We start from the raw sequence: 144,179 nt of genomic DNA, 5'->3' as shown, positions 1-144,179 counted from the left end.
TAGTTAACAAATAAATAAAAGAAAGAAAAAAGAATTATAAAAAATAAATATTTAACAATAACCACTAAAATATTTGCTAAGATATAAATTAAATAGTAGCTTCTATGACATATTGTCATTACTCTTAGTGAATTAAGAAATAAAAATATTCCTTTTTGTCTGGTAATTTTTATTTTTATTTTTGCTCTGAAGTTTACTTTGTCTTATATTAATATAGACACTCCTGCTTACTACTGAATAGTGTTACTATGGTGTATCTTCTGCTTTTTGCCTACCTATGTTACTATGGTTATAATGAGTTTCTTGTTGGTAGTATAGAGTTGTATCATGTATTTTTTTAATCCATTTTGATAAGTTCTGACTTTTAATTGATATTTTTAGATTATTTGCATGTGAAATAGTTATGGTGTGGATATAGATTATAATTTTATTGTTCATTTTTGTTTGTTCATTATTTTATCTTCTACTTTATATATTGTGATTTTGAATATATTTCTTTGTGTAGTTTTCAATTGTTATTCTAGAGTTTTTAAAATATGCAAAAACTCTCCATAGCCTATTATAAATCAATCTTTTTGTGCTTAAGTTGGAATATAAAAATGTTACCATCATAGTACACATAATATATAGGTGTTTTTGTTTGTTCATTCTTTTTTCTTCTACTTTATATATTGTGATTTTGAATATATTTGTGTAGTTTTCAATAGTTACTCTAGGGTTTTTAAAATATGCAAAAACTCTCCATAGCCTATTATAAATCAATCTTTTTGTACTTAAGTTGGAATATAAAAATGTTACCATCGTAGACACATAATATATAAGTGTCTTATATATTGCATGCACATATTTTAAAAACACCATCAGACAATGTTTCAACTTTTGTTTCAAATGTCAAACATGTGTTGAAGATTTCAAGAGGAGAAGAATAGTCTATTTTATTTACACAGTTTGTTTACTATTTGTCTCATTTCCCTTCATTCTTAGTTTTCCATGTTTCTTTCTGGTATCATTTCTTCTATATTAAGGATATTCTTTATAAGTTCTTTTAGATCAGGTCTATTGGCCATATTTTTTCTTTTTCTTTCATCTGAGAAAGTTGTTAATTTACTTTTATTCCTTAGGAAAATTTTCAATGAATGCAGAATTCTGAGTTGATAGACATTTTCATTTACCACTTTCAAAATACTCCACCTCTTTCTGCTCTCCAATTTTTTGTGTGTCTAAGAAGGTCATCCATTATTGTCAATGTAGCAAAAATAAAGGACCATATTTCAATTCAGCTTACTTTATATTTATTTATTTTATACTAATTTATTTTAAATTGCCAAATAAAAATTATTTATCATGTACAACATATTCTTTTGAAATATGTATTCATTAAAGAATGGCTACATCAAGCTAATTAACATATGCATGATATTACATCCTTTTTTGGTGAAAACACTCAAAGTTTGCCTTTAGCAATTTTCAATAATATAATATATTGTTATTGACAATAGTCATTATGTTGTGAATTACATCTCTGGACCTTATTCCTCCTATCTGACTGAATTTTTGAATACTTTGACCAATATCTTCCCAACTCCATGCCACTCCTATCCTTAGGTAACCATTATCCTACTCTACTTCTTCAAGTTAAATTTTTTTAGGTGTAAAATGTAAGTGCAATCATGTGATATTTGTTTTTTGTTTTTGTTGCTGTTTGTTTTGAGACTGAATTTCACTCCTTTTGACCAGGCTGGAGTGCAATGGCACAATCCCGGCTCACTGCAACATCTGCCTCACGGGTTCAAGCAATTCTCCTGCCTCAGCCTCCCGTGTGATATTTGTTTTCTTGTGCTTGCTTTATTTCACTTAATATAATGTCTTCCAGGCTTATCCATTTTGTTGCAAATGACAATATTTCCTTCCTTTTTAGAGCTGAATTGGGAATATATGCCATATTTCCTTTATCCATTCATCCACTGATATACACTTAGGTACATTCCATATCATGGCTATTATGAGTAATGCTGCAATGAACAGGGGAGTAAAGATATCTCTTCAACGATTTTATCTTATTTTTATTTATTTATTTTTTTTTATTTTTGAGTCAGGGTCTCTCTCTGTCTCCCAGGCTGGAGTGCAGTGGCACAACCACTGCTCATGGCAGCCTTGACCTCTTAGGCTCAGTCAATCCTCCTGTCTCAGTCTCCTGATTTGCTGGGAGTATAGGCAAGTACCACCATGCCCAGCTAAATTTTGTACTGTATTTTATTTTATTTTTTTGTAGAATTGGGTTTTTTTCTTGTTGCCCAGGGTAGTCTTGAACTCCTAAGCTCAAGTGATCTGCCTGCGTTGGCCTCCCAAAGTCCTGGATTACATTAATTTTATTTTCTTTGGATATATGCCCAGTAGTAGAATTGCTGAATCATATGACAATGTAATTTTTTTCTTAGGATTTTTTATGACATTTTCCAGGACAGTTGTACTAGTTTATAATGACACCACCAGTGTGCAATGTTCTATTTCCCCACATCCTCACCAACATTTATCCTTCATCTTTTTTATAATGTCCATTTTAATTGGTATGAGATGCTGTCTCATAGTGGTTTTAGTTTGTATTTCTCTGATGATTAATGCTGCTCAGCATTGTTTATATTTAATTGACCATTTGTATATCTTCTTTTGAGAAATATCCAAATTTTATGTCTATTTTTAAATCAGTTATTTGTTTTCTTACTATTGGGTTATTTGAGTTCCTTATATATTTTGGATATTAACTCCTTATCAAATATATGGTTATGAAATATTTTGTCCCATGCTGTAGACTGTCTGTTGATTCTTTTCTTGACTAAGCAGAAATTTTAGTTTGATGTAATTCCATTTATCCATATTTGCTTTTAGTTTCTGTGCTTTTGAGTTTATATCCAAAAAAATAATTGCCCAAACCAGTGTCATGAAACATTTCCACTATGGTTTCTTCAAGTAGTTTTATAGTTTCAGGCTTGCGTTAAAGTCTTTAATATATTTTCGTTGATTTTTATATATAATATGAGACATGAGTCTAATTTCATTCTTCTGCATGTGGATATTGAATAGTCCCAACACGAATTATTGAAGAGACTGTCTTTTCCAAAATGTGTGTTTTTTGCATCTTTGTTGAAGATAAATTGGTCATAAATGTGTGGATTTATTTCTTGGCTCTCAATTCGTTTTCTTTAGTCTATGTGTCTGTTTTTATGCCAATATAATGCTGTTTTATTTGCTATGCCTTTATAATATATTTTGAGTTTAGAATTTGTGGAGCCCCCAGTTTTGTTCTTTTTGCCCAAGATTGCTTTTGCTATTTAGAGCCTTTCATGATTCAACACATATTTTAGGATTTCTTTATTTCTGTGAAAATGTCTTTGGAATTTTGATATAAGGATTATATTAAATCTGTAGATCACTTTGGGTAGTTTGGAGATTTTATTAGTATTAATTCTTCCAATCTATGAGAAAAAGTTTTCTTTCCATTCATTTGTGCTTACTTCTATTTCCTTCTCAATATTTTATAGATTTCAGTGTACAGGTCTTTCACATGTGTGGTTAAAGTTATTCCCAAGTAATTTTTTGGTAGCTATGTAAATGATATTTTATTATTATTATTATTTTACAGATAGTGGTTTGTTGGTATATACAGAAACACTACTGGTTTTTGTATGTTGATTTTTGTATCTTGAAACTTTACTGAATTTGTTTATCAATTCTAACAGGTTTTATTGGAGTCGAGTTTTCCTTATATAGTATTATGTTTATAAATAAGAGCAATGTAATTTCCTTCTTTCTATTTTGGATGTTTTTATTTCTCCCTCCTGCCAGTTGCCCTAGCTAGGCTTCCAGTACCATGTTAAATAGAAGCAGTGAAGGTGAGCATCCTTCTCTTCTGGAATTTAGAAGAAAAGCTTTAACTTTCACCTTAGAGTATGATGTTCGCTGTGGATTTTTTATATGTGGCCTTTATTGTGTTGAGGTACTTTCCTTCTATACTGTATTTTTTTTAGAGTTTTTGTTATGAAAGGATGTAGAATTATGTCAGATGCTTTTTCTGCATCTGCTGAGATGGTCATATAATTTTTGGTCTTCATTCTGTTAAGGTGGTGTATTATATTTATAGATTTGCATTATTGGATTGTTCTTGCATCTCTGGGATAAATCTTATCAGATGAGGGTGGAATGGTCAATGATACTTTTAATATGCTTTTGAATTCAGTTTGCTAGCATTTCGTTAGAGGATTTTTACATCTATTTTCATCAGGGACATTGGCTTCTAATTTTGTTTTTTTGTAATATCCTTGTCAGTTTTTGGTGTGAGGGTAATTCTGGTCTTGCAAATTCATTTGGAAGTGTTCTCTTCTCTTCAAGTTTAGAAAATCTCTAAAGATGTATCCAAAATTATTGAAATTGATTTGCTAAAGAGATACCTATACTCCCATGTTCATTTTAATATTATTCACGATAGCTGAGATATGAAATCACCGTAACTGTCCATCAGCAGATGAATGGATCAAGAAAATGTGGCATATATACGCAATGGAATCGTATTCAGTCTTTAAAGAGAAGGAAATTCTATCATTTATAACAACATCAATGAAATTGGACAATGTTATGCTAAGTGAAATAAGCCAGGCACAGAAATCCAAATTCTGTATGATCTCACTTAGATGTGGAGTCTTAAAAAGTTGATCTGATAGAAATGGAGAGTAGAAAGGTAAATACTTGAGGCTGGAGAGGAGGAGAAACCATAGGAAAGGGGAAGATGTTGATCAAAGGGTAAAAAGTCTCAGACTGAAGGAATAAGTTTTAGCAATCAATTGTACTTTATGCGACCACAGTTAATAATGTATTGCATATTTCAATATTGTTAAAAGAATAGATTTTTAACATACTCACCAGACAAAAAGGCAAGTTGGTGAGGTGATGGATATATTAATGAGCTTGACTGAATCTTTCTACAACGTATACTTAGATGAAAACATTACATTATACCTTATAAATATACATGATTATTTTTCAATTAAAAATAGATTTAAAAATTTCTAAAAAAACTGTCCTAGTGTGGACATTGTTAATCTACCTTTAGGGAAGAGAAAACTGCACTTTATATATTTTACACATTTAAAATAACCTGAGATACTGGTTACAAATGTTCATAAAATTTTAGTCAATCCCTCATTGCCCTCTCTGAACTCTGATTTTTTAATTTATCCTTAAATGCTGGTTATTGCGCCTTAACACTAATTTACATTATTCTCTTAGAGTCTGATTATGGAACATCCTTAAAATCCTGGGAGTTCACCATGGCTTATCCCATTTCTTGTTTTACCACTTCTATCTTGATATAGCCATTTTGAGGACTAGAGCAGGACAGAAGTTTTATGTCATGACGTTAAGACAAAGTCAGAAAAGTTGCCCAAATATAGGTAGACTTATAGGAAGGTATAGACCAAACTAATGGGAAGATACAGTATATTTTTGTTATCTAATCATTTCACATGATATGTCTCCTAATGCTTGCATTACAGGTTTTATTAGAAGAAGGACCATTGAATTTGGTGCTAATACTTATTCCTGAAAAATTAATAAACAAAGGATAATTAAAAATACAAAATGAGCAAACTTAATATTGATTTTGATACTCTTTCCAAGATATTTTTATAGATACTAGAATAATTAGAATTATGCAAGAATCTATAATGAACCAGATTCCATTATTTATTTAGTCAATTTCACATAAATTTCCAAGATGGGAAAGCATTATACATAGGAGAAACAACCAGAAAAATTATGAGATAGTGTATTATGATACATGAGGCTACTATATAGTCCATGATCCTTAGGACTATGTATAACCCAGTAGGCATACATTCCTGACTTGGTCTAAGTGGGAGCATTTATTATTGGGACGCATGTACCTTCTAGTAATGAAAGCCTTTCAGAGGAAGAAAAATACATGCTAACTAATATACCTTTTGTTACTCTAGAAGTAAGAAAAATATGTTTGTCAATAGTATGACCTAGGCTGCTGCTCTGAATAAATAGGCTCAGCATGAAATAGACTAATATTCTATACTATTAGATACAAAAGAAGAAAAAAGCAAAAGTTTTTTTTTGTTTTTTTTTTTTTTTTTTTGAGACAGTGTCTTGCTCTGTTGCCCAGGGTGAAGTGCAGTGGCACAATAATGACTCATTGTAGCCTCAACGACTTCCTGGACTCAAGTGATCCTCCCATCTCAGCATCCCAAGTAGCTGGGACCATAGGCATGCACCACCGTGCCTGGCTAATTTTTGTATTTTTTTTTTTTTTTATCGAGACAAGATTTTGCCATGTTGAAAGGCTGATACTGAACTCTCGGGCTTCAATGATCCACTGTCTTGGCCTCCCAACATATTAGGATTACAGGCATGAGCTACTATACCCAGGCAAGATAAGATTCTTGATGTAACATTAATTTCTGATATATTTCTAAGGTCTGTTTATGGAATGTGCTTTGTTCTCATCAGAGAAGTAGAAAGTCACTGAAAAGAATATTTCCTGTTCTATGGATCTTTGGCAGAGTGGAGCTAGGGCAAGATGAAGCAAAGGATAGAGTCACATGTGAGGTGAAATGAAAGTAGTTTAGAATCAGCATTGTTTTTTGGAGATAAAAAAGTGTTTGAAGTGTAAAGAGGCATGGCTGGTAAGAAAAAACATCAGAAAAGAAATTGGGTAGGAATGTTTCATATGCACCTAAAAATATGAGAATCAAAAATCTCATATTTAGTTTTATTCTGCTTAGATTTATATTTTTTAATTCTTCCTTGGAAACAAATTTCAGGCAAACCTCTTGATAATGGGTAAAGGAAACAATGTGTTTTAAAGCTTTGGCAGGATCATAGTCACAATCCTTGCCTGCAGAGCCCCGTTAAGACATAAAGTTTTTCTCAGAAATGGATTCTATTTATGTAGAAAAGAAATGAGATTGCAGGCAAAATCATTAAGTTTTCAGTGTTTGCCTTTAACATATCCTATCGCTCCTATAATAACTGTGACAAATCTAATTTTTTCTGATGGTTAGATCTATCCTATATCCTCAGATACAGTAGGTAAGCAGCGTCTTATCTTCTTGGATGGAAACCAGAGCACTCTGACATTGTTGATGTTGCATCTTTAATTGTACCTGGTGAAGTACTCGGGAATATGGCAGACCTGCTGAAAGACTCAAGTGTGTGTGTGTTTGTGCATGTGTGTGTTGGGAAGTTGTGTGCGGTCATATAACAAGACATGTGTTCTCCCTGTGTTTAAAAGGTACCAGGAACCTTCAGCCTAAGTTCAGAAACCTGCCAGCAATTGTAGCCAGCTTCTACTCCACAAAATTCAGTGAGAAATATGTGAGCCCAGCTCTGCCAACACTCATTTATCCGTAGTTGATCTAAATGATAATGTAAAGAACAGTGGGCCAGGTGAAAAATGTTACCATGGAAAAAGAAAGCAAATAGTTTTTCACATAAGAGAGAAGAGGAGGTATTTCTTCTCTCTATATCTGAGGGAGTTGAGCTCTAAAAGAATAACTTTTAAAGACCTGGGCCCTATAAAAGGTGAGAGTATTGGTCTTTCATATACTAATTAAGTGCCTGTGCTACTGGAAAACAGGCAAAGAGAAACCAGTTTCCCCAAATTAAAGAGGATATATCCAAAACATATAGACATGCATGGCGGCCTCAGGATTGAGACAACAATCTTGAGGATCTGGCCATAAAATGGGATGCAAGAATGTGTATCAGCAGAATATTGTGTAATGTCTCTCAATGAAGAACAACCGTAAATGGTGGCTACACTTGTCAATCGTCTATTCATTGGAGATGTATGTCATGACATCTCCATGAATCCCATAGCCCATGAACAAGGATAATTTAAACAGCCCAACCAAACAGAGATTGGTATTAAGGGATGAGAGCAGAATGTGATCACTATTAGTCACATAAGGAGATATCTATATTTTCCTCTTTATCTTCAAAAAATGCCTTTCTACCATGTCAAAAAAAGAAAACAATCCTGTGTGGCAAGAGGTAGATATAAGGAAAGCTTTATAAACACTTTAGATTTAAATTTTAAAATAAACTGGACTAGGTCATAGGAAGTGCTATAAAAGTATTTTAGTATTTCAAGACTAATTAAAAAGTCATGAAGGGAGAGAGAGCATTAGGAAAAATAGTTAATGCATGCTGAGCTTAATACCTAGGTGATGGGTTGATGGGTGTAGCAACCCACGATGGCACACGTTTACCTATGTAACAAGCCTGCACATCCTGCATGTGTACCCTGGCATTTAAAACAAAAATTAAAGGAAAAATAATAAAACAAAAAGTCATGAAACTGTGATGAGAGCGAAGTGAAAAAATTGTCAAGAGGGAATCTGTGTGTGGAGTATATGAGACATTTTTATTAAAAATAACAAAAACTTTATTGTCCAATGATTTGAAAGTCATCACTAATCCAATTAATTTGAATGTGTAAGTAGTGAGGTACAAAATTTAGCTAAATAAATGGCTTTATGGTACTATATGATCTGGGGGTGAAACACTTTACCTTGAATATCAATAGAACTAAAATTATAAAAGATAAATAATCTATCTTTTATAGAGTAGCATTTAGATACTGTTATCATTAATTTATGTGATAAGATGGTGAAACACCCTCAGCAGATTAGTAGACAAAAGTTGTCACTAATGAAATTTTTATAGCTTCTGTTGCCATGGGGTTCAGTCAGGCCTTTATACCTGCTCAATACTCTTTTATAAAATTTTGCCTTTACTCTGGTTTTGAATTTTATAGGTTTCAAATGATGGGTACTCTTGCAGGGAGAGCAGAGCTAGTAATTTCTGTTACACCTTTCTCTCCTCTGCTGAGATGTGACTCTAGTATCTAGAGTTCATTGCCAGCTGTCCTATTTTTCTCTACCTAGTGTATTCTAGCACAGCTGGACATGTAAGCACTAGCCAACTTTGCGAATCTAGTCCAGAAATGGGTCATACCAACAGTATAGTTAGTGTTTTATAATCTTTAAAACTAGTAAAACAATAACCAGCACATCAGGAAATAGTAATAGAGAATTAAAACATATCTTTTCAACCTCCACTGCCACTTATTTTTAATGTTAGTATGTGTTGATAAAAATGTATTATTAAAATGATATTTATTTAAATTCATTCCTATGTATATGCTAGGAATATTGTCACATCAAGAATTTTATGTTGGCTGGGTATAGTGGCTCATGACTGTTATCCTAACACGTTGGGAGGCCAAGACAGGTGACTCATTTGAGCCCGAGAGTTTAGTATCAGCCTTTTAACATGGCAAAACCATGTCTCAACCAAAAAACAAACAAACAAAAAAACCCCCAAAATACAACAATACACCTAGAGGTCTATCAACAGAATTGTTTGTTGAATGACTTACCAGTGCCAATTTAAGTAGTTCTTCTTTAATTTTATTTAATTAAATTAATCAACTATTTTATTGATGTAATTAGTACCATACTGATAGGAAGTAAATTAGGATTTATCAAATAATTATTTAGGATACTTAATACTTATCCACTTATGGGCACCTTATTTAGCTCAAAATGCTCAGAAATTATTGGAAAAATTGAAATATTACTAATTTAAAAAGATTTTGAACAGTACTTTTTGGGTATATGAAACTCCTGTCTTAATGCATGTATTACATATCTTTTGGTCCAAACCTTGAAGCTGCATATTAAGCTCATTCACTTTTTAATGGAAAACATGCATATGTACCAAAAGGCCTAGTTCACAAAAACTGTGCTTATTAAAACAATACAACAAACCAAATAGAAAATAGTAAAATTGAAGCATATGCTGGGCTAACTATAAAACAAATCTTGATAAATATATATCAGATGAAACCACATCATGGATGTTCTCTGACAAAAGCAGAATTAAATTAGTAACTATTTATAACACGATATTTAGGAAAACATCAAATATTAAAAAGTTAAACAAAATGCTTCTTCATATAACCCAGCAACAAAGAAACAATCAGAAAAAAATTAAACTGAATGATAATAAAAATACACGATACCAACACATGAACTGTAGCTAGAGCATTGTTTAGAGGAGACATTTACAGCACTAAATGATTATGTTAGTAAGGAATAAAGATTTAAAATCAAACATTCTTTCAAGAAGCTAGGAATATTACCGTAAAGCCCACATATATAAAAACTGAAATAATAAGGAGTAGAAACAGTGAAAGAAAAAGCAGAAAATAGAGAAAATTAACAAAGCTAAAAGCTGGTTCTAAAAAAAGATCAATAAAGTTGATAAACACTTAGCTAAACTGTTCATACACACAAAAAAAGAGAGCATAAAACACACTCAGGGAGAAACAACCTGAACAGCTCTGTATCTATTAAAGAAACTGAATTTCTATTTTAGCACTCATTGGCTTAATTGCATGCCTCTCAAATTCTTATGTTGAATTGCTAACCCCTAGTACCTTAAAATGTAACTGTATTTGTACATAAGATCTTTAAAAAAATAACTAATTCAAAATTAAGCCATTAGGATGGGCCCTAATCATCTGATAAAAAAAAGAAATTTGGATACACAGATAGATACCAGGGATATGCACACAAACATAGAGGGGGAAAAAAGAAAAAAAAGAAAAAGAAAACATGTGCGATACAGCCAGAGGGCAGTTCCTGCAAGCCAAGGAAAGAGGCATCAAGAGAAATCAAATCTGCAGATACATTTATACTGGACTTCTAGCCTTCAGAACTGAGACAAAGAGAAATTACTGTTATTGCAGCCACCCAGTCTGTGGTATTTTGTTATGGCAGCCTTGGTAAACTAATACAAAATACTTCCTACAAAGGCAACTAAATTGCCTGGTGGCTTAATTAGTAAATTACATAAAATATTTAAGGAAGGAATATTGCCAATTCTGCACAAACTTTTCAGAGAAATTAGTATAGGAGGAAACATTTCCAGCTAACATTATGAGATGTGCATTACTCTCTGGTGAAATCAGGTAAAAGCATTACGATAAAAATGATATACATGGATGCAACTGGGAAATTAAATTCAGCAATGTGTAAAAAGGATACACATTATGTCTAAGTGTGTTTTTATCCTAGAATGCAAAGTTTAACACTTGGAAATCAGTCAATATACATCACAGAATGAAGGAGAAAATCATGTGATCCTTTTAATAGAATTAGAAAAGTCATTTCTAAGAAGTCAATCCTCAGTTATTTAAAAAATAAACTAGGAATAGAAGAGAACCATTGTAAACTGATAAAGATTATCTAGGTAAAAACCTGACTAGAGTGTTCTCAAAAGAAGGTATACAAAGACCAATAGCTATATGAAAGGTACTCAACATCACTAATCATCAGGGAAATGAAAATTTAAACAATGTGATATCACTACACACCTGTAAGAATGAATTATGTATGTATGTGGTGAGGACTTAGAGAAAAGGGAAGCCTGATACACTGTTGGTAGAAATATAAAATATTGCAGTTATATTGAAAAATGTATGGCAGTTCCTCAAAAAATTTAAAAATAGAGCTACCATATAACCCACCAATTCTTCTTTTGAATATGTATTTAAAGGAAATAAAAGTAGTATGTCAAAAAGATATCTTCACTCTGATGTTCATTGCAGCACTATTCACAATAGTCAAGATATGGAATTAAAGGTTTCATCAACAGATGAATGGATAAAGTAATTGTGGTACATATGCACAATGGTATTATTCAGCCTAAAAAAGAAAAATAAATTTTGTCATTTGCAAAAATATGAATAAATCTGAAGGACATTATATCTAGTGAAATAACTCAGGCACAGAAAGCCAAATTCTTCATGATCTCCTTTTTATGTGGAATTTTAAATAGTCTAGCTCATAGAAACATAAAGTGGAATGTTGATTAACAGGGGCTGCGTGGGAGGGCAAAGATGTTGGTTAAACGGTTAAACATTTCAGTTAGACATAGGGAATAGTTCTGGAGATCTATTGTCAGCACGGTGACTACAGTGAATAACAATGGGCTGGGCAGGGTGACTTATACCTGTAATCCCAGCACTTCGGGAGGCCTAGGTGGGTGGGTCACTTGAGGTCACAAGTTCCAGACCAGCCTAGCCAGCAGGGTGAAACCCCATCTCTACTAAAAATCCAAAAATCAGCCGTGAGTGGTGATGTGTGCCTGTAGTCCCAGCTATTTGGGAGGCTGAGGCAGGAGAGTCGTTTGAACCCCAGTGGCAGAGGTTACACCACTGCACTCCAGACTCAGTGACAAAGCGAGACCCTGTCTTGAAAACAACAACAACAAAATAATAATGTGTAACATATTTTAAAATTGCTCAGAAAGTAGACTTTAAATGTTCTCATCACAAAAAAATATTAAGTATATTATGTGATCAATATGTTAGTGTATTTAATCATTCTATAATGTATACATATATCAAAACATCAGTTTTATAATATAAATATATACAGTTTGTCACTAGTCAATCAAAAAATTATAATCCACAATTTATCTCATTGTGCTGTTGAACTGTTGAATGCATTACTCCTAAAGTAGTGAACGAGAGAGATCTTCTTTGTCACTTTTATTCAATACTGTACGAAGGTTCTAGCTTTTGCAATATGGCAAAAAAAAGTTATAAGGTTTAGGAATGACACTACTTGCAGTTGACATGATTGTTGATTGTTTACCTAGAAAATCTAAAGGAATCAACAGCAACAAAAAAAATCTACCAGATAAAAATTAAGTTTAGAGGCTTTTAGGATACAATGTTAATAATATAAAGATGAATTGTGTTTTTCTAAATTCTAAAATTCAATATTTAATATAAAAAATTTCTTTAATATGTAAAAATTATAAAGTATCTAGGAATACTTTGAACAAAAATATGCAGACCTCTAAGATAAAGGCTGTAGCATATTGTTAAATATTGATAAGCTATATAATTGGAGAGTTATTGTGATCATGGATTAGAAAACTTAATATTCCAGATCTTCAAAAATTGATACATATTCATTGCAATTAAAATACATATACTCAGTCTTTTTCTGAAATTTTCATAAGTTGATTTTAAAACATATGGGAATAAAAACAAACTACTATAGTCAAAGTAATATTAAAAAGAAGAACCAAATGAGAAGACCTACACTACCTGAATTCAAGACTTATTTAAAGTGACATTAATCAAGGACATGAGGTTTTGGTAACAGGATAGATATGTAGATAAACATAGTGGGATAAAGTCCAGAAACAAATATATAGGTGGAATCTATATCTAGATCTAGATCTATATATATATCTCTGTATCTGTATCTATCTATCTATCTGTATAGTAGAATATCTATAGATATCTATCATCAGCATATCCATATCTATTGATATATGGATTTATATGTCACATTATATATAGATACATCTATAGATTGATATCGATCAATATAGTATAGATATCGATAGATCATAGATCTATGATGGGTAACTGCAGGGGAAGAAATCAATCCTTACCTTACTCTGCACATAAAGTTAACTTTATCATAGACTAAATTTATCATAGATCTATGGTCTATCGATATCTATACTATATCAATATAGGTATTTTTATATATCTCACTTTATTGTACTATATATATGTGTGTGTTTCTGTGTCTGCCTGTGTGTGTGTGTGTGTGTGTGTGTCCAGTTAATTGTTAACAGACTTACCAAGGCAATTCAATTGGGAAAGTAAATTTCTTAATTTTAATAGATTTTAGGGAACGGGTGATGTTTGGTTACATGGATAAGTTCTTTAGTGGTGATTTCTGAGATTTTGGTGCACCCACCACTTGAACAGTATACACTGTATCCAATGTGTAGTCTTTTATCCCTCACCATCCCTTCCACATTTTCCCCCAAGGTCCCAAAATCCATTGTATCACTCTTACACCTTTGCATCCTCATAGCTTCGCTCCTGCTTATAAGTGAGAACATACCATGTTTAGTTTTCCATACCTGAGCTACTTCATTTAGAATAATGGTCTCCAACTTCATCTGGGTTACTGTCAGTGCCATTATTTTGTTCCTTTTTATGGCTAAGTAGTATTCCATGTTTATATATATACACATATATGTATATATAAAATATATGTGTATATATATCACATTTTCTTTATCCACTTGTTGATTGATGGGCATCTAGGCTGGTTCCATATTTTTGCAATTGCAGACTGTTCTGCTCTAAACATTTGTGTGTGAGTCTCTTTTTCATATAATGATTTATTTTCCTCTGAGTAGATATCCAGTAGTGAAATTGCTGGATTAAATAGTAGATCTACTTTGTGTTCTTTAAGGAATCTCCATACGGTTTTCCATAGTGGTTTTTAATAATTTGTACTCAAACAAGTGGGTAACTTCATGGGAAGAAATCAGTCCTTACCTTACTCTGCACATAAAATTAACTTTAAATTTATCATAGACTAAAAAAATAAAAGCTAAAATAATAAAAGTCCTAAATGAAAAACATAGAAAAATTGTTTTCTCATTGGTGCTAGCAACATTTATTTTTGGTTAGAACCTTAAAAATCATAAAAAGAAGTAAAACAATAAAACATATCTTATCAAAATAAAAGATGGACAAAAGTTTGAATAGAGACTTCCCTGTAGAAGACATACAAATAAATGCTTAATGCATATAGAAGATGACATTCACAATCATTACTCATCTGAGAAATACAAATCAAAATTACAATGAGATACCAGTACACACCATTAGAATGGCTAAAATGAAAAACATTGGTAATACCAAGTATGAGCCAGAATGTGAACCAACTGAAAGTGTCATTCACTGATTATGGGGCTACAAATCTATAAACATATTCAAAAACTATTTGGCAGTTTCATAAAATGCTGCATATACAACACATAACCCCATTTTTCTATGCCTATGTATTTACCCAAGATAATTAATATCATATATCTGCCCAAAGACTTGTGCATAAATATTTATAGCAATTTTATTTATGAAAGTTCAAAACGAGAAAAACTGTTTCTATCTTCAGTGAATAAACAGTATTTAATATTTTGTCTAATGGAGCTCTAATACTCAGCAATGAAAGGAATAAACTACTGATATATGCAGCAATATGGATTAATCTTAAAATCATTATGTTGTAGAAAAAAATCCAGAGATATGAGAGTACATTAAGTATAATTTGTATAATTTCAATTATGTTAATGCAAAATAAACTACAATGACAAAAAGCAAATCAATGTTTGCTTGCAGTCAGGGTTGAAGAGAAATAGAATGCAAAGGGGCTCTGAATATCTTGTGAGGTGATGAAAATACTCTCTATTTTGATTGTGCATGAGTGGTATCTCTGTCAAAACTCATTAAATTGTACAGTTTAAAGATATATATGAATTATTCCTCAATAAAGTTGATGATGAACAAAATAGGAGCTTGTTTTATTCAATAAGATATATAATTAAATATATATTTAAATATATATTTATGTTTAATTAAATGATGGCGAGTGTGGCAGAAACTGGTTAGTTGCTCTCGATCTGTTCCCTTTCTCTCAGCCGAAAGAAAATTATGATTCCAAAGCAAATGTCATACAGCACAATGTAATCTGTATACTGAGGTACAGAGATTAATTTGTTAATTAATGCAATTCATTGAATTAAATGTAATTCAATGAATTTGAATTCATTGAATTAAATGTAATTAATTCATTGAATTTGAATTCATTGAATTAAATATAATTAATTCAATGAATTCAAATTCAATGAATTAATTTATAATTCTTAATTTTTCTGTACTTCAGTATGCAGATTACATTACATAATGTAAATTCTATACTGAGATACAAAAACAATTAGGAAGCTTATGGTCCCATAGAATGTGTTCATTCATGACTAAAATATCTGACTACTATTTCACTCTTTAGTGTGAAAACACACTATGTGCAAAAGCAAAAGATGTATCTGTCATTTTTATATAATTCTTAAAAAAGTAGTTTGAAAAGAGCAGTGCATGCTATTAACCAGAAATTAAATAAGTCAGAGGACTCCACTTTCTAAAGGAAATTATGCCCTGAGTCTTCAGCCACACGTTGAGTATTGTGGTTTTGCTGTTCACTCAAGTAAGGAAAGGTAGTGCGTGTTTGCTCTTCAACCCAAGCCAAGTGAAATAAACTCTGAATAAAGTCTCCTATAAATCCTGAGAAGTCTGTCCCTTTAAACTTTGATGGCAGCTGGCCAAGTTTCAGATCTGCTTGCCCCTCTAGTGTGGTGAGCACAGAGTGACTCTTGGTAAAGGAGTTCTCAGGAATGCCTAAAATACAGGTATCCTGGAGTATAGCAGAATATGTGAACAGAGATACTAGATCCTACTACCTGCCCAATAAATTTAAACATTTGCCATGACTACAAAAATAAGATAAAAGGATTACATTTTCTGCTACCATGAAGATATTTTATAGAAGAAACAGGGAAATTCAGGAAATAAGCTAACTTTTCCTCCCTGGGTCCAATCTTCTTAAATATCCTCAGGGGAGCTTCCTCCAGTAAGTCCTTATTGCTTAAATAGTCCCTTGTGAAAGATTTTGAATAAACTATTGTAGTATGTACATTTCCCAGGGGTAGTCAGATACTTGTCCATGTGCCATCAATAAACTTCAGAACGTGTCTCAGGTTGCTAGATTTCTCTTCAGGCCTTGGGAAAGAATTCAACTATATCAATGTTGAAGCCGCTTTGACATTCTTTCCAGAACTTCAATTTGTGTGCAAGTAAATCATGTGATATTTAAAGATGTAATTAAAAGTGAATGCTTTCCTATTAAGATTGCTATTCCTATCAAAAAAGCTTTCTAAAAGATTCCAGATGTGAATTAAACTCTCCAAAGGAAATCGGTGTTGTTTATTGGTCTGTCGCAGAGTGAAATGTCAAAGGAAAGATGATAAGGAAACCAATTGCTTAAGATGATATATTTGGCATGATGGAACTTTGAGGTTTTTATCTACACAAACAGATTCGATCAAATTGGAGCAAAAAAGTCTGATTTAATTTGTCCTGCCTTCCCTGTCTAGAGACAGACTGATGTGGAGACTCCAGTATTCATTGGCCTATAAAAAGGATAGTGTAAAGCTTCTCTTTTCTACTTTCTCTCCAAGGTATGATCAATAATTTTCTTTAGGTACTTTCTGACTTTCAAAAATTCTTCAGTCTGGTTTGATGCCATGTGTATGCCTAATTTTTTTTTTTTAACATAAAAAAGGAGAAAAAAACTTTGCTCAGATAAAATGCTACTACCACTTATTGCCCTGATGCTTAGTATATCTGAAAAAAGGGTTTGTTTTTTTTTCCCACTGAATATCCTATCACCCCATCTGACAAGCAATGCAAGCATCTTCATTTAAAATCGCAGCAGTGTCAATATTATAATCAAATTAGACAGAACATTTCAGATTATTTCACTAAATTTATATTGCCTTTTAAAGGAAAATAATTATTAAAAATGATAATTGAGTTTGACCTCATGAATTGAGTTTTCTTTGTCAACTATGTATGGTAAATAATTTTATGCATGCTATGTGTGCCTTAATGCAGAAAAACATAATTTTAACTATCAATTATTGCTTCTGGAAACCTCTTTGCATATAAAGGTAGCAGCAAGTATATATCGAACTATTGACATATATGAAAACTTTCAACATTTAGGTAATTTTTATGTTTCTTTTTTTTTTTTTTTGAGACAGAGTCTCGCTCTGTCGCCCAGGCTGGAGTGCAGTGGCGCGATCTCGGGTCACTGCAAGCTCCGCCTCCCGGGTTCACGCCATTCTCCTGCCTCAGCCTCCCGAGTAGCTGGGACTACAGGCGCCCACAACCGCGCCCGGCTAATTTTTTGTATTTTTAGTAGAGGCGGGGTTTCACCGTGGTCTCGATCTCCTGACCTTGTGATCCGCCCGCCTCGGCCTCCCAAAGTGCTGGGATTACAGGCGTGAGCCACCGCGCCCGGCCAATTTTTATGTTTCTATACCCTATAGGACATCTTTATTATACTCAATTTCCCCCAAATTATAATTTCTCAATGTAACAGAGCAAAGTTAAATTCAGCATAACTTTTTCATGAGTAGGAGTATGTTGAGTAGAAATTATTTTCGTTGAAATTCTTAAAAATATTTTGAAAGAAACATTTGTTTGTCTAGGTGAAATTTGAAATTTGTTGTTTTTTACAGTTTCAGTATATAGGGGTTTTGGAAATTTTTAAGGTTTATGTGGGAAAATCTTATTTTCTATACTTATATATAGAATTTGGCATTATTTTCCATGCAAAGATGATTGTTTTCAACCCATCTGAATCTTCATCAAGGAAAAAAATGATGCTGCAAACATTTCCTGGAGTATTTTTAATAATAATGTAAGTTGACTGACAATAAAAACGAGAGAAAGAGAAAATGCTTTGCATTTGTATAGCTTAGAAATGATTTTTTATTGCATGCTACATCTTTCTAGAAACACTAAGTAAAATGTATGTTGCAATTTTCTTTTACTGTAATGCAATTTAAAGATTTTCTACCCCAATTATATGGTACTTTGGCCTTGGCTAAATAAAGAGGAGTCTTAACTTTAAAATACACTTTTGTATTTATTCTCAATTAGTATGTAATTTATGCATATAAATGTTTTTATTAGAATAAGAAAAAACAGACATTGAATGTGAGAGCAGATTGTTTTCCTGAGCAAAGCAGGTGAGAATGGTGAAATGCTGTAAGAAGAAAGTACTGGAAACATGCCTTAGAGCCAGACGGAGTCATTAAACATATTCTGAGTTACGATAACTGTAACATGCCATTTTCTGTACTAAATTATTACTATTAAGCTACCTTATTGAACCCATTAAGAATTTTAATAGTAAAAATGAAAGAAAAATAAATAATTTGGAAATGTAAGAGCAATGGAGAAAGTGGACTGAATCATGTAACGTTTAGTGGGATAAGTGCTATGATTCCTGACAGGGAGAGATAAGAGCAAAGAAAAAGCCCTTATACTCATCTCTTCTTTCATCCAGGTGTGTATTGGTTGCATAATCTCATGATGGGTATCTGTTGGGGTTACTACTGATTTTTTTTAATGGGAAAAGAAGATGGGTTGGTTTCAGTAGGAACTAATTCCCTTCTTTGAGTAACTGTTAGTAGCGATAGCTTCCATAACAAAATACTACAGACTGTGTGGCTTACACAACAGAAATTATTTCTCATGGTTTTGGGGGAAAGTCTGAGATCAGGGTCTTGGCTGGTTGGTTCCTTCTGAGACCTCGCTCCTTGGCTTGTAGATGGCGATCTTCTCCCTGTATCTTCCACACTCCAGTTGTGTGTTTCTGACGAGAATCACAAATCTTGTGCTCCACTGAGTGTGATTCATACTCCATCAATTGTGATGTATTTTCTCCCTGATCTGGAGAATCATTCCTCCTGCATTTTTAGTTGGCACTGAGTGGGGGAGTATGCGAATTTTCTTTCCCCTAGTGATGATGACACTTTACAAATGCAAATGCAGAGTTTCCACAGAAGCTGTTCTCTGCCAGGGAAAGAGAGGCATCTGCAGTGAAAGAAAATAAAAATAACGGCTGGGCGCGGTGGCTCAAGCCTGTAATCCCAGCACTTTCGGAGGCCGAGGCGGGCGGATCACGAGGTCAGGAGATCGAGACCATCCTGGCTAACACGGTGAAACCCCGTCTCTACTAAAAAATACAAAAAACTAGCCGGGCGTGGTGGCGGGCGCCTGTAGTCCCAGCTACTCGGGAGGCTGAGGCAGAAATGGCGTAAACCCGGGAGTCGGAGCTTGCAGTGAGCTGAGATCCGGCCACTGCACTCCAGCCTGGGCGACAGAGCGAGACTCCATCTCAAAAAAAACCACAAAAAAACAAAAAACAAACAAAAAACAACAACAACAACAAAAAAGAAAATAAAAACAACATACATGCAGATGTGAGTAAGGGTGAGAGGCCTAGAGTCCTGACAGCCTTCCAGTCCCTGGAGGAACTCTGCCCTGCTTTTTTGTGTGTGTGTTGATTCTCAGAACTAATGAATTTTGGGTTTTTTTGGCTTACTTGTTTTGAGTAAGTTAATATATAGTGTCCAATATCCATTAATAAGCATTTAAACTATATAATCCTGTGGGTATTAACCTTTTCTCTTTTTCAAAGTACTGGAAGGATGTATTATATTTAGTAATAATCTCTCACACTGGCAGTGCAAAAGAGGACAGGGCCCAAGATGGCACCTGATACCTTTATGACCTAGGACACGCTGCTTCCAAATGCTCTGGAATCTTTTAATTTTACCTCCAAAGAGAAACCGACTTATCTTGGGTTCAGTTAGAAACCAAATTATTCAAAGTTGTGTATTCTGGGGCAGAAAATATTATGTATTCACCATAGTCACAATATACAAAATATCTACTTAATCTAGAAACACAATTATTGAAGGAATACAGTAACTTACATAATTAAAAAAAAAAAAAAACATGCAGCGAAATGTGAAATTTCCCTCTCAAATATTATATTCAATTCATGTATATATAATAGCAACTAGAGGGTTTTCTAAAAAAATATTGTGACCTGTTTACCTAGCAGAGCAAGGAACAAGGAAACTTAATTTGTTAAATCTGTTTTAATACTAGACCTGCAACAAATATCACATTGTCTCCTTAATTGATGTATTCATAGTATATATAGATATCTAATATGTATATAGAGCTATAGAAATGTACATTTATGTGTGTGTATACATTTACATATAATAGATATCAAACGTTCTCTAGAGAGGCACTATGAACATTTTGATCTAGATAATTCTTTGTTGTCCTATGCATCGTTGGACGTTAGCAGCATTGCCAAATGTCCAAATGTCCATCTCCAGCCATTGCCAAATATCCCTGGAGACAAATCTCCCAAGTTGAGAAATGTGTGTGTGTGTGTGAGTGTGTGTGTGTATTATTTATCAGAGCTATGATTCAATAAATATCCATTACTTTTTTATCAAATATTTTATACCCATACAATTTCCTCTTTCTTCTTTTAAAATTATAGTTTAAGTTCTGGGTTACATGTGCAGAATGTGCAGTTTTGTCACATAGGTTTGTTGATGCTGCACCCATCAACCTGTCACCTACATTAGGTATTTCTACTAATAATATCCTTCCCCTTGCCCCCTGGTGTGTGATGTTCCCCTCCCTGTGTCCATGTGTTCTCATTGTTCAACTCCCACTTATGAGTGAGAACATGCAGTATTTGGTTTTTTGATCTTGTGATAGTTTGCTGAGAATGATGGTCTGCACAGCAAAAGAAACTATCATCAGAGTGAACAGGCAACCTCCAGAATGGGAGAAAATTTTTTGGAATCTGTCCATCTGAAAAAGGGCTAATATCCAGAATTTCCACTTTCTATACCCATTTCTTAGAGAGATAGGTTGAAGTCTGACACTTATTTTTTCCTCTATTTTGGTCTGTTGTTACTTTACAATTTTGAGATATTATTGGAAATATATGGTTGTGATTGCTCTGTCTTGATGAATGTTTGTTTGGGCATATGTTACTCTTTTTATCTTTAATGATATTCCTCTTTTATTTTACATATATTTACATATGTACTTACAGTGAAATATTCATTTTTAAGGTTTTATAATTTTATATCAGTCATTGAGTTACTTTGTGAGATACCTAGCCATTTACAACAAATGTGTATCTGTACACATCTAGAGAGAGACAGATGATAGATAGACAGATAGATAGTATGCTATATATTTTCTTATCTATTCATTTATTTTTGCTTCCTGAAAACTACATATGTTCCCTTTACCTCATGCAACAAAAATGAAACCAACAAATGTCTTGTGACCCAGAAGCAAAAACAAAGAAAATTCTTATTTGGGGATAAAAGTTAAGGAAAAGACAGAAGAAGTTGTAAGTACTTTGTACTTTAATTTGTTTTCTCAATATAACATTTGCCATCAATTAATTTGAAAATTCAACTGAAAATGATGAGTTTATATTTCAGTAATATTGCCTTTGAATATAGTTGGAAAGAGAATATACTACTAATAATAGAACAAATTTAAAAGCTTGTAAAAATCTCTTACTCCCAAACAACAATAGAACCAGATGATTTTACATGGCAGCAGCATTGCAGTATGGGCTACAGACCGGTACTAACGGACCATGCATAGCTTAGGTAAGTCTCTGTTTTATTTGTTAGGAACATAAAGCTTTATATAAGTGAATTGGTGTTCAGTTACCTATTGTTATATAACAAGTCACCCCAAGCCTTAATGGGTTTAAATGGCCATTTTATTTTATCTATGTTTTTGTGAGTCAGGAAGTTGGAAAGGATTTGTATGGGAGCTGCTTTTCTGATCAACATGGTACCTGCTGGATAACTTGGGGATGGAGGATCCACTTCCAAATTGGCTTCTCCCCTTGTTTTCCAAGATTAGACAAAATTAGGTAGAAAAATAAAAAGTTATGTCAAGTTTACTTTATGAACATTCATGAAAAGTCATAAATAATAAATAGTTGCATGTATAATACATATTTTGAAATAATAAATTGTGAATTAATATGTTTATTTCAATAAAGTAATACTTATCTAAACAATCTTTAGATCTCTATTAATGTAATTTTCAATAAGAGTAGAGAGGAGAAAATTAGTATCATCATCTTGATAGATGCCCAAGAAGGATTAGATACAATTTCTAAATAAAAGTAGGAAATATAATAATAAAGGAGTATTTCTTTACTTACTAAAGGGTATCTAAATGAAAGTCATGTTAAATAATACAGAATAAAGCAATTCAAAGCCACAGTTTTCATATATAAACTTTAGAGTTATTAACAAAGATGCCCAGTAGCACTACTGTGATTCATAGCTACTGGAGGCTTTAATAGGTTTCTCTAACTTCCCCCATCTATTATCTGGATTAGTCGTGTAAGCTACCAGGATTGAACTATTCAAGTCTTGCTCTTTCAGACCTTCATGTGCTTATCTGGGATTATCTTTTCTGTTTTTTTTCATACTGGTGACCTTCAAATCCTCTTTCACCCTCTCAGCACAAGTTTAACTCTTCTGTAAAATTTTCCTCGACTCCCTTAGAGTTAGTAAACTCATTCTCTCTGATCCTTTTCTACATTGCTTTTGAAATTGAATTGTATTTTTAATGTTAACCTTTTCCCACCAGAATAAGTGTTGAGTGCAAGAACAAAACGTGATTCATTGTATTTATTGAAGTGAACACAGTGATTTCTGAAATGTAGAACATAAATATAGGCTTTTAAAACAAAAAGTAATAAATGTTTACATGCATTTAGAGCCTTGCTTTTATTCTCCTCACAATCTTGATACCGTTTCTCTCTAAAATTATATGGCATATTCTCTCTGTCTTTGTCTCTCTCTCTCTCTCTCGCTGTGTGTGTGTGTGTGTGTGTGTGTGTGTGTGTGTGTGTGTAGTGATTCTGTTATTTTAGAGGTATTCTAAGGTTAGACATTTTCTATCATGTGGTAATGGGAAAATTGTCCTTCTTCTAGAAGTCAGTCATTATTTTGGTTAGATCACTTGCTATCCCCTACATTATTTAAAATATATTAACATAGCAAGACGGTTTTGAATAAAACTAATTGAAAAGGTATGAAGACAATACCATGTATTCAGAGAGATGTTGAGTACAAAATGGTTTACAAAATTGGTTTGATAGAACATCCTAGATAGATAGTTAATAGTACTATATAATGTATACATAAACTATTTATATATAATATACCTCATATTATATATGGTGAAATACATGTTTATTATATATAATGTGATATATATATTTTGTACATATGTTGCAATATACATATGTGTGCATATACTTATATATACACTCACTTATGCTACTTGAAACAAAATTAATTTATTTCGAGTCCTGGTATAATATTACATTAGGTTCTTTCTATGTTGTCTTCAAATGTTGCTATGTAGTAATTAACAATATCATTTAGATAGGTGAGATACCTCAAGGTGGATATCCAGAATGTTAAAAGTGAAGAAATAAATAAATAAAATTGAAAATCTGGTCAGAGATTCATAAGTGAGAAAATAAAGTAAGATTGGGCATGTGAAAATAACTAATGAAGATGAGTTGCCAGATGTTCAGGTTTTGCCCATGTGAGCTTATTTCATTGCAGCACTGTTTTCTGTGGTAGAGACACTGCCTCATATTGTGACGCCTTGGCAGTAAAGCAGCTGCCCCCTTTCCATTTTACAGCAGCTCTGCACCTGTAGCTTAATACAAACAAGCTTAAAATGGCACACTAGACATATAAACATGGTACAAGGTTGTATATTTTTATAAAGCATTATTTCCTTGGACAGTAATGCATTAACAGTCTTCAGGCATCGCTGCAAAGAACAGTATTTGAACACAGCTTTTCATAGCTTTTCACCAAAGTGGACATTTGCTTAAATGATTTTTTCATTAAATATGTATAACTCATATTGTGAACTATATATTTTTTCTTCTTATTTTAGGACAAAAATTATTTGTGCCACTTATGTGAAATGTATAGATAAGGACAGTTGGTTTTAGAAAAATACTTAAAGTAGAAAAACATATAGGACTATATTAGTAATTTGCAACTTGGAATTTGCCCTGATCAGATTTGAAAATCTGACAGATTCCACTCTTTTAATCGCTGTGAGCATTATGGAAAGAACAGAAAGAGAAGATTATTAGAAGGCTCAGAATAAAAAGTCATTTTAACAGTTTATGTTTTTATAGAAAGTAGGGGCATAAAGTTAGATACCAGTAAAATGCAGTATAGTTCTTTCTTGTATTAAGATCTTGAGAAAAATTTCAAGAATGCAAAAGTACAGTCTTCAGGAAAATAAGCCATAACAACTCTATACATCTTATTTCCTATTTCAAAAATAGGGGTAAAAAGCATTGTACTCATACATCCATTGCCTATGAAAATATTGCCAGATCTACCTAGGCTTTTATTTCCAAGATAAATGTGCTTTATAAGTAATCTTCCATAGTATTTGCAAAATAGGGTTAAATAACTAGCTGTTTCAGGGGCTCATGTATATTGATTTAGGAAACTTTGTGGAATGGGATAATCTGATCCTTTCTGGGTTAAATAGCCTAGGACAGCATAGCAAAAATTAGAATTAACATGGAAATGCTTTCTTTATATAACATGGGAGCTAGAAGTGCCCCCAGCTCTTAATATGTATCCATTCATTTCCAGAAATATGTGTGAATTTAGTATACATCTAACAGTTCAGAGAATAAGACATTGATTTGAATTGCATCTTATCATGTAAAATATGCAGAAATTACCTTTTAAACCTCAGCGAAGTTAAAGTGAATGCATAAATGTATATTGACAACCTCCTGTGAGTCTCACTAACTCACTAGAGTGATAGTTATATGATGCTAAAAATAATAGTATGTAAGTAATACTTACTCTTATAAACCTTTAAGTACATTCCAATTGAAATAAACCAACCAAAAAACAAAAACTACGCATAAGAAGAGTATGTACACTGAAAGAAAAACATGACTTCCTCAAACAGGCTATTTTCAAACTTTAACTTGAGTAAATGAATGCTGGTTTTTGTTAAAACAGTGATCTATTTTTCTTTTTTCTTTCTTATTTGATATTTTAAAATCATAAGATTATGATGAATGATAACTATTACATCTCATGTAACCTTTGAGATGGTGGAAATGGTTTACTGAAGAATAATTAACCATGAGTGATAATGATTAAAAGAATTTTGAAACTATATAGTTGCTTCTCTAGTTTGCAATTGAAGAAATATAGAAGCCTCACACAATCCTAGAGGAAATCCCATTCATCCAGGATTATAGCAGGAGAAGGTCTTTGCCTGCAGAAAGCAGTCTTTAAAAACTGGAAGAAAAGTCCGGGTGCAGTGGCTCATGCCTGTAATCTCAGCACTTTGGGAGGCCGAGGTGGGTGGATCACCTGAGGTCAGGAATTCGAGACCAGCCTGGTCAACATGGTGACACTTCGTCTCTACTAATAATACAAAAATTAGTTGGGCATAGTGATGCATGCCTATAATCCCAGCTACTTGGGAGGCTGAGGCAGGAGAATGGCTTGAACCAAGGAAGTGGAGGATGCAGTCAGCTGAGATCGTGCCATTGCACTCCAGCCCAGGCAATAAGAGCAAAGTTCCATCTCCAAACAAACAAACAAACAAACAAACAAAAAAATGAATGAAGCAGACATTTTGAAACTGAATAACAAAATAATGGAATTGAAAAAAAATTAATGGCTTTCACAGCTATTTAACAGCTTTGGTGGTTTTTCAAAAAAAATAAAAATAGAATTTCCATTTGATCCAGCAATCCCACTTTTGGGTATATAGTAGTCCCCATTTATCCACAGGGGATGCATTCCAAGGGCCCTAGTGAATGCGTGAAATTACAGATGTGCCCAGCTATAACTAAGGAAGGCCAAGGTCACCTTTTCACTTAAAGGAAGAACTTTATTGCTTCTCTTTGGTTCCAAATTGCCGGCATCACTACTCAGGGACTTTGGGGGCATTAATATGTCAGATAAGAATTACTTGAACACAACTGCAATACCAAGATAGTTGATCTGATACCCTAGACAGCTACTTAGTGACTTGTGAGTGGGTAGTATAGACAGTATGGATATGGTGGACAAAGGAAGGATTCACATCTTGGGTGGGACAGAGCAGGATGATGCAAGATTTCATTGCATTACTCAGAATGGTGATGCACAATTTAAAACTTGTAACTTATTTCTGAAAATTTTCATTTAATATTTTCAGACTGCAGTTAGCACAGAAAACTAAAACTGCAGAAAATGAAACCACAAATAAGGAGAGCCTACTGTATATCCAAGTAAATTGAAATCTGGATCTTGAAAAAATGTCTGTGCTTCCCTGGTAATTGCAGCATTATTCACAATAACCAAGATATGAAAACAACCTAAATGTCCATTGACAGAAGAACAGATAAAGAAAAAGTGGCACATGCATACATACAATAGAATATTATTCAGCCTTAAAAGAAGGGACTCTTGCCATTTGTGACAACATAGATGGGTCTAGAGGACATTATACTGAGTGAAATAAGCCAGCTAGAGAAAGGCAAATACTGAATGATCTTATTTATATGTAGAATCTAAAATCTTACACCCAGAAGCAGAAAGTGAAAGGTGAGTTTGCCAGGAATTATAAGGGAGGAAGAAACATGGCAGAGTTTCAATTATATACAATAATAAGATTTGGACATCTACCATATACACGGACCTATTATTAACTGTTGTATACTTACAAATTTGCCGGTAGGGTTGATCTTATATTAAGTGTTCTTACCACAAAAGGAAAACAAAACTGAGCTAAAGGTGTGGGAGAAAACTTTTGGCAGTAATGGATAAATTTATGGCGTTAATAGTGATGAGAGTTTCAGGGTTTTATGGATGTATAATGATCTCTAAACACATCAGCTTATATACATCAAATAGCTACAGCTTTTTGTTTGTCAATTATACCTCAATAAAGTGTTTTAATTTTAAAAAAGAAGATAGGAGCCTGAGTTTTGTTATTCTCTGAAGTAATGTTAATATGCTTCAAGATCAAGATCAGCCTCTGTTTTTAGCTTGAAGAGAACTCAGACTGCTTGGAAACAAAGCTAGAGAACAAAAATGCTTCCTGGAAAAGAAGAAAAATAAATAGAATAAAATAGAATAAAAATTAAGACATAGTAGGCCCAAATGAATAGTTTCTTGATAATTTACTTCAGTGCCTAACCAGAAAATTAGAAAAAAAAAACAGAAAAATTCATGCAGAAGGGCACTATCACACACACAAATAAGAAGTGATATTGGTTAAAATGGAAAAGTTGACCCCTCAAGCTGAATATATATTAGCTTTTTTCATAAATTTTGCATAAAAATGAAGAAAATCAGACCCACTTAACTTTGAAGGAATGTGGTATTTTCATCTTACAGAAAGCCATCCAGAATTGTCCCATTGAACATAATTTGCCTACATAAAGAAGTCGGGAAATTCCGGTTTCCACACAGTTTATGGAGAGCTGGAAAGAGCAATGTTCTCACCTAGGCAATAAGAAAGATCTAGGTAATCTGGAAGGTCATATTTTTTTTCAAATCCTTCAGAGAGATTAGGCTCCAGAGCACACAACTAATCTGAAACTGGAAATGACAGAAGTCTTCAAAAAGAACCAGGACACACACATGGGCTTACCCTTGGCAGAGCAAAGGGGAAATTGTGGCTGTAATGCAAGTAGATAAAAAGCAATTCAGATAAAATGTTTAACTAATTACTGAAGGCCAAATGTCCAAATGTGGGCTTACTCAAGACAAAACAGAGCAGATTAAGGGGCATTCACACTCAGTTACAGACTATGGACTTTCTTGAGTGTTGAAGAAGGTCCTTCCTGAGATTGAGGGCAGGGCTGGACACTGGAGAAAGTTTTCCTTGGTGGGCAGACCTACAGGGGGATGTCAGCTGCCGGTGGAGGAAATGATGAAACCATGCTTAGACCCTTTTCCCTACAGGCAAAAGCCTTAAGGTAACCCTTGTCTTTCTCAGGGCACAGGTGAAAACCTACTAGTGACAGGGGAAATGAAAAAGAAGTCTACCCTTGAGAAAGTTCCTCTAGAGTTTTCTTGTGATTTTAGTGGGAGTTGTTTTGCCAGAAATGTTTTCTTAGTGTCTGTACTCCATCCTTGATGTGTTAGGGTTTCCCTGTCCACCTTCACCGCAGAATTCTCCCTTCACACTCGCTTCTCTCACCAGTGGTCTTGCTTGTTTCTTAGGTGCTGACTGGCCTGGTGGGAGGAGGGAGACACGGGGATGGGGAGCACAGACAGATTCTTATTTGCCCAAGTCTCAAGGTTAGGGCTTTCTCCCCTATCTGCCCTTCCTCTAGTGGAGGTCCCTCTAAATGTTTGCAGCTTAAGATGAAGGAAGTGAAGGAGTTATCTCCCTGGAAAAAAAGGGTGTTCTAGACAGCAGGAGCAGCCAATTGGAGGATCTGAGGTAGAGATTTGACTGGCATATCCAAGGTACAGCAAGAATGTCAAGGAGGTTAGAATGGAGGAAGTGATGTGGCAAGCATGAGACATGAATCAGAGAGATAACTGTGCAACTTTAATGTGTAAGACTTCAGTTTTCACATTATAAGATCTTTGACACTGACTTTGAAAGAAAAGATAAGTGTTGGAGAATTTTTTAAAGAGAAGTGGCTTGACCAGACTTTCGTTTTAAAAGCATAATTCTGGCTGCTGGATAAAGGTAAAATCAGGATGATTGTTTAGGAGGCTAGTAGTATAATCCAGGTTGGAGGCTGCTCAGAACAGGGTAGTGGCAGAGGGGGCAGTGGATATATTTTGAACATAGAGCCAGCAGGATATTCTAATGGATCAGAAGTGCAGTGTGAATATAATTTGTATTTCTAGAACTACTCAAATAATACATACTTAAACACCAACACAAATGAATCAATGAAAATGTACCCATTTATTTTTAAATACAAGGAAGAATAAAATAGCACAAAATAAGATCCAGGAGTCATGTTTAAAAATTGCATGGAAGCTGGTGAGAAACATGAGGCAAAATGTATCTGTTTTATGTAAACATGTTAATCTTTTTTATTAATACACTCTCCAACTTTTTCCAAGAAAATCCAGTTATATTATGTTAGTAGTACACACACTAAAAAAGAAGGATGTGAAAAATATGAAAATGAAGAAAGATGTATCAGGAAACTAAAAGTTTAAACAGATGTAGCCTTAGGTATACTAAACAAAGAATAATCCAGGGCAAAATTAAGAAATATAGCAATATAACATAAAAAAGTTTAATTATGATACTAATTAAAATAGTAGTAATTAAAATCCAGAGAAGATATTGTAATAATAAAACTTTCAGCCTATAATGATTTTGTGCATATGTAAATTTAAAAATATTATATTTACAGAAATATTATCAATACTAAATTTGTCAAATCATTATACAAAAATTATAGAAAATATGGATAATGTAGTCTCAATTATAGATTAAATATTTTAATCTACAGAGCATGGACATCTTTTAAATATATATACAATATTTAAATATATATACAGTACCTAAAAAATGGTTAAAGCATGCTACAGAGAAAATCATAAATAAGTTCTTAAAACACACATAGTATAAACCTAATTTTCTGATCACAATACAAAAAACTAGAAATTATAATAATTGATACCAGAAAATCCACCAAATCTGAAAATAGAAAGTGTCTGCTGAATAAATTATTGAATTATATAAATCAAAACTATAATAATAGAATATTTAAAAGATCTTAAAGTGACATGATATATACAAAATGATAAACTATGATACAAATTGTACATGGCTTTAAGAGCTATATTTGTGAAACAAAAAAAGTGAAACCACTTAGTTAATAAAATTAGGGACATATATATTAAACCTAACAGTAAACATAATGGATGATTTGGAAAAATTTGGAATCTTAGTACTAAATTCTTCAAAAATAAGTCCTCAGTAAAATGGTAAAGTCTTTAGTAAATATGTCCTAGGAAAAATTAATAACATTATTAAAATTAGAATTAAAAGCAAGATTTTAATGAGCAGATATAGTGGCTGAATTATTAACTTTATATTAATAAGTTGACAGTCTCCAAATGGGTAATTTGAAGGACAATATGAACTATCAAAATTATAATAATATTAATAAATGTGTGAGCAGATTCATTACACTGGAATAATACCTTGAATTTTTTAACATACTTTTTTTTTTTCTTGGCAGAGCTCAAATAATAAATTTTTACCTACAAACTTTAGGACAATTGGAAGTTCTCATTTCATATATACTGTTCCAACATTGATAATAACATTAAAAGTTACAAAATTCATTTTAGAAGTTTGCAAGGCTCAAATAACCAAATGAACTGTAGCTTTAATTCAGTACTTGCCACAAACCAAAAATAAAACATGCAAATCTTTGCAACATTAAAAAATCTCAGAGACCTAATTAAGATTTAAAAAGAAATGTTTTGTTTTAAGCAGGGGTCTGGAACTAACATCAGCTAAATCTCTCTCTTCTGCCTTCTCTTTGCTCACACAGGAACCCCTGAAGCCCCTCCAGTATTCTCAAAGGTTGGCCAGGTCCTAGTTTGAAAAGTAACATTAAAGATAAATAAAAAAGATCAATTTGGTTTATTTTACAAACAACATACTTCGAAAGGTCTGTTAAGAATTCTATGACATAAGCTCAGCAGATGTTGAAACTGTCATTTAAACAATGCTCCATAAAACATATTTTAGACAACTTGAAATCAAATCATATTCCTTCACATAGTAAAACATGTCTAGTTTAGATAAAATCAAGTATGATACATACTGTCTAAATAATATAACCTCAAACATAATCTCAATTTCATTTTCATTTGATTTTGATAAAATAATTCTGAACTTTTTCAGAAGGGATGAAGCAATGAAGAATAATATTTTGTTATAAAAGTTTGTGGGGACTTGCCAATTAGATCTTAAAACATATAATGTAAGAAAATACAATGAAAAGAGAGTGACCCTAATACTACAATTAACCAACAAATTATTAAAACTTCTGGACAGAACATATATATGTATATTTAATATGTAAAAGATAAATCAAAATAATAAAAAATTCAATTCAAAAAATTTCAAAGGCAAAATACTTCTACAACATTCCAGAAAAGTCCAGAAGCCTTTGATGAAAAGAAATGAGAACACTAAGACCCAATGTTCATATAAATGTTATTAAGTTTTAAAATATATTTGGTGCTTTAAGTTGAGCAGTGATGTTCTGAATACAAAAGCATAAAAAAGGATGAAATATTTGTTACACATTACACATTAAAGTCAAACAGCTTTTATAAAAAGGAAAAAAAAAAAACAAATGAAACAAAACAAAAACTCCCAAAATACAAGATGATCAAAGATTAATGTCCTAAATATATAATCTATAATAACCAAAACATGATCTAAAAATAAATACAATGTAAAAGAAAAAATATCATCCAGACAACATACCAAATATATGTTCAAAATCACTAGCAATCAGATAAATGCATCTCAATGTTATCCTGTCATGCATGTCCATAAAATTACTAATGACATTAATATAATTATATACCATATATATATGCACATATATGCATATGTGTATTTTTCTAAAGTGAGTGTGGTTGTACTGTGTAAACTTTGGTATACTATTAGAAGGCAAATAAGTTTGTGAAACTCTTCTGGATTGCAATTTGAGACCATGAGTCAATATCCATGACATGTTTCTACTGTCCTGCCATTGAACACAGTATTTCCACTGCTTGGAATCTCTTACAAACCTAACATGGCATAGAAAACAATTTATACCTGCAGATGTTCACTGGGGCATTATTTGCAAAAAAAAAAAAAAAAAAAAAAATTAAAACAACATGTATGTTTAATGACAAAGTGGTAAAATAATACATGACATCTCTATATGTTTAAATATTTTATAACAATGTAAGAACTTATTTAAAAACATAGTGACATAGAGAAGGAAACAATGTATTTAATAACTAGAGTAGAAATTTTACAAAGGAAACAATGTATTGAATGACTAGAGTATAAATTTACATGTAGTATATTCATTTACTACAGCTGGTTATAAATGACCAAAACTTAGCAGCTTAAAAAAATTTACATTTCTTTTTTTAAAATTTCACTTTTATTTTAGGTTCAGGGATACATGTGCAGGTTTAATATATAGGTACATTTGTGTCATGGAGGTTTGGTATAGAAATTGTTTCATCACACAGGTACTAAACCTAGCACCCATTAGTTAATTTTCCTGATCCTCTCCCTCCTCCCACTCCCTACTCTCTGAGGCCCCAGTGTGTGTTGTTCCCCTCTATGTGTCCATGCGTTCTCATCATTTAGCTCTCACTTATAAGTGAGAACATGTGGTATTCAGTTTTGTGTTCCAGCATTAGTTTGCTAAGGATAATGGCTTCCAGCTCCATCCATGTTCCTGCAAAGGACATGAACTCATTCTTTTTCATGGCTGCATAGTATTCTGTGGTATATATGTGCAATATTTTTATTATGCAGTATATCATTGATGGACATTTAGGTTGATTCCATGTCTTTGCTATTGCAAATAGTGCTGCAATAAATGTACACATGCATATGTCTTTATATTAGAAAGATGTACATTCTTTTGGTTATATATTCCTTTGGGTATATAGCTATATCAATAATGGGATTAGTGGGTTGAACAGTATTTTTTTTTAGGTCATTGAGGAATTACTACACTGTTTTCCACAACGGTTGAACTAATTTGCATTCACACTAACAGTGTATAAGCATTGCTTTTTCTTTGCAACCTTGCCAGCATCTGTCATTTTTTTGACATTTTATTAAGAGCCAAAGAATTTACATTTCTTATCTCTGTTTGGGTCCAGCTAAACTGGGTTCTCTTCTCTGAGTTTCACAAGGCTGCAATCACAGTGTTGGCTCAACTGTGTTCTTTAGAGCTCAGGGTCCTCTTTCAAGCTCAGATGGTTGTTTCAGAATTTAGTTTCATTTAGTTGTAGGACTGAGGTCCCCATTTCATGCTAATGGTCAGCCAGAGCCCACTCAGCAACTAGCAACCCCTGTAGCTTGTCATATGACCCACTCACAGGCCTTGTTACAATATGACAGTTTACTTCAAAGTCAGCCAGAGAATCTCTCATGCAGTCTGCCAAGACAGAGACTCATATAACAACAGTCATGGGAATGACTTTCCTTCACCTTTGCCATATAACATAACTGATTACGGTAGTTACTATCCCGTCACCTTTGCCATATTTTATTGGCGAGAAGCAAGTGATAAGGGAGAGAACTGTACAACAACATGACTCCTTGGGGGTTATGTTAAAATTATGCCTCCCACCTATAGTGTGGTATTGACTTTTGTAAATATGATTGTTTGCCTCTGTATATGTATGTAATTGTTCATATAGAAATAATTCTGAGCATGAGTATCAATTTAATTCATCAAATATTTTATGTATTTAAAATGATTTCTTACTCTGATTTATAACCAACATTTTCATGACCAATATTAATGCACCTGTTCAACTAATCATCATGGTAAATACACTAGTATCATATATTCTGTTCTTCAAAAAGGGTATGTTATTTTATAATGCTAATTATTTTTATCTTCTGTGTAGAGAACTAAATTATAAATGCCATCAAATATACGAAGAGCATATTGTCTTACAATGCCAATTACCTTCATGTCCTGTATATGGAACAAAATTTAAATGTTACCAATATAGATCAAATGCAAAATATAATTGCATATATATATAACAATAATACCATCTGAGGGAGTAAATAGCACAAATAGACATTATTACAGCTGGAAGAATATATGGGTCATGATCAAATAAAAAGTGTCCTATATTTTATGCCAAAACAACAACAGAATAGTTACCTATGTAGCTAATATAAGTTCAAATATGTCCTGCAAAACATTCATGTATATATACATGCATACACACAGACGCAGAAATAGCTTCATCTCACTTTTAAATAAAGAATCTTAAATCCTTCAAAATTATGAAAACACAAATTAGAGCTTTTGAGTATTTTAGTTGTCATTTTATAATTAATTTTAAATATATGATTTAGTTGAGTATGCTAATATTACAATGGTAATGAAATTATGCATCAAAATATAATTCAGTGCTTGTAAATTTTGTTGTCCATTGTTATTGCCTACAGAGATTCTTGAAACTTCAGTTCTACCTCTGTTCCCTTTTATCCCCCGCTTAAGCACACAATAAATTGAAAGTGTTTCATTTCAAAAGGATTCTTTTAAACGTCTTAACCTGGAGGTACTTATTTATCACTGACTTGTAGATCCCAGGAAAGCAGTTGGATATGTGACTCTGGAGTTAGCATACAGGCAGACATAAGTTTATGCTGCTGAATGATGGCATGTTTCAGGGGAATGGTGAAGACTAGTTAAATTGGATTGCAGATTTTATGAGAGGAGGAATTGGAGAAATCTACTGGAGAGAGATATGTAGGACTGAGTTGGCCATATAAAGTGAGAAATTAATAATATGAAAGTGCAAAGGGATAACTGAAGGAGAAAAAATATTTGAAAAGGTAAGAAAACTAGAATTCATGTCCAAGAGGGCAAAATATTTTTGGCAGAGAACTAAATATAATTTTGGAATAATGAGGGAATTCTTCACTGATAGCTTTATTACCTCAATAAATCACAAGGCAAGTCATTCAATTTCTATTTTTTAGTAAAATATTGATATTGCTAATAATCCCTATTAATGTATCTGGGAATCTTATGGGAGTTGAAAACTAAGTATTGTATTCATATATTAGCAAAAAATTTGGTAAATTTTAGATACCAGTAGGTAACATTACTGGGAAAGATTTAAAGTCAAACCGGTCATGGGTCAATTCTAAATTCTATTATTTATTAGCAAATTATATCAATTCTCTGAATGTCAGTTTTAAACTCTAAAATGGCAAGTAGGATGTATGGCTTAGATTATAAAACACTTTTTAAAAAGCCTGGTACATAATAGTAGCACACAATAAATGATAACTCTTAATTTTAGTACCTCTATTAGAATATTTTTGGGTAAAGATGGTTTCTTTTAAATATGTGTAGAACAGTGGAACATGTCTACCCAGGCCAGATTCTACTTATGGCAGATCTCAGCAATGCAAGGGGGCAAACTGAACTATGTAAAATCTGAAAGCCTGTGCTAATGTCACATCCACTGATATTTCATTGACCAATCCAAATCAGAAAGCCCTACCCAGTATCAGCGTTGTCAATATCAGCGTTGTGAGAAAAATGCTCCACTCCCAGTGGGGAAGCACTGCAAAGTTATAGGGCAAGTGTTTAATAATTTACAGAAAGAGAAAGAAGGATTAGGAAAAGTGATCCAATTTAAATGCATCTATCTAAACTATCTGTAGGTCCTGTATCATAATATATATATTAGCCAAATTTTAAGAAAATTGTTTTTTCAAGTTGCAAAATGGAAAACACACAGGGCTTGGAATTTGGACTTGTAAATATGAAACTCAAGTTTGATCTAACCAACTCTTTGACTTCTATGTCCTCAGTTTTCTCACCACTAAATTGGGAATAATGATATTGCCTGTACTGCTGTTAGTTTTTTGTTTGTTTGTTTTTTGACCTTCATTTTATGCTCTGAACAATTTAAAATACTTTAAATACTTTACTTTTTAACTTTTTACACTCTTTAAAATGATTGCCTTGGAGAGGAAATAAAACTAAAATGTTTTTATTCCTAATCCCTAGACCTAAAACATTTATTTGATTCCTGCTTCTGGAAGAAGTGTTATTTAGGCAGTATATTTTGCTTAAAATGTGCTTTGCTGGAAATGTCACTGATCACACACTTACATTCAGGGATAAAAGATGGCCAGAGATGTAATCTGATAAGGCCAACTTTTCTCAGCCACAATATCATCTTTATTCCCCATGGCAATTTGTTGAAGATCTCATATTTTTCAATTTTTATCTTAGTACTTTAAAAAGCATCAGTAAATAGACATATTAATTGATGGAACAACATAATGATTTATTATATTAAACAGCATAATGACGTATTAGCACTTATGACTTCATTAAATTAACTCTTCATAAGAATTTAAGGGAGAAATAGAACAGGTCTAATTTGAGAGAGACTGAATGAGGGAACCAGAAGGGCCTGGGCAAATAGGCTTTTAGGAAAGATGCTCAGGAATCTTAAGCTTCCAAAGATAATGAGGTCAGTGCAGAGTGTTTAAATGAAAACAGGAGGGACAGGAGAATAATTTTTCTGTTCACAAATATTTAACTTCTTCTAGAAGCTAAATCGTATTAAACATTCTAAATCAATATATGGCATATACGGCCTTGCATTGTCTGACTCTGGGCTACTTTTCCAGCTGAATCTCTTAGTCCTCTCTCTTTAAACTGGTGATTTTTGGTTCTGTTACTCTGACGTTCCAAAACCTTTGTAATCTATTGCTTCAGACGTGTTGGTATCCCTATCATGCTTCATATGGGGCCCTTCCTACTCTTTCTTTGAGTCTCATAACATCCTCTGAAGAAAGACTGTTTCTGGCCCACAATCTAAATTTGTGTCCCCCACACTTCTCTCAGACTATACTTTTAAAAAATTTTATTTTAAAGTATTTTAAAAATTTAAAAATATATATTGTATTTGTTTTATTATATCTAAGATTTGTCTATCCTATTAAACTGTAAGCTGTGTTTACTGAGTTCACCTTTATATAGTCAGTGGTGACCTGATTAAATAAGCAGTTAATCAGTATTTGTTGAATGAGTGAATGAGATAATATATTTAATGGGAGCTCTTATGTAAAAATATTTCATAGGAATTAGAGATACATAAACCCAGTATCACCACTTCAAGCCTGTGATAAATCCGAGGAGATTCTGAGTGATAGGTGTGGGGAAAGGGTGGCCTGACTCTGACAAGGCCAGATTTTCATCTCATATCTAATTCTGCTTATGAAATTGATGAATCGAACCTAACTTTAAATGGCAATAAGTTATTTGCATTTATATTTTTCCAAGGTAATTATTTGACTGATATTTTAAGTTCATTACAAAAACTAGTGACATGTAATTGTAGATCTAAATAAACATCTGCTTCCAAACATACAGATATAACTTCTTAACCAACACTTGATCATTCTGCCTTATCATGAATTGCCTGAGGCATATACATCTGTCAAATATGAAGAAAAATACAGTTGGTCTACCATATTTATGTACTCTACATCCACAGATTCAACCAATGGCTAATAAAAAATATTCAGAAAATAAAATAACAATATAACAACATAAAAATAAAAAAAATACAACTACTTTGTTTATTTTTGTTTTTAGAGTCAGGCTCTTACTCTGTTGCCAAGGCTGCAGTGCAGTGGTGCAATGATAACTTACTGCAGCCTCAAACTCCTCCCTCCTCAGTCTCCCAAGTAGCTGGGACCACAGGTATGAACCACCATGCCTACGTATTTTCTTTTAAATTTTTTGTAGAGACAGGGGTCTTTTTATGTTGTCCAAGTTGGTCTCAAACTCCTGGCCTCCAGCAATCCTCCTGCCTCAGCCTCCTAAAACACTGGGATTAAAGGAATGAGTCACAGCGCCTGGCCTATAACAAGTATTTACCAGCATTTATATTGTATTAAGGGTTCATAAGCAATCTAGGGATGATTTAAAGTATGAAAAAGAATATGCATAGGATATATGCAAGTCCTATCCCATTTTATATAAGGGACTTGAGCATCTGCAGATTTTTGTATCTGTAGGGATCCTGGAACCAATCCTCCACAGATACTGAGGGACAACTGTACCTCTTGATAGATGACTTCCTCTTCACTTTCTCCAGAGGACAAATTCTTTTAAATTTGTTCTTTGGCTGAAGAACACAAACCAAGCCAGAATAAGGGATTGACAATGCAGAATATCTTTGAAGAAAGCAAAGCTCAAAAATTTTGAGATGATTCTGCTAACCTTACATAGTATTTGTTCCTAAAATTCTGTCTATTATTTCTGACTTATAGAAATTCAGTGACAGCTATTATCTATTTTATTATCTATTATCCATTGGATTGTAGCTATTTTCTGTTTTAATGATACCCTATGAAGCTTTACAATTATTTTTAGGATAATCCCTTAAACATAGTGAGGGTAGAATTTTTGTTTGTTTGTTTTGTTTTGTTTTTGAGACAGAGTCTTGCTCTGTTGCCCAGGCTAGAGTGCATTGGTACGATCTTGGCTAACTGCAATCTAGTGAGGTTTTTTTAAGTGTATCATGTTTTTGTTTTTTAATAAAAGTGGTTTGTCTTTGTCATGTGAAGTGCCTGCTTACAATTAGTGCACACATTTTCCCCAGATCTCTATGTTGCACAGATTTGTTGATCTAGGTAAGACTGGAGTCTATAGGAAGTGCTCCAGTATGACATGGCATTATTATATATATTTATGGTAGAATTAGGAAGGCATTCTGGATTTCTAATGGACATTTATTTGCTGGAGAAATTTCTCATTTAAAAGAAAAAATGACCAGAAGTTAGGGAAGGGGTGTTTGCATAATATATTTTATCAGCTAGAGAGTGTTGTCGTTCTGTTGATCTGACTTAGACATGCCAAAGGTATAAAAGCTATAAGAAAAAAAGTAGTGCTATCCAGGACAGGAAAGTGTCTTCCCTCAACGTTTGTACAGAAAATTTACAAAACATAGTAAATTATATAAAGATGCTAGAATAATGACAGGAGACTAAGGTAATTTTACTGAAATATCTCTCTTATCACCTTACTGAATTAGTGAAAATATTAAAAGTAGTCAATGAGCTTACTAGTTACAAGACAAAAAAATTAAGTATACAACCTTAAAAAGTCAACATCCAAGTAGGGTTGTGAAGTAACAGATAATTCTGTCATGCATTCGCAAAGAAATATAGAGGTGAGGAAAAGAAATGAAATGAGAAAAATATGAAAGACTTACTAAACCCATCCACTGATAGAAAGGCTGACGGCATATTGAGCCAGTCCATGACACAAACAACGTGCTCTTGGAAGGCTGCATAATGCCTGGCTCCCATGTACAGCCAGAATGGAGATGACATAAGGATCTTAAATGGGAAGGTGTCAAGAAGAATCTCCCCACATTGTATCAGAGCAAATGGAAGAACTGAACAGAGTTGCCAATATTAAGGCTGTAAATAATAAAGAGAAATGTAAGACAAATTTGGAAACATATTGAATGCAAAATGTGTGTGTATATAACTGCATGTGCATGTGTGCACAACGTAAAGGAAATGTAATTAAAAAACAAACTCATCTCACAACCCAGAAAATCTCTCCATAAAGGTATTAGAGACATCTGCCCAGAAATGCAAAGACAGCAAGAAATCTGAATCTTTTATCTAGGCAGAAACAACTAATTACATACAAGTTTTTAAGCTAAACAGTAACTAGTCCTTAAGTAGGAGGACTTGAAGGTTCAATTTACTACACATAGTTCATCCTAACCTTACATGGCAATTGGAGTGACCATCTGTATTAGCTTATCGGCTTTGTTAGTGGAGAAATAAGCTTGTCATACGTTTATAGCAGAAGGTAATTTTGGAACTTTAAACATGTTGCCCACTGAAGTCAGATTCCTGCTCTCCAGAAAAACTGGGTAAAAGGTACTGTTTCTTGATGTTTACATTTCAAAGAGATGGCTGCCAGGCTCTGGAAAAGACATTCCTGGATCATAAAGTTGACAAAAGGCCTATTTTCTAAAGTAATTCCTCTGGATGAAAGGGGAGAAGTTTCTTTCCTTATTTTGAACAAGCAGAATTAAGTCTTTTCTTTTTAATTTTTATTTGTCTTTATAGCACTTATGTATATAAAAGATAAAGAATTTTGTCTGGAAGAAAGCAATCTGATACTTCCTAGAATATCTAAAAAATAGTATTAACATGAGTCAGGATATAAATATGGGTAGGTAATTCATGGGAAATGTGTTTCTCATATTTCAATGATAGATTACTTGATTCAGACTAAATTTAATACATCAATAAAGATAGGTATGAACTTACTATTTATAGTTATGGGAGTAACTGACTATATATAGCTGAATGCATTCACCTGTGGAGAATGGCAAGGAAGCATAAAGTTATCTGTATCTTGAATTTGTATAGTGGCGTGAATTACACAAATCACTTTCTTATATGTGACTTTTTTCCATTGCTGAGATTAGTCTTCTTATAGAATTTAGACAGTATCATTCCATTTCATTCCACTTCATGAGACACTTTGGTAGAAATGGAGTTATCAAAAATATTACTGAAGAAGAGAAGCTCATTGCTGGTGAAAAACTGTTGCTTATTTAAGTTTTATTAGTGTTAGTAATTCTCTTTGAATGTGTTATAAGACTATAAGACTGTGTCTCAGGAAATGAAGTGCTGTTAGAAAACCTGTTTTCAAAGGAGTCTAGGTCATTTATAAGATGGCAACTTAATGGCATTATAGCCTCTGAAGAGTTCTCTATATATTTTGTTCAAGTTTTAGAGCACTTTTCATCCTAAATTTGCATTTACTTTGGTTTGAAAGGCACCTGAAGTTGCTCTGGTCCTTGCCATTTGTAGGTTTTATAATCTTGAGCAGGGCCCTCAAAATTCCTCTCTTAGCTCCTCCTGCTTATGCAACACTTTATCACCTCCTATGACAGGTAGCTAATGTACCTGAGATTACACAAGAGGAGGAAGGGAGGAAAGGACAACAGACAGGAGAAAGACTAAGAAAGAGAGAAACAGAAGGGCAGGGAGTGAGACTGAGAGAAAGCTGTATAGAGACTAACAAAGAGAAAAGTAAAATATATTGAGGCTCTTGAAAAAGCTTTTTATTTCCTGTTGATTGCTGCCTAAATACTTGGCTGCAATGTACAGATTTTTATACCTCTGAAATTAATATGTTGAAATCCTAATTCCCAATGTGACTGTATTTATAGATAGGTCCTACAAGAAAGCAATGAATGTTAAATGAAGTCGCACAGGTGGTCTCCTGATATAATAGTATAGTGACCTTATAAAAACAGATGACAAGAGAGCTCATGTTCTTTCTCTTTCCCTGCCATGTAAGAACACAGCAAGAAGGCCACCATCTGCAAGCTAGGAAGAGAGCCTTTACCAGAAGCTGAATTAACTGGCACATTCATCTTGGACTTTCCAGCTTCCAGAGCTGTGAAAAAAAGAAAAAAAAATCTGTGTTTAAGACGTTCGTTCTCTGGTATTTGTTACAAGAGCTCAAGCAGACTAACACAGAGCCTCAAAAGGGACCCCCAGTAGAACAAAAGATGTAGGCTCTGTTATACTTGGAAAATGTAAGGAAAACTGTAGATATGCTGCCATACATTATTAGAACTTTTCCATGTTTCTATTTATATTTGAATTACACAATTAAATTCATTATTGTAAAAACAAATTGTCATATGGAGAAATTAAAAAGTTAGAAAACAATTGTAAAGGACAGAATAAATACAGGACAACATACCTATATAATAGTTCACTTTCTAAAAATTTGCTACATTTATTATACCTTTATTTATTTATTTATATTTATTTTTTATTATTATTAATATTTTTTTGAGACGGAGTCTCCTCTGTTGCCCAGGCTGGAGTGCAGTGCCATGATCTTGGCTCACTGCAAGCTCCACCCCCCGGATTCATGCCATTCTCCTGCCTCAGCCTCCTGAGTAGCTGGGACTATAGGTGCCCACCACTACACCCGGCTATTTTTTTGTATTTTTAGTAGAGATGGGGTTTCACTGTGTTAGCCAGGATGGTTTTGATCTCCTGACCTTGTGATCCGCCCGCCTCGGCCTCCCAAAGTGCTGGGATTACAAGCGTGAGCCATCGTGCCCGGCCTATACTTCTATTTAGACCACTGCAAAAGAGTTTAATTGTTAATAATCATTACAATAACTTAACTTGAGTTAATTCATACACGTAAATGTTAAACATTTCTTAACATTTCCTTTCTATCTACTATAAATAACATTCTTTTATTTAGTAAAATAGATGTAGGAATATCAGATTGGTAAAGATAAAATAGCTTTATTTTTATTTATGTCATATTTACCATAGCCACATTGTCTCAAATATTTTTAGTGGCTCTTGTATTGACTTATTTTCTATTTTCTATAACACTCAAGTAAAGTTATAACTTCTGTTTTTAGGATTCGTTCTTCCTTTTCTCTCTGGTTTTCTTCCATAGACTTATGCCAATTTTGTTCATTCCTACCCTGTGTAATGAAACAGTTATTCTGAAATGTCATTTTCTCCTTTTTAGGACTACATTTTTCTAAATTGAAAGGTATAGCAGCAACTTATAAAGCAATTTTTTATGGCCCCCATAGAGTTATTTTTTTAACATTTGTCATGGCCTCTGAGACCCTAAAATTATTTATTGATTAGGGACAAGTGCAATAGAAAATATAGTTAAATAATTATTTTGTATTTTTGTTGAATATAATCTTTTAAATGAAGTATTGGTCAGTGAATTAGTAAATTTGATTTAGTAGTATCAATCTGTCAATGCCTTATAACCAGGGAATTGCAGAAAAATTAAAACATATGGTTCACCAAATTGCTATCATTTTGTCACTTCCCAAAGAATTTGTGGTGTGTACTCAGTTGCAGGAGCCATTCTATCCAACCTTGGCATTTTGAGGCTATTAGCTGGTGATGCTATTGCTGTTCACTATGACTTTTGAAGCCGAGACACTTTGCTGAAATTATTGTTTTAGTGAAGATGCTTTGGTATCACTATGTCTAAAAACTAATTTGTGCTAATTTAATATTAGCACAGGAATATAATGACTCACATAACTGGGAAGGCCAGAGTTAACCTGGCTTAATGAGTGAAAGAGTTAAGGAACCAAACAATATAGTGATTTGTCTATTTAAAAAAATTCCTCTTGCCTCTGCATTCTTCTGTGTAGAGACAGCTTCTTACATATGGCTGGAGAAAATGGTTATCAACCAGTTTATACATACATGATTCTTATAGCTCATGGCCAACAAAGTGGGCTTCTTTGATTTTTTTTTTTTTTTTTTTTTTTTTTAATTTTTTTTCTGGATCTCAGGATTCTTCTGAACCATACCGGTAGTAGAGGTAGGGGGCTGGGCAAGGTACCATGATAGACATTCCATCTAAAAGAGATGGATCTATGAAAAGGTGATTTCCAGAGGGGAAACAAAATAAAAAGTCTGTTTTATTATATTACAGGGAAAGAATCACAGGGAGTGCATAGCAATAGGTGCCTATTTTAGCCACTCTGAAATGTACTAAGTATAAATCTTTAGATTTTTGTGATGCCTTCGATTAATAGCACATTTTCTTGAAACAACAACAAAATTATGGGAGTGTTTTTCCTTTTTTTTTTTTGGCTTAAAATTGGAATGACTGAAGAGTTGCCATTGCGTTAATGAAGCTGAAAAGGAAGCAATTAAAAATCCAAATGTCTGAAAAATGGCATCCATTAAACCTGCATTATACTGCTATTAACTAAGAGACCCTATTATGTCATACAATAGATGTTTGAAATTATCAGTTCAGAAAAGATAAAATTGCCTTATTTACATGTATTTATTTTTGTCATATTATCCATAACTATCTTTCCTTAGTTTTTATAAAGCATATTAATCACAAGTACTAAATTTTGTTATAGAGTACTACAAAGTTTCTATAAAGAAAAGTACCTGTAAACATTCAGAAATTAGTAGCTCTTTATTGATAGCAGTATATACAGTTGTATCTATAATTTATTCAGTTTTCATGCTTAAATTTAATGTGGTCACTGTTCTAACTTCCCTTAGCTTAGCTGAATTAGAATTGAAGGGAAGATGTGAATATTTTAAAATTCTATATTAGCTATCAATACCTATCTTTAGACTAAAATGAGATCATTTAATTTTTGGTAGCAAATAATACACCTTATGAAAAGGTTATGTGCACTGCAATGAGACTATTATCTATGAAACCACATAGTGAACTTCAAAACTAGTTGGAAGCAGAAAGGCTGTGTTTAATTTTTTAGCACATTGAAAGATATAAACTATTTGGTTATAAAGATGGAGGGTGTAAGGACATACCGATTTACAACACTAGGATATATTGCTATTGCATTTATCCATATTTTAAAGGAAGGACACACTTACAGATTAACTATCCAATTTAGATTTCTTTCTTTTTTCTCTATCTTTATCATCTTATCTCCCCGAACTCTGTTTTTAACTGGGTCAGCATATCTTTCTTTAGACTTTTACTAACCATTCTCCATAATTATTTCTATACTGGCAGAAAGAAATGTACAATGCTGCCATTAAATTTAAGAAAAACCTCTTTGAAAAGAAGACGCCTTGCCACTATTAGAGAAGTTATTTTATCTTGATAATTCTATACTGATAATTCTGATTATTGGAACTATATTACAATTGCTATGGTCTGCCTGAAGGCAGTCAAATGTAGAAATTAAGTGCATTAGATTTGGAGTGTCGCAGACTTGGGCATTTCCAGTGGTTTAATATTGAGTAAATTACTTTACATTTCTAATATGTTTTCATATATAAATGAGTATATGATAGTACGACTAGAACATCACAACGATGTAAACACCTAATGACTAATAGCTCCACATTAATAGCAATAGTAGTATTTCTTTTCTGCAGATTAGGAATGCCCAACTTTTAGAGGTATCAGCAGGAAATGTATGGATCTTCAGCACCATTGCCTAATGTTGCCAGAATTAAGATGCTTTGTTAAGCAAAACAGCGATCCAGAGTATCGTGGAACAGTTTAGAAGTATGTTCGATCACATTTTTTTGTGTGTGTATATTACCAAACATGCAGAAAATATTTAATAAGTATTTATTTCTTATATATTCCATTTATTTAATTTTCTGTAATGATTTATTGCACAGAATTAGCTTCTTCATTGATAATTACGCCCTGTTCTTCCAAGGAACTCAGTGCAATTTCCTTCTAAGACTTCTGTCTTATACCTAATACCAGATCCCAGTGAAGAAGTATCGACACTCAACCTGTCCACTGTCAGTTCCCTTTCCAAAGGGCTATGTTTGCTTCTCAAATTTGTAAGCACTGTTTAGATACCGATTTTAAAGACACATGTGGCTCAAGCATATAATGGAGCTATACAAAATATTCTACATTATTGCATTACAATAGGTGGTTTTACCATGACCAGCTTTCTTCTCTACCCCACTCACACAGGCAGATTCAAACATGGGCCATATCTGCATACTTTGTTGAGTCTTTTGATATCTGGCAAACCTTAATGAAATTTACTCTCTGTGACCACATTAGATTTTACAAGATGGGTCGTATGGTTTGCTCTGGAATAATGACATTTGTCTAAGATCCAATTATCCCCATACCTCTTCCAAAATGTATACTATGAAGCAAGGATAAACATAACCTACTTCTAAAGAGAAACTAGATGACAGAGAAAGCTATAAAGCTTAACATGGTTTAGGGACCATCAGAATCAGGGTCAATTTACATGGAAGTGCTGTGAGTCTGATCATATATGCACAGAAAAATAGAGAGTGCAGCAAAGCTTTATGTCAGTCCTGTGAGGCTGTGATAGAAAAAAAATACCATAGAATGGATATCTGATCAATAACATTAATTAATTAACTAATTATTTTGAGACAGAATTTTGCTCTGTCACTGGACTGGAGCACAGTGGCACAATCTCAGTTCACTGCAACCTCTACCTCCCAGGTTCAAGCGATTCTCTTGCCTCAGCCTCCCAAGTAGCCAGGACTACAGGTGCGCACCACCACACCCAGCTAATTTTTGTATTTTTAGTAGAGACACGGTTTCACCATGTTAGCCAGGATGGTCTCGATCTCTTGACCTTGTGATCCACCAGCCTTGGCCTCCCAAAGTGCTGGGATTACAGGCGTCAGTCACCACGCTCAGCCACATAAATTTATTTCTAACAGTTCTGGAGACAGAGAAGTTCAAAATCAAGATGCCAGCAGATTCGGCCTTTGGTGAGAACTGCTTCTGGCTTCATCAACAACAGTCTAATATCAGCTCCTGGGGGATTAGGATTTCAACATATAAATTGTGGGGTGACACAGACATTTAGTGCATGACACGTTAGTTACGGAAGAACCCAGATAGGTACAGCAAATGTTCATTCCCAGAAGAAGTCCTCATTCAGAAAGGAAACTACTGAGCCTGTCTCTGGGAAAGCAGAGCTTAGAAATGTTGCAATATGGATGAAATGAAAGGAAGATACATGGCAGTTATTTAAAGAAACATGGAGAGCCATGTAAAATGCCCCATCCTCTACAACACTCTTCCTAACGGGTTGTTTGGAAAAAATATATTTCAATATTAACAATGCAAATGAAATATATATATATATATTTTATATTTCATTAATATTTATAATATATAAATGTTATATAATACTAAATGTTATACTGTATTATACTTTTTAAATATTAAATAATCTATATTATAAATATAGTTTATATTTTATGTATGTAGATACAGACACAGACCCAAAAAGGGAGCAAGATTCAGAGGAAAACAAAATCTTGGAGCAGTCAATTAGCTTTTCTATCAATCAGGTTTTTATCCTAGGTTGTATTACTTACTAGATTTTAAACAGTACAGCGCAATAGACAATAAAAAGATAGGTGCTGCTAAGAAATGAAAACATCTAGAATTACCATTCAACAATAAATGAATTAAAAGTGCACAAAAATATATAAAATAATCTTTTTGAAGTATTGGACATGAGACAGCACAAAACTGTTATCCTGTGGAAGTGGGAAAAGGTGAGGTCAGCCCTACAGTTGTTTTTTGCTTAGAGCAGTTTCTGAGCTGTAGACAGGAGAGGGAACCAAAACAAAGACCAACAGATTTGAGTTTGATGAGCCTAAGGTGGCTAGAAATTGTGGGTCAGGTTTGAGTGAGAAAAGTTATGCAGAAAAAGAGTTCCAGAAATCTGTATAAAAGTTCACTTCAGTCTCTGTATGAATACCAATATGCAAAATCATATGGTAAAATTCCGGAAGTCCAGGCAAAGAATAACTTCCAGATAAATAAAAAAATTGGGTGAACTTAAAGTCAAATAATTACCAGAGTTCTCACAAGGATTGCAATTTTTTGAGTTTCCACCTGTCTGGGTGACCTTGTTGAACACAGCGCATTCAGTTGTGACCCCAGAAGGATCACAACTTAGTAATGAGGGCAAACTAAAATATTGAGTAAGGCTGTTCTGGATCCTTCCTTCAAAAAAGCCTGGAAATGAATCTTGAAAGTATCAAGCTAATTTGTAAGTAACTTCTGCCACACAAAATATCACATTTAAAGTTAGAAAATCCAGGCACTAAACAATGGAATATTACTGAGTCCAACAGTCAATAAAAAGTTACTAGACCTATGAAGATATAAGGAAATTTGACCCATAAAAGTCAAGTCAATCAAAAACAGAAGTAGCAATGACAGAGATGTTAGAATTTGCAGACATGAACTACTATAGTAATTTTATATATATTTTAAATGCACAAATATCAAAAGAAAGACATGAATATAAAGAGGAAAGAAGTAGGAAATATAAAGAAAATAATCAAATACAAACTCTAGACAGGAAATATACAACATTCAAAATGATTATCTTAGTAGATGAGAATAACAGCAGGTAAGTGTGGTTAGAAGAGAATGTCAGTGAATTTAAGGATATAAGTATAGAAACTATGCAAACTAAAACACAGAGGAAAAGCAGACTTTAAAAACATTAAAAAAACAAACAAACAAACAAACAAAAAAAACGATTAGACCCTTGGGGACCTGTACAGTAATAACTAGCTCTCTACCATGTATGTTATTGGAGACTCAAAATGGAGAGTGAGAACAGGGGAAAGAACATCTGAAGAAATACTGGCTGTATGTTTTCCATATTTGATGAAAAGTATAAACCAGAAATTAAAGACAATCCAAAAATTCCTAATAAGACAACACAAATACACCAAGCCTAATATTAGTAAAATATTTTAATATGAATGACAAGAAAAAAATTTACAATATCCATAGAGGGAAAAACAAACCACATTAAACAGAGGAACACAGATAAGAATTAATAGACTCTTCACCTCAAATTGTAAAAGCCAGAAGAAAATGAAATTACATGTTTAAAGTGGAAAGAGCAACTACCAAGCCATATTTTATTCCAGCAAAAATGTCTTTCAATGTCAATAAAAAATATTTTCAACAGATCAAAGTAAAGAAAATTTGTTGTCAACAGACCTGAAATTGAAAAGAAGTTTAAAGAATGTTCTTTTAAGTAGAAACAAAATTATTCCTTAGAGGACTTACATCTACATGGACTCTGAATCCAATCATTGTTCTTATATAAGGAGACAGACACACAGAGATACAGAGGTGACGCACATGAAAGAAGGCCATGGAATGATGGAGACACTTTGGGGTGAGTTTGTCTTTAATCTCTGGGTTTATACTTTTCATCAAATATGGGAAACATTCAGCCAGTATTCCTTCAGATATTCTTTCCCCTGTTTTCACTCTCCATTTTGAGTCTCCACTGAAATACATGCTAGAGAGCTAGTTATTATTGTACAAGTCCCCGAGGGTCTAATCGGGGAGATGTGGGAGCTCCCACATATTTGCTATACCTGGAATTATTCAATATTTCTATTATTCAACATATATATTCTTTTATTTATAAAACCATTTAAACAATGATTGTTTAAAATGAGTATAAGTGATTTTACTGCACAGTTTTTGTATATTTTTGTGTAATTTTTGACATATGTAAAAATAAAATGTATAGGAAAATGAAAATATAGTTATGATTTTTTACATAATATTTAAGTTTGATTTAGAAATATACTGTGATAAGACAAAGATGTATATTTAAAACCCTGTGTTTAAATAAATAGATGTTAAAATATCGGGATGGGAAATACCATGCAAACATTAGTCAGAAAGCTTGTGTGGCTGTATCGATATCAACTAGCGTTTGTCTTTAAATCAAGTTATATGACCAAAAATAAAGGAGGGCATTTAACGTGAAAAAAAAGCATGTGTATATCAAGGAAGCATGCAATCCTTAAAGTTTTTGCAAATAATTATAAATCTTTAACTTATTTAAGCAAAACCTGATAGAATCAAAGAAATAAATTCACAACGTTGGAGATTTTCACAATGCTATCTGAGTAACTTATAGAACAAATAGACAAAATTTCATTAGGGCATACATGATTTGAAAAATACTATTAAGCCAAATTAATCTAATAGATATATATAGAGAGTATTATGCCAAAGATGGAAAATAGACACCCTTTCCAAGCACATATAGAGCACCAACAAAAATCCATGATTCCAATGTAAATGACACTGGTAAATAAATAGAAAGATTCAAGCATTCATTTACTTCATCACAAATATCTTCTACCAGGCAATGAATACTATAAAGCGTTATTAGAAGAAATATTTGAAACACACACATACATATATGTACAAAATGATAAAATTGGCATATCACAATTTTGCAACTTATATTGAATTAAGAATCTAGATATCGATCATCAAGTACTGCTACTATTACAAAGAGAGGCAATGAGATATAATGTACTTAGTGATGATGAATAAGAGCACCTATGAAGTAGTCTTTTGTAGTGAGTTGAATTCTGTCTCTGGAAAAGATGTGTTCAAGTCCTAACCCCTCCTATCTGTGACTGTGACTTTTTTTTTTTTTTTTTGAAATAGGTTGTTTTTGCAGAGGCACATGAGGTTATGTTGGATTAGGATTATGATGGGCTATTGAGAATAATTGATGCTCAATATCAATATGACCTCATGGGCTCTGAATCCAATCACTGTTCTTATATAAGGAGACAGACACACAGAGATCAGAGGTGATGTGCATGAGAGAAGGCCATGGAATGATAGAGACAGAGGTTGGAGTGATAAGCCAAGGAACAATGATGCTTGCCAGCAACCACTAGAAGTTAAAAAGAGCAAGAAGGCTGGGTGCGATGGCTTATACCTGTAATCCCATCACTTTGGGAGACTGAGGCAGGTGGATCATGAGGTCAGGTGTTCGAGACTAGCCTGGCCAACATAGTGAAACCCATCTCTACTAAAAATACAAAAAAATTAGCTGGGCATGCTGGCAGGTGCCTGTAATCCCAGCTACTTGGGAGGCTGAGGCAGGAGTATCTCTTGAACCTGGGAGGTGGAGGTTGCAGTGAGCCGAGATCACACCACTGCACTACAGTCCAGGTAACAGTGCAAGACTCTGTCTCAAAAAAAAAAACAAGAAAAGGTTTTTCTCTAGAGTGCTTATAGGGAATCAACACTGCCAACAACTGAATTTTGATCTCTGGCCTCCTGAACTGTGAGAGAATAATTTCTTCTATTTTTTGCCATCCAAATTTATTTACAATAAATTTGCCAACAAATTTATTGTAATTTGTTATGGAAGCCCTAAGAAACAAATACATCCTGAAAAAAATTTAAACTGAATTCAATTAGGCCTTTAAATCCAATTAAAAATTCATATATCAAAATTCAGAGTACAGAGGAACATGCCAAGTACAGGAATGTAGTCAGCAAAATTCAATTTCTTCAATAATAAATAGTAGGGAGAAAAACAAATTGTGAGAAACTTATAAACAGAGAAAATTAAATTCTAATTTTAATGTACACCTTAGTTTATGAAACTGTCAAGAAAAGAAGTGATTCCATAAAATAAGAAATAGCAATAATTGTTGCAGAGGTCAGAGTAATTTTTTAAAGGCAAGGTCTGACAATATTCTTTTACATGGTGGAGCCACAAACGTAGCCACTTGATAATAATGTACTGATCTGTTTGCTTGCTTAATGTGGATTTCTGAGCACATTATACTTAAAATATAAAAAATTAAACATGTACTGAAGATATTGTTCAATGAAATTAGAAAAAAGAAAGCAAATAGATGCATAAATACTATAAAGGAAGAGGTAAAAGTATACAACTGTAAAACTGAAAGAATCCATTGAAAATATACTATAATCATAAAAAAAATAGTAAAATTAGTAAGGGAGCAAGATATAAAATTAACTTAAAGAAATCTATTAACTATCTCTTTATATTCTGTCTTTATGTATACAAACACTATCAATTAGAAGACATAGTGGAAAAGAAGACCTGATTTTCTATATATAAAAAAAAAAAATGAAATACAACAATAGGGAACATGTTAAACTTACATGAAGAATGTGGTAAGTAGGTCCTGAGAAAAACAGTAGGCTCCAGCAGTGCTGGAATAACTGGGTAACACCTCTGAAAAAACTACTAGATATTGAAACAAAAGGTGAAGCTTCAATAATACAGTCACTGTATATAGCACAGGTATAGGGACAGATGAATGGAATGGAATATAAAATCCATATAGAGAACTCAATATGTGAGAAAAAATTGTATGCAATAGAAGTGGCATTTCAAATCAATGGGAGCACAGTGGACTTTTAAATAAATGATGTTGAAGCAACTGAATAAATATTTGTAAAATGTCACCTCACATTGCATCCATAATAGGATCATTTCTACATGGGTCACAGATTAAATATAAACTTAAACCATACAATTTTTAGAAAAAAACATTTGTTTAATTTTTTATAAACTTGAGTGGAAAAATATTTAATTATGATTCAAATTCCAGAAGAAATACAGAAAACTATTTTGATTATAAAATTAACTGGTTTTTATAGAAAAGAAGAAATATGATAAGCAAAGTTAAAAACAAAAATACAGGAAAATAATTTCTACTTACATCATACGCAAAGGCTAATTTCACAGACTCATTACAGCCTCTTTGAAATCAGTGTTTTAAAAGCCCAAACTCCAGATACAAAGATCAAAAATGACATGAAAAAAAAAATCACAAAGAAATACTAATAACATTTAAAACTGTGAAAACAATGTTCAGATTTACCCTGGATAATAGAAAATCAAATTAAAACAATACTGAATATGTTTTCTCACCTCTCAAGTTGATAAAGATCAGAAAATTTGACAACAAACTTAAAATAAAAGAGATCCTTTTATTTATCCCAAATGGAGGGGATTTGGCAAAATCTTATTTTATTATTTCTGATCAAGCATGTTTTTACATAGCTCTAAAATCAGATTGTATGTTGCATATGATGTCATCTTTTCCTTGGGTAATGGGTTGATCATGTTCTAATTATCACTGCCTATGTATGTCAACCTATTAATAGATTTGTTTTTCTTCACCTAAGTGAAGTTGCTTGCACAGTTGGTATTGTACATGTTGGTGTTGCATACCATCCAATGCTACTGAAACCAAAACATTTGCCAAATTTATCAGTACAGTTGAAGACATTTAAGGCAATGATTGGCTGCAGTGACTGACTAATTTATTCACACGTAAGTGAGAACTATCTTTAAAACTGTGTGCATCAATTCGTCAAAAGCTTCTTGATGTAGAAATTTTAAGAATAATCAATAATGCACTTGAACAGGTGCCAACAGCTTGGAAGAAAAACCCAGAGATACTCACATCATTTAAAGAAAAGTTGCAGCCTGGCACGGTGGCTCATGCCTGTAATCCCAGTACTTTGGGGATGCTGAGGCGGGTGGATCATGTGAAGTCAGGAGTTTGAGACCAGCCTGGCCTAGATGGTGAAACACTGTGGGCCATCTCTACTGAAAATACAAAAATTAGCCAGTCGTGGTGGTATACGCCTGTAATTCCAGCTACTCAGGAGGCTGAGGCAGGAGAATTGCTTGAACCCGGGAGGCGAAGGTTGCAGTAAGCTGACATTGCACCACTGCACTTCAGCCTGGCGATGGAGTGAGACTCTGTTTCAAAAGAAAAGAAAAGAAAAGAAAAGAAAAGAAAAGAAAAGAAAAGAAAAGAAAAGAAAAGGAGAAAGGAAAGGAAAGGAAGAGAAAAGAAAAGAAAGAAACGTTGCTTTCCCCACATGGCAGAAAGGGCAACATAGAACAGAACAGGAACAACACAGCCTTTGATGACTAAGTTTAAAAATGATTCAGAATAACAAGACCAGGAATATAGAAGGATTTAAAAGTATCTTAACTAAATTATTTTATGTATAATTTCTCTTTTATATAAGCACACTTGTGAATGATATAGGCTTGAAAATACATGTCGAGATCTAATTTTTTTCAATGAACAGAAGATAATATAAGTCAACATGGTGCCTAAGGACAAAAAGAAATGTGAAAATATCCTATGTTTCTTTCCGTAATCTTGCTGTTAATGGTAATATTTTATGGTCATTTTGAAACTATTTTAATTACGTGGTATGAAAAGCAAATAATTGTATTGATGTTTTTGGAAATTAAATTTCTAGGTGAAATAAAATAGATCCACATTAAAATAATTCAAACCAGGTGATGTTAAATTTGAACTGAAAGTAAGTTATATTATATTTTTCAGTCTGACTGCCAAAAGCATCTTGAAGCAATAATACCCATTGACAATGGACACTATAATCTCTAAGTACCATTAAATCCCATTCTTTGTTAAGAGGAACCTGAATTTCTTGGAGATTTGGCACACTCTAGTTCTAGATAGGGAGTATATGAGAAAGGCATGGAATACCTCACTGTGAGAAAAGCAAAAAGCCAGCAAACATAAATGTGACGGTGCTAAAAATACAGAAGCCAGCTTGAACCCCTCTTTATTGGCCAATTGTAGAATTACCTGAGCATCAAAGAGATAAATCCTGGAGTTCCTTGAAACACAATAAATATTTACAAATCCATGAGTTTATAATAATATTCAAAAAGAGAAAATAAAAGCAAACCAACAATGACAAGAAATATCTTCTTGCCATCATTAGAAATGAGTCTTCCTCTCTGAAAGTTGGTAAAGGGAAAGAATTACACACTAATACTGCCTTTCCTGTAGGAATTATTTTCAAAGTTACAAATCATGCAGTTGATTAGAAAAAGCTCTTCTTTACTGAAGAATAGCAGTGAATAAATGTAAATAGAATGAGAGAAAAACATTTTCAAATTTTCTATTTTTCAACATCTCAAATATTGATTTGGGAAGGATCTTTAATGCGTGTTAAAACCATTAGGTCAAATGTTGATGTCAAACTCTTAGTGTCCAAGTACAGTCTCATCATCAGCTTACTTCCTGTTTGTGTTGGGAGTTATGACTGTTGCTACTTTAAGTCACAGATAAATCTGGGCATCACTAATAGTGGTACAACAAAGCATGGCAAATCTCCCGATGTGATGCAATCTAAGTATACAGCATCATGTCTGAAGTAATCCTGACAAAATTATTTTAGCACGAATCTAATTGAGCCTTTTTGTAAAGTCCATTTTTGCAGGTAACAAAAGATGATTGAAAAGTCAAATGCCACCTTGAGAAAACAGTTCAGTGCAGAGGGTAGGAAAAATCCACAGAACAAACGGCATCCCTTTTCAACAAAGCATTGCCATGTCAAAGGGAAGACTCTTCTAGGTTTAAAGAGGCTTAAGAGCTGTGGCAGCCAAAAGCAAGGTATATGCTTGCTTTCGAGAGGATGCTTATCCATTCAACCAGCTGTAAATGATACTGAGAAAATGGAGAAATATAAATATAGATTGGGTATTAAAAACAATTAGGGAATTATTGACCCTTTTGTGAGTATGATAGATAATGGTTATAAAAAGAGTTTTTATTCTTTAGAGATTTATAGTGAAGTATTTATTATTGAGATGTAATGATGCATGTAATTTACTTTAAATTACTTTTAACATAAAGGCTCTTTGAAGCAAATCCTTTTGGTAACAATTCTCAGTTGGGCAGGGTAGCTCATGCCTGTAATCTCAGCACTTTGGGAGGCTGAGGTGTGTGGATCACCCTGAGGTCAGGAGTTTGAGACCAGCCTAGGCAACATGGTGAAACCCTGTCTCTACTAAAATTACAAAAATTAGCTAGGTGTGGTGGTGTGCACCTGTAATCCCAGCTACTCGGGAGGCTGAGGCAGGAGAATCGCTTAAACCTGGGAGGCGGAGGTTGCAATGAGCTGAGATCTCGCCATTGCACTCCAGCCTAGGCGACAGATCGAGACTCTATTTCAAAACAAACAAATAAACACACAATTTTCAAGTCAAGGTAATGTATATATAACTTTTCATTTTACTATTCCTTATATTCTGTTTGTTTGTAAAAGTTCTGTATTAAAAAGAAAAACAAATGGAAAGATTCTTTGTGTTGCTTATGATTCCCCGCACCTTCCTTCCCACTTCCACTTAAATTCTGAATGGAAGGATTCTGTACTCTTCCCATAAAGACAATTATTAGAAACCATAGAATACACAACAGATCATCAAAATAAAAACATTTTATTATTTGCTAAAGCAAATTAAGAATTTAATGAACTCAGAAATGCAAGTTTTTATTGAAGCAAAATAATAATGTAATATTATACATATATAGTACATGTTATATATTTTCATAAGGTAAAATATTAATGAATTTTAACTGCAAATTAGTATGCAATGAATAATACTGGGATAATTGTATGGCACATTTAGATCCACATCTCTTACCTTATATAAAACATAATATCCAGAAGGAACTAATATTTAAATACAATCAAATCATAATGTAATTTATTTTATTACGCTGGAGTAACAAACATCTTCCTATTTATGTCACCTAAGCTATAAGAAATATAAGAAAATAGGAAGAAAATGGTTAGCAGTTGACTTGGAATCTAGTCTCTGCCTTTACCAGGAGATTGCCCCCAAGAATTAAAGAAGGAAAGTGAACCAGACAAATCTTGAAAATCTTCCAATGAAAGACCTCCTAGCAAATAAACTAATGATATTTCTGTGATACAGTCATTATGTTTAGTCAGCTTTTAGCAGTGTGTAACTTGTCCATAATATTCATGGCTAAGAAACTTGGAGTTTGTATATTTATGGATCATATAACAAATGTAACTTTTACTATCAGAATTCAAAATAGTGATATGCTTTGCTTAAGACAGTTTCCTTTTGTGTGAATGATGTGATCACATACATAACTTGGACACCTCAGATATTAATTAATCTGGCCCAGAGAGTATATTAAGAAAAGACCTGGTATTCTGTGTTGAGGATCTCAAGTACTTCCTGCTCGTTCTGAGACGTATGTCTTCCCATATTCTTAAAATTATTAGTTTACCTTGACACCGTGTAAAATCTCAAATGTGTACTTGTCTGCGATTTGACAATCTAGTCCTCACTCTTGGTAGGACATGAACTCCATTTGCAGTGTCTGAGACGCTGTTCAAAGTGATGCGGGATTTCTAGACCACCTCTGCTGCATCAGCTAATTCCCACTGTGCAAAAGTGATGCAAAACACCTTATTCATTCACCTCTCTGGATTCTTTTTCTTCTCAAATGTCTTTTCACTATCCTGTTTGTTAGATGATGTTTTTAGGAAGTTTTATTTTATATATAATCTGGTGATTTTAGGTTTCTCCAAAGAGTTTGTAAGAATTTTCCTACCCATCCTTTCCCCAAACAGAATTTTAGGTCTTTCTACTGCCAAAGCCCACTTATTTCTCCTGTCACGTGGTGGAGGGTGAAATGCAGTGGCATGATTTCAGTTCACTGCAGCCTCTGCTTTCCAGGTTCGAGTGATTCTCCTGCCTCAGACTCCTCAGTAGCTGGAATTACAGGTGCCCACCACCACACCTGGCTAATTTTTGCATATTTAGCAGAGACTGGGTTTCACCATGTTAGTAAAGCTGGTCTGGTACTCTTGACCTCAGGTGATCTGCCAACCTCGGCCTCCCAAAGTGCTGGGATTGCAGGTGTGAGTCACTGTGTCCGGCCACATGGAGAATATTTATAACAAAATCACTAACATATGAATACACTGTGATTAAAAATGAATATAACCCTAAGCATAAAATATTATGAAGTATAAATCTCCCATGATCTTTACTCCAGCTTCAGCAGCCTTCTTTCATGTCTGTAGGTATCCTCTTCTTTTTGTTACTGTACAGTCTTTGCTACTTCCCTACTTCTACCTGGAGAAAAGCAGGATTGACCCTAGAGATATATTGGAGTTTCCTGGCAAAGAGCTACCTTGGAAAGAAGACACTCTCTCTTTTGAGTGATTGTACCTGAATTCAGTTTTCCACAGGGCTGTGCTCCAAGATGTTGGGCAAATAGCATTTTCAGCATTCCCCTGTATAGCTCTACTTAAGCTTAGACTGCTTGGTGTTCTAGCAGTCTACTTCTCCTGCAGTTATAATTATTCAGGCATGGTGGTGAGCACCTGCAGTTAACTCCATATCATGGAAGCACAGATATGGGTTTAACTCTTGTTAATACCTGTAGTTAACCTGAGCACTTGTACTTGACTCTTGTTAACCCCGTATCATGGAAGCACAGTGAAGGAGCAAGATCCTTGATAAAACCCGGCCCCACAACACTCTGCATACCATTTTGCTCTTCAAGGTTCAGAGAGAATAGGTGACTGTGCATCACTGGATCCTTCTGACTTGCTCCATCAGCACAGGTGTTAACACTGGTTTTGCCCCAGGATGTTTGTATAGTACACTGCATGAGTGCATGAGAATACCCATGCTCACACCTTATTAATTCACACACGCTGTTTGGATCTCAACTCCAATGCTGATTTTTGAGAAAAGGCTTTCTTAGTTTCCTTAATCTCATTTGGTATTTATACACTTTCCTAGATCCCTACAATTTTTGTTGTTGTGTTTCTATGGTGCTCATAGTACTCTGAATGTGGATATTTGTGTAAGTACTTGATCAATATTGACTTTCCTCATGGGATATAATATATTGAGAGCTGGGACGGGATCTGTTTTGCTCCCCATTGTATACGTACAGCCTAGCAAATATTAATTGTGAAATAAGTAGTTGAAATAAGTAGTTGTTACATGAAGGCATACATCAAATATAAATTAAATAAAGCAAAGAGATTGCATTAATGTTATTATCAATTTCTTTTGGAACAAGAGTAACAGTTTATTTTCAAAATTTCTATAAATGTGGATTTGATAGACCATGAATTAAGGAGTTGACTCATATTTAAATTATGTGGCTACTCGTTAATTGCCTTTTATGTGTGAGGCTCTGTTCTTGACCCTGAGGATACAGTGATAAGCACCCTGCATAGTTCTCCGTGTAGCTTGCAGCTCTTTGTACAAGATTGACAATCAATAAACAAGTATACCAATAAATACTTTATATTAATATTCAACTTATGTGCATGTTTTATGGGATATTCAAGGACCTAAGTTGCAATATAATGGAATGTTAATGATGAACAGTTTAGTATTGAGACTGGTTATTTCATGTAAGACTGACCCCAGAATCATGAGGTTCAGTTACTCTGATAGAACTGGTAGTGTTGGGGGAAGGTGGAAAGAGTGTTTAGGGAATACTTATCAAGTATTCTGCCAGGCAAAATTCATTTTTGAAATACATTGTTTCAATTTTCATAACAATTTTATCAGAGAGAGTAATAATCGACTAATCTGTGAGAAATTTTTGAATTCACTGTTTAATTACTAATACATCTCTAAAATTCTCAAATACCATACATAAAATGAGAATTCAATTGATGTTTCTATTTTTTGGATTTACTGGTTTAAGACTCCCAATTCTAAAACCTTCTCTTTTTATTAGGATATCAACGAATATACCATAGAAGGTGAATAGTTGTGTTACATTCTGAATATTGTATTTTCTCAGACAGTCTAAGACGTGAGTATGTGGAAAGAAAGCTCAGCAGTCCTCTTTATTGTTGGCTACTGATTTGGCAGCATTTATTTTATCATAATGAAGTAAGCTTTCCTAGTTCTGTCATAAAAACATAGCTACTTTTAATATTTACAATTCAACTAATATATTGAAGAAGAATGATGGCATGCATTTCTGCATGTAGGTCATATAAGTGAGAATAGCAGTTAAGATATACACACAAAGGGTGCAGTGACTCACGCGTATGGTAATATTTAGAACAAAGAAAGTACAACCTAGAAACCATAAAAATGGAAAATGCATATCAGTCATAATTTCTCTTTAAAAAACAGAATGGAAAAAATTTCATTGTCTCTATATAATTTTACCTGGTTTACTTTAATATTTGGCATACAATGTGACATTGAATAGACACATTCAAAATGCTGTAAGATGGACTCATTAAGGAGAAAAGAAATAGGAAAATGGTAGAAAAGTCCTATAAACCTGTAGTTTGTGTTGAAAAGAGACTGTAAAAGAGTGAATGTGAAATTTTTTATCAGAGAATAATAATGAATATGTTGGCTAAATTTGAAAAACATAGTTCATCTTTGTTGTGGATGCTGTCTGTGCCACCCAAGACCCACACTGGGACTGAGATTGTATATCCCAGCTGCTGCTCTTGACTGACAGTTCTCAGTTTTTTCAGAGAGCTTGACTTAGTTGAAGTGAGACATCTAGACCAAAATCAAGACCCTTTTCAGAGACAGCCTGCATACAATGACTTTTTGATACAGGAGCCTAAAGGCCCAGGCCTCAAACTTGAATCCTGACAACTCTGAGGGGTCATTGTAGCATCAGAGGTCACTTCAGAGTTAGGTCTCTTCAAAGAGACCTTGCTGGGACTTCATTGCTTCATCATCTGCACATTCCAGAATCTTTCTTCTCTATTCCGTGGATGTGGCTTCTTAAAGCACACTCTGATAAACTTAAATGGAAATCTCAGCAGCAAGTCAGCTTCCCTGGAAACACAACCTTGACATTCCCCAACCACATTCTGCTGACTGCTGTTGTAAACATATTGTGTAATTAAGTTACTAGTCCCTCCCTAGCCTCCATCATTTTCCTTTGCCAACATATCCATGGTCTTAGGTGGGCATAAAACAATTTGATGGTTGTCGTAACGAAAATCCTATGAGAGTTTGGTTAGATATTTGCAATATAAACTATGAGGAAGACATCAGAGAGGAAAAGGCTACACCACATTGAAATGTTATGCACTGGAGGAATCTAGTAGAGAATTGATTTTAGTTGGATGAAAGGGGCCTTCTTGTTGTCCTTTGTATTACTCTAGTCTGTGTGACATATTATTCAGCCTTAGTATAAAATGTATGCTATTAACTTCTCATGACAGAATAATTTCCAGATGTAGCTCTCATTATCAGTCTTTCTTCTAGTCTACTTTTAATTTCGTAAGTCTTCTTAACTTATCCAAATATGTTTTCATTCCTGTTTGTAATAATAGAAGTAAAGAAATTATATTAGAGATAGAATCTTTTATACTAGACAACTATCTGTATAAAGATATTTTTTCATATATAGTCAATTGGATACCTTAATATAATGTCCCTCCCTCACCTATTTGAACTCTTATCATAAAACAGTATTCTTTCATTTTAGCCTTAGTGAATTTTACAGAAATAATAGTTTTCTACCAGCTCATTGCTTACTTTTACTGATGAAGGTATGTTTTGTGAATAAAATAAAATTGGGAATTGCCCTGAGCACTCCTCAACATCTAAGCAGTGCTTTTCCTATGAGAAGGATCATAATTGTGATTTTCTCCCACTTACAGGAAACACTCCTGATATTGATCTGAACACTGGACAGTCTTGAACTTAAGTGCAATATCAATTGAGTGTTAGTGATCTTCTCACTTAAAGGCCTTATGCTTTGCCATTTCTTGCTTGTGATTTTTTTTATTTTAAATTTAATTTTTTTTATTTTTGTGGGTACATAGCAGCTGTATATATTTATGAGGTACATGAGATATTTTGATACAGGCATGCAATGCGTAATAGTCACATCAGGGTAAATGGGGTACCATCCCTCAAGCATTTATTATTTGTTACAGAAATCCAGTTACACTCTTTTATTTATTTTAAAATGTACAATTATTATTGACTATAGTCACCCTGTTGTGCTGTCAAATACTGTCTTATTTTATGCTAATTATTATATTTGTGCTCAAATATTACCCCCGACCTCCACCCACAACCCCTGCTACCCTACCTAGTCTCTGGTAACCATCAGTCTGCTCTCTATCACCATGAGCTTAATTGTTTTGATTTTTAGATTTCACAAATAAATGAGAATATGCACTTTTGTCTTTCTGTGCCTGGCTTATTTCACTTATAGTGTCCTCCAGTTCCATCCATGTTGTTGCAACTGACAAGATCTCATTCTTTCTTGTGACTGAATAGTACTCCATTGCATATAAGTACCACATTTGCTTTATCCATACATTTATTGATGAACACTTAGGTTGTTTCCATTATCTTGGCTATTGTGAACAGTGCTGCAACAAGCATGGGAGTGCAGATATCTCTTTGAAATACCAATTTTCTTAATTTTGAGCATATACCCAGCAGTGGTGGCTGTGTTTTTAGTTTGTTGAGGAAACTCCAAACTTTCTTCGTAGTGGTTGTACTAATTTACATTATCACAAACAGTGTACAAGGATTCTCTTTTCTCCACATTCTCACCAGCATTAGTTATTGCCTGTCTTTTGGATATAAGTCATTTTAACTAGCGTGAGATGATATCTCATTGTAGTTTTGATTAGTAATTCTCTGATGCTCAGTAATGTTGAAAACCTTTTCATAGGCCTGTTTGCCATTTGTATTTCTACTTTGGAGAAATATCTATTCAAATCTTGTACCCATTTATCATTTAAATTATTAAAATTCATCCTATAAAGTTGTTTGATATTCTGAGTATTAATCCCTGTCAGAGGAATAGTTTACAAATATTTTTTCCCATTCTGTGGGTAGTGTCCTGACTTTATCGATTGTTTTCTTTGCTGTGTAGAAGGCTTTGATGCTTTTTAATTTCATACGATCCCATTTTTCCAATTTTGCTTTGGTTGCCTGTGCTTTTGGGGCATCAATCAAGAAATTTTTTTCCAAGTCAAAGGTCTGGAGCATTTTCCCGATGTTTTCTTGTAGTAGTTTTATAGTCTGAGGTATTAGATTTAAGTCACTAATCCATTTTGATTTTATTTTTATATATGGTGAGAGATAGAGGTCTAGTTTTATTCTTCTGCATAGGATATACAATTTTTTTCCAGCACAATTTATTGAAGAGACTGTCTTTTCTCCAATGTATGTTTTTGGCAACTTTGTCAAAAATGAGTTCACTGGAGATGTATGGATTTATTTCTGTGTTCTCTATTATGTTCCATTGTCTCTGTGTGTCTGTTTTAATGCCAGTACCATGCTGTTTTCTGTAGTATAGCTGTGTAGTATACTTTAAAGTCTAGTAATGTAATTCCTCCAGTTTTGTTCTTTTTGCTCAGGATAGCTTTGGCTATTCTTGGTCTTTTGTAGTTCATATAAATTTTAGCATTAGTTTTTCTATTTCTGTGAAGCTAGTCACTAGTATTTTGATAGAGATTGCATTGAATCTGTATGTTGCTTTGGGTAGTATGGACATTTTAACAATATTCATTCTAATCCATGAACATAAAATACCTTTCCATTTTTTGGTGTCCTGTTTAATTTCTTTCATCAATGTTTTATAGTTTTCATTATAGAGATTTTTCACTTCTTTGGTTAATTCCTAGGTATTTAATTTAGTTTGTGGCTATTATAAATGGGATTACTATTTTTTCCAGGTTGTTCACTTTTGGCATGTAAAAATGCAACTGATTTTTGTATGTTGATTTTGTATCCTGCAAGTTTACTGAATTCTTTCATCAGTTCTAATAGTTTTTTTTGTGTGTGTTTGTGGAGACTTTAGATTTTTCTGAGCGTAAGATCATATCATCTGCAAACAAGGATAATTTTACTTCTTTCTTTCCAGTTTAGATGCCTTTTTTATCTTTTTCTTGTCTGATTGCTCTAGGTAGGATTTCCAGTACTATGTCAAATATCATTGGTGAACGTGGTCATCTTTGTTATGTTACAGATCTTAGAGGAACGGCTTTCAGTTTTTCCCCATTCAATATGATACTAGCTGTGAGTCTATCATATATAGCTTTTATTATATTGAGTTATAGTTCTTATACACCCAATATTTTGCAGATTTTCATCACAAAGGGATGTTGAATTTTATCAAATGGTTTTCAGCATCAGTTGAAATGATCATATGGTTTTTGTCATGCATTCTGTTGATATGATGTACCATATCAATTGATTTGCATATGTTGAACCATCCTTGCAGCTCTTGGATAAATCCAACTTGGTCATAACGAATAATCTTTTTAATGCATTGTTGAATTGTGTTTGCTAATATTTTGTTGAGAAGTTTTGCATCAATATTCCTTGGAGATATTGGCCTATAGTTTCCTTTTTTAAATGTGTCTCTGTCTGGTTTTGGTATCAGGGTAACTGGCCTCATAGAAGGAATTTGGAAGTAATCCTTCCACCTCTGTTGTTTGGAATAGTTTAAGTAAGATTGCTATCAGTTCTTCCTTAAATGTTTGGTAGATTTCAGCAGTGAAGTCATCACAACGTAGTGTTTTCTTTACTGGGAGAGATTTATTATAGCTTTTATCTCATTTCTTGTTGTAGGCCTATTGGAGTTTGAGATTTCTTCACGGTTCTTGGTAGGTTGTATGTGTCTAGGAATCTATCCATTTCCTTTAGATTTTTCAATTTATTGACCTGTATTTCTCATAGTAGCCACTAATGATTTTTTGGATATATGCAGTATCAGTTGTCATGTCTCCTTTTCCATCTCTGATTTTTATTTATTTGGGTCTTTTCTCTTTTTTCTTTGTTAGTCTGGCTAAAGGTTTGTCAATTTTATTTTACTTTACAAAAAAAAAAAAAAAAGCTTCTTGTTTTATTGATATTTTGTTTTGTTTTCTTAAGTTGAAATTCATTCATTCCTTCTCTCTTCATTATTTTCTTTCTTTTTTATTATACTTTACATTGTGGGATACATGTGCAGAACGTGCAGGTTTGTTACATAGGTATGCATGTGTCATGGTGGTTTGCTGCACCCATCAACCCATCATCCACATTAACCATTTTTCCTAATGCTATCCTTCCCTTAGCGCCCCCCAGCCCCTGACAGGCCCCAGTGTGGGATGTTCCCCTCTCTGTGTCCATGTGTTCTCATTGTTCAACTCCCACTTATGAGTGAGAACGTGTGGTGTTTGGTTTTCTGTTCCTGTGTTAGTTTGCTGAGAATGATAGTTGCCAAAAATTTTGGGCTTGGTTTGCTTTTGCTTTCCAAATTCTTTAGGATGCATCAATAGGTAATTTATTTTATTATTTTTTTTCTTTTTTTGGTGTAGGCACTTGCTGCATTACATAGGCTTTAGTATGCTGTGTTTTCTTTATCCTTTTTATCATGAAATTTTTCAATGTCTTCTTAATTTCTTCATTGACCAACTGGTCATTCGGGAACACATTATTTAATTTCCATAGGTTTGTATAGTTTCTCAAATTCCTCTTGTTATTGACTTCTAGTTTTATTCCATTGTTGTGAGAGAAGATGCTTGGTATTACTTCAGTTTTTTTGAATGCAGTAAGACTTGTTTTGTGACCTGACATACACTCTATCCTTAAGAAGGATCCATATACTAGGAAGAATGTGGATCCTGCAGCTGTTGAATGAAATGTTCTGTAAATATCTATTAAGTCCCTTCATTCTAAGTCCAGTGTTTCTTTATTTTCTGTCTGGGAGCTCTATGCAACGCTGAAAGTGGGGTGTTGTCTCTAGTTATTGTTGTATTGAAGTCTATTCCACTTTTTAGCTCTAATAATATTTGCTTTATATGTCTGGGTGCTCCAGTGTGGGATACATATATATTTATCATCATTATATCCTAATGCTTGATTGACACCTTTATCACTATATGATGACCTATTTTGTCTCTTCTTATAGTTTTTGTCCTGAAATCTATTTTTTTCTGATATAATTATATTCATTCATGCTCTCTTTTTCATTTCCCTTGGCATGGATATCTTTTTCTATCCCTTTATTTTCAGTCCGTGTGTCTCTTTATAAGTGAAGTGTGTTTCTTGTAGACAGCACATCATTGTATCTTGCTTTTTCATCCATTTAGCCACTGCATGACTTTTTATTGGAGAATTTAGTTCATTTACATTCAGTGTTATTATATAGAAATAAAGATTTACTCCTGCCATTTTATTATTTTTTTTTCTAGTTCTTTTGTGTTCTTTTCCTTTTTTCCTTCCTTTATGTCTTTCTTTTAGTGGTGGTAATTTTTCTCTGGTGGTACTATTTGGTTTCTGGCTTTGTATTTTTATGTATCCCTTGTATGTTTTTGATTTGAGGTTATAATAAGGTTTGCAAATACTATCTTGTAACACATTATTCTAAACCGATGACAACTTAACACTGATTGCATAAACAAACATGTAATAGAAAACTAATAAAAGTTCTACATTTAAAGTTCATCTCCCTCACTTTTTAACTTTTTTCTTCATTAGTTCAGATTGTACTATCTATGTCTTAAAAAGTTGTTGTGGCTATTATTTTTGATTGGTTCATCATTTAAATTTTCTACTTAATGTAAAAGTAGTTTACACACCACAATTACAATTTATAATGTTTTGTGTTTTACTGTATGCTTACTATTACTATTGGGTTTTGTTCCTTCAGGTGATTTCTTCTTGCTCATTAGCATCTTATTCTTTCACATTGAAGAACCCCCTTTAGCATTTTTTTGTAGGAGAGGTCTGGTGAGGAAATCCTTCAGCTTTTGTTTGTTTCTGAACGTCTTTATTTCTTCTTCAGGCTTGAAGGATATTTTTGCCTGATGTACTATTCATGATGTATGTGTTTTTTTTTTTCCTCTAGCAATTCAAATATATCATGCCACTCTCTCCTGTTATGTAAGATAACCATGGAAAAATCTGATACCAGACGTATTGAAGCTCTATTTTATGCTATTCTTTTCTTTTTTCTTGCTGCTTTTAGAATACTTTCTTTGTCCTTAACCTTTGGAATTAGATTATTGAAGACCTTGAGGTAATTTCTTTTGGGTTAAATCTTCTTGGTGGTATATTACCTTCTCATACTTGAATGTTAATATCTTTCTCTAGGTTTTGGAAGTCCTCTGATATTATTCATTTGAATAATCTTTCTACACTTATCCCTTACTCTACCCCCCTTTAAGGCCAATAACACTCAGATTTGCCCTTTTTAGGTTATTTTCTAGATTTTTAGGTGTGTTTATTTTTTTTTTCTCTTTTTGTCTTCTTTGACTCTGTGTTTTCAAATAACCTGTCTTCAAGCTCACTGATTTTTTATTCTGCTTGATCAATCCTGCTATTAAGAGGATCTAAGGAATTCGTCAGTATGTTAATTGCATTTTTTGCCTCTGGAATCTCTGCTTTTTTAAAAGTTATTTCAATCTCTTTGTTAAATTTACCTGATAGAATTCTGAATTCCTTCTCTGTGTTACCTTGAATTTATTTGAGTTTCTTCAAAACAGCTATTTTGAATTCTCTGCCTAAAAACTTACATGTCCCTGTTATACCAATTAGGCTCTTGTGCCTTATTAGCTCATTGGATGAAGTCATGTTTTACTGAATGATCTTGACGTTTGTAGATATTCATTGGTGTCTGAGCATTGTAGAGTTAGGAATTTATTGTAGTGTTCAGATTCTGGGCTGGTGTGTTCATCCTTTTTGAGAAAGCTTTCCAGGTATTCAAAGAGACTCTCCCCTAAGTCCAATAGTGCTATGTTTTTTTGCATACTCATAGATATACTACCTTGGTGGTCTTAGATGAGATCTGGAAGAATTGCATTGATTACCAGGACAGACTCTTGTTCATTTCCCCTTACATTCTCCCAAACAGACTCTCTCTCTCTTTCTCTTTCTCTTTCTCTTTATCTCTCTCTCTCTCTCTCTCTCTCCCCACCCCGTCGCTCCCTCCCTCCATCTTCCCTCTCTCCATCCCTCCCTCTCTCCATCCCTCCTCTCTCTCCTAAGCTGCCTAGAGCTGGGGATGGGGTGACATAAGCACACCTGTGGCCAACACAACTGGGGCTGTGTTGGGTCAGACATGAAGCCAGCACAAAACTGAATCTTACCCAAGACCTATAGCATAGCACTAAGTCTCACCTAAGGCCTAGTATCTTTGGATAAAAGACTGTAACCACTACCTGCTACCACCTGTGTTTACTACCTGGCTACCACCTAGGCCCCTACAATTAGCAGGTAGCAAGGCAAGCCAGGTTTATGTCATACCCTTTAGAGTAGTGAGTTCCCCCAGGATCAAGGCAGGTCCAGAGATGCTATCTGGGAGCCAGAGATTAGAGTCAAAAATCTTAGAAATGTACTTCATATTCGATTCTACTGCAGCTAAGCTGGCACTCAAATCAGAATACAAAGTCCTGTCTGCTCTTGCCTCCTCTTTCTGTAGGCAGAGGAGCCTCTCTTCGTGGCCACATCCACTACTGTCCTACAGAGGGTTTTGACATGTCACCACTGTTGTTCATTTAGAGCCAAGGGCTCCCCATTCAGGGCAGTTGGCCCTCTTCTGGCCCATTGAAAGTCCAGAAATACTATCCAAGAGCCTAGGCCTGGACTTAAGGACCCCAAGAGCCTTCTTGTTTTCTTGTTGCCCTATACACTGTGTTCAGGCTGGTACCTAAGGCCCAAGACAAAGTCCCCTTTACTTTTTCTTTTGTTTCTTTCAAACAGAAGGAGTCTTTCACCATAATCACCACAGCTGGGAATATGCTAGGTCACCCCTAAAGCCAGCACATCTCAGAGCCCAAGACCCATGTCATAATACCTAGGTATCACTGATGGTTACTAGGGGTCCAAGGGCTCCTTAGTCAGTAGGTGATGAATCCTGCTGGGACTTGGTCTTTCCCATCAAGACACTGGTTTCTCTTTTGTTCCAGGGTGTGTCTTGAAATGTCCATGACCTTGGCCTGGAATGGGGGCCTCGTGACATTGCCTAGTTCCCTCTCCTATTGTGGCTGGGCTGTTATTCAAGGTACAATACAAAGTGGTTTTTATTCTTTGCTATCCTCTCCTAGAGCAGAAGGAAGTTGTCACATTTTTTGTTGTTGTTGTTGTTTCAGGCTGCACTGCCTGGGGTTGGGGGAGGAATAGCACAAGCACTTCTTTAGCCTCTCTGGCTGGTGACTTTCTAGGTCACATGCTACCTAGTCCACTGGCTCTAAGCCCAGCCTAGCACAAGAAGTTGCCTAGGAATTGCAATCCTTACATTCTAGACTGCCTGTCAAGTTTACCTAGGACCCCAGAGCGATTTGGCCTATGGTACTGATGCCTGCAGAAGCTCAAGTTCAACCACAGGGGTGGATGATTACCCTCTGGCTGGATCTGGTCCAAATGCTCCCTCAGTGCATCGACACTGGCTGGGGTCAGCAAGGCTTTGTTCTCTGCTATGACAGAGCAGCACTGATTTCAATGTAAAGTCTACTAGTCACTGTACTCTCCCTCCCTCGAGTGCATAGACTCTCTCTGTACCATACAGTCACTTCTAGGGGACAGGGGAGTGGTGTCATTGGTGGTACAAGACTGTCCCCTACGCTCTTCAATGCCTCAATGCCTCTTTCAGTGATATAAAGTTAAAACCAGGTACTCTGATTGCTTATCTGATTTTTGGTTCTTGTGATGGTGCTCTTCTGTGTGCAGATCGTTGTTAAAATTTCATGTTTCTGCTGGGAGACAAATGGTGTAGGCTTCTATTCTACCATCTTGCTCTGTCCTTTAATGTGATTTTTTAATGCACTACAAGAGCCAAATGAAAGCATTTCTTAAATGTTACCTACATTAAAATGTGAGCAAAATTCAACACAAAACTATAGTTTCTGGTGTATCCTGTTCAATTTGGGGAAAGTATATTCAGATCTGTCACATTCTCATGAGACCAATTTCTGGATGCAAGACCTTTGACCTTATTCTGTTTCTGCAACCATGCATACTCTCTTGGATGAACCAAGCTGATTATTTGCAAAGCACAATAGGATAATACATTAGGAGTCAATGCTAAGTAAATAAATTACTGAGTTGTGCATCCTTTTCAAAGATTCATAAACTTAGCCAAAAAAATTGTGTTTCACTTTTCTGGACATTATAGTTATCAGTTTCTAGATCTAAGATTTAAAAAGATACTGTCTTAAGGCCTGAATTTAATAAAACTAAGAATCAGACCTCAAGAATTAGAACAGCTCTGACAACTCCGGGTTCTAGAAGGAAGTTGGTTTCTCTGTCACTGTGGCTTGCTCTTTCTCTAGATTTGATCTGACATAGGATGAACTGAAATGTAAGACAAAGATAGTTCTGAGAAGAGTTAGTGTTATTCTTCAGTGAAGAGCATTTATATTTGTCATTGTCCTCTTTTATTTGATGCAGAAGGATCATTTGAGATTAATTGTTATCAATCTCAGTGCCCCCAATTCATGGTGCCTCTTTTGAGAAAATGTTTTCCATTTTCCATTTTAGTTCTTCTTTTGGTTACATATTGAGAAAGGCCCCTTCAGAGAAGATGACAAAGATTGAGCATGCAAGTTAGAGAATGAAATTGAGAGCACAGCTGAAGTTTGTCAACATTTTTCTAAGAAATGTACAGATTGGAGAACTGCCTTCAATTTGTTCAACAACTAACTGCTGTTGTGGGGGTATGCTGTGGTTATCATGCAATTTATTTTCATTTTCAAAAAGATATCTAATCTGAACAGGTGGTAGAAATTGTCTCTGTTTAAAAGATTTTTATTAAAAAAAATGAGATCAAACAAGAAAGGTAACTACTGCATCAATCAAAACTATTGTTTACCATCTCCAATTTTCTCTTAGGCGGAAAGAAGAAAATAACTACAAGGTTGATAGATACTTCTGAAGATCCAAATCTCTTCTAACACTTATTTCTGCTGCTTACAATGCATTAATCTAACATTGTAACCCTGACCTTGTACAAGTCTTCACTACTATGTAATATATCCATGTAATGAAACTGCACTTGTACCCTTTAAATTTATACAAATAGAAAAAGAAAAATACAATTTTTAAATAAAATTACTATTACATGGCTTCAGTAGTAGGTTTACAGATTCTTTAATTTATGTTCAGTTCTAGAATTTCCTTTGCCATTAACCAATAATGCAAAATTGTTCACTTTTACAATTCACTGTCTAGGAGCACATTGTGTCTTCACGGTTCCCATTTTCTAACTTACTCTAGCCTAGAGGCATAATATAATTTGACCTGAAATTCCTAACACAGCTCTTATTTTAGATATTCTTATCATCAGAAACATAAAGACTGAAACTCTGAGAAATGCTCTAATCATATTCTTTTTAAAAAAAAATATGGGTACATAGCAGATTATATACACACACACACACACATATACACACACACACTCATATATATATATGGGGTACATGAGATATTTTGATACAGGCATACGATGCATAATAATGTTAGGGTAAATGGGGTATCCATCACTTCAAGTATTTATTATTTCTTTGTGATACAACAATCCATTACACTCTTTTAGTTACTTCTAAATTTACAACAAATCATCATTGACTGTAATCCCCCTGTTGCATTATCAATTACCAGATCTTATATGTTTAAACTATATTTATGTACTCATTAACAATTCCCACTTCCCTCTACCCCATTACCCTTCCCAACCTCTGATAACCATCATTCTACTCTCTATGTCCATGAGTTCATTTGTTTAAATTTTTAGCTCTCACAAATGAACTAGAACTTGCAATATTTGTCTTTCTGTGCCTGGCTTATTTTAGTTAACATAGTGAACTCCAGTTCTTTCCATGTTTTTGCAAATCACAGGATCTCGTTCTCTTTTATGGCTGAATACTACTCTATTGTGTATATGTACAACTATTTTTTTGTCCTCTCATCTGTTAATAGACACTTAGGTTGCTTTCAAATCTTGGCTATTGTGAACAGTGCTCCAGCAAACATAGGAGTGCAGATATCTCTTCAATATAATAATTTCCTCTCTTTGGGGTATATATTCAGCAATGGAATTGCCAGATCATATGGTAGGTTTCCTTTTAGTTTTTTGAGGAACTTCCAAACTGTTCTCCATTGTGGGTGTACTAATTTGCATTCCCACCAACGGTGTATGAGGGTTCCCTTTTCTCCGTATCCTTGCCAGCATTTGTTGTTACCTGTTTTTGAATATGAACAGGGGTGAGATACCTCATTGTAGTTTTAATCTGCATTTCTCTGATGCTCAGTAATATTGAGCATCTTTCAGCATGTCTAAATGACATTTGTATGTCTTCTGAGAAATGTTTATTCAAATCTTTTGTCCATTGTTTGACTGGATTATTAGACTGTTTCCTATAAAGTTGTTGGAACTCCTTATATTTTCTGGTTATTAATCCCTTGCAAAATGGGTAAATATTTTCTCCCATCCTATGGGTGATTTCTTTACCTTGTTGATTGATTTATTTGCTGTCCAGAAGCTTTTTACCTTAGTGTGATCCCATTTGTCCATTTTTGCTTTGGTTGTTTTTGATTTTGGGATATTAATAAAAAAAATCTCTGCCTAGACCATTATCTTAGAGAGTTGTCACAAAGTTTTCTTTTAGCAGTTTCATAGTTTGAGGTCTTAGATTTATGTCTTTAATTTACTTTGATTTGATTTTTATATATGGTGAGAGAGAGGGATCTAGTATCATTTTTCTGTGTATGGATATCTAGTTTCCCCAGCACTATTTATGAAAGAGACTGACCTTTCCCCAATATATGTTTTTGGCACCTTTGTTGAAAATTAGTTCACTGAAAATGTATGGATTTATTATTGTATTCTCTATTCTGTTCCGTTGGTCTTTGTGTCTGTTTTTATGCCAGTACCATGCTGTTTTGGTTACAATTGCTCTGTAGTATAATTTGAAGTCAAGATATATTATTCCTCCAGTTTAGTTATTTTGCTGAAGATGGCTTAGCTATTATGAGTCTTTTGTAAGTCTATATAAATTTTAAGATTATTAACTATAATTTCTTGATGGTTGCACAATCAAAGGAAAGTTTTTCTTTTTTTTTTTTTTTTTTTTTTTTTTAAGGGGACTCTCTCTGTCGCCCAAGCTGGAGTGCAGTGGCCAGATCTCAGCTCACTTCACTGCAAGCTCCGCCTCCCGGGTTCCCGCCATTCTCCTGCCTCAGCCTCCCGAGTAGCTGGGACTACAGGCGCCCGCCACCTCGCCCGGCTAGTTTTTTGTATTTTTTAGTACAGACGGGGTTTCACCGTATTAGCCAGGATGGTCTCGATCTCCTGACCTCGTGATCCACCCGTCTCGGCCTCCCAAAGTGCTGGGATTACAGGCTTGAGCCACCGCGCCTGGCCATAGGAAAGTTTTTCATTGAAGCAACAGAAGATTATTTTCTCTCTCTCTCTGTTTATATATCTATATCAAATATATAGATATAAGATATCTATATTTATATAGATATAAATATTTTGAGATGGAGTGTCACCCTGTTGCCAAGGGTGGAGTATAGTGATATAATTAAGACTCACTGAAGCCTCAACCTCTTGTGCTCAAGTGATCCTCCTACTTTAGCCTCCCAAGCAGCTGGGCCTACAGGTATGTGACAACATGCCTGGCACATTTTTGTATATATATATTTTTATAGAGATGGGGTTTCATCATATTGCCCAGTCTGGCCTAGAACTCCCAGGCTCAAGTGATCAACCTGCCTCAACATCTTAAAGTACTGGGATTACAAGTGTGAACCACCACATTTGGCCTATTTTATCAATATTGATGCTATATTGATTGTTTATGATAAGTTAGTTGCCATGCATTAGGGACAAGGCAAATGATCCAAGTGTGGTAAATATTATAGGTGATGTAGAGATAGGTAGAAACTCAGGAAAATCTACACATTGTAATTCTACAGAGAAACAAGGAGTTCCATTTTGCATGGTGGGATAGGCTATTCTTGCATTACTATCAATAAATACCTGAACCTGGGTAATTTGTAAAGAAAATAAGTTTAATTTGTGCACAGTTCTGCAAGCTGTACAGGAAGCGTGGCACTGGCAGTTGCTTGGCTTCTGGGGAAGCCTCAGGGAACTTTTATCCATGGCAAGAGGGCAAAGCTGAAGCAGACAGGTCACATGACAAAGACAAGAGCAAGCAAGTGTGGAGGTGCCACACACTTTTAAACAACCTTATTTCATAAGAACTCACTATTGTGAAGACAGTACCAAACCATGAAGAATCTGCCCCCATGATACAATCACCTCCCACAAGGCCCCACTTCCAACATTAGGGAATACATCTCAACATGAGATTTAGAGGGGACACACATCTAGACTATATTACATGGATAGTATGGAAATTATCCCCAGTGATATTTATAAACACCATTCTGTCACATGCATGATCAAATATAGAACATAAAATTATTTATATAACATAAAATACTATTCTTTAAATTTCTTTAACTTTTTGCAACCTAACAAAAATACTAAGTAACTTTCTAGAACATTCTTTATGAGTATGCAATTAATAATTTTCACTCAAAGTTATCTTTCTCTGAATTTAGAAATACAGTCCTGTCTTCTGACTTTTGTTTCTCATGGAAGCTATACTGTATTTGTTCTCCTTATATATACAACAGAAAAAGGAACTTTGAAGATCCAGTTGTGCACTTATTATAATCTGCTACCTGTTTATTTGGTGCCTTTTCACTCTTTTTTTTTTTTTTTTTTTTTTGAGACAGACTTTCGCTCTAGTCGCCCAGGCTGGAGTGCAATGGTGCAATCACTACTCACTGCAACCTCTGCCTCCCAGATTCAAGTGATTCTTCTGCCTCAGCCTCCTAGGTAGCTGGAATTACAGGTTCCCACCACCACACCTTGCTAATTTTTGTATTTTTAATAAAGATGGGATTTCACGAGGTTGGTCAGTCTGGTCACAAATCCTGACCTCAGGTAATCCACCTGCCTCGGCCTCCCAAAGTGCTGGGATTAGAGGCATGAACCACCACACCCAGCTGTAATAGTCTCACAGTAAAGAAAAGTCTAGGACCTGATGGCTTCACTGCTGAATTCTGCTAAGAAGAACTAATACCAATCCTACTGAAACTATTCTGAAAAATTGAGAAGGAAAGAATACTTCCATACTTATTCTATGATACCTTTATTACCCTGATACCAAACCCAGAAAATGACACACACATGCACAAAATCTACAGACCAGTATATCTGATGACTATTGATGCAAAAATACTCAGCATAATATTAGCAAACCAAATTCAACAATACATTAGAAAAATTATTCATCATGACAAACTGAGATTTATCCCTGAGATGCAAGAATGATTCAACACATGCAAATCAATTACTGTGATACATCATATCAACAGAATACAGGATAAAAATCATAGGATCATTTCAATTGATGCTGAAAAAGGATTTGATAAAATTCAGCATTCTTTCATGATAAAATTCTTCAAGGAACTGGGGATAGAATAAACTACCTTAACATAATAAAAGTCATTTATGACAGAACCACGGCTAGTATACTGAATGGGGCAAAACTCAAAGCCTTTCTTCTGAGTTCCAGTACATGACAAAGATGCCCATTGTCACCCCTGTTATTCAACATAGTATTAGAAATCCAAGGAATGAGCAAACAGGCAAGAGAACGATATAAAAGGCGTCCACATTAGAGGGAAGGAAGTCGAATTATCCTTGTTTGCAGATAATCTGATTATATATTTGGAAAACCTAAAGACTCTACAGGAAAACTATTAGAACCAATAAACAAATTTAGTGACATTGCAGAATACAAAACCACCATAAAAAATCAGTAGAATATCTGTATGCCAAAAGTGAACACTCTGAAAAGGAAATTCAAAAAGTAATCCCATTTACAATAGCCACATCTAAAATTAAGCACCTAGGAATTAACCAAAGAAGTGAAAGATCGCTATAATGGAAACTATAAAACACTGATAAAAACATTGAAGAGGGCACCAAAAAAGAGGGAAGATATTTTATGTTCATGGATTGGAAGAAGCAATATTTTTAAAATGTCTGTACTACCCAAGGCAATTTACAGGATTCAATGCAGTCTCTGTCAAAATACCAATGACTTGCTTCAAAGAAATAGAAGAAAATTCTGCAATTTATATGAACCACAAAAGAACCAGAATAGCCAAAGCTATCCTGAGCAAAAAGTACAAAACTGGAGGAATCACGTTACCTGAATTCAAATTATACTATATAGCTGTAGTAACCAAAACAGCATGGTACTGACATAAAAACAGACACAACCAATGGAACAGAAGAGAGCACCCCAAAGACAATCCGTACATCTATAGTTAACTCATTTTCAACAACAGTGCCAAGAACGTACACTGGGGAAAAGGTAGTCTGTTCACTAAATGGTGCTGGGAAAAGTGGATATCCATTTGCCAAAGAATGAAACTAGATCCCTGTCTCTCACCGTATACAAAAATCAAATTAAAATTGATTAAAGACTTAAATCTAGGACTTCAAATGATGAAACTTCTACAAGAAAACATTCGGAAAATTCTCTAGAACATCGGTCTGGGCAAATATTTCTTGAGTAATACCCCACAAGCACAGGCAACCAAAGCAAAAATGGACAAATGAGATCACAAGTTAGAAAGCCTCTGCACAGCAAAGCACACCATCAACTAAGTGAAGAGACCACTCACAGAATGGGAAAAAAATATATTTGCAAACTACCCATCTGCCAAGGGATTAATTAGCAGAATATGAAGAAACTTATACTTCCTCATTCATTTATTTAAGTGCATTTCAGTCTGTCTGAATTGTTTCTTTGATGCTCTGCTGCATATACTTTTAAAGGAAATATGTTTTGTCTACCTTTAGGAAACACATATGTTTAACGCTATAACTACTGCTTGGTTGTTTTATCATAAAATTTCTTCAAATACCTTTGCCACTGCCCTTATAAGATTTGTAATTAAATAAAACATTTAACTTCTAAAATATTGCTTATTGCTGCACAATTTTTAAAGGGACATTTTCCAAATTATTTAGGTAATCCCTGTTTTCTTTTTTTTAATTTATTTTGTAAAGTATTTTATTGTTTACGAAGAATGTCCATGCCCATTTCTTCGCAAATTCTTTTATTATTATTATTATTATTATTATACTTTAAGTTCTAGGGTACATGTGCATAACATGCAGGATTGTTACATATGTATACTTGTGCCATGTTGCTGTGCTGCACCCATAAACTCGTCAGCACCCATCAACTCGTCCTTTACATCAGGTATAACTCCCAATGCAATCCCTCCCCCCCCACCCCATGATAGGCCCTGGTGTGTGATGTTCCCCTTCTGATCAGAGCACATCATCTTGGCTGAAGATCAGATTTTCTTTTCAACAAAGGAAGACGAATTTTTATCAAAAATATCACAAATTATACTTTATTTTTCTAAAGTATGTGTAGTTTTGACTTTTTAAAATTTGATTGTTGATTCTTTTTAGCTACTAGATTTTATATGGAAAAATCTCTTCTATCTTACTCCTCTCTTTTCTATGTTCTCATATACGCTCACTTCTTCTTTATTTCAGAAAATAATTCTTGGTACCAGTACCTTGCTGTTTTGGTTACTGTAGCCTTCTAGTATAGTTTGAAGTCAGGTAAGGTAATGCCTCCAGCTTTGTTCTTTTGGCCTAGGATTGTCTTGGCAATGCAGACTCTTTTTCGGTTCTATATGAACTTTAGTTTTTTCCAATTCTGTGAATAAAGCTGTTTGTAGCTTGATGGGGATGGCATTGAATCTATAAATTACCTTGGGGAGTATGGCCATTTTCATGATATTGTTTCTTCCTATCCATGAGCATGGAATGTTATTCCATTTGTTTGTGTCCTCTTCTATTTCGTTGAGCAGTGGTTTGTAGTTCTCTTTGAAGCGATCCTTCACATCCCTTGTAAGTTGGATTCCTAGGCATTTTATTCTCTTTGAAGCAATTGTAAATGGGAGTTCACTCATTATTTGGCTCTCTGTTTTTCTATTATTGCTGTATAGTAATGCTTGTGATTTTTGCACATTGATTTTGTATCCTGAGACTTTGCTGAGGTTGCTTATCAACTTAAGGAGATTTTGGGCTGAGACAATGGGGTTTTCTAAATATACAATCTTGTCATCTGCAAACAGGGACAATTTGACTTCCTCTTTTCCTACTTGATACTCTTTATTTCTTTCTCCTGCCTGATTGTCCTGGCCAGAACTTCCAACACTATGTTGAATAGGAGTAGTGAGAGAGGGCATTCCTCTCTTGTGCCAGTTTTCAAAGGGAATGCTTCCAGTTTTTGCCCATTCAGTATGATATTGGCTGCGGGTTTGTCATAAATAGCTCTTATTTTGAGATATGTCCCATCAATACCGAATTTATTGAGCGTTTTTAGCATGAAGGGCTGTTGAATTTTGTCAAAGGCCTTTTCTGCACCTATGGAGATAATCATGTGGTTTCAGCCTTTGGTTCTGTTTATATGCTGGATTATGTTTATTGATTTGCATATGTTGAACCAACCTTGCATCCCAGGGATGAAGCCCACTTGATTATGCTGGATAAGCTTTTTGATGTGCTGCTGGATTTTGTTTGCCAGTATTTTATTGAGGATTTTTACATCAATGTGCACCAGGGATATTGGTCTAAAATTCTCTTTTTTTGTTGTGTCTCTGCAAGACTTTGGTATCAGGATGATGCTGGCCTCATAAAATGAGTTAGGGAGGATTCTCTTTTTTTCTGTTGATTGGAATAGTTTCAGAAGGAATGGTACCAGCTCCTCTTTGTACCTCTGGTAGAATTCAGCTGTGAATCCATCTGGTCCTGGACTTTTTTTGGTTGGTAGGCTATTGATTATTGCCTCAATTTCAGAGCCTGCTATTGTTCTATTCAGGGATTCAACTTCTTCCTGGTTTAGTCTCGGGAGGGTGTATGTGTCCAGGAATTTATCCATTTCTTCTAGATTTTCTAGTTTATTTGCATAGAGGTGTTTATAGTATTCTCTGATGGTAGTTTGTATTTCTGTGGGATCGGTGTTGATATCCCCTTTATTATTTTTTATTATGTCTATTTGATTCTTCTCTCTTTTCTTCTTTATTAGTCTTGCTTGCAGTCTATCAATTTTGTTGATTTTTCCAAAAAACCACCTCCTGGATTCATTGATTTTTTGAAGGTTTTTTTATGTCTTTATCTCCTTCAATTCTGCTCTGATCTTATTATATTTTGCCTTCTGCTAGCTTTCAAATGTGTTTGCTCTTGCTTCTCTCATTCTTTTAATTGTGATGTTACGGTGTCGATAGACGAATGGACCAGAACAGAGCCCTCAGAAATCATACCACACATCTACAACCATCTGATCTTTGATGAACGTGGTAAGAACAAGAAATGGGGAAAGGATTCCCTATTTAATAAATGGTGCTGGTAAAACTGGCTAGCCGTATGTAGAAAGCTGAAACTGGATCCCTGCCTTACACCTTATGCAAAAATTAATTCAAGATGGATTAAAGATTTAAATGTTAGACCTAAAACCATAAAAAACCTAGAAGAAAACCTAGGTAATACCATTCAGGACATAGGCATGGGTAAGGACTTCATGACTAAAACACCAAAAGCAATGTCAACAAAAGCCAAAATTGACAAATGGGATCTAATTAAACTAAAGAGCTTCTGCACAGCAAAAGAAACTGCCATCAGAGTGAACAGGCAACCTGCAGAATGGGAGAAAATTTTTACAATCTACCCATCTGACAAAGGGCTAATATCCAGAATCTACAAAGAACTTAAACAAATTTACAAGAAAAAATCAAACAATCCCATCAAAAAGTGGGCAAAGGATATGAGCAGACACTTCTCAAAAGAAGACATTTATGCAGCCAACAGACACATGAAAAAATTCTCGTCATCACTGGCCATCAGAGAAATGCAAATCAAAACCACAGTGAGATACCATCTCACCCTAGTTAGAATGGCAATCATTAAAAAGTCAGGAAACAATAGGTGCTGGAGAGGATGTGGAGAAATAGGAACACTTTTACACTGTTGGTGGGACTGTAAACTAGTTCAACCATTGTGGAAGACAGTGTGGCGATTCCTCAAGGATCTAGAACTAGAAATACCATTTGACCCAGCCATCCCATTACTGAGTATATACTCAAAGGATTATAAATCATGCCGCTGTAAAGACACATGCACACGTATGTTTATTGTGGCAGTATTCACAATAGCAACATGTTGGAACCAACCCAATGTCCATAAATGATAGACTAGATTAAGAAAATGTGGCACATATACACCATGGAATACTATGCAGCCATAAAATAGGATGAGTTCATGTCCTTTGTAGGGACATGGATGAAGCTGGAAACCATCATTCTGAGCAAACTCTCACAAAGACAGAAAACCAAACACCACATATTCTCACTCATAGGTGGGAATTGAACAATGAGAACAGTTGGACACAGGGTGGGGGACATCACACACTGAGGCCTGTCATGGGGTAGGAGGAAGTGGGAGGGATAGCATTATGAGATATACCTAATGTAAATGACAAGTTAATAGGTGCAGCACACCAACATGGCACATGTATACATATGTAATAAACTTGTAGGTTGTACACATGTACCCTAGAACTTAAAGTATAATTAAAAAAATAAAAAAAAATTCTTAAAATGACAGCCATATTGTTTCCCATTATTTGCTGCTGATTAACCCTGGACACCAAAGCATGCTGAGTTGTCACTTCAAACTCTCGAGGACATGTTTTTCTTATTTATTTCTCTGTACTCAGTGTCAAATAAACTATGCCCTTTTGAAACTCTGGGACATTCATTTTCAATGCATTTTATTCTTTAGTCCTAAAATATGGCCTTAAGTCTGTCTTTACAGGAATATTTATTTGTTTTGGTTCTCTATAATTCCACTGTACTTTTAAAATGAATAGCAAACACACTAAGGCGAACTGATATTGTTTGGCTGTGTTCCCATCCAAATCTCATCTTGAATTCCCATGTGTTGTGGGAGGGTCCTAGTAGGAGGTAATTGAATCATGGTAACAGATCTTTCCCGTGCTGTTACCATGATTGTGAATAAGTCTCATGAGGTCTGATGGTTTTATAAAGGGGAATATCCCTGCGTAAGTTCTCTTCTCTTGTCTGCTGCCATGTGGGATGTGCCTTTCACCTTCTGCCATGATTGTGAGGCCTCCCCAGCCATGTGGAACTGTAAGTCCATTTAATCTCTCTTTCTTTTGTAAATTGCCCAGTCTTGGGTAAGTCTTTATCAGCAGGGTGAAAACAGACTAATATAGTAAATTGGTACCAGTAGAGTGGGGCTCTGCTGAAATGATACCCAAAAGTGTGGAAGTGACTTTTTAACTAGGTAACAAGTGAAGGTTGGAACAGTTTGGCAGGCTCAGAAGAAGACAGGAAAATGTGTGAAAGTTTGGAACTCCCTAGAGACTTGTTGAATGGCTTTGACAAAAGTGCTGACAATGATATCGACAATGAAATCCAGGCTGAGGTGATCTCAGATGGCGATGAGGAACTTGTTGCGAATTGGAGCAGAAATGATTCTTGTTATGTTGTAGCAAAGAGACTAGTGGCATTTTGCCCCTGCCCTAGACATTTGTGGAACTTTCAGCTTGAGATAGATGATACAGGGTATCTGGCAGTAGAAATTTCTAAGCAACAAAGCATTCAAGAGGTGACTTGGGTGCTGTTAATGCCATTCAGTTTTAAAAAGGCAACAGAGCATTCAAGTTGGGAAAATTTGCAGCCTGACAATGCGATAGAAAAGAAAATCCCATTTTCTGAGGAGAAATTCAAGTGAGCTGCATAAATTTGCATAAGTAATGAGCAACCGAATGTTAATCACCCAGACCATGGGGCAAATGTCTCCAGGACATGTCAGAGGCCTCTGGGCCTTTCCATCACAAGCCCACAGGACTGGAAGGAAATTATGGATTTGTGGGCTAAGCCCAAGGTTCCCATGCTATGTGTAGTCTAAGGACTTGGTGGCCTGCATCCAAGCCACTCCAGCTGTGACTAAAAGGGGCCAAGGTGCAGCTTGGGCCATGACTACAGAGGTCTTGGCCACTTCCCTGTGTTGTTGAGCTTGCTGATACATGGATGTCAAGAATTTACATTTGGGAACCTCTGCCTAGATTTCTGAATATGTATGGAAATACCTGAATGCCCAGGCAGAAGTTTGCTGCAGGGGTGGGACCCTCATGAAGAATCTCTGCTATGTCAATGTGAAAGGGAAATGTGAGGTTGGAGCCCCCACACAGAGTCCCTACTGGAGCACTGCCTACTGGAGCTGTGAGAAGAGTGCCACCGTCCTCCATATGTGGTGGATCCACCAGCAGCTTGCACCATGTACCTGGCCGGGCCACAGACACTCAACACCAGCCTGTGAAAGCAACTAGGAGGGAGACTATACCCCACAAAGCCACAGGGGTGGAGCTGCTCAAAAACATGAGAAACTACATCTTACATCTGCATGACCTGGATGTGAGACATGAAGTCAAAGAAAATCATTTTGGAGATTTAAGATTTGACTGCCCTGCTGGATTTTGGACTTGCATAGAACCTGTAGTCCCTTTGTTCTGGCCAATTTATCCCATTTGGAATGGTTGTATTTACCCAACGCCTTCCTGTACTCATATTGTATCTAGGAAGTAACCAACTTACTTTTGATTTTACAGGCTCATAGGTGGAAGGGACTTGTCTTGTCTCAGATGAAACTTTGAACTGCAGACTTTTGAGTTAATGCTGAAATGCATTAAGACTTTTGGGGACTGTTGGGAAGGCATGATTGGTTTTGAAATGTGAGGACATGAGATTTGGGAGGGGCCAGTGGTGGAATGATATGGTTTGACTGTATCCCCAACCAAATCTCATCTTGAATTCCCACGTGTTGTGGGAGGGATCCAGTGAGAGATAATTGAATCATGGGGACAGGTCTTTCCCATGCTGTTCTCGTGATAGTGAAAAAGTCTCATGAGATCTGATGATTTTATAAAGGGGAGTTTCCCTGCATAAGTTATCTTCTCTTGTCTGCTGCCATGTGAGATGTGCCTTTTGCCTTCTGCCATGATTGTGACTCTTCCCCAACCATGTGGAGCTATATGTCCACTAAACCTCTTTCTTTTGTAAATTGCCCAATTTTGGGCAAGTCTTTATCAGCAGCATGAAAATGGACTAATACAGTGTCTATTGAAAAAATTATATTAAACTTTACTTAAACTTTACTTAAATCTGGTAATTTAATATGCTTATTTAGGTAACTTAGGCTCTAATTGCCTGACCCATATGAAATCCTTCACAGGTTTTCACCTACCCATGTTCATTTTTCTTCTGTGTATGCATACATTAGATGTCTTATATTACCTTTGTGGTAGAGGGTAAGTGGTGTTCTCTGATTCATGAGGGGAAGTCTGGTCCCTTGTATGGATACATAAACTGACCTTCTAATTGGATCGATGACCACTAAGCTGTGACTGATGCCACCGTTGGGTGAGGGTGGCAGAATGCTAAGACTAGAGTAACCTTCTTTTTTCAGCGAAAGCCCTCCCTTGTCCCTGGATGACTTGGTGCCCTCTTAGCCATTTCATTTCTACAACATATATGCCCTTAGGCAAGCATGCCAGACTACAGTCTTCCCCTCAGGAGCAGCTGGTGTTTGGTGATAGCCCAATTCCTGGCATGTTAAATGTGAAGCAGTCATCCTTTGAACTTTTACAATTAAAAAAATGTATGTGCATTTAAAAAAATATATGTTTTTATGAAAAAATATATTTCAGCAACATTAAGATGTATAAATGTTTCTGAAGGACCATTATTACAAACAAGTAGTTTTCCAGTTTTATTATTAAATGTACTTACAAAGAACATGAATTAGAGAGTAAGGAAATTACATTATTTGGACAATTAAATTTAAAAACTTGTTGGGAACATCCAGTTCTTTTGTAAAATTATCTTTTTTTTTCACTTTGCATTGGAAAGCGCTAGAATGTAATAATTTAGAACACTCTTTCTTCCTTGATTAAAATCCTGATGATTTTATTTAGTAGCTGTGTGATATTCAGCATGTTACTTAAACTCTCTAACCTCAGCTTTCTTGCCAAAATAAAGAGCATAACGACAGCTCATATCTCATAGAGTAATTTAGAAGAAAGAAAAATAATATCTTATAATATTAATTGGTGCTAATAACACTTAATAAATTGGTGCTTAATAACACTTAATAACACTCAATACATATATTAAAATTATAGTGTTCACTTCCATATTACTGACATTGTATTAAATCTAGTTTCTAATCTTCAAAATTAACCTTTATGAATAAATTACATTGATTATTCTATAATAAATTGTTACTAATATTTTTATTTATATTAAGGGTTTTATGTGCCATTTCTCTCATCAGGCAAAGTTTTTGGAAAATAAGTCAATGTGAAATAATAATAAAACTCTGAAAGTATTTTATCTCAGTCCATACTTTCTGTCTTATGATATATCCATAAAAATATAAGATTCTAATTCAGTTCATGCCTTGCCAAAAGTCTGAAAGGAGAAAAATGGAAAATGAAATATACAGTTTTAACTGTGTCCATTTCAATCTATCTTCATTACCACCCCTATTGTCCTAGGTCAGTACCAGGCTCTCTTGCTAGTGCCAGTGCCATCAGTTCCTAAGAGTCTATCTTTACCCATGCTAACCTCTCTTACAAACTGTCCTGCACATTTCAGTCACAGTGATTGATTTAAAAGAGCAATTTTGGTTTCATTTGTTTCCTGCTTTAAATCCTTATAGGGATTTCTATTACCTTGAATGTAGAGAAAGCTTATTAATGTGAATGAATGAGTCCTACATGATTTGGTCTCTCTCGAGCTTTTTAGCCTCACATTGCATGCCCTCTTTTATAGTCACACTGTGGTCTATCAATCCTTCATTATTTCAGTACCCTTTCTTGGCACTGATACTTTATTATAGCTGTTCTATTCTTCCTTCTCTCCTCTTTCCCTATTTAACTCTTTTCGAACTCTTATTCATCCTTTGGCTATTAGCCTATCATTTTTGAAATGAATTATTGTCTGACCTACATAGCTGGATTAAATTTTCTTCTTTTAACACTATAAACTCCTTACTTTGGAAAACTTTACACCAATGCAATTTTCATTTATTTGGTATTCATGTGATGACTGTCTTTCTACTCAAACCGGATTACAAACCTTTCGGAGGTACAAGCCATGTCTTTTCATAATTCCCATTGTGAACCATGCATTCATCAATAAGGAAAACTATTGTCAATGGTCAATTACCAGTCCTCACCTTATTCAAATACTTTGTACTATTTGACACTATCTTCTTGAAATAACAAAGTTGTAATTCAAGACATCACATTCTCTTGAATTCCTGTCTCAAGAGTTTCTCCTCAGATTCATTTGCTAAATTTTCAACCTCAAATCCCTAAAATTTAAACCTCTAATATTCAGTATTCATTCAATATATTTTATCTGTTCACTACCTAAGGAATTTATAACTTTTAAAGTTTTAAAGGGACACACACACGTTATTGTGTATATATGAGTACAGAGCTAGTGATATGTGTGTGTGTGTATGTATGTGTGTGTGTGTGTGTGTGTATCTCAAAAGTATATCCCTAGTTCCCTCCTGAAAGCTGAGTTTGAGTGTTACCCATTGCCTATGCAATATCTCCTCTTGAACAACTCATATCATTTCAAACTTTACAAACCAAAACTGAAACCCCAATCTTCCAAAAATAAACACACCCTAGTTTCCCACATCGTCATTCTTAGAATATTTCAAATACATTTTTGGAAATTCTCTTCAACTTCTCCCTTTCTCTCAAACTCACTTCCAATCTATTCATAACTTCAACTAGGATGCTTTAACTAGTAAGGATAAGCCAAATCTAACCATTTCACCCACCTCCACTAGTACCATCCTTGTCTAAGTCAACATAAGATCTTGCTTGGTATGTTAGAATAGTATCCTAAGAACTCTTCCTATATCTTATATTGCCTCTTTCAGTCTATCATCAACAAAACAGATAAGGAAATATTTTTGAAACATTAAGCCACATTGTATCACCCTCTAATGGCTTCTCCTCACAGTTAGAATAAAGTGCCATGTTATTGCTGTTACCTAAAAGTCCTACATACTCTGTCCCCTAAATCTATCTAGGCTCATTTTCTAAATCTCTGTTTTTATGAACCTTAATAATTTTGCTCTGGCACACTGGAATTTTTGCTGATCTCAGCACAAAACAGCAGACTCCTTTTAGGTTTTTGCACTTTCTCTTTTCTCTATATAATATTACCTATGTAATATTATCTTTCCTCAAATAGTTAAGTTGATCAGGTTGCTCTTAATACTACCTCCACAAAGAAAAACTTACAACCAATCTGTCTAAATGCTCTCCCTTTTATTACCTATTTTCATGTCCTTCTTTACTTTTAATTACTCAATGTTCCCTACCTATAAAAATAATATTATATGTATGTATATTTGGGCTGTTTTGGTTCATGCACCCATACTAAAATGTAAATTTTATGAGGACGGGGTGTGCCTTTATTTAACTAAGGTATCTTTAGTACTTTGAAGAGTACCAGACATTTAGTAAGTTCTCAATAAATTTATATTGAATAGATAAATTGTAAATGTTCAAAAGATACTGGTGAATAAATAAATATATTTTAAAATGCATGCATTTTTTCCAGATATGTAGGCATAGTTTGTGTCAGTCTTCATAGTCTATGATTGAAAAATCCGGATATAATTTTATAAATAGCACATGATATATAGGAGAAATACCAAAGCACCGAGAACACGGTCCCAGATCTAGGAAAGAGTTTAAGTTTAGAATTGAGTACAACATTCTGAGTAGATTTTTACTTTGAAGTGAAATGATTTCTAAGCTGAAATAGCCAGTATATATGCCAAGTAGCTTAAATTATGTGAGAAAAAATAAGATGAAGAAGCACAGAGGAAATGAATAGGGAAGCAGAGAAGCTGAGTAAAATTGGTGACTAAGACATTGATAGGCTGAGTAGAGCTGTAGACAATTTCGTGAACCTAGGAGTGAAGAGCATCCAAGGCACATTAGCCAAGACAAACACCCCAGACTGTCCATTGTGATTCACGAAGGGTTATTCATATGAGTTAATATTATCCAATAATAGCCCAGCTTAACAAATGCAAACTCTTTCCATCAAATTAACATAATGCAGGACTGAATCAAAACTATCTGCTTCTACTTTATGTTTATGCTAAGAGCAAAAGAATGATCCTCTCTGGAATCACACAGTATCATCTAGAGTTTCAAATGATCTCTACAATTTTTATAATGTCTGGCATTCAATTAAAACCTGACATTCTTGAACTCAAGAAAAAGTACCTGAAAAAAAAATAGTGAAAAAAGAAACAATAAAAACAGATTCACAGGAAATCCATTCATTTGAAGTTTCAGAAATGTACTTAAATGTGCTCATAAAAAATAGAAGACAAGACAGAGAATTCCAAAGAGGGTTATAACCTATAAAAGTTTTCAAATAAAAGTATTGAATAAAAACATAATTAATAAAAATTTAGAATACAAAAGGAGTTTTGCAGAAGATTAAATAAAGCTGAAGACAAAGGATTGTACTGGAAGATCATCCAGTATAAAATTTCTGGTCTATATTACAGAGGTCAAATAATGTTAAGCATAGCTTTAATAATATATACGATGCAGTTAAAGAGTTTAGTAGGTGTATAATTGAGATACTAAAGGGAGATGACATAGATAATGAGACAGACACAATAAATAAAGAAACAGCAACTAAGATTATGCCAAAACTGTTGAAATTTATCACCCCATAAATTCAGGAAATGTTTTGAATCCCAAGTAGGATAAACACAGAATAATCACACAGAACCACATTATTATAAAACAGCTGACAACCACACACAATGAGTAAAAATAAAAATGGCAGCTGAACTCTCAAAAGAAATAATGCATGTCTATTTAGAATTCTATGCCTATCAAAATATAATATCCAAAAATAAAGATAAGGATAACTTCAGACAAAATCTGAAAACATTTATCACTAAATGTTCCAACTTGGGAAAATTCTAAATAAGTCTTTAAGCATAATGAATATTATACCATTTTGAAATCCAAATGCAAGAAAAAATAAGAAGTAAAACGAGGATAATCTAATTGAACATTGTTCAAAGTAATACTAATATCTTAGTTTAAATTTAGTATTATTAAAATGCATAGGAACAACAAAACAGGCAATAAGGAGGTAAGTACAGTTAACATATCAAAGCTGTAAAACATTTTAAATATTTTAGATCTATTAAATTATGAATACAAATTATAATTTTTAGGATAAGCCTTACACAAATAGTTAAAAGAAAAGTATATCAAAAGAAGCCTATGAGGGGAAAGTGTAATAGTGAAAAGTACTTAATTTGAAAGGAGGCAAAAAGAAATAGAAACAAAGAAATAGAGAGAAACTGGATAAATAGAACATGACTAGTTGGCAGATTTAAACTACAAAATATATCTCTTCTCAGCCTTTTGGCTAAGATCAAATGTAAACTACAAAATATAGTAAAGATGATAAATTTGCACAGACAATTCCAGATAAAAGATAAAGACTTTGATGGGATAAAACACAAAAATTAAAAGTTATGAAGCCCACAAAACCCATTTTAAACATAAAGTAAAAATAGATTTTTGAGACAAGATACAGTGCTAGAGACAGAGAGGCAAATTTCATATAACAAACACTTTGGCTAGATAATAAAAGAATTCAAATTTCATGTATCTAATAACATAGCCTGACAATATACAAAGCAAAAATGGACATAACTAAAAGAGAAATTAGCTAATTCAAAACAATAGTATAAAATTTTACCAAATTTTCTTCAGTAAATAATAGAAAAGCAGACCAAAAATTGTAGAGGACAATGAATAATTCAAACAATACAACTGACATATGGACATAAGTGTCATACATAGAACACAATACTGCAGAATTCCCACTTTTGACATATACATGGACATTTGTCAAAAGTGATCATGTGCTTGGCTAGATAGCATGTCACACAATGAAGGTGAAATTATACAGCAATACCCCTGATAACAATAGAAAAATGCTAGAAATCAATGATAAAAGATAACTATAGTATTCTGAATATGGACAATAGTTGTGGCCCAATGATTTTGATGTGTCTGCTAATTTTTCTAGGAGATAGAGAACATCACACATTTATATAACTTGTAAGTAGAGAAAAAGTGTTCCAACAAAATTTTCATGTCCACCACATAATGTCCAAGTTTTCATGTGTGGAGGGAGAAGAATGGGAGCTAAAGCTCAAAACAATTGAACCCACAGACATAGAGAGTAGAAAGATGGTTACCAGAAGCAGGGAAGGGTAGTGGGGGACACAGGAACGGTTAAAGGAGTACAGAAAAACAGTTAGAAAGAATGAATAAGACCTGCTATTTCACAGCACAACAAAGTGACTACAGTCATTAATAGCTTCATTATACTTTTATGTTTTTTGAGACAGAATCTTGCTTTGTCACCCAGGCTGGGGTGCAGTGGTGTGATCTTAACTCACTGCAACCTCTGCCTTCTGGGTTCAAGTGATTCTTCTGCCTTAGTCTCCTGGGTAACTGGGCCTACAGGGGCATGCCCCCATGCCCAGCTAACTTTTGTGTTTTTAGTAGAGATGAGTTTTCACCATGTTGGCTAGCCTGGTCTTGAACTCCTGACCTCAAATGACCTGGCCACCTTTGCCTCCCAAAGTACTGGGAATACAGGCATGAGCCACCGTGCCATCCATTATTGTACATTTTAAAATAACTTAGAGTGTAATTGGATTTTTTTTGTAACTCAAAGGATAAATGCTTGAGAAGAAGGATACCCCATTCTCCATGACGTGTTTATTTCACATTGCATGGGTGTAAAAAAAATCTCGTGTACACCATAAATATATACACTGATATGGTTTGGTTGTGTCCTCACCAAAATCTCATCTTGAATCATAGAAAGTAGCAGAGGGCTCTGAAAAAAGCATCTACAAAATTACCAGAATAAAGAGCAAGATAAACAGTAAGTGTTATTGAATACTGATAAAGACTTGTAAGCCACAGCACTGGCAACAAAGAAAAGCCTAGAAAATCTGCAGGAGTAGAAGTGCAAGACTCAAAGAAGAATCATTGCTGGAAAACAATTAGATGTATAGAGAAGAGGTGATACTCCCTGGAGATAAGGTAGTGAAGAGAAAGAAACCAGAACCATCTGTGAAAGTTACTGAGTAGACGAGGAGAAAACTGATAGAAGAGGACATTCTTAAACTGGGAATCATGTATATGAAATAAAAATAGCAAAATACATATAAAACTATTTTAAACCATCAGAAAATATAAACAAAAGCCTTTCTGATTATGAAAGTTGTTTTTCCAAAAAACAATGCAAAGCTGAATAACATTACACATATCAGTTGAAACTGAATTGAATATTCTCAACTATGAACTTACAAAAATGGAAAATATCTTCTATCAAAATGATTAAAACCAAGAAGAACATATTCCCCAATAGGAAGAAATAAACTAAAAGTTGACTGAACTCAGGAATGAAATCACGGAGAAGGAGGAGCTGAAAAGTCTACGAAGAAAGTCCTGGGCTCACCCTGAGTTTGCATGCATGAAAATGGCCCAGAGCAGTCTACTAAGGACTTTATGAACAAAGGTAGAGTCCCACCCAGACCAGTAATGGCTTTTGGGTAGCACATACATGGGACACACCTGAATGGTGCAGCAAAAACTTTTAAAATTAATCTATCATTAGAACCAAAGTCCACAGAAGACTGGACTTAACTGGGTTAATTCCCTGATAAAACAAAAAACAACATTCTCCAGAGGATCTCAAAGGGACTAAACTGTAAATATATTCACAATGTTCAAGTTGTAATCCAAAATCATTTGTAATACAGTAAAGCAGGAAAATCTCAATAACTTTAAAGGGAAAAGACAATCAGCAGATTTCAAACCTAAGATGACTCTGATATTGCTAGAATTGCCAGACTTTTGAAGCAGATATCCTAAACATGATGCATGACGTAAGGGAAATTATGATATGAAAATTTTGATGTATCGAAAGAAAAATAGGTATTATAAAAATAATTAGAAAATTTCAAACTGAAAAACAACTGAATTTTTTTTTTTTTTAAGTCATTGAATGGGCTCAAGAGTAAAATGGAGGAGACTGAGAAAAGTGAACTTGAAGATAAATCAATAGAAATGATCCAATCTGAAGAATAGAAAGATTTTAATAAATGAACAGAGCCTCGGGGAAGTCAGATGAAATGTCCAAAAGTCCAATTTTTATATCATTGATGTCCTATAGGATACAGGAAAGATTAATGCATGCAAATAGTTGAAGGTATTATACTGGAAGAGAATTTTCCAAGTCTCTATGATTTTTCTCATTTTGTGAGCACAGATAGACACTGATAATCTTTGCTCTGGGTTAAATTTTAAAGGATATTGTATACTGAGCAACCTTGGAAGAAAGAGATAGTGTCTGCCTCTAGACAGAGAAGTTTGTTTCTGCACGGTATAATAAACCCATTTCATCTGGTGGTTCCCTAAACTCAAGACTCCTTAGCTGTGTTGCAAATTTACTACCCTCACAGCCTCCACTTGGGCTGTTCCTCATTACCCCTGTGAGATTTGGGGCCAAGTGTAATTGATGTGAACATAAAGCTTATGCTGCTTGTTGTGCCATAAATAAGAAGGTTCTTTTTCTGACCCAGGCATCTAATGTCTTCTGCCAGCACACATGAAACTACAGCAAGTTCTCTTGTAATTTGGCAAGTAGGGTAAAATATCTGACCCTTCATAGTTTCTGATGGATTTTGGAGATGAGGATGGGATGCTGAGAGAGACATGGTTTTGTAGAAGGAAAAGGCAAGAGTCCCCTTGGGTCAGGTTACAGAATGTGAGAAGACTGGTAGCAAATGTTCTTGTCTAAGTAGTGGACAAGGAGGGGAGGTAAGGGAATTCCATTGTCTTACCTGTTAAATATTTAGAGGCTGATCACGTGGTAAGGTTGAAACAAGCAACCCAAATAATGCTTTGGCTTTTACTCTCCTCTGGGTGAGCAGAAGAAAAGATATGATTATGATAATGAGGTGGCAAGTCCCATGGCTCCAGGTGAATTGCCACGTGGAGGTAGCTTCTTAGTTAAGGAGTCCCCAGTGATTATGTAAATGGTGTCAACAATGACAGTATAGAGCTTTGAGAGGATAAAAAGTATTAGAAGTTCAAATTGGTTGAGCTAAAATCAACCAGTGGGCCATTTCAAACAATTCAGACAGTAAGTGTCTTCCCACTCTCTCTAAAGGGAACTGACAACCATATATGTTCATCTGAGCATTCTGGGGAAAATTAGATGGAGGAGGGCTTCAGATTTCTATTGCTTCCTTGGAAACATTAGGTTAATTCACCATCCTAGTTCCAGATTCAGCTGGGGACATGGCATTCAATTTCAACTTCAGGGCATTTGGGCAGAGTTCACAGCGTGAAAGGGAAGCCAATGCATTCTTGTGGGTGTGGTCCTTTGGCTAATTCAGTGTACTGCTCTTATTGATTTTATATATGAGTAAATAATAATTGATGTTTATAAACTGGTACTTTACCATGCTGTAAGTTCCAGAGGGAATTTAGAGGGATTCAAAAGAGCTGCAGGTATACAAGTTCTAGTGGAACAAACTTTCCTATCATTTTCTACATGTGGGTGAGTAAGAATTTATTACAAGTGGTTTTGCCCTGTAGTTTCCAAAGCTCTCCTAAACGGCTGATATCTTGTCAATTGGAATATCAGATGCCTCAGCCTTAACTTCTCTGACTGTGATGTTATTACATCTCTGCCATCAGGGTGTCTGACAACTCTAAAACAAATGGGCCTGATATCCAAGTAAACTTTCTTGAGACCAGGTGGGGAATTCACAAAGTTTGAACTCTCTAGCAGTCAAGGCAAAACTGCTCTCTCTTCATGCTTCAACAATCAAAAAAGAAAGCTCAACACCTCATTGGACCATTTGCTGAAGACAGTACATGCCTCACTTGGACATTTTACTTGGTCCTTTATATCAGCTAACCCATATATCAATATCCTTTAAGTTGTGCATAAACCAACAAGCTGCATAAGAAACTCTCCAGGAAGCTATGGCTTACTCTTTAGCTTTAGGTACCACAATACTAATGTCAGTTTTGAGCTGCACATCTGTTAATGATTTTGACTGATGATTTTGCCAGTTGCATTATCTGGCAAAGAGATGCAGACTCTACCTAGGAATTCCTCCTAGGAGTTTTTACTCCTCGCTTCTCTGACTTGTACACAAAGTCTAACTTCTGAAAAGCAACTATAGCTTGCTGTTTGCTTTTCACAACTAAATACCTGACCCAGAGATGCTTTTTTTCTGTCTATTATTATATTCCCATTTTGAGGTGGCTCAACTTAGACTTGATGATTAACACAGAGGGCTGTAATCCCTGCACTTTGGGAGGGCGAGATGGGCGGATCACGAGGTCAGGAGATCGAGACCATCCTGGCTAACATGGTGAAACCCCGTCTCTACTAAAAAATACAAAAAACTAGCCGGGCGCGGTGGCGGGCGCCTGTAGTCCCAGCTACTCGGGAGGCTGAGGCAGGAGAATGGTGTAAACCCGGGCAGCGGAGCTTGCAGTGAGCTGAGATCCGGCCACTGCACTTCAGCCTGGGCGACAGAGCTAGACTCCGTCTAAAAAAAAAAAAAAAAAAAACAAACACACACACACAGAGGGAAGCACCTCACTTGACAAATGGAAGTAGTATGTTAAGAAACTCATTGGGCTGGCTCAGAAACATCTCATCTGTACGCAGTAAAGTGGCAGCTCTTTCTCAGTGTGAATGTTATTTCCCATTCTACTGCATTAAGCAAAGTTAGGGCTCCGTAGGTCCATGATTCACAAAGATTCCTCTTAATGTCTACACTGGGTTCACTGATGGTTCAGCTAAGCGGAAACAAAATGGTATCTACTGAACTACTATGCCTCTTCAACCTCTGCATCAGCTCTGTAAGAACCAAAAATAGATGTGGTCATGCCTTTCCACTGAGAAGAACTCAAGGTCATTCTGATAACTATGACCAATGCTCCCTTGTAAGAAACTTGTTTTATGTCTGTTATCTCTTGGACTATTGTCAATAGCCTAGTGATTGAACTGCCACTTGGAAAACCATAGACTGGCATATTAGAGATCTCTTTCTTTGAAATCACAAACTGTGGAAACAAATCACAGTTAATGATGGAGACTTTTGGGTCTCTTATGTAGGTGCTCACTCCAGAGCATAGCCAGTCTACAACAGATTAGACCTAGAAAATCTAACACTTACCTATACTCACATGATAATTTTGTGAAGGATTTTACTTCCAATCTTAACAAAATGGAGGATGGGGAAAGAGAAAGAGAAGTGCATAAGGTAAACAATTAACAATTGGTAAATCTTGAAAATATAAATCAGACACTCTTAGGTAACATCTGCGTTTTCCAGTGAAAGTGAAATTGACACTAATTTGTCTGTTACATTTCTAAGAAATTGTCTTTATTTCAAGATCCAAATGACTACTGTGATAACAAGAGTAGTTAAGTAGTTATTTGTTTTGTACTCTTTCAAATTATGCATATTTTTATTTGACTGAATTATTTTGGTGATTTTAATTTTAATGTTGTAAGTGTTTTTTTAATATAAAGTTTTTCTTTTTTTTGTTTCCTTGAGGCTGGGAAAAGAAGTATTTGCTTTGCAGCATTCAAATATTTTTGACTACAGAGAAAAATAATCATTTAAATATACTCAACATAGAATGTAAAGTTTTAGTAAAATTAAGACTTTTCAATATCACAGTTCCAGTCACAACAAAAGTATGTTTATTTACAATGAAAATGTTATTAAAACAGTGTGCTGTATATAATAAGAACATAAGAAGAATATTATATGAGACTTTTTTTTTTTTTTTTTGAGATGGGGGTCTGGCTCTGTCACCCAGGCTGGAGTGCAGTAACACGATCTCAGCTCACTGCAAGCTCCGCCTCCTGAGTTCCTGCCATTATCCTGCTTCAGTCTCCTGAGTAGCTGGGACTACAGGCACCTGCCACCACACCCAGCTAATTTTTTATATTTTTAGTAGAGCCAGGGTTTCACCGTGTTAGCCAGGATGATCTCGATCTCCTGACCTCGTGATCCACCTGCCTCGGCCTCCCAAAGTGCTGGGATTACAGGCTTAAGCCACTGTACCCAGTCTATATAAGAACATTTTGTAACATTATATTTTTATGAAAATTCACAGATTCTATATTTTCATAACAGCCATTATTAGTACTTAGTTAGAGTTTTAATAATACTCTTTATTGGATTTAAAAGTGGATTTTATCTGATGAGATATACCAATACCCATCAAGTGATAAATGGATGGAGATAGAGATTACTGTAAATCAGGCTCTTGAGAACATATGTTAAATAACAAGAAAAAGAAAAAGAGGAGCAACACAGAAGAATCTTTAATGCTAGAACAATAAGTGGAGCTAAAATTTAATATTTTAATTCAAATCTGTAGTTAATGTTCCTGTCATCTTTCTTTAGAGGTTTTTGAGCAGTCTTTGTTTTTTGAAATTATACTAATTGTAGACTGCTGACTAACTCTGTGCGTCTCATACAAAGCAAGCATTTGTTATACATTTCAGAAATTAATGAACTGCTATGCCAATATTCATTTCACATGACTGGTTTATTTAAGAACATTTGCCGTTACTGCTAAGAGAGTATCCCTGACCTCTTTTCCCTACTGATCTGATGATACATAAGGAATCTTTTTCTCTAACATGTCTTATGATGTATATTCATCGTACGTTATTGCAGAAGTTAGGCACTGATATATTTTACCTTTAACATTTGTCTAACTACTGAAAAGTAAACTGTACCTGAATCATAGCCAGAAATGACTTATTCAAAATATTTTTTATGTATTTACATATATGCACACATACATGTGTGGATATATGTGTATAAACATAACATATATGTTCATGTCTATATGACATGCCCTAATTTTTCTAATAGCTAAAGGATTTTGATAAAGGGTTAACAAGAACATTTGAATTCATCTTTTTTTTTTTTTAATTATACTTTAAGTTCTAGGGTACATGTGCATAATGTGCAGGTTTGTTACATATGTATACTTGTGCCATGTTGGTGTGCTGCACCCATCAACTCGTCAGCAGCAATCAACTCGTTATTTACATCAGGTATAACTCCCAATGAAATCCCTCCCCCCTCCCCATAATAGGCCCCGGTGTGTGATGTTCCCCTTCCCGAGTCCAAGTGATCTCATTGTTCAGTTCCCACCTATGAGTGAGAACATGCGGTGTTTGGTTTTCTGTTCTTGTGATAGTTTGCTGAGAATGATGATTTCCACCTACGTCCATGTCCCTACAAAGGACACGAACTCATCCTTTTTTATGGCTGCATAGTATTCCATGGTGTATATGTGCCACATTTTCTTAATCCAGTCTGTCACTGATGGACATTTGGGTTGATTCCAAGTCTTTGCTATTGTGAATAGTGCCGCAATGAACATACATGTGCATGTGTCTTTATAGCAGCATGATTTATAATCCTTTGGGTATATACCCAGTAATGGCATGGCTGGGTCGTATGGTACTTCTAGTTCTAGATCCTTGAGGAATCGCCATACTGTTTTCCCACTAGTTTACAATCCCACCAACAGTGTAAAAGTGTTCCTATTTCTCCACATCCTCTCCAGCACCTGTTGTTACCTGACTTTTTAATGATTGCCATTCTAACTGGTGTGAGATGGTATCTCATTGTGGTTTTGATTTGCATTTCTCTGATGGCCAGTGATGATGAACATTTTTTCACATGTCTGTTGGCTGTATGCATGTCTTCTTTTGAGAAATGTCTGTTCATATTTGCCCACTTTTTGATGGGGTTGTTTGTGTGTTTTTTTCTTGTAAATTTGTTTGAGTTCTTTGTAGATTCTGGATATTAGCCCTTTGCCAGATGAGTAGATTGCAAAAATTTTCTCCCATTCTGTAGGTTGCCTGTTCACTCTGATGGTAGTTTCTTTTGCTGTGCAGAAGCTCTTTAGTTTAATGACATCCCATTTATCAATTTTGGTTTTTGTTGCCATTGCTTTTTGTGTTTTAGACATGAAGTCCTTGCCCATGCCTATGTCCCGAATGGTATTACCTAGGTTTTCTTCTAGGGTTTTTAATGGTATTAGGTCTAACATTTAAGTCTCTAATCCATCTTGAATTAATTTTCATATAAAGCGTAAAGAAAGGATCCAGTTTCAGCTTTCTACTTATGGCTAGCCAATTTTCCCCACACCACTTATTAAATAGGGAATCTTTTCCCCATTTCTTGTTTTTGTCAGGTTTGTGAAAGATTAGATAACTGTAGATGTGTGGTATTATTTCTGAGGACTCTGTTCTGTTCCATTGGTCTATATCTCTGTTTTGGTACCAGTACCATGCTGTTTTGGTTACTGTAGCCTTCTAGTATAGTTTGAAGTCAGGTAGTGTGATGCCTCCAGCTTTGTTCTTTTGACTTACGATTGTCTTGGAGATGCGGGCTCTTTTTTGGTTCCATATGAACTTTAAAGCAGTTTTTTCCAATTCTGTGAAGAAACTCATTGGTGGCTTGATGGGGATGGCATTGAATCTATAAATAACCTTGGGCAGTATGGCCATTTTCACGATATTGATTCTTCCTATCCATGAGCATGGTATGTTCTTCCATTTGTTTGTGTCCTCTTTTATTTCACTGAGCAGTGGCTTGTAGTTCTCCTTGAAGAGGTCCTTTACATCCCTTGTAAGTTGGATTCCTAGGTATTTTATTCTCTTTGAAGCAATTGTGAATGGAAGCTCATTCATGATTTGGCTCTCTGTTTGTCTGTTACTGGTGTATAAGAATGCTAGTGATTTTTGCACATTAATTTTATATCCTGAGACTTTGCTGAAGTTGCTTATCAGCTTAAGGAGATTTTGGGCTGAGACAATGGGGTTTTCTAAATATACAATCATGTCATCTGCAAACAGGGACAATTTGACTTCTTCTTTTCCTAGCTGAATACCCTTGATTTATATCTCTTGCCTGATTGCCCTAGCTAGAACTTCCAACACTATGTTGAATAGGAGTGGTGAGAGAGGGCATCCCTGTCTTCTGCCAGTTTTCAAAGGAATGCTTCCAGTTTTTGCCCATTCAGTATGATATTGGCTGTGGGTTTGTCATAAATAGCTATTTTGTCATAAATAGCTCTTATTATTTTGAGATACGTTCCATCAATACTGAATTTATTGAACGTTTTTAGCATGAAGGGCTGTTGAATTTTGTCATGGGCCTTTTCTGCATCTGTTGAGATAATCATGTGGTTATTGTCTTTTGGTTCTGTTTATATGCTGGATTACGTTTATTGATTTGCGAATGTTGAACCAACCTTGCATCCCAGCGATGAAGCCCACTTGATCATGGTGCCGCTGGATTTGGTTTGCCAGTATTTTAATGAAGATTTTTGTATTGATGTTCATCAGGGATATTGGTCTAAAATTCTCTTTTTTTGTTGTGACCCTGCCAGGCTTTGGTATCAGGATGATGTTGGCCTCATAAAATGAGTTAGGGTGGATTCCCTCTTTTTCTATTGATTGGAATAGTTTCAGAAGGAAAGGTACCAGCTCCTCCTTGTACCTTTGGTAGAATTCAGCTGTGAATCCATCTGGTCCTGGACTTTTTTTGGTTGGTAGGCTATTAATTATTGCCTCAATTTCAGAGCTTGCTATTGTTCTATTCAGGGATTCAACTTCTTCCTGGTTTAGTCGTGGGAGAGTGTTAAGTGTCCAGGAAATTATCCATTTCTTCTAGGTTTTCTAGTTTATTTGCGTTGTGGTGTTTATAGTATTCTCTGATGGTAGTTTGTATTTCTGTGGGGTCGGTGGTGATATCCCCTTTATCATTTTTTATTGGGTCTATTTGATTCTTCTCTCTTTTCTTCTTTATTAGTCTTGCTAGCAGTCTATCAATTTTGTTGATCTTTTCAAAAAACCAACTCCTGGATTCATTGATTTTTTGGAGGGTTTTTTTTTTTTTTGGTCTCTATCTCCTTCAGTTCTGCTCTGATCTTATTATATTTTGCCTTCTGCTAGCTGTTGAATATGTTTGCTCTTGTTTCTCTAGTTCTTTTAATTGTGATGTTAGAGTGTCAATTTTAGATCTTTCCAGCTTTCTCTTGTGGGCATTTAGTACTATAAATTTCCCTCTACACACTGCTTTAAATGTGTCCCGGAGATTCTGGTATGTTGTATCTTTGTTCTCATTGGTTTCAAAGAACATCTTTATTTCTGCCTTCATTTCGTTATGTACCCAGTAGTCATTCCGGAGCAGGTTGTTCAGTTTCCATGTAGTTGGGTGGTTTTGATTGAGTTTTTTAGTCCTGAGTCGTTGTTTGATTGCACTGTGGTCTGAGAGAGAGTTTGTTATAATTTCTGTTCTTGTACATTTGCTGAGGAGTGCTTTACTTCCAATTATGTCGTCAATTTTGGATAAGTGTGATGTGGTGCTGAGAAGAATGTATATTCTATTGATTTGGGGTGGAGAGTTCTCTAGATGTCTATTAGGTCCACTTGGTGCAGAGATGAGTTCAATTCCTGGATATCCCTGTTAACTTTCTGTCTCGTTGATCTGTCTAATGTTGACAGTGGGGTGTTGAAGTCTCCCATTATTATTGTATGGGAGTCAGAGTCTCTTTGTAAGTCTCTAAGGACTTGCTTTATGAATCTGGGTGTTCCTGTATTGGGTGCATATATGTTTAGGATAGTTAGCTCTTCCTATTGAATTGATCCCTTTAGCATTATGTAATGGCCTTCTTTGTCTCTTTTGATCTTTGATGGTTTAATGTCTGTTTTATCAAAGACTAAGATTGCAACCCCTCCTTTTTTTTTGTTCTCTGTTTGCTTGGTAGATCTTCCTCCATCCGTTTATTTTGAGCCTATGTGTGTCTCTGCATGTGAGATGGGTCTCCTGAATACAGCAAACTGATGGGTCTTGACTCTTTATCCAATTTGCCAGTCTCTGTCTTTTAATTGGACCATTTAGTCCATTTACATTTAAGGTTAATATTGTTATGTGTGAACTTGATCCTGTCATTATGATATTAACTGTTATTTTGCTTGTTCGTTGATGCATTTTCTTCCTAGCATCGATGGTCTTTACATTTTGGCATGTTTTTGCAATGGCTGGTACCGGTTGTTCCTTTCCATGTTGAGTGCTTCCTTCAGGGTCTCTTGTAAGGCAGGCCTGGTGATGACAAAATCTCTAAGCATTTGCTTATCTGTAAATGATTTTATTTCTACTTCACTTATGAAACTTAGTTTGGCTGGATATGAAATTCTGAGTTGAAAATTCTTTTCTTTAAGAATGTTGAATATCGGCCCCCATTCTCTTCTGGCTTGTAGTGTTTCTGCTGAGAGATCTGCTGTTAGTCTGATGGGCTTCCCTTTGTGGGTAACCCGACCTTTCTCTCTGGCTGCCCTTAACAGTTTTTCCTTCATTTTAACTTTGGTGAATCTGACAATTATATGTCTTGGAGTTGCTCTTCTCGAGGAGTATCTTTGTGGTGTTTTCTGTATTTCCTGAATTTGAATGTTGGCCTGCCTTACTAGGTTGGAAAAGTTCTCCTGGATAATATCCTGAAGAGTGTTTTCCAACTTGGTTCCATTTTCCCCGTCACTTTCAGGCACACCAATCAGACATAGATTTGGCCTTTTCACATAATCCCATACTTCTTGAAGGCTTTGTTCATTTCTTTTTCCTCTTTTTTCTTTAGACTTCTCTTCTCTCTTCATTTCATTCATTTGATCCTCAATTGCTGATACTCTTTCTTCCAGTTGATCGAGTCGGTTACTGAAGCTTGTGCATTTGTCACGTATTTCTCGTGCCATGGTTTTTAATCTCTGTCATTTCGTTTATGGCCTTCTCTGCATTGATTATTCTAGTTATCCATTTTTCTACCCTTTTTTCAAGATTTTTAGTTTATTTGCGCTGGGTACGTAATTCCTCCTTTAGCTCTGAGAAGTTTGATGGACTGAAGCCTTTTTCTCTCAAAGTCATTCTCCACCCAGCTTTGATCCATTGCTGGTGATGAGCTGCATTCCTTTGGAGGGGGAAATGCACTCTGATTTTTTGAATTTCCAGCTTTTCTGCCCTGCTTTTTCCCCATCTTCGTGGTTTTATCTGCCTTTGGTCTTTGATGATGGTGACGTACTGATGGGGTTTTGGTGTGGGTGTCCTTCCTGTTTATTAGTTTTCCTTCTAACAATCAGGACCCTCAGCTGTAGGTCTGTTGGAGATTGCTTGAGTTCCACTCCAGACCCTGTTTGCCTGGGTATCAGCAGCAGAAGCTGCAGAAGATAGAATATTGCTGAACAGCGAGTGTACCTATCTGATTCTTGCTTTGGAAGCTTTGTCTCAGGGGTGTACCCCGCTGTGTGAGGTGTGGTGTGTCGGTCTGCCCCTACTAGGGGATGTCTCCCAGTTAGGCTACTTGGGGGTCAGGGACCCACTTGAGCAGGCAGTCTGTCCATTCTCCGATCTCAACCTCCATGTTGGGAGATCCACTGCTCTCTGCAAAGCTGGTCAGATACAGCTGTTTGCATCTGCAGAGGTTTCTGCTGCTTTTTTGTTTTGTTTTGTTTAGCTGTGCCTTGTCCCCAGAGGTGGAGTCTACAGAAACAGGCAGTCCTCCTTGAGCTGCTGTGGGCTCCACCCAGTTTGAGCTTCCCAGTGGCTTTGTTTACCTACTTAAGCCTCGGCAATGGCGGGCGCCCCTCCCCCAGCCTCCCTGCTGCCTTGCTGTTAGATTGCAGACTGCTGTGCTAGCAATGAGGGAGGCTCCATGGGTGTGGGACTCACCCAGCCAGGTGTGGGATACAATCTCCTAGTATGCCGTTTGCTAAGACCCTTGGTAAAGCACGGTATTGTGGTGGGAGTTACCCGATTTTCCAGCTGTTGTGTGTCTCAGTTCCCCTGGCTAGGAAAAGGGATTTCCTTCCCCCTTACGCTTCCCGGGTGAGGTGATGCCTCACCCTGCTTCAGCTCTGTCTGGTCGGGCTGCAGCAGCTGACCAGCACCGATTGTCCAGCACTCCCTAGTGAGACGAACCCCGTACCTCAGTTGAAAATGCAGAAATCACCGATCTTCTGTGTCGCTCGCGCTGGGAGCTGGAGACTGGAGCTCTTCCTATTCATCCATCTTGCTCTTTGAACTCATCTTAATTCCTGAAACTACATTTGACATCTTTTATCTTTTCTGGAAATATCTCCTAAAAATAGCACTTCCTGGGGTTTTCTTTTGTGAAAATTTACAACTACAAGTTCAAATTATTTAATAGATTAAAGAATCTTCTACAGGCTTCTACTATAATGTGTATCTTTCAATAAATTGATATAATACATGTAATTGAAAAGCTTTTGTTTATAAATTTCTTTGTAGTATTTTAAAATTATCTTTCACTATTTGCAGTGTCTCTCTTCAAGCAACCTCCTCCCCAAAGAGATGGACTGCTGCAAATGTTAAGTGCAAGGTCCACAGTTGGCAAAGGAAGTATAAGGCAAGTCTTGTATGCCTGACCCAAAATTTGACTTGACTCAGCAATCTTGACTATCCTATAGACACACAAACTCTTGTAACTACTCTGTTAAGTTCTAGAATACAGGCAGGATTCCTATCCTTCCCCAGAAGTTAATCTTTGCTTTGAAATGGTGGAGGGCTTTGGACATGTGCAGGTCTCTTCTCCTGTCCCTATTGACAGATAGCCTTTGCCTAGTATATATACTGTACCTAGTATATATGCTGTAGCATATTTTATATTTATGAGTGCAGAAACCTTGTGGCCAGCAGGTCTCCTTACCTGTCCCTGGTGACAGATAGCTTTTGCCTAGTATCAAGCAGCATGCTAGACAGGTGGGCTTGGACTCCTCAGCTTCACCCTCTCCCTGGAATCAGTCAGTCTCTGCTTATGCAGGTCAAAGCCACAGACAGATTTCCTACCCCTACCCAAGGGGCAGTAAACATTTTCCTGGGTTCATATCAGAGTCCTGGTGTGGGACACTTCTTGTTTTTCCCTTAGCAATATGCAGGTTTTTCTGATGTCATAGCAAGTTACAGTGTAGGTCTTTCACCTGTCCCCAGGGGCAGATGAAAACAATCTTATACTCACATGGGGCCTATAAAGTGATTGGGATCCTCAACAATCTACTAATCCAACCTCAGAACTATAAGGTCCTGCACACCTGCACCACTGAAGAAGGCTCTCTCAAGTATTCGGCCCTGGTCTCAATCTTTATTGCTTGGAAGTTGCTCATGGAAAAGATCTAGCAAATGTGTGCAAACTCCCTTGTATCCACCACTACCTGAGATTGTGCACTGTCACACTAGCTAGCATTGTTCTTTAAGCAGACTTCTTTGTGCAAAATCCCTTTTGTCAACAGTTACCTGAGATTGTACACTGTCACGTTAGCTAGATTGTTCTTTAAGATGTGTTTGAAAATATACCTACTTTCATATTTATTTTCAAGGTGACTACTTTTTTCTCCCATGTTCTGTCAAAAATAAAAAGTTTTAGTGTCCCATCTTTCTTCTGAGAGGTTTGTCACTCTGGTTTACCGGGTTGCTTTGTGACATCATCTACAGGATGCTGTTTAATGAAAAAGTTAATTTTTGTACCCGTTCTCATTGCTATGGTGAGAGCAATATTCTTTGTGACTATTTATATTCTACACGGAAGTGTAACTTCCTCCATAATAGATTTGCATGTAAAAATTTAAACATGATGCATATCAAGGATATAGAAGGAGCTGCTATATTATTGTAGATGTTCTCTTTATAGGAAGTAATGCTCAGATTGTTTTAACATGTGTGCATTACCATGATCATCTTTCCATATTTTTAAGTAAACCAAAAGTTTCTGAGAAGTACAAAAGTTTGTAAACAAAGCATGAAAGGCTTCAAGTCCTATAAAAGCCACTGATTAGAAGAAAAATAAAAGTGATAAAGCATATTGAGAGTAGTTAATCGCTATAAGAGGTAGGCTTGGCCATGCATGTAACCTTCAAGTACATATTTTTTCCGTTACTGATAAATTAAATAAAATAATGTCTGTTGAAAGCTAAAGTTTCTAGCATGGTATAATAATTTTTACAAAATTAGAGAAACATCATATGCAGTGCATTGATAGCAATTGTTGAATAATTTCATGTGTTACCATGTCGGTATAGCAATGACACCAGACATTTGAACATTTGAGAGTGATCCTTGGTGAGGTAAATGTTTTGCTCAGGAAGTTAAGTTTAAAAGACGGTATTAGATGATTCAAGAGAAATATTACTTGGAAAAACCTGCATACTTGTCCAAAGCAACTTCTGTTATAGAGGAACCACACATTCTAGGCACCAAATCTTTGGTAAAAAAAAAAAAAAAAAAACATGTCATACACCCAGTTGATAATTACAAATGTTATGACTATGACTTAAACACAAGTATCATATTTTCAAACTCCTTTACAACTGTAGCCTCACATTATCAGGAAATAAATAATCATATGTATATATACCCACATTAGGTATTTGAGTATGTGCATTCATTTTTATTTTTCTTTCTGATTGTCTATCTCAAATAGTTTTGAGAATGTGGTTGATCTACTTATTCTTCTGGAGTCTTCAGTGAAAAGATAATTATTTCCACAATATCTTTATATTGGACATAATGAACTCTCAGGCATGTATTGTTTTACTTATTACTTTAACAGTTTTCTCTTGCTCATCTTAAAACTAAACAGCAATGAGCTGGATCCTCTTCCTTACAAAGAAACTTCTCCTTAGACAAATCTTTAATAATAAATGTTTGTCAATAATCTCATTTGTTGGCTCATTTTGACCAAAAATAATTTCTATTTTTTACATGCCTTTGATACCTTTTCACCATTTCTTTATTCTACAATAAATTGTTCAATATCATTTGCGTGCAAAGAAACATATCTACTGATCAGTTCATTAAATGGTAAATAATTAGGTAGCTAATATTACAAATATTTTATATTATGCAAGCATCAAAAAGTGCATTGTTATATAAATGTTTAAATATATCTTAGTGATATTTGGGAAAGCTTGATGTAGTTGTTAATAGGTTAGAGATGAATTATTTTATATTTTAACACTTCAGAAATAAAATATAGATTCATGCTATTTCAAAATGCATAATTCAAAATGTTTTTAGAAAGTCATCATATTCATATGCATATTTGTATGTATAATACATACAAATGCATATTTATTTTATAAATATATACAATGTACATACAAATGTACATAGAAATACATATACATGTATAATGTATGAAAACTATCATGTGTTTTATAGCAACCTCTTAAAAAATAGTCTAATTATGTGTCATCAAAAGACACATTAAAGAGAATGAAAAAATAAGAAATACATAGGATGAAAATGCTTGTATACAGACTAAATAAAGACTATCTTAAGAGAAAAACAACAGTAGGTGAATCTGGTAGCTTAGAAAAGAGTAACAAAATGGCAAATAAATGTATCAAATTATCTATAATTTCATTAGTCGTTAGGAAAATGGACAGTAAAACTAAATGAGATACCATTAAATGCCCAGCAGATTCACAGGATTTTACTTGAGTAAGTATGATAAAACTATATGTTGTTGAGGATCAGCAAAAGTAGAGTTTTCCAGAAGCTGTTCATATGAACATAATTTTGTTAAACTTCTTTGGAAAACAGTTTTACATTATATAGTGTAGTTAGACATTTGCATATCCTGATACCCAGCAATTCTACATCTTAGAATGTACCCTGAGTAAACTCTTGCACATAAGCGCTGAGACTTGTACAAGAAAATTTATAGCAGCAGTAAAACTTAGCAGTAAACTATATTAAATGTTACGTAGCAGTAAAACACTGAAAAAAATGAAAATAGGTATCAACAATAAATTTGATAAATAATTAGTGGTATTTTCAAACAATACCATGTGAAACAATATTATTTGTGCAATTTTTAGCTTATTGAGTTGAATGTCTCTTTAACTGAAATTTCGTACTTCAAAAGCTATGATCATAAGCTTCTGGTTTTACTCTTATCCCATAGTAACTCTTACTCATTTTTTTGTAAGTCATTTACTTGCCCTAAAAACATTGATGACTTTCAAATTTATTTTCTCTTTCATCTTCCATCTCATTCTCCATGTTGGTAGTGGTTAATCTCATTCATACAGGCAGCTTTAGCCTCTATCTATTTTTAACTGAAAAATCTATACCTCTATTACAGATAGATTTCTACAGCTGCAGAGCCTTATACTATTTAACTCATCATCCAAACTAAGATTTGTAAGAGTGAAAGATAGTGCTCCACTTACAAACAGCAAGAATAAACCATCGCTGTCTTGGTCAAATAGAGATGAATATAATACTACTTATATCAAACTACCTTTTGGTATTTCTATTTTGATTTCCCACAATAATCTCAAATTCATATTTCTTTTATTGAATTTATCTTCTCTTGATTCACATCAGCTTTTTTCTTTTGTTACCTCACAGCAATTTCTTACATAATCCACTTAAGTCTCACAAGTCAGAAACAGGAGTCATCTTCAACTTGTTCACCCTCTCTTTCCACATTAAGTCAGTTGCTAGTCCCTTTCTATACCACTTTTAAAACATCTTAGGGATATTTATATTTCTCTCTACTCCTAGATTTCTATTCTAGTTAACTCTAAGCTTTAATTCTCTCTTTTATTACCACAGTTCCATAAAACTTTTTTTCCTGCTCCTAGCGTTATATGCAAGGCCAACATTTGTACTACAGCTCTAAGCAACATTTAAAAACAAAAATCTGGTCATATTTCTTGTATGTGCTGCCCATTAGTCTTCAGATGAGGGTTCAGAAGTCTTTTTATTATATCTCAATGTCTTTCTAGGATTCTGTGTCTCTCCCTCTCTCCAATCCCACATTCAGCTTTAGTGGCATTATGAATTATTTTCAGAACTATTTATTTATTTTTTCATACTCCTCTTGTCTTTGCAGCTGCTACTCATTTCTGTTGAAACCCTTAACAGCATCTCCTTTCTGTTTTTCTAATTCCTAAACATCAGTCATTCCCCAATGTGGATATCATTTTGTCCATAAAACCTTTTCTTGACTCTTCTCTGAGTTCATTTGGGTTACCGTAATGAAATACCATAGACTTGGTAGCTTATGAACAAAAGAAATTTATTTATCAAGGGTCTGAAGGCTGGAAAGTCTAAGATCAAGGTTCTGGGAAATTCAGTGTCTGGTGAGTGTCTGCTTCCTCAGATGACCTTCTTCTCATTGTAACCTCACATGACAGAATAGACAAGAGAGTTATACTGAGCATCTTTTATTATGGGACTAATCCCATTCTTGAGAGCTATGTGCTAATGATTTAATCATCTCCCCAAAGCCCCACTTCCTAATACCATAACTTTGGGAATTAAGATTTCAACATATGGTCAGGTATGGTGGCTCACACCTGTAATCTCAGCACTTTGTGAGGTCATGGTGGGGGCGGATCAGGAGTTCGGGAGATCAAGACCATCCTGGCCAACATGGTGAAATGCCATCTCTAACTAAAAATATAAAAAATAGCCGAGCACAATGTAGCACACCTGTAGTCCCTGCTACTCAGGAGGCTGAGGCAGGAGAATCACATGAACCTGGGAGGCAGACACTGCAGTGAGCCGAGTTTCGCACTATTGCACTCCAGCCTGGGTGGCAGAATGAGACTCTGTCTCAAAACAACAACAAAAACAAAAAACAAAAAAACACAACAACAAAAAGATTTCAACATTTAAATTGTTGGAGACATAAACATTTCATTCATTATAACTCCCTAATCCTCTTAGGTACTCCTTCTTTGTGTTCCTATAGCATCTTCATATTTTACACTGTCTCTTTAGCTTCCTATAATGTAAAGGTTAAAAGAACAGGACTCAGCCCAGTTTTGTATATTACAGTGCCTGACATAGCATATATGTTTAATAACTACTTGTTTATTTCTTTGATTTTGTCTTATTTCCTATATTTAGGTACATTAGAACTTGCATTCTAATTGTAAACTTTGATTCAGTTTAGACTGAAGACTGGTGTATTAGTCCATTCTCATGCTGCTAAAAAGACAGGGTAATTTATAAAGGAAAGAGGTTTAATTGACCACAGTTCAGCCTGACTGGGCAGGCCCCAGGAAACTTGCAATCATGGTGAAAGGGGAAGCAAACACATCCTTCTTCACATGGTTGCAGGAAGGAGAAGAATGCAAGCTGAATGAAGGGGGAAGCCCCTTACAAAACCATCAGATCTCATGAGAACTTACTCATTATAATGAGAATTATGGGGTAACAATTATGGGGTTGTTACCCTATAATTCAATTACCTTCCATCAGGTCCCAACCACCACATGTGGAAATTATGGAAAATACAATTCAAGATGAAATTTGGGTGGGGACACAGCCAAACCATATAATTCTGTCCCTGGACCCTCCCAAGTCTCATGTCCTCACATTTCAAAACACAATCATGCCTTTCCCACAGTCTCCCAAAGTCTTTACTCATTCCAGAATTAACCTAAAAGTCCAGATACAAAGACTCATCTGAGACAAGGCAAGTCTCTTCCACCTACGTGCCTGTAAAATCGAAAGCAAGTTAGTTACTTTCTAGATACCATGTGGGTACAGGCATTGGGGAAATACACCCATTCCAAATGGGAGGAAGTAGCCAAAACAAAGGGGCTATATGCCCCATACAAGTCTTAAATCCAATAGAGCAGTCATTAAACCTTAAAAATCCAAAATGATATCCTTTGACTCTATGTCTCAAATCCAGATCATGCTGATGCGAGAGGTGGGCTCCTATGGCCTTGGGCAGCTCTGCCCCAGTGACTTTGCAGGGTACAGCCACCCTCCTGGCTTTTTTTCATGAGCTGGTGTTGAGTGTCTGTAGCTTTTCCAGGAGCTCGGTGCAAGCTGTAGGTGGATCTACCATTGTGGGGTCTAGAGGATAGTGGTCGTCTTCTCATAGCTCCACTAGGCACTGCCCCAGTGGGGACTTTGTGTGTGGGCTTCAACCGCACATTTCCCTTCTGCACTGCCCTAGCAGAGATTTTTTTATGAGAGTTCTGCCTCTGCATTAGACTTCTGCCTAGGTGTTCCATACATCCTCTGGAATATAGGCAGAGGTTCCCAAACCTCAATTCTTGACTTCTCTGCATGTGCAAGCTCAACACCATGTGGCAGCTGCCAGTGCTTGGGGCTTGCACTCTCTGAAGCAATGGCCTGAGCTGTATTTTGATCTTTTAGACAGGGCTGGAGCAGCTGGAACACAGGGCACCAAATCTCTAGGCTGCACATAGCAGGGAAGCCCTGGGCCTGGCCCACTAAACCATTTCATCGCCCTAGACCTCAAGGCCTGTGATCAAAGGGGCTGCTGTGAAGGTCTCTGACATTCCCTGGGAACATTTTTCCCTATTGTCTTGGTGGTTAACATTTGGCTCCTTGTTACTTATGCAAATTTCTGCAACTCACTTGAGTTTCTCCTCGGAAAATTCATGTTTTTATTTTCTATTGTATGGTTAGGCTACAAATTTTCCAAACTTTAATGCTCTGATTCCCTTTTAAACATAAATCTAAATTCTAAACCATATCTTTTTAAATACATAAAACTGAATTATTTTAACAGCACCCAAGTCACTTTTATTTTTAGTTTTATTTTTTTGAGATGGAGTCTCGCTCTGTCACCCATGCTGGAGTGCAGTGGCGCGATTTCAGCTCACTGCAAGCTCCGCCTCCCGAGTTCACGCCATTCTCCTGCCTCAGCCTCCTGAGTAGCTGGGACTACAGGCTCCCACCACCGCGCCTGGCTACTTTTTTGTATTTTTAGTAGAGACGGGGTTTCACCGTGGTCTTGATCTCCTGACCTCGTGATCCACCCGCCTTGGTCTCCCAAAGTGCTGGGATTACAGGTGTGAGCCACCATGCCTGGCCCCAAGCCACATCTTGAGTGTTTTGCTCCTTGGAAATTTCTTCCACCATATACTGTAAATCATCTCTCTCGAGTTCAAGTTCCACAGATCTCTAGGGCAGATGCAAAATGCCACCAGTCCCTTTGTTGAAAATATAGCAAGAGTCACCTTTTTTCCAGTTCCCAAGAAGTTCCTCATCTCCATCCGAGACTACCTCAGCTTGGACTTCACTGTCCATATCACTATCAGCATTTTGGTCAAAGCCATTCAATAAGTCTCTAGGAAGTTCCAAAGGTTTTCATATCTTCCTATCTTCTGAGCACGCCACATCTCTCAGAAGTTCCAAACCTTCCCATATGTTTCTGTCTGTTTTTGAGTCCTCAAAACTATTCCAACCTCTGCCTGTTGCCCAGTTCCAAAGTTGCTTCCACATTTTCTGGTATCCCTATAGCAGAACTCCACTCTCTGCAGTAACAATTTATTGTATTAGTCTATTCTCATGTTGCTAATAAAGACATAACCAAGACTGGGTAATTTCTAAAGGAAAGAGGCTTAATTGACTCACAGTTCCACATGGCTAGGGAGGCCTCAGGAAACTTATAATCATGGCATAAGAGAAATCAAATACATCTGCCTTCACATAGCAGCAAAAACGAGAAGAATGCAAGCTGAATGAAGGGGGAAGCATCCTTATAAAACCATCAGATCTCATGAGAACTTACTCACTACCACGAGAATAGCCTGAGGGAAACCGCCCCCATGATTCAATTACCTTCCCGCAGGTCCCTCCCAAAAATGTAGAGATTATGGAAACTACAATTCAAGATGAGATTTGGGTGGGGACACAGCCAAACCATATTAACTGGTTTAATATTTGTTTATATATTTGTGAAAGTTTATATATTTTGGGGTAGAGGGCTTATATTCTGTTTGGTAGTTTTTGCCCAGATATTTTGTGACTTTGTTGTCCACATCTCTATTTTTCACTCAATTTCTACCTTTTCACAGAGACCATTCGTAATCTCTCCCATTATTTTTCATCCACATCTATTTTCCTATAATTCTCTTCATATCTACTATCTAACATAATAATCAATTTATTATTTATTATCTGTCATTCTCATTCTTTTCTTTCTGACATCTGGAACACTTAAAACAGAAGTTACTAGCTCTTTAAAAATTTTTTCTTTAATGCCCCTTTTTTCTGTTGCTGTATTTAAGTCTTCTAATTTTTATTATTGTCATTTAATAGTTTTTTTGATATAGGATATAAAAATTATTCAATAGTTACATAAAAACTGTCTTATTGTTCAATTGCAATTCACTTACTATCACTCTTTCCTGTTTAGAAATTAGAATGCTAAAAGATTTTATGTAGGTGTCTTGTTTATTTTTACATGCTTCTAGTAAAAATTATTTATCTGTGCATCAAACTTTTTTACCTCTATCTAGATCTGAGATTCAATGTATTGATTTTGTCTGAAACACCGTGACAGCCTTCAGTTTTTCTTCAGCTGTAGAATATGTTTTATTTATTTGGTAACTGGCTTTCTTCTTCTATTCTCTCTTATTTTCAGATCTTGTCCATTTCTCTATTTTCTCTACCTGTTCAAGCATTTCTTTATGTCACTGATAAATTCAGACAGCATCGATTAAAACCATGCTTACATCTATTGTGCTTTGGTGTTTTTTTCCCCCTCTATTCTATATGAAGGGAATACAATAGAAGTCGCTTTCACATCCATGATTTTTTTTCTTAACTTCTTGTTCAATTAGTTATTTCTGAAATGTTTCAGAATGTGCTTAATTATAGTAGTTGAAGGTAGGTTCATGGACAAAACCCCCTTATCATTTCTCAGTTTGTTTCAATCTTGAAGCAAAGCCAAGAATGTCATGAACTAAAGAGTAAATGCATTTTGCTGAATTCTGCCCTATTTCTTTTATAATATCTGTGTCCTCCATAGTTCTACATTATACTATTTGTTATTCCTAGATATTATTCCTATGAAGGTATAAAAATAAAATTACATTATCTATTTTCCATGGCAATTTTAATGAAAAATTGGCACTTTGTCAGGTTAATATATTTTATTTTTATATTAATGTTATAAGTATAGAAAATAAGTATTAAGGGGTTACTATTGATCAAGGTTCATACACATTTGAAAATAAATATTTTTAATTTTTCTTTTACGTTCAGGGATAGAAGTACAGGTTTCTTACATAGGTAAACTTGTATCATGGGGGTTTGTGATAGAGATTATTTCATCACCCAGGTATTAAGCCTAGTATCCATTAGTTGTTTTTTGTTATCCTCTCCCTCCTCCCACCATCCATCCACCCTCAGTAGGCCCCAGTGTGTATTGTACCCCTCTATGTGTCCATGTGTTCTCATCATTTAGTTCTATACACCATGGTATACTATGCAGCCACAAAAAAGAATATCATATCCTTTGCAGGGACGTGAATGGAGCTGGAGGCATGTTCCCACATGTAAGTGGGAGCTAAATGATGGAAAATAATTTTTCAAACACTTATGTGTTAGATATTATATTTTCATTTAAGATATAAATAAATAGAACACAAACAAATACCCAGTATTCACTCTCTTTATATTCACTTTCACAAAAAGGTGAGATATTAGGATATAAGAGATGGTTCTAGTATATTATATGACCAGACAATTCAGATTGCTAGTGACAGTGGTTGTGTCAGTCTAGATAAAAGATTCATTGGCTGTAATTAAAGTGTGTGGTCCGTGAAATTCACATTAAGGTTATGGCAAAAATAAGTATGATTGATGTGAAAGAATACTAGAAATGAATATAATAAAAATTTAAGGGCAAAGTAGGAAAAATAGTTTCTAAAGTTTTTTTCTAAAAGTCTGCATTCAAATGTAGTTTTCTGATTTTTAGTGGTGATAAATTCAACTAAGAAATTCAGGCATGGAAAGACTACCACAATTAAATGAATTAAGCTTTATCATGGCATAATTTTCCTTTAAAATTCACCAATTTTAAGTATACAATCCAATGAGTTTTGACAAATGTATATATTCATGCAACCACAATCGCAATGACAATATAGAGTTTCCATTGCCCCAGCAAGTTTTCACATGCATCTTTACCATCAATTCCAAAACTCCTCCTATTCTAAGGTTCACACAGCCACGGATTGTTATAGTTTGCCTTTTCTGTTATTTCACATGAATATAATCACAGAATATAGTCTTTACAGCTGACCTCTCTCACTTTGACTAATGCTTTTGAAATCCACTTACTTTGTTATATCATTATATTGTTCCTTTTTAGTGCTGAGTAGTATTTAATTGTATGGATATACCAGTATTTGTTTATCCATTTAACATGTGAAAAATGTTTTAGGTTGTTTTTAGGTTTTGACTATTATAAATAAACATTGCAAACATTACAGTATACTTTTTTTTTCTTCGATACCTTCCTTTCTTAGCTAAAGATACCTTCCTTTCTTAACTAAATATCCAGATATTTTACTGCTAGGATTTGCTGGTCTATGATAAGTATACAGTTAACTTTAGGAATAACACTGCTAACTTGTTTTTTAAAGGTGTTGTACTATATTTGCATTTTCGCCAGGAATGCATGCAAGTTCTCCACATCCTAACCAACACCTCATATTGTTTGTCTGTCAATAAAATCCACTTAGTGGTTTGTTAGTCTGTTATTATTAAAGAGTTTTCAGTCAATATCTTATAGTGGCTTTAATTTTCACCTAGTGGCTAGTCTGTTACTATTAAAGTCAGCATAGTTGGTATCTTATTATGGCTTTAGTTTTTATTTTCCTAATGATTATTGATGTTGAGCATATTTTTACATTCTTTTTTTTTTTTTTTTTTTTTTTTGCCATTGCTATTAGTGTATCTTCTCTGTTGAAGTATCCATTGAAAGTGTTTCCCCGTTTTTATTGGATGGTCTTCATGTTGAACTGCAAAGGTGCCTATATATTCTGGATACAGGTATTAAATCAGATGCATGTGTTTTTCAAATGTTTTCTCCCAGTCTGTGAATTGATTCTTATTTTCTTATTGGTATTTTTTAATTTTAAAGAAAAACAATTTTTAAAATTTTATTTTATATTTTCTGCTTCTTTTACTATATCTGTGAAATGTTTGCTTAAAACCCAAGTTCACAAAAATTTACCCCTATATTTTCTTTAAGAAGTCTTACAGTTGTATCTATTACATTTCAGTTTAATTCTGTGTACAGTCGGGGTCAATTTTTTACTCAAAAATATTCTATTATTTCAGCTTCATTTATTGAAACAACTATCCTTTCACCATTGAACTATCTAGACATTGTTGTTGAAAATTAATTAAACATTAATGTATAGGACATTCTGGAATGTTTTTCTGTTCCATTGGTCTTCATGCCAATTCTTAAGTCAGTACCATACTATGTCTTTTAATGGAGATTTGTAGTAAGTAGCAGTATAATGTTGTGTGAACTCTTCCACTTTGTTCTTGCTCAAGATCCTTTGGCTACTTTAGGTTATTTGGATTTGCTTATAAATATTCGAATCAGGTTGTCAATTTCGGCAAAACATCTGCTGTAATTTTGAATAGAATTGCATTGAAGTTATAAACCAATTTGGGGAGAATTAACATCTTACCAACTTTGTCTTCAAATGTATGAATATTACATATTTCTATTTAATAAGGTATTATTTAATTTGTCACTTTTTTTTACAATTTTCAGTGTACTTGTTTTACATATTTTTGTTAAATCTAATCCTAAGTATTTTTTATTGTTTTTGTAAGTTGTATTTTCAAATTTTAATTTAAAATTATTCATTGTTAATACAAAGAAATAAAATAGATTGTTTTCTTGTATTGATCTTTAGATCCTGTGACCTGCCTAAGCTTACTTATTTCATCAGGTTTTTGCTTATTTTGTAGGGTTTTTGGCTTAGGTAAAAATGTAATTTGTTAATAAAGAGAGATTTACATTTTTCTTTCAAATCTTTTTCTTTACTTATTTATTTTTTGTTCTGCCTTATTGAAATAGTTTGGATCTCAATGTAATGTTGAAGATAACTAAGTTAGGGTAAATCTCCTTGCCTCTTTTCCCAATATCAAGGCGGGAAATATGTTCTTTTACCATTAAGTGTGGTAGTAGGTATAACTATGTGTACAGAATGAGATGGAAAATGTTTTTGTCTCTTTCTTTTTCAAAAAGATTGTCAATGTCATTTTATTCCTTCCTTGAACATTTTCAAGAATTCATCAATGAAACCTTCTAAATCATTTTGGTGATCTGACCCTGGAGTTTCTTTATGGTAGTGGTATAATTACACATATAATTTATTTAGTAGAAAAGGGGGATGCGGGCGGGAACAAGATGGCCGAATAGGAACAGCGCCAGGCTTCCACTCCCAGCGCGAGCGACACAGAAGACCGGTGATTTCTGCATTTTCAACTGAGGAGCGCAGCTCATTGCCAGCAACGGATCAAAGCTGGACGGAGAATGACTTTGACGAGATGAGAGAAGAAGGCTTCAGTCCATCAAATTTCTCAGAGCTAAAGGAGGAATTACGTACCCAGCGCAAAGAAACTAAAAATCTTGAAAAAAAAGTGGAAGAATTGATGGCTAGAGTAATTAATGCAGAAGGTCATAAATGAAATGAAAGAGATGAAAACATGACACGAAATACATTGACAAATGCACAAGCTTCAATGTATTTCGATCAACTGGAAGAAAAGAGTATCAGCGATTGAGGATCAAATGAATAGGAAATGAAGCGAGAGAAGAAACCAAAAGAAAAAAGAAAGAAAAAGAAATGAACAAAGCCTGCAAAGTATGGGATTATGTAAAAGACCAAATCTACGTCTGATTAGGGTGCCTGAAAGTGAGAGTGGAACCAAGTTAGGAAAACACTCTGGGATATCATCAGGAGAACTTCCCAACCCCTAGTAGGGCAGGCCAACATTCAAATCCAGAAATACAGAGAACACCACAAAAGATACTCCTCAAGAAGAGCACTTAACTCAGACATAATTGCCAGATTCACAAAGAGAAGTTGGAAATGAAGGAAAAAATCTTAAGAGACGTAAGAGAAAAGGTCAGTTTACAGGGAAGCCCATCAGACTAACAACAGATCTCTTAGCAGAAACTCCTATAAGCCAGAAGAGTGGGGCCAATTCCAACGTCTTAAAAGAAAAGAATTTTAAACCAAATTTCATATCAATAAACTAAGTTTCATCAGTGAAGGAGAAATAAAATCCTTTACAGATAGCAAATGCTTAAATTTTGTCACCACTAGGCCTGCCTTACAAGAGACCCTGAAGGCCTCAACATGGAAAGGAACAGCCGGTACACCAGCCATTGCAAAACATGCCAAAATGTAAGAAGACCATCGAGGCTAGGAAGAAGCTGCACCAATAACGAGCAAAATAACCAGTTAATCCTTAATGGCAGGATCAAAGTTCACAACAATGTGTATAAATGTAAATGGACTAAATGGTCAATTAAAAGACACAGACTGGCAAACTGGATAAGAGTCAAGACCCATCAGTCTGCTGTATTCAAGGGAGACCCATCTCACACAGAGAGACATACATAGGCTCAAAATAAAGGGATGGAGGAAGATTTACCAAGCAATGGAGAACAAAAAGCGGGGGGTTGCAATACTAGTCTCTGATAAAACAGACTTTTAAACCATCAAGATCAAAAGAGACAAAAAGGCCATTACATAATGGTAAAGGGATCAATTCAACAGGAAGAGCTAACTCTCCCTAAATATATATGCACCAATACAGGAGCACCCAGATTCATAAAAGCAAGTCCTTAGAGACTTACAAAGCTTAGACTCCCATACAATAATAATGGGAGACTTCAACCTCCACTGTCAACATTAGACAGATCAACTTGAGACAATAGAAAGTTAACAAGGATATCCAGGAATTGAACTCATCTCTGCAGCAAGCAGACCTGTGAACATCTATAGAACTCTCCACCCCAAATCAACAGAATATACATTCCTCAGCTCCACATCATTACTTACTCCAAAATTGGCCACGTAATTGGAGTAAAACTCCTCAGCAAATGTAAAAAGAACAGAAATTATAACAAACTCTCTCAGACAAGTGCAATCAAACTAGAATTCAGGACAGAAACTCAATCAAAACCCAGCAACTACATGGAAACTGAACAACCTGCTCCTGAATGACTACTGGGTACACTCTTGAAATGAAGCAGAAATAAAGATGTTCTTTGAAACCAATGAGAATAAGATACAACATACCAGAATCTCTGGGACACATTTAAAAGCAGTGTGTGAAGAAATTTATAGCACTAAATGCCCACAAGAGAGACAGCAGGAAAGATCTAAAATTGACCTCTAACATGTCCTTGAATTAAAAGAACTAGAGAAGCCAAAACAGAAAAGCATTCGAAGAAAGCTAACAGAAGGCAAAAATAACTAAGATCAGAGCAGAACTGAAGGAGAGAGAGAGACACAAAAAACCCTCCAAAAATCAATGAATCCAGGGAGTTGGTTTTGAAAAGATCAACAAAATTGACAGACCACTATAAGACTAATAAAGAAGAAAGAGAATCAAATCGGCGCAATTAAAATGATAAAGGGGATCACCATTACAGAAATACAAACTACCGTAGAATACTATAAACACCTCTACGCAAATAAACTGGAAAATCTAGAAGAGGGATAATTTCCTGGACACTTACACTCTTCCAAGACTAAACCAGGAAGAAGTTGAATCCTGAATGAATAATAGTAGGCTCTGAAATTGAGGCAATAATTAATAGCCACCAGCAAAAAAGTCCAGGACCAGATGGATTCACAGCTGAATTCTACCAAGTACAGGAGGAGTTGGTACCATTCTTCTGAAACTATTCCAATCAATAGAAAAAGAGGGAATCCTCCTAACTCATTTTATGAGGCCAACATCATCCTATTTTAAAGCCTGGCAAAGACACCACAAAAAAGAGAATTTAGACCAATATCCCTGATGAACATCGATGCAAAAATCCTCAATGAAATACTGGCAAACCAGTTCAGCAACACATCAAAAAGCTTATCCACCATGATCAAGTGGGCTTCATCCCTGGGATGCAAGGCTGATTCAACATTAAAATCCAATAAACATAATCCAGCATATAAACAGAACCAAGACAGAACCACATGATTATCTCCAATAGATGCAGAAAGTAAAAACGACAAAATTCAGCAGCCCTTCATGCTAAACGCTCCAATAAATTCGGTATTGATGGAACGTACCTCAAAATAATAAGAGCTATTTATGACAAACCCACAGCCAATATCATATGAATGGGCAAAAGCTGGAAAAATTCCCTTTGAAAACTGGCACAAGACAGGATGCCCTCTCTCACCCTCCTATTCAACATAGTGTTGGAAGTTCTGGCTAAGGGCAATTAGGCAGAGAAAGAAATCAAGGAGGTATTCAGTTAGGAAAAGAAGAAGTCAAATTGTCCTGTTTGCAGATGACATGATTGTATATTTAGAAAACCCCATTGTCTCAGCCCAAAATCTCATCAAGCTGATAAGCAACTTCAACAAGGTCTCAGGATACAAAATTAATGTGTGCAAAAATCACTAGCATTCTTATACACCAGTAACAGACAAACAGAGGCAAATCATGAGATGAACTTCCATTCACAATTGCTTCAAAGAGAATAAAATACCTAGGAATCCAACACAAGGGATGTAAAGGACTTCTTCAAGAGAACTACAAACCACTGCTCCAGTGAAATAAAGAGGACACAAACAAATGGAAGAATATACCATGCTCATGGATAGGAAGAATCAATATTGTGAAAATGGCCATACTGCCCAATGTAATTTATAGATTCAATGCCATCCCATCAAGCTTCTGTAAGGTTTCTTCACAGAATTGGAAAAAACTGCTTTAAAGTTCATATGGAACCCAAAAGAGCCCACATCTCCCAAGACAATCCCTAAGTCAAAAAGAACAAAGCTGGAGGCATCAAGCTACCTGACTTCAAACTATACTACAAGGCTGTGTAAAACAGCATGGTACTGGTGCCAAAACAGAGATATAGACCAATGGAACAGAACAGAGTCCTCAGAAATAATACCACACATCTACAGCCATCTGATCTTTGACAAACCTGAGAGAAACAAGAAATGGAAAAGGATTCCCTATTTAATAAGAAGATTGCTGGGAAAATTAGTAGCCATAGAGTGAGAAAGCTGAGAGTGGATCCTTTCCCTTACTCCTTATACGGTAATTCAAGATGGATTAGAGACTTAAATGTAGACCTAATACCATAAAAATCTAGAGGAAAACCTAGGTAGCACCATTCAAGGACATAGGCATGGGCAAAGACTTCATTGTCTAAAACCTACAAAAAGCAGCGGCAGCAAAGCCAAAAGGAATTGACAAATGGGATCTCATTAAACTAAGAGCTTCAGCAAAAGAAACTACCATCAGAGTGAACAGGCAACCTACAGAATGGGAGAAGAAAATTTTGCAATCTACTCATCTGACAAAAGGCTAATATCCAGAACCTACAAAGAACTCAAACAAATTTACAAGAAAAAAACAAACAACCCATCAAAAGTGGGCAAAGGATATGAACAGACGTTTCTCAAAGAAGACATTCAGCATGTAGACACATGAAAAAAATGCTCATCATCACGTACATCAGAGAAATGCAAATCAAAACCACAATGAGATACCATCTCACACTAGTTAGAATAAGCGATCATTAAAAAGTCGAAACAACAGGTGCTGGAGAGGATGTGGAGAAATAGGAACACTTTTACACTGTTGGTGGGATTGTAAGCAGTTCAACCATTATGGAAAACAGTGGCAATTCCTCAAGGATCTAAGAACTAGATGTACCATATGGCCCAACCATCCCATTACTGGGTATATACCCAAAGGATTATAAATCATTCTGCTATAAAGACACATGCACCGCATTATGTTGACTCGCGGCACTATTCACAATAGCAAAGACTTGGAATCAACCCAAATGTCCATCAGTGACAGACTGGATCAAGAAAATGTGGCACATATACACCATGGAATACTATGCAGCCATAAAAAAGGATGAGTTTGTGTCCTTTGTAGGGACATGGATGCAGCTGGAAACCATCATTCTTAGCAAACTGTCACAGAACAGAAAGCCGGCACCGCATGTTCTCACTCATAGGTGGGAACTGAACAATGAATCACTTGGACTCCAGGAAGGGAACATCACACACTGCGGCCCTATCATGGGGAGGGAGGGGAGAGGATTGCATTAGGAGTTATACCTGATGTAAATGACGAGTTGATGGGTGCAGCACACCAACATGCTAGAGTATACATATCGTAACAAACCTGCACGTTATGCACATATGCCCTACAACAAGTATAATAATAATAAATTAATTTAAAAAAAAAAAAAAAAAGAAAAGGGGGTATTCCGCTAGTCTGTTTCTTCCTGGGTAACCTTTTGTAGATTTACTTCTAAGAATTTGTACATTTAATCTAAACTGTCAAAATTTCTTTGTAATATTGCCCACATCATTCTTTTTTACTTTTAGTGTCTGAAAGGCCTGTGTTAATATTTGCTTTTCTTCCTAACATTGGTAAATTATTATTTTTTTGGTTCCTTGATAAATGTTACTAAAGGTTTATCAATATACAGGGCCAACTTTTGTATTCATTGATTTTCTCTATCTGTTTTTTTAATATATCATTGATTCCTACTCTTTGGTATTTCTTTTCTTTTGCTTATATTGTGTTTTGAATCTGTAGATTGCTTTGGGTAGTATGAGTATTTATGCTTATAACTTTTTAATGATTTCATTAATAATTTCAGGGTTAATAAACTTTAGAAATATCTTAATTATAAATTTTGAAGAAATTTGTTCATATTTTATTATGACAATTTTATTACACTTATTACACCTTTTATTACACTTACCCATCTCATCTGAGAACTTTCTCCTGGGGGCATTTCTTCATTTAATGTCCTGTGCCATCCCCTTCCATTGGGGTGTGCAGGTGATGTCTTTGTGGTTTGCTATGAAAATAATTTATACAATTGACTCAGTCGCATGTTGATTTAGAATTTATTTATATGTGTTCAGTTTTCTATGATAAGCAGTTGCAAAGCTGTTTGACCCCTAATTTTGAAATTGGTGTGGATCTTTCTTAGTCTTATTACAACTTCCCTTCTGCATATAGAATATGCTGAAAAAAAGTTCTCTCACACTAAGCACAGTAGACTTTACTCTCCAAGTAAGGAAACCTTAGATTCCCTATACTTAACGTATTTCTGTGTTTTGTACATCTATAAATTTATGTCTTCTTTACCTGTTATCTCTTTATGTGATCTAAACTTTCTTATATTCATCAGCAATTCTAAGTATCTGTGGTCTGAGATGTGACTATTTCTAATTAATTAAAGGTATCTTTTCCCCTTCATTCCTTTTTATAGCTTAAATTGATTTTTGAAAAGGGAATGTTGTTTGGCTTTATTCCATTTTCCCCACCATCTTCTGCCAATTTATTATAATACATATTGTTATTCGATTTGATTTATTGTTGCCACAGATATAATTTATGCCCTGAGTTTGAGCTCTTACCCTCAACTTATGAATGGAAATATTACTGACAAAGAAGTTGAGTTAATTAATCTGTGACTATATTAACTTATATATTCATCTTTTCCTGTGTGACAGATGCATTATGGATCATTCTCATTGTGATGCTTAATGTGTTATCATTTTTCATTGAAAAACAAATGATGTAAAATTGCACGTTATTAATTATCTACAATTATTTAATTTTTTTCCTCTGAGCAGAGAAAAAGTGTAAAATGGGAACTCGTTATTCAGAATAACAGTGCATATCTATGAAATTCATAACTAATTTTCAATGTGTCCATTTATCTTTTTCTTTTATAATAGATGTCGTTTTCAGTCAACAGTTTAAATCTGTTGAAATCTTGCAGTTTTATATAGGTTTCAATTCTCACATATTGTTTTAATACATTCATATGGATTTTTAATATTTTTCTCAAGGCAAAAATGTATATTCTGTGCTTCTATTTATAAACAATTTAATATAATCTCTATGTTGTATCTTTTAAATGTATTTTTATAGTAATATCTTCAAACATGAGCAGTTTTGTAGAAAAATTTTCTGCCAAGTACCCCATCAACAGTGAGCTCTGGTAAATTTCAATAGTAGCAATAGCAGTGTACTTTCCGAAGCCTTGCTTAGTCTGCATTATACTAGCAATGACATTTACAATAGCAATTATATTAACAATGGCTCTTCTCAAGTATAAGTAGGTAATGAGTATAAAAGAAGAACAGGGATACTGAAGAAAATGAGTAGTAAACTTGAATGAATACTCCATATTCAGGTTCATAAGACAAGAAATACAAGGACAATAACTTTACTGTGAATGAAGGATACCAAGTTAGGTAAAGTTGTAATTTAACAATGAATATTTTACATTATCTTGTCCTAGAGTATTTGCTCATATTAGTCTTCCTACATTGAAATGTCCATTTATCTGTCCTGCCCTGGCTCTTAGCCATTCCTCCAGGTCCTACTGAAATATTTTGTACTTTGGAAATTATTTCTAGAAATTAGTCATGACCCCCTTCTCTTTAAATATTCTGTGGCATATTGATCTTTTGACTCCATGTTTGATTTTCTTAACTAGATTTCAAGTCCTTTTGTGGGCAGGTCTGTAAATTATATATTTTTATATATTTCACCAGCTCTTCATAGAGTAAATACTATTATAATATTAATCATAATAACTAGCTTTTATTTAACTCTTATTATATGCCAGGAACTGATGAAAAGCAATAGCCAAGCATTATAAATGTATAACGTGAAAGGACACTTATTTCTGAAATGGATAATAAAAATTAAACATTTGAATAACTAGGAATAATAATCCAGGAATCGCTAGATTTTTATGGATACAGCATGCATGTGTATGAAAACTAACAGACCAAATTTAATGGAAAATAATATGATTTTCTTCCCTATGTTGCTATTCTGCCTGAGTTAGTTGGCTCACATAGTTCTGCAGTCTCTACATACTCACGTTCACCAGCTGTCTATCATCTATCCAGATCTTAGATCAGAAAATTTAAACCTCATATATCACAGACGGAATCTATGATTTCATTTAAATTGACTTGCCAATGTTCCTTAGCTTTTTTGAGCTTCACCATATCTTTTTAAGTTTCATACTCTGGCCCCTTTCTTTTGTGCTGGTAATTGTGGAGCCCTTCTATTTTCTGGCTGTTATGCCAACAATTTTTTACTAGTGAGAAATTTGTTGAGATGTTTTGCTCTCAAGAGACCCAGATGATCCTGTGTCTTCAGTTATGTATATATACGCAAGGCATTTGCCTTTCCTTATCTGACAGCCAGGCTCATGCACCTTAAGCCAGCCAGAAATCATGCCTAAAGACTACCGGAAGGCGATTAGACATTAAATAGAGGTTAGAATTCTACCAGGTTTGAGGTCAGGTTTACTAGAACCAAAGGGAGTGTAGATGATGGGAAGATTTAAATGAAAGTGTAGACACTGCCTTACTCTTGGTTAGGCTTAGCTTGTTGAAGTTAACCTACATCAGTCAGATGAGCAGAATAAAAGGAAGTAATTGGGACTTTTCTTCATTAATTGATCTAAGCTGTGTTTTATTGAGCACAAATGCTGTGCTTCCCTGGTATGTACTGCTCTATTTTGAGCATTTAAAACAAAGTTACGTTTTTCCCATTAGGAAATAGTATTGAAATCTGATATCCTCACTCTTGGAAAAAGATTAGACTGATGTGGCCTGTTTTTCTGGATTATTTACAAGTTCTCAGATCCTTTCCAGAGGCATGCTGTCAACAAAAAGAAAATTACTGGAAAATATTCTATAGAAAACATTGTTACTTTTGTTTTGACATTCTACATACCTAATTACAAGCCAGAATTCTACATAATCCATTTATTTGCCTTGTTATATAGAAGTAATAAGATTCATACACAAATGATTTAATTACAAATAACTTAAATTTATTTGGTATTTAATATCAAATATAGCTATAGTTACTAGAGATAAAAAAATTAATAAAACATAATCTATGTACTGAAGAAATTTACAATATATTGAAAGAGACAAGATATTTAAGCCATTTAATAATATACTACAGTGATGAATATTTTCTTACTGGTTGACATTATGTATGATATTAAAAGAAAAAACATGTTAAGTACAACATCAAATATGGAATATTTCCATTTTTATTTTTAGATTATTTTCTCTATATATTTAAATAGAAAAAATAAGGTGACAGATGTTACTTTTTATCTAAAGGCAATGATTTTTGGAATTAAATGTTTTCTGTTGGGATTTCTCCATTAGCAGTGAAGTCTAAAGTCGTTTCCTTAATATTTTGTTATCAAGTGTAATTATAAGAAAAATTTAGTACAGTTATTAACTCTTTTGATAATGATTTATAATTTCATATTTATTGATATTTTTTATTTGAAAACTACTAGCCTATCTACAAAATTTATAATATTAAATAAATGTAAGAGATACAAGGAGTACTCATTTCACAATGTTGCCAGGCCTAAGACATGTTATTGAGTTATAACCATTATTGATTTACTTCTAAATAAGATATAGAATTAAATATTTTAATATTCTATTGGTGTCTCTTTAACTCAAGACACTGGGGTATTATATTAGTGAATACTTGGATACTGTCCCAGAATACTTCAGAAGTAACATATAACTAAACATATCACCATGGCAACTTTGATAATTAATGCTTAGTAACAAATTTCACAACAACTACCTGTTTTAGATGCTTGTCATTTTCAAATATATATATTTTTCTCAAACGGCACCATTTTTGTAATATTATGTGAGCAACTTGCCTATTCTGCAAGATAAAAATGGCACAGTTGCGAGATATATTCCCTGTAAGTATATTGAAATTGCTGATTGATTATTATGGTCCCTGTATACTATTTTGGTTGGTTATTTCTAAAATATATGTCACTGCTCTTGTCCCAGGCTTCCTCGTCTTGGTAATTACTAATTAGAGACATGAATGTAATCGCAATATGTCAGCTACTGCTGATATATATAGCTCCTGCAATATATAGCTTCTGCCTCCTTGCGTGTTAATCTTTTTACAGTTTCGTTTGTTTTCTCTTTTGACAGAAAACTTCCCTTCATCCCCTTAAGTATGAATCATTGTGTCATTCTCTTGCCACTGGTACAGGTTAGGTATAGAAAGACAAGCACACTCTGTATCTCTCCATCTTCTCACTTCCTATCCACAGCCTATTGTAAGTGTTTTCCTTATTCAGAATTCTTAAATGATTCTTAAATGATTTTGTGCTCATCTATGAGAACAAAAGACCTGAAAGACAACTTGAAAGCCACATGTTCTCATATTCTAAATGTCTAAAACCAAGCAAAAATAAAGCACCTTGAAAGTAGTTATTTATTTATATTAGTCAATGCCAAATTTAAGTATACCTTAATAGTTTAGGTTTAAAATCTTGACCCCAACACTTGTGTAAACTTTGCATAAGTTGTTTAACATTTCTGTGCCTCATTTTCTTATTTGAGAAACTTGGGTGGACAAAAGTACCAATTTCCTTGCATTTGTGTGAGGGCTAAATTGATCAATAAGTGAACACTTCTTAGAACAATGCCTGCTACAGAGAGGGCTATATACATTTACTAATTACTATTATGATTATTTATGTACTAAGTGTAACAAATCACAACTGAGTAACCCCTTAGACCTATATACAAGACTGAGGCTATAAGGATGCATGATGTTTATCTTCAAGAATGAAAGAAAAAAATACTTTCTTTTGGTCTTTTGATTCTTAACAAAGAGTCCTTATGCCACCCCTCCCCATCCCCTCAGTTTGGGCTCAGTACCCTTTTCTCTCTCTCTCTTTTTTTTTTGTTTGTTTGTTCAGATTATCCATTCTGGTTTCATCACTCACGACTGATGTTCTTGAGGTGCTACAAGTACTACTGCTTCTGGTGGTAAATTCAGAGATTTGTTGAACAGGAGACTCCCTCAGAGTTTGTGGATGCTACAGCTATTTAGACAGGGACTTTATGATGCATGGCCTCACAGAAACACAGTAACTACTGAGATTTCCGCATAAATTCCAGGACTGGGGCACATCTCCTCTGGTTTCGCCAGGAAGTCAAGTCTGGCAAAATTTAAGAAACATATCCTTCCTCCTCTGTGATACATTCAGTGGAAGTGGCACTGGCCTCAAAATGTTTCTTCTTTTCCAATTTTTCACCTAAATTACAACCACAGAGCTGGAGTGAACAGATTGTAATAAGTTTAGAAGATTATATGCATGTTTTGAGCCTTCATCCATCACTTCTCCTCACTACTTAGACTTTGGCACTAAGTTCATACTCCAGATTCCTTAGTGGAAGATTTCCTCCTCAGAGATCTGCAATCCTTTCCTCTACAGGGTATTAGATACATGTTTATACCCTTGAAAAATCAATAGTGATTCCTGAGTCAGTTTTTTATTTAGTTTGGGAACAATTAAGTCCAATTTCTAATTTTTTCATAATATTAAAGTGTACTATATCATTTTACTTTAAGACATTTGATGTTATTCCACATCTAAGCTTTATCAATATGGAATATTATCAAAGAAAGAAATACATGTTTTCATATCTAACAAGGGGTATGACTAGAAAAACCTTCAGGTGTTCATAAAATGCAGTAATATACAGTAGTAAATATAATGCAGCAAATTTACATCTATTAATGTGAAGATGTTATCATGATATATCTAAAAAGAGTTGGGTACTAAAAAGCAGATAAAAATAATTCCATGTATTGTGACTTAATGATAGGCATAGAAGTCTCTGGTAACAACAACAAAAGCAAACAGCAACAATAAGCACCCATGTGCCAGACACTGCATGAAGCATTTTACATTGTTCATGTTAGTCAATCTTGATCCTAACTCTATAAAGTGTTAGGGGTAAAATAAATCCCAATATGAATCAGAAAGACTAAATAATAAGGACATCAAGCTATTAAAGTGGTAAACTCAGGTCATAAAGAGGCAGTCAGATTTCAGGGCATGTGCTCTCATCAAGTGTAGACTAAAATATGCAGAGATTTTCATTGAAGGATGAGGTTATCTAAGAATTTACACTTATTTTTATCTTCAAATATTCTTTTCTATTTTTTTATGAATATGTATCATAACATCCATGCCTTTTTTATGATTTTGAGTCCTAAGAATTACTATTTTTTCCCAATGTTCACAAATCATTCAATTATTTATTCTAGAACTTAAACCAGGATCGAGATGAAGCTGTTCAAGCTGCAGTTTTATAGTATCTTGTTTTATTCCTCCTATCAACATTCCAAAATACCTTCCATTTGTGCATGTAAGCATACATTCTTTCATCAGAAAGTATTTATTATGCACCCATTAATGTCAGATACTGTTCTAGGAAATGGACACAGCATAGTTTACAAAACAGAACAGGATCTCTTCTCGTGAAATTTCTAATAGGAGAAAATGGTAAGCAATTATGCAAATTATATAGATATAGAAGTACATATAGATTGGTTTATAGATGGATATAGATCTGTGGATATTGATCTACCCATAAATCATTACATTAAGAAAAATGAAACACAATGCTGTGATAGAGGTTGACTAGGGTGAGCTAATTGGGTAGTTGAGGAAGTCTTCTCCAAGGTGGTGCTATTGAACAAAAAACTGTGTATTTGGGAAGACTGGACCACACAAGGGCCTGGTGAATGGGCATTTTAGACAGAGGACTGAGCAAAATACAATTATCTCTTAGGTAGAAATGAACTTGGCAAGGCCGGGCGCGGTGGCTCACGCCTGTAATCCCAGCACTGTGGGAGGCCGAGACGGGCGGATCACGAGGTCAGGAGATCGAGACTATCCTGGCTAACTCGGTGAAACCCCGTCTTTACTAAAATACAAAACACTAGCGAGGCCGGTGGCGGGTGCCTGTAGTCCCAGCTACTTTCCGGGAGGCTGAGGAAGGCAGGAGATAGTGTAAACCCGGGCCCGGGCTTGGTGACCTGAGATCCGGCCACGCCAGCCTGGGTGACAGTGAGACTCCGTCTCAAAAAAAAAGAAATGAACTTGGCAACATTGAGGAGCAGAACTAATCTCTAGCTTTCAGTTTTTCAATGTAGAAGCAGTGAGAGATATTAACTATTTAAATGGCCTCAATCATGATCTAAAATGTCTATTTATTTATTTATTTATTTATTTATTTATTTATTTTTTGAGACAGGGAATGCATGTCGCCCAGGCTAGATGCAATGTGAATCTCAGCTTCACTGCAAGCTCCGCCTCCTGAAGTTCACGCCATTCTCCCTTCAGCCTCCCGGCTTCGACCCTGGCTCCCCCATTTTTTAGTAAAAGATGGTTTCACCGTGTTAGCAATCTCGACCTCCTGACCTCCCAAGATGCTAGGTTACAATCTTGAACCACAGTGCCTGGCCTAAAAATCCTCCTGACCCCATTAAAGTCTAGGTTAAGACAAATATAGGGCTGTTCGTTTTCTGCATCTTAAAGAAATTAGTTCTTCCCACATTTAAAGGAGAAAGAAATCCAACATACAGAGCACTCCGCATTAACATAAAAAGAAATTCTGGCAATGTATCAAGAATGATAAAAATTAAACAAAAGGAAAGCATGTAAAAGCTGTCCTCATTATTGTTGTGCATTAATTATTTTCTCCAATTATATTCGCAAAAAAAGGCTTTCAAAACCAAGCAGTTTAATGATTCTAAAAGTTTAAGCTCCTTTATCTTCAAACTACAGAATCATTGCGTGTTCTGCCTCCATCTGGTCTTAACTGCTTTTTATGTTATTATTTATCATTATGTAATCTGCATTTAGTTATTTCAGTAAGAAACAATTCTTTAGGAAACAAATTACAGTTGCCAGCACAGTAAAGGGAAAACATGCTCAGTTCAATTGAACCTTTGATGTTTGCTGTCTCTTTACATGTGTGGATTTGCAAGAATAGTCTCACCTGCTTCTTGTAAGGCTCCATTTTGATCTTCCTCTAATATGGTCCTCTTTATACTACAGGCAGTTTTCTGTTTTCTAACTCTTAACTTAAAGACTTCCACATTCACCAACCTTCATGGTCGTCAGCTCTGCCTATTCTTGATACAGAGTATTTGAATTCCTCCATGGTTATTTTAGTCTCAGGCATTAAATATTGTTTTTCTTATTCTGTAGAATATATGGTATTTATGGTTATTATTTTTAAAATTTGCTGGGCTGTAATGAGCCCATCTTTTTGTGATAAGCTCAAAATCAGTAAGAATGTCCAAAGCACTAGTAAAAGACATTGAATGACAAAAATGGAAATAGGCAAATTTAATTTACTGAAAGAGGCACACATTTCCATCATCAGTCTGTACTGACACTATTAACCTCTGCAGTCACTTTTACTAACTTATTAGGTTGGGAGTAATTACTTTTGTACCAACCTAATAATTTTACATAGATGTTCCCATATTTGTCATTTGTACAATGTCACTTCAGCTTGCAAAAAAATAGGGCTATATAGAACCTATCCAGTATATAGGTAGGCGAGTTTCTGTGCAGTTCCATTTTCATTGATGTTTAATAGATTAAACATTCATTAATAAATGGTGGTACATTGGTTATATTTTCATTGTTCAAATAGTTATACTTCCCGTCTCATTCAATAAATATTTATTGAATGAGAATCTACTATATATCTGACAATGCACAAACATTTAGGGATACAATGGTAACCAAGATAAATTTCCTTTCTTAATGTCCTTCAGGCTTAAAGTGGGCATATGCAAGTAAACAGGCCCTTAGAAAGTGAGATGATTTAAGATAAAATTTGAGTATGTACTTTGCACACAAAAGGGATATGTACTCTAGTTTGGGGATTAAGTGTTATTTAAAATAATTTTGAAGGAATAAGTCATAGATAGACAAAGAAGCAGCAGTTCTCAGACCTCACATTGTCATTTTGCATCGAGGCCCAAAAACTATATAGCTGGCTCTGTCTAGGACATACTACAAATGCAGAAACCAAGATCAGAATCTCTGTCTCCAAAGTTGAAATCAGGGGAACATCACTGGTTTATCACAGAGTGGCCCAGAACAAAGTTTATAGAAAGGAAAAGTCCTCAAGAGCCCCAAAGGAGGACTCACAAAGCAGGAAGTAGAAGTTTTAACTGGGGATTTAGACTCAAGAAAAGAGCCAGTAAGTTTGGTTACCTTCCAGCTTAGAGTACAAGTAAACCTGCCAGGGTTTCTGGACTAGGCTATGCTGACACACACCCTGCTTAAAACTTAAAAACTAACTGAGCATGTGAGTATGACCTTAATAAGTGGAGTGTCCCACAGTGCCTGTTTAAGGACATTTCTACAGCAATTGCTCATCAGCCTCTTTGAAATTGTTTTTCAAAGCTACAGCATGTGGCAGTGATGGCAGCAAAGCACTAATGAACAATATATTGAACATATTGCAAATCAACACACTGAAATTCACAGCTATCTCTTTCCCACATTAGGGTTTAGGGCTTTTGAAGTATAACTCCAAAAGTAACTGAAAGCTTCTGATGTCTTTAGATCATTCTGTGGGCAGAAGTCTCAAAGTAGTGATACAGATCACCTGGAAACATGCTAGTTAAGGAGAGGAGGAACTCATCTGAAGTTAATTATAAAAGAAAAACAATTACATTTATATGCCAAGCTTATGATACGGATTTCTCCAGATACATATTGATATGGTTAGGCTTTGTGTCTCCCCCCAAATCTCATCTTGAATTGTAATTCCCATAATCCCAGTAATCTCCGTAAGTCAAGAGAGAGACCAGGTGGAGGTAATTGAATCAAAGGCGTGGTTTCCCCATGCTGTTCTCATAATAGTGAGTGAGTTCTCATGTGATCTGATGGCTTTATAAGGGGCTCTTCAGCCATTTGCTTGACACTTCTCCTTACTGCCGTCTTGGGAAGGTGTCTTGTTTTCTCTTTGCCTTCTACCATGGTTGTAAGTTTTCTGAGGCCTCCCCAGCCACTCTGAACTGTGAGTTAATTGAACTTCTTTCCTTTATAAATTATCCAGACTTGGGCAGTTTTTTTATAGCTGTATGAAAACGGACTAATACATACATAACATATATATTATTTTTTATCTTTTCTGTAAGTTTATTGCCATTAATAAATTTTCACTTTTTTATTTCATTTCTCTGTGTAACAGAATTTTTTTGTTTTGTCTTCTAATTTATTGATTGTTCTATGACAGAATCCAGTATGTTTAAACTTTCACACATTTTACAAAAATAAATTATGGTAATTTCCCTAAATAATGTTTCTATTCCATTGTCATAACCTTCCAGTTAACTTGCATAAATGATTAACTTCTTAAATTTCTTTGAAAATAAAAAAGGGATTTTTTGAAAATGTTCACATTGTTTCTTACTTGCCGCCAATACAAACAAGGAAACAATTTTGGTCCTCCAATTCATTTTTTAAAATATTTTGAATTTTCTGTTTGCTCACCATTCTTACGAAATTAAGTCTTTGTCTAGAATCATTATTTTATATGGGTTTTTAAAGATTATGGTGTCTCTACATAAATCTTTGAGATACAAACAAATGAAGAATAGAAAAGTTAATTTTGCTTTACTGCATCAGAATCCCAGGTGCCAATGAAAAGGAATAATGGGCTGAAGTACATAGACCAAGTATCTCTTTCTCTGCTGTTGAGAGATTTTTCTCCTTGAAGCAATTTAAATTAGTTTCAGTGTCTACCTTCTACCTGGCTTACCTGCCTTCATTTAGAATTATCTTGCTACTGCCCTCATAAGATCTGACCAACGATTGTGCTTTGCCAAGGCCCTACAATCTTAGTCTGAGGTGTGTGAACTATCTCCTATAAGCACGAATGGGGTGATAACTTCAGAATACCAGTCAACTTTAACCTGTTTTCTTCCTCCAGTCCCAAATTCTCTGAGTGGAGAACATTTCAGTGAATTGTTTGTGTCTTCCACTTATTACAGAAAGGAGGTTTTTCTTCACATGAGGTGATTCATGTTTCCACGTCCTCTTTAATGCACTTCAAGTATTCTCTTTCATTTGCACATTATCTTTTGACATTCCTTTAAGTGTCTCACATCAAACAACCTTTTTCCTTTCTGGCATTGATTTCTATTTGCTGTTATATTGGCAATTCTTTGGTTGTCTTTTTGAGAACCTGTAGGTTGGCCAGCATTATGTGCCAGACTGGAAACCAAAGGTTCTTAGCTTTTAAAATTATTGTTACTATACTTGTGAAACTTTGCAATAATATGCTACTGTTCAATTGAATTGATATATCAATTTCATGGAAACCCTGCATAAAAATGCTAACTTAATATTGAATATTACTTTGTAAATTCATAAGGATTTTCACAAATTCTTAGATACATAACCCACATAAATTTGACTTACAATTAAAGATATGAAGGACACCTAGTTTGAAGTAAAAACTCAAGAATAAATATATTGTTTACATAAGAAAGTATGTATTGCATTATTTTTATTTTGTTATAAGTGGGTCTAAATAAATGGCACGAAGAAAGCAAGTAATGTTTGCAGTTATATGATGACACTTTCATGAAGCTTTCCAGTAAAGCTAGCAATTACGTTACATAGTACTGAAGAAATGAGTCCCTAACGTATATAAAAAATTACATTTTTATTAAAGATTAATGAATGTGTAGAAAATTGATAGTTATACAATTAACAAAGTTCCTCAGTGGTCTTAATTCAAAGCCCATTTAATTTTTTTTTCTTGGAAAACAAATGTTGGGTCTATTGCTTGAGCCTGAGAGGTCTAAGCTGAAGTAAGCTGTGGTTGCATCACTGCTCTCCAGTCTTGGCAAGTGAGTGAGACCCTGTCTCAAAAAAAAAAAAAAAAAAAAAAAAAAAATGCTTTAAATAATTTCTCTTCTATTTCTTATTTGTAAACAAATATAAGTTTGGGACATTATGTAGGGAATCAGAATCTTTTTGAAACTATTCCTCAAATAAATTCTGTGACTTTGCTGGAAAACCTGATGAAATATTATTATATTCAACTTGAAGTAAACTGACATATAAGCCATTAGGGAAATACAAATCAAAACCACAATGATATATCACTTTGTACCCTCTGAAATGGTTATAATTTTAAAAAGGCAGACAATAAGAAGGCTTAGTAAAGATGTAGAAAAGTTGGAACCTTCATATATTGCTGGTGGAATTGTAAAATTGTACAGTCAAATTGTACAGTCACTTTAGAAAGTAGTTTGGCATTTTCTCAAAAACATAGAGTTACCATATGATTCAGCAATTCCAAAGAAGGTAGATACAAACGACCACATATAACATGATTACATTTGAAATGTACAGAATAGAAAAATCTGTAAACACAGAGAGTAGATTATTGGTTGTCAGAGGTTGGGAGGAATTTGGAGTGACTGCAAATGGGTACAAGATTTCTATTAGTGGTAATGAAATATTGTGGAATTTCATACTGGTGAAAGTTGCAGAATATCATGAGTATAGTAAGACAACGTATATACTTTAGAAGAATGTTTTTGAAAAATATGTAATTATTAGGTGACTATGGGAAAATTGCAAATGGTATAGAAGTACATAAAGTAATAAAAGAAACCCTCCTTCAGGAATCTAATGTATTCATTCCCAAGAGTTAATCGATGTTAACATTCTGGTGTATATTTATATTTCCATAATTAAATACAGAGTAGGTGTGTGTAGCTACATATGTAAACACTCAAATCTGTTAAGTTGGCAAAAACTGCAATCATTTTTGCACCAATATTATCTTTTGCACTTAATATTCTTTAAAACATTAATTAAAAATAATTTGTTCTGTGATTTTTCACATACTTCTTGGAGATATTGTGTATCTTTCTGCATATGTATACATACATACACACAAATACTACATATGTATACTGTCATAGAGATATATTCTGATGTAGATATAGATCTTCATTCTTTAAAACAGTAAATTAGTAATACCTCTTACAGGTTATTAATAATTTATATACCTACTTTTCTATGTATCCCCATTTACATTGTTTTCAATGTTTAGTTTTATAATATATCAATATCCTTATATATAGTTGATAGGTTTGGCTCTGTGTCACCACCCAAATCTCACCTTGAATTGTAATAATCCCCATGTGTCAAGAGTGGGACCAGGTGAAGATAATTGAATCATGGAGGCAGTTCCCCATGCTGTTCTCATGATAGTTTCATGTGATCTGATTTCGAAGTGTCTAGCATTTCCCCTTCTTGCACTCATTCTCTGTCCTGCCACCCTATGAAGAGGTGCATTCCACCATAATTGTAAGTTTCCTGATGCCTCCCCAGCCATGTGAAACTGTGAAGCAGTTAAACCTCTTTATAAATTACTCAGTCTCAGGTATTTCTTCATAGCAGCATGAGAACGGACTAATAAAATATTTTTGTTTAATTAGGAAAATGTATTTAAATACTCATATTACCCTGAAAATAAACGTATTTGCATTGAGCGAGTTCATCCTGAAAAGTTATGCCAACTAACACAAATTTTGCTGATAGTAACAATATCAAATATTATGAAGAGCTTACTCTCATATCACGTAAATGACTCCTTGTATAATTTTTATATATTTTACTAATTAGCACTATAAATATGTTTCACTTTTATTGATCTATAATTATTTACAAATTTAAAGGGTAAATGCGAGTGCTTGTTATCTGCAAATAATGTATAATGATCAAGTCATGGTAATTGGGATGTCCATCACTGTCAGGGCTTAGTTTTGTTTTGGTATCATTTCAAGTATTCTTTTCTAGTTATTTTGAAATATGTATAATATTGTTCCTAAGTATAGTCACACTAGTATGCTATCGGGGGGAGGGATTGAATTGGGAGTTATACCTGATGTAAATGACGAGTTGATGGGTGCTGACGAGTTGATGGGTGCAGCACAGCAACATGGCACAAGTATACATATGTAACAAACCTGCACGTTATGCACATGTACCCTAGAACTTAAAGTATAATAATAAAAAATAATTTAAAAAAAATTAGAACTTGTTTCTTCTTTCTAACTCTCTCTCTCTACTCATAATCAACCTCTTTTCCTCTCCTTCCCCCTACCTTCCAAGTCTCTGACATCTTTCTATTTCTACGTCAATGAGATGAAGTCTTTTAGCTTCCACGTATGAGTGAGAACATGTGGTATTTTTCTTTCTGTGCCTGACTTATTTCACTTAATGACCTCCAGTTCCATCCAAGTTGCTGAAATGCCATGATTTCATTCCCTATTTATGATCAAATAGTATTCTGTTGGGTATATATATATATATATCACTTTTTAAATCCATTTTTTCATTGTGGGCACTTAGGTTTATTCCACATTGTGGCTGTTGTGAATAGTGCTGCGATAAACATGCCAATGAAAGTATCCAATTGATATGCTGATTTTTTTCCTTTCAATAGACAGTCCATAGTGGGATTGCTGGGTTATACAGTCACTCCATTTTAAGATTTATGAGAAATCTAAATAGTATTTTCCATGTGGATGTAATAATTTACATTCTCACCAACAGTGTATGAGTTCCTTTTTTTTCCTGCATTTTCACCAGAATGAGATTTTTGTCCTTTAATAATAGCCATTCCAACTGGGATGACATAATAACTCATTGTGGTTTTGATTTATATTTCCTTAATTATTAGTGATGTTGAATATTTTTTCATATACGTGTTGGCCGTGTAGTCTTTTGATAAATGTCTATTTATGTCTTTTGCCCATTTTTGAATGGCAGGGTTTTTTTTAAATGTTGAGATGTTTGAGTTTCTTGTATATTCTAGATACTAGTCCTGGATGAGTAATTAGTCGATTGAGTAATTTGCAAATTCTTTCTTTCATTTAAGAGGTTGTCTCTTTACCCTGTTTATTGTTTCTTTTGCTGTGCAGAAGCTTTTTAGTTTAATCTCAAAAGCACAAGTGACAAAAACAGACAAATGAGATTAGACATAAAATCCTTTCCTCGACCAATGTTCTGAAGAGTTTTTCCTATGTTTTCTTCTAGTAGTTTTATAGTTTCATATATTACATTAAGTCTTTAATCCATCTGGAGTTGACTTTTGTATATGGTGAGAGATAGAGGTTCGTTTTAATCTTCTGTATATAGTTACTCTGTGGCAATTGCACCACAGTGCCTCACAAAGAGTAAAAGGGACTCCACTCTTTGCTCATGAGCCTTTGAACTGAGGCCATGCTGCCACTGGAGGCATAGTCACCACTCACAGTTCCAGACAGAGAGCTCTCTGGCTCACCTAGCCCAGCTTCCCTTTGGCAGCAGTTGCTGTGCCTGCAGGTATGTGTATTAGGGGAGAACAGATCTGGCTTTCTATGCATGTGCCAGAGCACAGAAGCCACTCTGCTGGTGGGAGGGGATCTCACTCTCCCCTTGTGGGGCCTAGCATAGAGTTTGTGCTCATGCTGGGGGCAGAGTCACTTCTCACAGTCCCAGGCAGGGAGCTATTGGCTTTTGGAAAGCACGTGCTCTGGTTTTCTTTGTCCTACTGGCTGTTATTTTGTGTACTGGACAGTCCATTTTCTGGAGAATATTATTCTCTGTCGCTAGAGTACTGGGTACTCCACAGCCTCTTTGAGTTCAGCCAGCACCCTGCTGTAGCCATCCAGGTGGACACTGGGCGCTCATGGGATATAGAGATGTGGGAACTATGGTTCCTAGGGCAGAAAGAAGTCCTGTGATGAGTGTGCTCCCCCAGGTGCCCAACTTCAGCCACTTAGATATTGGAGGGTTGAGGAACCCAGTACAAGTTCCCTGTCTGGAGCAGTTCCCTCACAGGGCCTACAAATCATCAGTAATGCTAGTGTCAGGGTTTCTGTGGCTAGAGGAATTCTCTCATAGTTTGGATTGCAGAAGTGCATAGTGGAAATGTGGACAACTGAAGTTATCTTGTTCTTTCCCTGCGAGACTGAGCCCTTCTAAGCTCCTGGCCAATCTTGACCAAGCTATATACTCAGTTTCCTCTCCTGTGTTTGAAGTGTTTTTTTGTGACTTCTCTGTTGGACTTAGTGTTCTTCCCTAGATTTTCTATTTAAAGTTTGTCTATTTGTAATTTTGGTTCTTTTTCTTTCTGGAGAGAGCAGGTGTTCAGTGTCTCCTCTAAGCCATCTTGAACCCGGAATCTTATTTAATTAAAGAAAATAAAATCTCTTTTCCCTTGCATTCAGTCTGAAATGAGAACAGAATTCTCTCAGATCATGGTTCTGCAGGCTGTGTAGGAAGCATGGCATTGTCATCTGCTTGGCTTCCGGTGAGGGCTTTTGTGCTGCATCAAAACAAGGCAGAGAAGGCCAAAGAGGAAGTGGGTACATACAAAGAGGATTGAAACTCAACATGAAAGCAGAATACCAAATTCACTAAGGTTTCTTTTGTTTGTTTTTATTTTAGATTGTTTTGCTTTGGTTTTAGTTTAGAGAAAAATATTTTGATTGTTTGAAAAAACTTATTTAACAAAATGATTTTTAATCCAAAAAATACAGCAATCATCTTTAATATAAAAAAGGGAAATTATCCCAAAACTAGAAATAATCATTATTTAAATGCTCATATGTTTTCCAGTACATTTACATGTACAGACACATTCACAATTTTATGTGCAAATATGTCTCATTTTTTAAAAACAGGTTACATTGCATTTTTGTTTAACATGTTTTTAAAACATGTTTCTAAATTGTATTTTCAAAAAGAAAAATTAAAGTTACTCTTTGAAAAAACAGAACATTGCCGGTTTGGGTCAGAAAATATACAAAAAGAACCTGGCATATTTTGCCAAATCAGAAAGCAAGGAAGCAATAAAAGATTACTGGGTTAGTTCCAAAAGGAAACAAGAATCCATGTGGGGGGTCTGCCAGTGTCCATATTTAGAGAATATGAGCTTCCAAAAGGTTAACGACTGCAGTAGACTAAAAAACACTGAATTTATGAAAAATCCATGAGTTAATAGTGTTACTAGAAAACAGCTTTAATCTTTAGAAGATAAGAAACCAACTCATTCCACAGAAATTTACTATGCATTTCTAAAATCATTTCTACGTTTTTACTGAAACTTGTAATGTTGTGTTTTACCTGCCAATATATTTTGCACTGGTACTTAAAATTCTGTATCAGATCATTTCAATATCTAAATTCTTGTAGGTCTTTTTTAACTGATTCTGAGTAATGCTCTTTTTCTTCTGCTATTCCAGAAAATGTTTGATTGTAAGATAATGTCGCATTTAAATAATTATTTTTGGAAATATCGTAAGACATAGGATTATATTATTTTCCATGAGAGATGATTCTTTTCTTCAATATGAGTGTGTTGTTGTTGTTTTTGAGACGTTGTCTCACTCTGTTGCCCAGGCTGGAGTGCAGTGATACAATCTTGGCACACTGCAACCTCCGCCTCCCAGGTTCAAGCCATTCTCCTGTCTTAGCCTCCTGGAATTACAGGCGGCTGCCACTATACCCAGCTAATTTTTTTTTTTTTTTGTATTTTTAGTGGAGATGGGGTTTCACCATGTTGGCCACGCTGGTCTCGAACTCCTGACCTTGTGATTTGCCCTCCTCAGCTTCCCAAAGTGCTGGGATTACAGGCATGAGCCACAGTGCCGGGCCTTCCATACGTTTTTCTATAGGTCCTACCATGCAATAGTACCTTAATCTGATTTCTCTGGGACTTAGATAACTCAAAGCTACTGTGAGTGCTACCACTAGTTTTTCTTCTTACTATGCTAAACTACATATTGTGTAACTCCATCTATACAATTTTTTTTAAAAGACAAATTTATAGTGATGAAGAACAGTGATAGGGTTTAGGGGTGAAGGAAAGCATGTGACTATGTAAAGATAGCAGTTATATAGGATGTACAAGTTAAAGTTATAGAACATTCCTTATCTGGATTGTGTTTATGGTTGCACAATTCTTTACATGTATTAAAATTCATAGAAAATTGCATCTCTTCAAAAGGGGGCGATTCTACATAATTTAAAAAGTAAAATAAAATAATGAATTTTCACTTACATTTATCATTTTGCATTTGTATTCCATTTGCCTCATATTCTTTTAACTCTTGCCTTATTTTGGATTGTGTTTTGTTTTTGTTTTGTTTTGTGTGTGTTTCAATTTTTCTTTTGCACTAGATTAGATAGCAAGCAGGAATAAGTTTGAGAGATTTTCACAGCCCAAAGACTATAGTTAATAGTTATATATTGTACATTTCAAAATTGCTATGAGTAGATTTTAAATGTTTTCATTTTAACCTCTATTGTTAATCAGCTAAACTTTTTGTTTATTTTTAGTAGTTGCAATAGACTTTAAAGTATATGTTTTAATTTATCACCATTTAACATTAAATTTCACATGTAAGAGCCTTACGGCCAGGCCTGGGCCTCACACCTATAATCCCAGGACTTTGGGAGGCCAAGGCAGGTAGATCACCTGAGGTTAGGAGTTCAAGACCAGCCTGGCCAACATGGCTAAACCCCATCTCTACTAAAAATACAGATAAAATAAAATAAAATATATAAAATAAAATAAAATAAAAAATTAAAATAGCTGGGCATGGTGGTGCATGCCTGTAATCCCAGCTACTCAGGAGGCTGAGGCAGGAGAATTGCTTGAACCTGGAAGGCTGAGATTGCAGTGAACCGATATCACCCCACTGCACTCCAGCCTGGGTGACAAGAGCAAAACTTTGGAAAAATAACCTTACAAGGATACATTTCTTGCTTCCTGGCCTTTGTGCTATTAACATACACGTTATTTCCACATACAAGTTTCACAGTACATTGGTGTTAGTTTTTCCATAGCAGTCAATTAACTTCTAAGGAGATTTAAGACACTATTTTTTAATTTACTTGTATATTTACCATTTCTGGTACATTCATTCATTTGCATAGATCATTATTTTGTTCTGTTATCATTTGGCTTCTGCCCACTTCTTTGAACATTCCTTGTAATTTAGGTGCTGATGGTGAATGATCTTTACCTATATTGTTCTAAAAATGTTTATTTTGTCTGCATTTTAAAATATTTTTTCACTAAGTTTATAGTTCTTGGTTAACAGTTTCTCCTTTGCTTCTTTAAAGCAGTTATTTCATAACCTGTATAGTTTCTGATGAGAAGTCTGCTTTAATTCTCTGCATAATCTTTTGTTCTCATGTTTCTTTTCAAGTTTTCTTTTCCTTCCTATAGGTTTTCATAAATTTGATTATAATGTGCCTGGTGTGGTTTTATTTACATTCATTTTGCTTTAGATTAGTTGAGTTTCTTAGATCTGTGGATTTTTATCAAATTAAACAATATTTAAACCTTTATTTAAAATAATTTTTTTCTGTCCCCCTCTCTTTACTCTGTCCTTTTGGGACACATATTACATATATTTTAGACCTCTTGATTTAGTTTCTCAGCTCATTTGGGCACTGTTCTCGCTTTTTAATTAATACTCTTTTCTTTTTGTGATTCATTTTTTATGGTTTCTAGTAGTATGACATTAAGTTCTTCAGTATTCTCTCCTGTATTCTAGTATGCTTGTAATCTTGTACAGTATATTATTTTATTACAGAGATCATATTTTTTTCTTCTCTAGAAGTTCAATTTGGATCTTTAAAAATAAATTTCATTTCGCTCCTAATCATCTTTATTTAAATTCTTAGCATATTTATAAGATTTATAATAGTGTTTAAAGATTCTTGCCTAATTGAATCATCTATATTTCTGACTGATTCTATTGATTGATTTTTCTCCTGCTTATGGATATTTTTCCTGCCATATTTCATGCCTAGTAAATTTTTATTGTTGAATTTTGTTTTTTAAGGTGAAAGATTATATCCTTATAAACAAAACTAAATATCGTTCTAATGTGTAGTCAAGTAAGTTGTGAATCAGTTTGGCCCTTTTAAAGACTTGCTCTTAAGCTTTGCCATGGTGTGTTCACAATAATCTTTATGTTGTAGCTAATTTAGCACAGCTACTAAGATTAGATCCTTCTGAGGAATCTATCCAATACCTCATGAGGGGTGGGCCTCTTCTGCACGGCTGCTGAGAACAAACTATTCCTAGCCCTTTGTGAGCCACGATAATTGTTCGGCCACTGATTTCTGGTGGTTCTCCCATTCACCCCCAGTTCAGTGAGACTTGACAGTATCATTTCTTTGGAATATAACTTAGAAACTGCTTCCTGCCAGTGAGCTGCTGCAATTTTTTCTTCAGGGATCTAAGTCTTCTGAAGCCAGTTACCCCATGCCTGAAACATTGCTTTATATTTTTTCCCTGCTTTCTGGTTGTTGACTATTCCTATAATAGTCAATCTTTCATGAGTGGAGCTTTGTTTATTTTAAACTAAAAAAAAAAAAAAAAGTACTGTGAGCTCTTGTAGAAAGGGACAATAAAGTCTTTGGAAATCTGGTGTTTCAAAATTGATTATAGTTAGAATATTAATGGTAGTAATTCAATTATATTACAGATATGTGCATTTATGGGATTACACACAACATATATAAATAAGGACAAGATTTATTAATAAGCCTAGATAAATATTTTTGACTGTTTTTCTTTGTGTCATCATTATCATACTAGTGAAGTATTTGCACCGATTATTGAAATCTCAGGTTGATTATGTCTTTCTCCAATAGAGGACATTTAAGCTTGATATGTATCTTTTAGTACTGTCATGGCAATATTCAGTTAATTTTTAAACATGTACTTATGCATCTACTGTGTGAAGTTCCATTAATATGAATAACTGAAGATTCAACCCATGTGAACACAAAACCATGTTTATAATACATACTCCTTGTCTGTATCCTTTAGAATACTCATTCCTTACAATATTGATAGATACTTGGTAGCAAAATTTGTGAAGCACATGGTAAACAAATGTGAAACATCAAAAACATCAAAACAATGTTCTGAACAAGAACTTATCAATCTTTAGAGATGATAGATGAAGACAGATGTGGGAGAAGTCAGAAAAGGTCTAGAATGTTCTAAATAATAAAGTAATTATACCATCATAAGTCTGAATAAGGAAGAAGAGAGGAGAATCAAAATGGGTTTGGAGATACGACTTTTCAAGGAATTTTAGAGAGGAACAGGAGAGAAGAGTGGTGTCTCCATGTGGAGCAGGATTCGGAGATTTATATAAGTAAAGCGAATTTTTATAAGTGTTATTTTGTGTTGAGTTTTGTATCCCCATTATCTATGTCTGCAATACATTTTTACTAAAGACACTACTACTTTTCAATGTTTTGAGTGACATTGTTCTTTCTTCATGCTGAGATAAAATTTTAAATTAAAATTTAATCTCAAGAAAACCGAGCTTTATTTGGGTTATACAACATTAAACAGTGTGATTCTAGAAGCCTGTAATAAATGTATACTTTGAGTTTCCAAAAGGAAATAAATGAGGATATCTGGCCTATCCCCATTTATTTAACTACAGTACACTTTCCCCAGGAAAATTTTATGAAATTATTTTCTGAAGAACCAGATTGAAGAACGGCTTCAAAACTTGAACTCAATTAATTTCAATCCAAATGAAACAAAACTTTAAAGCCCTGTATTAGTCAGTTCATGCTGACATAACAAAATACCATAAACTGTATGGCTAAAACAAAAGAAATTTATTTTCTTACAGTATTCAGGATGGAAATCCTAGGTCAGGGCACCAGCATGGTCCAGTTTTGGTGAGAGCTTTCCTCCTGGCTAGTAGAAGGCTACTTTGTCTCTGTGTGATCAAATGGCCTTTCCTGAGTATGCATATGTGGGAAGAGAGAGAGTGGAGATATCTTCCTCTTCTGATATGGCTAACTGAACTAAGATCCCACATTTATGACCTAATTTTACATAGTTACCTTGTAAAAGCCCTGTTTTCATATACAGTTACACTGGTGGTTAGGGCTTCAGTACATACATTTGGGGAGAACAAAATGCAGTCCATAGCAAGCATCATAGGCAGTACTGTTTATAAAAATATAATCATTATTTATGGCTTTCAGTTTTACATAAAATTAGTTAACGTATGTGCTACTACAGAGATTTTAGTTACTAGTTTTAATCCTAGATAATATTAGTATTTTTTTCTGAAGATTTTCAAATAAATTCACACAATTGATATCTTTAGCAAGGACAATAAAGTCATAAGTAAAAATAAATAGAGAAAAGTTAGAAGGCAAGCTAGAAGGGGAAGAGTCATATTAATATTTTGTAGCCTACCAGGGTATAGATAATAACACTTTATTAAAATAATAAAAATATTAATTTCGTGGACTAGTTTTTTACAAATCTTCATAAACGTGAAGGGAAACCTGGCAAAACAGCAAATCATTTTATAATTTGTAACTGATGTTAAGATGTGGATTCATATACATAATATATACTATATTTGGATCAGGAAAAAATGTAAAACAGATAATAGTGGAGATAGTATCTCATAGTTTTCTATGGTAACTACAAGAAACTTCAGTAGTATTTAATATAATTTTAATGGTGCAGGAATTGTCTCAATAACCAATTTAGACTTTTACACAGTAAAAAAAAAAGTATTATGGAAGTAACTTGGTTAAAATAAGCATATAAGCTTAGAATACACCTCTAAAAAGATTCAGGTTGTGAACTATGGATATTAATCTGCTTACATTTTTAGCATGCTATTAAGCCATTTTAATGGATTTAATTATATGTAGGCAAAATAATTTTCAGAGACTATTTCAACCAGCTAAGTAATGAACCCTCAAAATGTTATAAATAACTTTATTTTTATTATTATTAAAGGTAACACATATAGTTAAAAATAGAACATCTAAAGATGTGCAAATGCAAACATTGTTAGAGGTTTCTAAGACAAGACACAGACAACTTGGGAAAAAAAATTTCCTAAGCCTGAGAAAAAATAATTTCAATGAATACAAACGAATATGAATATTTATGAAATGAATTGCCTTTTTAGTATTTAGTTACACATTATTTACTATTCTCCAACAATTTCGTAATGAAACATACTTTTTTATTGGAATTTTGTTCACTATATCTGATGAGTTGCTTGAAATCTCTGTAAATTTTATTAAGTT

This window comes from Papio anubis, chromosome 5, assembly GCF_008728515.1.
Source record: "Papio anubis isolate 15944 chromosome 5, Panubis1.0, whole genome shotgun sequence".
Taxonomy (NCBI): Eukaryota; Metazoa; Chordata; class Mammalia; order Primates; family Cercopithecidae; genus Papio; species Papio anubis.
The sequence above is the reverse complement of the archived record's forward strand: the minus strand, read 5'-3'. Positions refer to the sequence as shown.